This window comes from Phocoena phocoena, chromosome 12, assembly GCF_963924675.1.
Source record: "Phocoena phocoena chromosome 12, mPhoPho1.1, whole genome shotgun sequence".
NCBI lineage: Eukaryota > Metazoa > Chordata > Mammalia > Artiodactyla > Phocoenidae > Phocoena > Phocoena phocoena.
In genome coordinates this window covers 66,430,719-66,574,897 of record NC_089230.1, presented here as the reverse complement: position 1 = coordinate 66,574,897, position 144,179 = coordinate 66,430,719, and the positions used below count along the sequence as shown (strand labels likewise).

The following is a 144,179-nucleotide window of genomic DNA, read 5'->3' as shown; positions in this document are numbered from 1 at the left end:
AAACAGAGAAAAAACTTTGGGGGTGATAACAGCAACCAGAAAGAGGAAATCCAGAGTGCCACAGAGAGGACTCCTCAAATTGTACCCAAATCTGAATGACCCCCAAATTACACATGTAAAGGTTAGAACTCCCAAAAGTCCAGCTAAAGCTAAAGAAAGCTGAACAGAGATTTCAGCTGCTGTTCACCACAGGGCTGACAGAAGATTAAGTTCAGTCAAGATAAATACCTGCTAAAATTAAAAACACCAGCACTTTTCAGAGGAATATAACAGAATCCAATGTCTCTATAACGTTTACAATGTCCAGAACGCAATGCAAAATTACTCATTGGAAATCTTGGTAGAGAAATAAAAACAACTACAAGAACCAAATGAAAATTCTAAAACTGAAAGTACAATACCTAATGTAAAAATTTCAACAGAAGAGCCAGTAAGCTTGAAGATAGATCAATAAATTATTCAAATGGAAAAACAGAGAGAAAAAGATTAAAAAGTGAGAGAACAATCTTACTAACTTATAGTATATCAAAAGTTCTCACATACTATATATCCGGAGTCCCAGAAGAAAAGAGACAGTGGGGAGGAAAATGATACTAGATCCTAGAAGGACAAAAATGGTAAATAACTGAGTAAATATAAAAGACTAATATTTCATCTTAATTGCTTTTAACTCCTCTTAATTTCTTTAAGATACATACAACAGTTTAAAATAAAAATTACAGCACTGTATCAAGGGGTTCACGACATCTTTAACATAAAGGGATGGATGGAGGTTAAACACAACAATATGTACAAGATTATACAACTTACATAAAAAGATTCTTACATTTAAATAAGTAGACTGCAAAATGTTAAAGAAAAGATGTATATTGCAATCCCTTCAGAAACCAATTGTAAAAAATAATGCACAGGTGTAGCCAAAAAGCTAATATATAAATTAGAATGGAATTCTAAAATATATTCAAATAATATTTGAAAGAAGGCAAGAAAATCAGAGAGAACAAAAACTGATGAGACAAACTAAAATTTTAAAATGATAGAGGGACTTGCCTGGTGGCGCAGTAGTTAAGAATCCGCCTGCTCATGCAGGGGACATGGGTTCAAGCCCTGGTCTGGGAAGATCCAACATGCCGCGGAGCAACTAAGCCCATGAGCCACAACTACTGAGCCTGCGCTCTAGAGCCTATGAGCCACAACTACTGAGCCTGCGTACCACAACTACTGAAGTCCACACGCCTAGAGCCCACGCTCTGCAACAAGAGGAGCCACCGCAATGGGAAGCCTGAACACTGCAACGAAGAGTAGCCCCCCTCGCCTCAACTAGAGAAAGCCCACGTGCAGCAACAAAGACTGAACACAACCAAAAAATAATTAATTTGTAAAAATAAAATAAAATGATAGATCTAAATCCAATCACAATAATAAAGGACATTATTGGGTTAACTGGTAAAACTGGTATAAAGATGGTAGATTAAATAAAATTACAGTATTCGTGTTAAATTTACTGAAATTGATAATTATGCTGTTCTTATGCCAACTTTTTCTTGTGACATACCCACTGAAGTATTTGGAGGTAAAGGACCATAATGTATACAACTTAGTATCAAATGGGTCAGGAAAAAATTGTGTGTGTGTGTGTGTGTGTGTGTGTGTGTGTGTGTGTGTATGTGTGTGTTTAAAGAAAAAAGTAATAAATAAGCAAACTTAGAAAGACAATTAAAATGAGCTCTTACCAGAAAAGACATCAAATAAACTTGTTCCATCACCATTGTCATCATCTGCTGCCATGATCCTATTTCTTTTTGATAGTCGCCATCTAAAGTATTAAATATAAATATTCTCCACTGTTAAAATCAACCTCACAATTCAGAGACTAAACTTAGCTTTAAGTTAAAAGACAACTTTCAAATTTGGACACACTGACAATGTTCACTCTATTGTGATTTTTTTTAAATATCTAATATTTTCCAAAAGCTAAAACTAGAAAACAAAAATCTTAAACTTGCTGATACGGTTAACCCATGCCACAAAGTAAATGATGCTAATTTTATAAAGTAGACCAAAATATAAATTAACTTGTATACTTAAACAAGCCAACTATCATAAAAGTGCAACTATATGGTGAATTCTGTGAGTCCTCTTAGCAAATCATCAAATCTGGTGGTGATCTTGGGGACTCTAGACACACGTGTTTTCACCAATAAGGGAGTAAGATGGGCAAAGAGCAAACAGTTCGATACTATACTAGGGTGGTAAAGGTGTGGGAAAAGAGTGATGTATATACTCTAATACATCAAGTGTATACTGGTACAAGCTCTATGGAGGCAATATGGCAATAGTTATCAAGTTTCTAAATGCAAACACTCTTTGACCCAACAATTTCATATCTAGTAATTTGCTCTACAGATATACAAGCACATGATTACAAAAATGTGTATACCAGAATATTCAATGTAGCACTGTTTGTAGCAGCAAGACTAGTAGCAATGTAAGAATCCAAAGCAGTAAAAAAAAAAAAAAAAAAAAAAAAAAATCTGACTTATCTGACATTCTCCATTCTGCCTGTAAAATACATGAATGTTGCCTATGGTCAAAGAACTATGGCCACTGTGGCTCCTTGGGGTCACTAAGGCTACCTGTGCGTGCACACTTCTGCTCCCACCAACTGAGATATTCACTTACCAACAACCAGGTGCATTTATTATCAAACCCAATTATGTTTATTTCCTTATTTTTCTAAGTAGTAGTATGATGAAAGATTATATTACCAAAGGGAGTTATTTTCCAGTGAAAACTAGGCTGAGTGTTCTGGAAAGACTAAAAGGCAAGTAGCAAGACACTTACAGTTGCTGCCAAATCAAATAAGGGTGAGATAATCCAAAATACTGGAAAAGAAAATCTAGTCTGTACTCTGACTGACTCAGAAGTATTGAATTTCTTACTCTAATGAAGAAAGTGCTGGAAATCATAAGCAACTTCTTATGGGTGTGCAAGAAAGAAGTCAGAACTCAAACCATTGGATGTATACTCAAAGAAAAGGTCGTGGTTCTACCACAACAAATACAATTTATATATTATTCCTTTAAATAAAATTAAGGTATATGTATATCTTTTTTTCTTCATTCCCCACATTCCCCATTTTTTCCAAATAGCTGACTTGATTAATCAACTGTTAATAATATAGCTTGTGCAATAATTACAAAAGGCACAAATGGCATAATCACATTTGGCAAGTAACACAACTGACTCTTGGTAAAGCAAAACTCAACTGATGGAGCAGAAACTCAGGCTTCCTGACGGTAATCAACTCCTAGCTGTAAAGTGTCACATGGAGAGGGGGGCATCAGTCAATGGGTTTTTTACAAAATGGAGATCAATTAATCTAAAGATTTGGTTAAAAAGATGATTTGGTTAAACTGATCAAATAGATCAAAGCTTTCATTGCATACCATTTCACACAGTTTTAGTTTTTACTACTAAAAAAAGATTCTACTTGTCTTGGTAAATTAAAACTGGGAAATACAAAAGATCTAACAAATCCTGGATCTTTTGTTCCTCATCTGTCTTAAATTTTCTCCAACTGTTCACGGGATCTTTGCCAAACCTTAATTTCTAGGCCCCTATCACCAAATAAATAAATAAATTACTTATAAATTTAAGAGAAAGTGACCATTTCTTAGTCACACCAGATGTAGCATTATGAGATCTTCAAAATTGTTTCTGAGAATAATATATATACATAGCAACATAAAGAAGTTGTCAAAAGAATATATGTGGTTACTCACTATGTACTATACATAAAGTTAAAGGAACTGTGGCAATTATGATGTCTCTTTATTCCATATCTACCCTGTGTGATGATGGAGGTAGGCCTTGCAAAGATTTCTCTTTTGCTAACTGGTGCTACGTACAGCCTTGTCACTAGAGAGTGCTGGAGGGAGCCTGGAAAGGAAGCCAGTTTCTCCTCCTAGTTTCAGTGTGCCTGGCTAGCCAGGCTCCTGCGGGGCAAGCTTTCTCCAGCATTCAGTTCCAGCAGCAGACAGTTTCTCCAGCACTAGGTTCCTGCAAGGGCACAATTTTTCTGCATGCTTGCCTCCTATACGTAAGGTTGCTATTACAATGGGCTCATGCAGGACACAGCTTTCTCCTGCTAGGCTCATGGAGAGGGCAGCTTCTCCAACTCTTGGATCCCACAGTACCTGACAGCCAGCAGCATCCAGGAGCTTCCCCATGCGCCTCCTGACCAGATTCAAAGGAAGGTCACTAGAAAGGCACTTAGCAACTTCTCCACCATCCAATTAGCCCTGGCCACTCTTTCCAATGAGGGGGAGACAGCTCTTCTTCGGATGAGCTATCTCAGCCCTAAAGGTGGTGGCTGATCCTTATATCTGCTATTCCTACATTCCTTCGGGTTATCTTTAACTCTTTACTAACCAATTCCCAGTTATTCCAACCTCTGTTAATAATTCTTTATACTAAGCTTTCTCTTTTCAAATTACCATGTGTTTTTTGTCTCCTGATTGGACCTTGTCTGATACAGGTAAGCAGTCACAATAGAGGTTTTAACACACCCTTCTCTGCTAATAAAGCAGTTAAAGAGATTTAAAGATACAGCTCTCAACACAAAATTGACAGGTTTGATCTGACGATTTTTACTGATATATTACCTACAGTAAAAGAACTCATATTACTTTCAAGCATATTTATAAAAACTGACAATATATCATAATAGAGTTAGTTTCAACAAATTTCATAAAGTGCTTTTATCAATAAAATTTGAAATTAACAGTGCATTTTCAAATTTCCCAATTCCTTTGGAAATTTACAAACATAGGTCAAAGAACAAACATTAATGGAAACTGGGAAATACATAGAACTAAATAACAATGAATACACCACAAAACAAAATATTTGTGGGGTACAATCAAAATAGTACTTTTAGAGGAAAAGTTATATCATTAAATAAATTTATAGGGAAAGAATACAAACTATTGAGGTCAACATCCAACTCAAGAAAAAGAACAAAGTAAACTGAAAGAAAGAAACACATAAAAAAGAGAAATTAATAAAAAGAAACTAACACTATAAAGATGAATAAAGATAAACACTGGCTCTTTGAAAAGACAAATCAAATAGGCATATGCCTGGAAAAACTAATAAAGAAAAAGAAAGAAGGCACAAACATTAGGAATAAAAAAGGAGTGACAGCTTCACATATAGCAGAGATTAAGTTATTAACAAAATATATTTGAAAGTTCAATGAAATGGATAGTTTTTTAGAAAAATGCCAAAACTGACTGAAGAAGAAACAGAAAATATGTACACATCTAGGAGGATTAAATTATTTGATACAGTAATTAATCTACTCATAAAGAAACTACTAGGGCTTCCCTGGTGGCGCAGTGGTTGAGAGTCCGCCTGCCGATGCAGGGGACACGGGTTCATGCCCCGGTCCGGAAAGATTCCACGTGCCGCGGAGCGGCTGGGCCTGTGAGCCATGGCCGCTGAGCCTGCGCTCCGCAATGGGAGGGGCCACAACAGTGAGAGGCCCGTGTACCACTAAAAAAAAAAAAAAAAAAAAAAAGAAACTACTAAACCCAGACAGTTTTACAGGTGAATCCTATCATACCTTCAAAGAACAGATAAACCATAATCTATTCCAGACAACATATAGGAAAAAAAGAAGGCTGAGAGACATATATGTTTATTAGGTTAGTATAGTCTAGACATCAAAACTGGGCAAAGACAGGGCAAAATAGGAAAATTACAAGACAAGAAAACTATAAGTCAATCTTTCTTATGAACATAGAAATAGCCTTTAAAAAAAATTAGCCAGCTGCAGCCATCAAGACATTAAACAAAAAACAAAAACAAAAATACACTACGGACAAGTAAGATTTATCCCCCAAAATGCTAGGATAGTATAGCATTAAAAACTCAATTCATATAAGCACTGTCTTCTAGTTGATAAAGTTGCTTCCCAGCAGGGTATGAGTTGTTAGTTCTGATACTGTTATATGTGTATATTGGAATTGAACAATTTAAATAGATGGGTGGTAGATGGTGGGAGCCAGGTTTCTTGCTACTGAAGTGGAAGGTTACAGAAAAGCAAGAGAACACACTAAAAATGATCCCTGTGGTAATGGATTATAGTTGAAGACATCAGTAAGAACTCACATTTAACTTAACATAGATACAGATGATTATATACAGAAATATTTTCAGGTATATGTATATACATCAGTTAGTAGACACATATGTACTATTTCTTTGCTCCACCAGCAAAGTAGCAATAAGCACAACGAGTATCCATATCTTGGCTTCTAATACTATTCTCCATTAAGACGGACCAGGGCTTCTTGAAGAAATGGCTGATTCTAAGACAAGGGCAGAAAATGCACAAGATGAACATGGAGCATCTTACAGTGCAAGAAAGAAAGGAAGTGTCAAAAAAAAAAGAAAGAAAGAAACTAACAGAGGTATGTCAAAGAGGCACTGGAACCAACTGAAAGAGTTTTCAATAGCCAAAGCTGGAACAATTTGAGCAACAAATTAAAGTAGTACTGGATTATAACCCAAAGCATAAAATAAACATACATGGTCCACACTGATATAAGTAAATTAGTAAATGGAGAAGAAACAGATCTTCCATGCAGAATTCCAAATAAATTATGTTGATACTCCACTCTAAAGCAGGCAGGGCCTAATTTCCCACTCCTTAAATGAGGGCTCTGCACTGTGACTTATTTCCAAAGAGTAGAGTACGGAATTGGGTGGGGGGCTAACTTTATGGTGAAGAAACCAGACAAACATTACTTTAGTCAAAGGATCAAGCCAACATCAACAGTCATAAATCATGTTGAAAATATGTACTCTTGATATATGATGAAAATGGCACTTTACCTTTGATCTTCCCAAAACCCATAACCTCAGTCTAATGATGAGATAAACATCAAATTCTAATTAGAGGAGCATCCTACAATATACCTGTCTAGTACTCCTCAAAACTGCTAAGGACACCAAAAACAAGGAATGAGAGAAAATGCCACAGTAGAGGAGAGCCCAAGAAGACATGACAACTAAATGTAATATGGTGTCCTGAAATAAAAAAAAAGGATAGATATTGGGTAAAAATAAAGGAAATCTGAATAAACTATGGACTTCAATTAATAATAATGTATCGGGGCTTCCCTGGTGGCGCAGTGGTTGAGAGTCCACCTGCCAATGCAGGGGACATGGGTTCCTGCCCCGGTCCGGGAAGATCCCACATGCCGCTGAGCCTGTGCTCCGCAACGGGAGAGGCCACAACAGTGAGAGGCCCGCATACCGCAAAAAAAAAAAAAAAAAAAAAAAAAAATAATGTATCAATTTTTTCATTAATTATAAGAAATTATCGTAAGATATTAATAGCGAAAACTGGGGGTGGAGGGTGACATATGGGGATTCTCTGTACTTCCTAATTTTTCTGTAAATCTAAAACTGATCCAATAATAGTCTACTAAGTAAAAATTAGTATATTTCATGCTAGATTAGAAAAGAAAAAATATAATCATCTCAACATCTGCATAGGAAGGGCATATGGTAAAGTTCAACACTAACTTTCAGCAAAGTTGGAATTTATGAAAGTTTAAGATGGGACGTTACAGGAAATCCTTTGCGGTCCAGTGGTTAGGACTCCGACTCTATGCTTCCACCACAGGGGGCACAGGTTCAAGAACTAAGATCCCACATGCTGGGCAGTGCGGCCAAGAAGAAAAAGATGGGAACTTTCATAAACTGATAGAAGACATATTTCTACTAAAAAAAACCAAAACCCCTCACATTGGGACTTCCCTGGTGGCGCAGAGGTTGAGTCCACCTGCCAATGCAGGGGACATGGGTTTGAGCCCTGGTCTGGAAAGATTCCACATGCCGCCGAGCAGCTAAGCCCATGCACCAAAACTACTGAGCCTGCGCTCTAGAGCCCACGAGCCACAACTACTGAGCCTGTGTGCCACAACTACTGAAGCCCACGTGCCTAGAGCCCATGCTCCAGAACAAGAGAAGCCACTGCAATGAGAAGCCCGTGCACTGCAAGGAAGAGTAGCCCCCGCTCGCTATAACTAGAGAAAGCCCATGTGCATCAACAAAGACCCAATGCAGCCAAAAATAAATAAATAAATTTATTTTTAAAAAAAAACAAACCCTCACGTTAATCATCATGCATGATGTTAAAACCACAGAAGCATCTCCTTCAAAGTCAAGCTTGCTTCTATTAGCAAAAAGAGTAAAACATGAAATGAGACAGAACTGGAAAGGAAGAAACAAAGCTGCCATTATTCACACTATGATCACCTATACAGAAAATCTACAAATTATTAGAACTGGTAAGAGTTTCTCAAAGTCGCTGAATGTAAGATTATACACAAAAGCAACAGGTTTCCTATATGACAGCAAACAGTTTTTAAACATAACTGATAAGAAGATATTATTCACAACAACAAAACTATAAGGTACATAGGAATTAATCTAATATAAGACCTTTATGGAGAAAATAATAAAAGATCTAAATCAGGGATTTGAAAACCTTTTCTTCTTCTTTTTTTTTTTTTTCTGGCCATGCCGTGAGGCATGCGGGATCCTAGTTCCCTGACCAGGGATTGGACCTGTCCCCTACAGTGGAAGTGCAGAGTCCTAACCACTGGACCTCCAGAGTCCTAACCACTGGACCTCCAGGGACATCCCCTGAAAACCTTTTCTTCTTAAAGGGTCAGGAAGTAGGCATTTTATGCTTGTAGACCATCTGGTCTGTCACAAGGACTTAACTGCTGCTGTAGCTCCAAAACAACCATAGACAACTCGTAAATGAATAGAGGCAGCTGTGTTCCAATAAAACTTTATTTACAAGAACAGGCAGCCTACCTCTGCTCTAAATAAATGATAAAATATGTCTCAATCATTTTTAGGAAAACTCAACATCAAGGTTGGCAATTCTCCCTAACTTTATCTATAAACTCAATGCAATCCCAAACTTAACAAGCTGACCATAAAATTCAAATTGAAATGCAAAGGGCCTAGGAGAGTCAGGACATATTTTATTTTGATGGGGAGAGAGTAAATTTTTTATTGAAGTATAAAAATAGAAAAAAGCCCAAATCATAAGTAGACAGTCCTATATTTTTCACATACTGAACACATCCATGGAATTACCATTCAGATCAAGAAACAGACCATTACCAGCACCCTAGAAGTACTCCTTGGGCCCCCTTAAAGCCACTATCCCCTCCAAAATGTTGGCAAAAATGTGTGGAGAATAAAAGCATACACGTTGCCGAGGACTTGCTTGGTAGGAGGGGAAGGACTTGCATGTCAATGGAGGAGAGGGAGGTATCTGTGGAGATCTCTGTAGATTCCAAATGAGAATATTAACCTTGGAGGAAAGGCAGACATGGAGAACTGTAAATAAAACAGTCTAGTTGAAACAGACCTCAGAACAGGATTGGGAGACAAAACTAAAATTTCATTAGTGTCAAACAGAAGATACTAAATGTCAAACCAACATATCTGGTCTTGAACTTCCAGAAGATAAGAGCACTGAAGGTTTGTGAGTTAGTACATTGATACAAAGAAAGGAAAGAGGAAGACTAACTTGTGGAATGAGCTGGAAAGACAAAAGTGTAGGAAAAGAAACTGGGAGGGAGGCTACTATAAAGGTCCACATGATAAGACTTAACCCAAGACGGAGACAGTCAGAACGAAAAGAGTGATTACATGAGGCATAATAATGGAAGAAAGTAAATTATGTAAGTGCCTGGATATGGAAAATATAAACTATCATCTCCTGCCTCAATTCACTCTCAAGCTAAAAGCTTGCATTATCTTTGACTCTTTCTTAGCACCACACTCACTTTCAAGCAGTCACAAATTCTTAGTGATTTTTAAATCTCTCAAATTAGTGTCTCCTTTGCACTGTCACTGTTCCAGTTTCAGATACAATTATTTCTCACTTAAATTATTATAAAAGTCTCCTAGCTAGTTTCTACACTACCAATATCTTTTTCCTCTTACCATTTTCCACACTGAGGCCAAAATTAACCCTGTTTATGTCTAGCCCGTGTTTCTCTCCCAGGTCAGAAACCTTCAACAGCTGCCCCAAATAAAATTATCAAGTTGAGCTTCCCTAGTGCAGAACCCAAGGCCTTTCTAGAAATGTCTATCAGTGCTTTTCTATTTCTCACTGTTTCCCTCACACACTCCAGCCACAGCCACCACAGCACGTTTCTGTAATGCAAGTTAGCACATACATTATTGAGAAACAGAGAAATGATGTCAGTATAACCCAGAAATTATGTTGGTTCAGATGGAGTTCTTTCCCAGGATGTTAAAGTTTTGCGCCATTAATGAACAGCAGCTAAACACAGCAAGCAAGAAGGAATCTAGTCCTGTACCTGCCACCCTTACCCTAGATACCCATCAGTCCCCTTTCTTCCTCTAGTCTCAGTACAGCCGAAGGCTCTGTCTTGCATGGGCTTAAGCTTGTTTTCCCTCAATCTTTGTGGGAGGCAGGATGGGGGACAAAGCCAAACACAAGGCAATGAGCCAGAGCCATTCAGTCCACCGTCACAAGATTTCACACGAAGCCTGCATCTGCCTCTGTACCCACAACCTCTGATGTTTATGTCCCTCTTCTTGTTGCCGCAATCCTTCCTTATTCCTCCTTCCATCAAGCTATCTTCACCCTTATTTTCTCTTGAGGAAAAGACCTATATTTACTGAGATACTTATTTACTGGGAATCTAACATGTCTTTTAACTGTGCCGATATTTTAATTACAATTGATATTGTTCCTGTTGCTGCTCCAGTAATATGAGTAGATAGGCTTTGAGTATTCTGCTCCTATTTTTCCCATAAACCCTGTCTTAGTGAGTGATTTTGCAGAAGTAAAGATTTTTCAAGAATACATATAACATTAGAGCAGAAATAACTGTACTTGCAGTTCCTGAAATATGCCATGTACTTCAGCCCCACAATATCTTGCTCGCTCTGTTTCCTCACCTGGACTGCTCATCCCCTTCCCAAACCCAGCTACCACACAAAAAATAAATAAATTAGGGACTTCCCTGGTGGCGCAGTGGTTGAGAGTCCACCTGCCAATGCAGGGGACACGGGTTCGAGTCCTGGTCCGGGAAGATCCCACATGCCGCGGAGCGACTAAGCCCGTGCACCGCAACTACTGAGCCTGCGCTCTAGAGCCTGCGTGCCACAACTACTGAGCCCGTGAGTCACAACTACTGAAGCCCGCACGCCTAGAGCCCGTGCTCCGCAACAAGAGAAGCCACTGCAGTGAGAAGCCCACACATCGCAACTTAAGAGTAGCCCCCGCTCACCACAACTAGAGAAAGCCCACACGTAGCGACGGAGACCCAATGCAGCCAAAAAAAAAAAAAACCTTTTTAGAGGCATAGTTAATTCCCAATCCCTTATTCTATCAACATGCTGAGCATGTCATTATTGCATTTACTAATCTCTACTGGAATCATTTGCCTTCTAAAGTGTTCCTTAAACTTTAACAGGCAATAGAAAATCCTGGAGAAGTTTCATAAGGCACAGCATTAAGATCACAATGCTTGTGATGCCTCCAGGGACTGCAGGCAGGGTCTGGCCCCTGCAAACTCCTCTCCCTGACTCTTCCTCTAGTGCCTCTTTCAGGTGCTCACATGCACATTGTTCCTTCCTGCCTCAGGAAATTTGCAGATGCTGTTCCTTCTACCTAAAAAAGCTCTTCACCTCCATCACCTAGTTCTCTCCCCTAAATCAGTTAGCCTTCAGCTCAGATGTCATTCTTCCAGGAGATCCTCCGTCTCCTTTCTCCCTCTCTTCACTAGCCTGATGGGGCCATGGTAGGCCTATCCCAGGATCCCCAAGAACCTTGTAGGTTATGTTAAGGCATTTCTTCTTCTATCTAGAAGAGAACAGGGAGCCACCAAAGTGTTGCCAGCCAGGAAAGACAGGATCAAATATGCTGGTAGGTCTGGGGCTAGAGAATTATGCACAGCAGCAAGCAGCTTACTTGGGACACAGATGACCCTTGCTCAACAAACATCGGCCTCACCCTACCTCCCCAGGGGATCTCCAGTAATTCCCTATGGTAGTGTTTTCCAGAATGGGGCATGACTATCACTGGGGGCTCTAGGGATAATTTTAGTGGCATATAACCAAATATTTTTCAAAGATGAACATATTTATTTCAATGGGGATTCAAAAATAAAACTTGCATTCTAAACCCATGATTTCATGGCTGTTATTGCTTAGGACAAACTTCATGTGGTTGATACTCAACTGACTAACTAAAGCTTGGGACCTCTTGCTCAAGTCAAACTTGCCAAGTACCCTGAAAAACCCCTCCACTTCTTTCTCTATACAACTCTCCTGCCTGAAATGTCCTTCCAATCCCCTGCTTTGGAAATTCTACATACCCTTCAAAGTCTCAGTTGAATCCCCGCTCAGGAGAGTGGCCTTCAATTAGGGTAGGAGATTGGCATAGTGGTTAAAAACTAAGGCTTATCAAATGTAAATTTTGGACTTTGGGTGATAATCAGGTATCAATGTACCAATGATTGTGTATCAATGATGTACAATGTTCACTAATTGTAACAAATGCAACACTCTGTTGTTAGATGTTGATAGAGGGAGGAAGTTGTGTGTTGGCGCAGGAAGCCTATGCAAACACTCTGCATTTTTGCTCAATTTTGCTGTGAACTTAAAAATGCTCTAAAAAATAAAGTCTATTAAAAAAAAAAAAAGAGAAGAAAAACCTGGGGAACTTAAAACACAAGATTTGATGGGCCCCTCTCCAAAGTTTCTGATTCAGTAGGTCTGAGATGAGGCTTGAGAATTGAATTTCTAAAAAGTTCGCAGGTAATGCTGCTGGGGATCACACTCTGAGAACTATTATTTTAGACCAGTGCTGCCCAACAGAGCTTTCTATGATGATAAAAAATGTTCTATATCTGAGCTGTCCAGTATGGAAGCTACTAGCCACATGTAGCTATTGGGTACGTGAAATATGCACAGTGTGAATGACCATTAGTTTCCTATTGCTGCTCTACCAAATGACCACAAACTTCATGGCTTAACACAAATTCATGACCTTACAGTTATGGAGGTCAGAAGTCTCACTGGTCTAAAAATCAAGGTTCAGGAGGGCTGCATTCCTTCTGGAGGCTGTAGGGGAGAAACTGTTCTTTGCTCTTTCCAGCTTCTAGAAGCTGCTTATGTTCCTTTGCTGGTGGCTCCTTCTTCCACCTTCAAAGTCAACAGTGTGACATCTCACCTCTTGACCTCTGCTTCCATGGTCAGACTTGCTCCCCTCTCCACCTTCCTCATGCTTCCGTCATCACATGGCCTTTCCTGTCACTTACTCTCCTGCTTCCCTCTTAAGGACCCTTATGATAATACTGGCCAACTGGATAATCCAGGATACTCTACCCATTTCAAAATCCTAATCACATCTGCAAAGTTTCTTTTTTTGGGGGGGGCCCACATCACGTGACTTGCGGGATCCCAGTTCCCCAACCAGGGATTGAACTCATGCCCCCTGCAGTGGAAGCAGAGTCCTAACCACTGGACCTCCAAGGAATTCCCTCCAAAGTTTCTTTTGCCACATAAAGCAACATATTCATAGGTTCCTGGGATTAGAACATGGACATATTGGGGAATCCATTATTTGGCCTAACACACTAAGGTTGATGTTTATAAATTTTATTTATTTATTTGGCTGTGTTGGGTCTTCGTTTCTGTGCGAGGGCTTTCTCTAGTTGCGGCGAGCGGGGGCCACTCTTCATCGCGGTGTGCGGGCCTCTCACTGTTGCGGCCTCGCCTGTTGCGGAGCACAGCCTCCAGATGCGGAGGCTCAGTAGCTGTGGCTCACGGGTCCAGTTGCTCCGCGACATGTGGGATCTTCCCAGACCAGGGCTCGAACCTGTGTCCCCTGCACTGGAAGGCAGATTCTCAACCACTGCGCCACCAGGGAAGCCCCGAGGTGGATGTTTAAACTGTAATTAATTTTAATTAATTTAAAGTTAAGGGACTTCCCTGGTGGTCCAGCAGTTAAGACTCCACGTTCCCAATGCAGGGCGCCTGGGTTTGATCCCTGGTCAGGGAACTAGATCCCACATGCCGCAACTAAAGATCCCGCACGCTGCAAATTAAGATCCCATGTGCCGCAACTAAGACCAAGCGCAGCCAAAAAAAAAAAAAAGATGATTAAAAAAAAATGTTAAGTTACAGAGGGAATTCCCTCTTTAACTTTATGACAACTTAATTACAATTACAATTGTGGTTATTACAATTTAATAACACATAACTAGCTCTAAATGCTATTGGGCCCTTGTAAAAAGGTATCTGAATACTTTCCTAAGGTGACAAGCTCCTAGACATCACTACTTTATTTTCTACAACTGCAAAGCAGTTTGGATTAAACATTTGATGGGCAAACACAAGGAGGTCGGGATAGAGAGCAAGAACTGCCACAAAAAGTAGGGGTACCAGATCAGATTTATAGACTCCTCTGCTGTCCCTCAGTGCTTGAAAATTAGGATATGTTTGTACTAAAAAACAAATCAACAGTCAGCAATAAGATGCTAAAGTTAATAAACACATTCCTGTAAGTCCAAGCTCACCAAGTCCAAAACCAAAAAAGATCACCTTTCTGTCAACATCTGTCACCTCCTGACACTGCTACTTCTTTAAGTAGCATCCCTACTGATGCTACCCTACAACGCTTCTCCCACTTTTCCTCATTCTTGCTATCGAAATTTGTTTCAGACCCCCCACTATAGCTATCTAGCTATCTCCCCTCTCCAACACGTTACACACAACAGTTTGGTTAGTTCTTCCAAAGCAATCCTTCTCATCTCACTTCCTGCTCAAAAACTTTGTATTACTTCCCAATGTCTACTGAATAAAGTCAAGAAAGGCACCTACCTTTCTAGCCCTATCACTCACTATCCCAAGGTTTCCAAAACCCCAAGGTTCAGGGAAACTGGGTTTGTGTTCGCAAACACACTTCCTGACACCATCTCCCCGCATCTATCTAAGAGTCCACAAGCAAGCCTGGGTTTCAATACCCAGAGGTTAGAATGTGAGAATTGAGATTTTAAAAGTCCAGTGATATAATTACGATACTTGGACTTCATCCACTACGGAATGAGGGAACCACTGAAGGCTTTTAAAGCAGAGAAATATCATGATCAAATCTGCTTTTCAGACGTTCAACTCTAGCAAGAAGAGTATAGAAAATACTAGTGGCAAGGGAGATAGAAAATGCTATTAAAACATGCAGGAGAGGGGTTTGCCTGGTGCAGCAGTAGTTGAGAATTCGCCTGCCAATGCAGGGGACATGGGTACGAGCCCTGGTCCGGGAAGATCTCACATGCCGCAGAGCAACTAAGCCTGTGCGCCACAACTATTGAGCCTGTGCTCTAGAGCCCGCGAGCCACAGCTACTGAAGCCTGCACGCCTAGAGCCCGTGCTCCACAACAAGAGAAGCCACAACAATGAGAAGCCCACGCACCGCAACTTAAGGGTAGCCCCCCCTCCCCAAGGGCTTCCCTGGTGGCACAGTGGTTGAGAGTCCGCCTGCCGATGCAGGGGACACGGGTTCGTGCCCCGGTCCGGGATGATCCCACATGCCGCGGAGCGGCTGTGCCTGTGAGCCGTGGCCGCTGAGCCTGCGCGTCCGGAGTCTGTGCTCCACAACGGGAGAGGCCACAACAGTGAGAGGCCCGCGTACCGCAAAAAAAAAAGAGTAGCTCCAGCTTGCCGCAACTAGAGAAAGCCTGCGCGTAGCAACGAAGACCCAACACAGCCAAAAAAAAAAAAAAAAAAAAAAAAATGCAGGAGACAATGAGGGATGACTAAGTTATTAGTGGAAATAAAGACTAGGACCAGACCTGAAAGAGTTCTGTAGCAGAATCAAAAAGATTTTAAGGGAATGGGTATTCAAATATCCAATCTTGCCCATTTCAAAATCACAGCCCGAGCTGTCTTTTCAAAATGCAAATCTGATCATGTTTCCTCCTCTGCTTAAAACACTTCAGTGCTTCCAGCTGATCTTAGGTTAAAAAACAAATTTTGTCACAATTCTTCTTACCAAGCCCTGAGTGACCCGGCCTCTCCCTACTCCTCTAGGGTTAGTCTGTAGCATTCTCCCCCATTCTCTGCCCTGATCATATTGGCCTTCCTTCAGCTCCTAGAACACAGTTTGCCCTTCCCACCACAGCACCTCTGCAGGGAGTGTTCTTTCCTCACTGTTCTCCTTCACTCAACTCATCTGTGTGTGATACTGCAGCTTAAGTAATGTTTGAGCCTTCCCTGGCTACCCTTTCTCTCCACTAGGTCAGGTCCTCTGTTAAATATTCTTCTACCACTTTGTCCTTTCTCTACATGGCCTCTTTTCAGTTTATGATTACATTTTTTTGTGGGATTCCTAGAGAAATATCCACCTCACCCGCTAGGCTATAAGCTCCACCAAGAACAGGCCTGGCTCTGTTCTGTTCACCATTGTACCCCCACCTCTCAGCACAGAGCCTGACAAGTTGGTAGGTAATAAAAAAAATATTTGCTGAATTAATCAAAATCCCAATTTGTTACAGACAACTCTGCAGTTCCTAGCTTTATAACAAGGTAGTCATGCTTTTAACTGAAATGGAGAACCAAAGAAGCCATGTTGAATTATCTATCGAACATCCAGCAGAAAATGTCTAAATAGACAGTTGGAAAATGGAGTATATAGCACAGAAGACAAGACATAATTGCTACTATTTGCAATAGCCAAGACATGGAAGCAACCTAAAAGTCCATCGAGAGATGAATGGATAAAAAAGATGTGGTACATATATACAATGGAATACTACTCAGCCCATAAAAAAGAATGAAATATTGCCATCTGCAGCAACATGGATGGACCTGGAGATTGTCATACTGAGTGAAATCAGAAAGAGAAAGCCAAACACCATGTGCTAGCACTTATACGTGGAATCTAAAATATGATGCAAATGAACTTATTTACGAAATAGAAACAGACTCACAGACATAGAAAACAAATTTATGGTTATCAAAGGGGAAAGGGGATGGGGAAGGGATAAATTAGGAGTTCGGTATTAGCAGATACACACTACTATATATAAAATAAACAACAAGGTCCTGTAGCACAGGGAATTATATTCGATATCCTATAATAAAGCATAATGGAAAATAATATGAAAAACAATATATATATATATATACATATACATAAATATATAACTAAATCACTTTGCTGTACACCAGAAACTAGCACAACATTGTAAATCAACTATACTTCATCAGTTAAAAAAAAAAGACATAATTGCTGTAGCTGGGATTACTCTTGAAATTATAAAGGCCAGTGATTCTCTTGAAAAGGAAAAGCGGAAGGAGGGGAGGAAAACTTATGTATCAGAATCTCTTGCAAAGAACGATTTTTCACACTTGCTCTCACCTTTCCCCAAATGAGGATCTCAATATACAATGAGAGTTGCTTGTGATAGGAGAGTTGCACCTAAGTGAAGAGGCAAAATTTTCAAAGTTGAGAACCAAGAAAAGAGTTGCAAGCTCACTCATAATCTTTTGAGGAACAATCCCAACGGATTCAGATGTGAAGTCGAAGCAGATGAGAGAAGGATCACCTAGACTTTTGTGAAAGGACAACGTTTCCTTTAAGAAAAAAATCGAGGGAATGAAATAAACATTTGTAGTGAAAAACAAAAATGTGTAGAGAAGGAGTCAGGGGAGAGGGAGAGTGTATTTTTAGGCTCATGGGAAATACTTAATCTAATACAGCGAGAACCCTAAAAAGATGTTAAGGGGAAAAGAATAACAAACACCACATATACTGTACACTATGTGCCAAACACTGTCCTAAATGCTCTAAATACGTTATCGATTTACTTTAAATACTCCCAAAAGTCCTATGGGGTACAGACTATTCTTTTTCCCAATTTACAGATGAGGAAATAGATAAGAGAAACTTGCCCCAAGGTCAAACAGCTGGTAAAAGGCATATCTGGGCTTAGATCCCAGCTGTCTCTAAAGCCAGATCACAAAATCAAGAATATTCATTAGACAGAAGAGTATAACAAATTTTTTAACGGGCGAGCTCTTGTAAAATGGCAAGAAACGCCAGGAGATAACTGAAGTATGGGGATTCTGGCCCCGAAGGCCTCTGTCCGCCTCCAATCAAAGGAGCCCTGAGTGAGATGGGGGAGCCCTGAGTGAGATGGGGGAGGGGCCCCGAAGAGAGGCAAGGTTTGGAACTGGAGCTGTGGTGAACGGTAAAGACCAGAGAAGAATCAGAATCAATGCCAACTTGATGCCTGAAGCGCAAATCCTGAGATTCTACGAATTACACATTCACATCTGATTTAGGGCCTACTATGTGTTAGGCATGACTCTCTTCGCTGTAGAGATTAAGATAAACAACTTCTCTGGGCCTAACAGTAGAGGAAACAACCAACATCAATGATCACCAGACACAGGAAAAACCCATTCCTCCAGAAAACCCCATCCGAAAGATTTAATTTAGGAGTACATTCCCAGGGAAGACTGGTTTTGGGGGGGAGGGGCAGGAAGAGCGGTCGAAAGTACACTTCCTACCTGCGCTCACCCTCGTCCCCGCCCCCGCCCGGATACTCTCGAGGGACCACAGAGGGATTGGGGGTGAAAGCCCAGAAGCTGCATCCGAGGGCGGCGGGAACGCGGCTTCCTGGGAGCCCCGGACATCAGACGCGCCATCCCCCCGCCACAGACTCCGCCGCTGCCTTCAACTCCCTGGCTCCCCGGACGCCGCCGGCCTCCGCTCAGAGTACTACCGCGCAGTGCAACCTCTTCCCCAGCAGCCCCGCGCAGACCAGAACCCCACAGCAACTTACCCGCCCCGCCTGGCCCAAGTCAACCTGGGGTCCTTTCTGGACACCGAGGTCTCTCTGGAGTCTCCACCAATGCCTGAGCACTATCAGCACGTGGAGGCGGGACTGAGCGCCCACGGCCAATCAGATCAGACGCAAAGCACGTCCCCGGCGCACATTCCTAGTTCCCGCCTTTGGGAGGGATTAAAAAAACACGGTTGGCGCCAAACTCCCGTAGTCTTCTAGGGGCTTCAGGGAAAGGGGCGGGGTCTGGGCTGACGGGGAAGGAGGGGCGCGGCTCCGCTACCGTAGGGGCAGAACGTTGGCCGATGTAGGGGCGGTGTCTGGGAGAAGATCTTTAATGAAACAGAAAGTAACATCTGAGAAGGCCCTGTCATTTATTTCGTTATTCTTTTAAAAATAAATTTTATTTATTTATTTATTTTTGGCTGTGTTGGGTCTTCGCTGCTGCGCGCGGGGGCTACTCTTCGTTGTGGTGCGCGGGCTTCTCACTGCGGTGGCTTCTCCTGTTGCGGAGCACGGGCTCTAGGCGCGCGGGCTTCAGTAGTTGCGGCACGCGGGCTCAGTAGTTGTGGCTCCCGGACTCTAGAGGGCAGGCTCAGTAGTTGCGGCGCACGGGCTTAGTTGCTCCGCGGCACGTGGGATCTTCCCGGACCAGAGCTTGAACCCGTGTCCCCGTGTTGGCAGGCGGATTCGCAACCACTGCGCCACCAGGGAAGCCCTATTTAGTTCTTTATTCTATTAATTCGATTGATTGTTAACCGAGTAAGCACTGTTTTCCCTCAGACACTTTACTGAATGATAAGCAATTTACCTCAGGGAGTTTGGAGCTTCGAGGAGGGGATACCAGGCCAGTGGGGTGGGAGGGAGAGGAGTGCTTTTTAGAGGTAGACTACCGGCGTCGTCTCCTAGAACCTGCAGGAATCTGAGGTGCCCGTAGGGTCTAGCCTCCGGAGGCTGGGCCTGCGCCATTGATTGGTGGGGAAATAAAGCCAACTTCCGCTGCTGCCTCAACGAGGGATTTGATCTTGATCCCTAGTCCTTTCCTCCTGTTTTGTCCACTTTAACAACTTGCAACTGTCATAACAATTTATTGCATATTTTTAAAGTTTTCAAAAAGGCCCCATTTGGGAGAAAATGTTCTCTGGAAGAATACTGGTTTCCTAGATTCTCCCCCAACCACCTACCTTCGCTTCTGAAGAGAAGTTAGTCAGCCAGCATTCCAGGTAGTGGAAAGGGAAAGAGTGGACGGTGTGCAATCACAAGGCATTCGGTGTTGCTGGAGCATAAAGCGCGAGGTGAGGCTGGAGAGGGAGGAAGGGGTGAGACTTTGAAGCCGCCATAAGAGCTCGTCTTAGGGCGGGGTTGGGGAGCGCCACTGAAGGATTTTAAGCTTGGGGTGCTGGTGATCTGATTTGCATTAGTAAGATCTGTTGGCCTTGAGAAGCAGGATTTTGAGATGCTGTTGCTGTGATCCAGGCTAGAGAAGATGAGGACCTGAGGGAGATGGCAGGTAGGCTAGGGGATTGATTTTAGAATATGTAGGAGATGAAAGTGACAAAACTTAGCAATTGATTGAATACTGGTTTTCACCATGAGTGCTTAATGATAGCATTCATCAAAAAATATTTATTGAGAAAATAGCATAAGTGGCTCAAAAATAACTTAAGATTTCCAGCAAAATTATCTTCCAGAAAAGAATGACCTTATAATTTAAGCCCTTACAAAGTCTCTCATTTTTACTGGTACTCTCTTTAATGGGGGAGGGAGGGAAGCTGGGTATAAAAATATTTGCTTGGAAAGACCTCATTGCCAATTTGGCATACTTACAGAAGCCAACTGAAGGAATCCGTATTTTTCTTAAGGAAACAAAATAGTAGATTTGCTTTATGGAGTCTGAACTCACAATTGCAAATGTTGCTAAAGTAAAAGCAATTTCTGAAGAAGATCTTCATGTAGTCTATGAGATATAGTGTTAAGGGGAAAAAAGTACAATGAAAGAATGAGGAAAAGAATATACATATATTTGCTTGTTTTTGCATAATGATACATTAGAACCTCATAAAAAGGGTACTATATGGTATCTTGAAGCCACCACTTAAGTATTTTTACATGGAAATATGCATGGCTTTTCTTTTTTAAATTACAGCTTTATTTAGATATAATTCACATACCATATATTTTACCTATTTAAAGTGTTGAGTTTGCCTTTTTATAACCTTCTACTTTTGAACTATGGAAGTGTTTCATATATTAAAAGATTGAATTAAATCAGAAAGAAAAAATGCAGAAATGGAAAATAAATCTAAATAAATGAAACTGTGTAAACAAGAGAAATATAACCACATAGACAAAATCATTATTTTTTTAACATCTTTATTGGAGTATACTTGCTTTACAATGGTGTGTTAGTTTCTGCTTTATAACAAAGTGAATCAGTTATGCATATACATATATCCCCATATCTCCTCCCTCTTGCATCTCCCTCCCACCCTCCCTATCCCACCCCTCTAGGGGATCACAAAGCACCGAGCTGATCTCCCTGTGCTATGTGGCTGCTTCCCACTAGCTATCTATTTTTATTTTTTTTAAAGCTATCTATTTTACATTTAGTAGTATATATAAGTACATGCCACTCTCTCACTTTGTCCCAGTTTACCCTTACCCTTCCCCGTGTCCTCAAGTCCATTCTCTAGTAGGTCTGTGTCTTTATTCCCATCCTGCCCCTAGGTTCTTCATGACCATTTTTTTTTTTTTAGATTCCATATATATGTGTTAGCATACGGTATTTGTTTTTCTCTTTGTGACTTACTTCACTCTGTATGACAGACTCTGTGTCCATCCACCTCACTACAAATAACTCAATTTCGTTTCTTTTTATGGCTGAGTAATATTCCATTGTATATATGTGCCACATCTTCTTTATCCATTCATCTGTCAATGGACACTTAGGTTGCTTCCACGTCCTGGCTTTTGTAAATAGAGCTGCAGTGAACATTGTGGTACATGACTCTTTTTGAATTATGGTCTTCTCAGGGTATATGCCCAGTAGTGGGATTGCTGGGTCATATGGTAATTCTATTTTTAGTTTTTTAAGGAACCTCCATACTGTTCTCCATAGTGGCTGTTTCAATTTACATTCCCACCAACAGTGCAAGAGGGTTCCCTTTTCTCCACACCCTCTCCAGCATTTATTGTTTGTAGATTTTTTGATGATGGCCATTCTGACTGGTGTGAGGTGATACCTCATTGTAGCAAAATCATTATTTTAAGTGACATTTGAACACAGCACTCTGACTGTACATCATGAGTGGGATATATTCTAAGGACTAAAAGAACTGCAAAGAAATCTTATACCTCACGCAGCAGTTTTACTGTTAGTATTAACATTGTAATTTTAAAACTATTTTATGTATATTGTAGGATAAAGAAATATGTTAATATTTTTAGGAATTAAGATATTTAGTGAAAGAGAAAAGAGATCCAAGCATGAAATAAAAAAAAATTAGGGGTGAAATCCTATACTATTTTGTGTGAAGTGGAAATGTCTGCATGAACTCATGATTTTTTAAAATACATATCCCTTATTTCTGTTCCTTAAAGGGTCTGGAAGCAATTATATCCTGTAGCAATATGTCATTAACACACCTGAGACCCAGATCAGGATTTCTAAATACTATTTTCCACTGGAAGGGAGATCTGCTGAGAATCCTCATCGCCTGAACAGGTTAGCTCCTAAGGGCAGAGAGCAGGATGAAGAAGGAGGGGGAGTCTATCAAAAGGAACAAGTGCAAGAGACTCAGTATCCTGAATATGGGTAAGTGGCTAGGCTTAACATTTCCAGTGATAGTATTTTTTACAGTTTTTAAAAATTCTCTTACTCAAATAATTTAGATGAAAGTGCTCTGGAAATTTGTTAGAAGTTTCAAAAAGTGCATCTAGTTGTGGTAAATAAAGATGCCTGCAAATTATTTGGAGAAAGCAAACAGAATTTGCTTTCTATTGGAGCTGGAACATCAGCCTTCTCCCTTGGACTGGGACTTATATTATTGGCTCTATAGTTCTCAGAACTATGCCACCGGCTTTCCTGGGCCTCCAGCTTGCAAAAGGTAGATTGTGGAATTTCTTAGCCTCCATAATTGTGTGGGCCAATACGAACAAATCAACCAATCAATCAACCTGTATCTATATCTATATCTGTCTCTCTATAAAATCTCCTATTGGTTCCATCTCTCTGGAGAACCCTAATACCCTGGGTAACTGCCCAGGATTTCGCAGAACGGAGCCCAGTGCTGGCTGGGGCTGGTCTGTGCTTCTAGCCCAAACGGCTCCTGAGTCTTCTCTGTTCCAATTTGCAGAGGAGGAAGTGAGGTGTGGAGATGTGAAGAGGGGTGTGATCTTTTCCACAATGAATTGGTAGAAGAGCCTGTGAAGACCAGGTGTGTGAAAACGATGCTGGGGCCAAGCCCAGATGGGTGCCATTTTAAGGGGCATACCATATTCCAGGTGCTTAGGCCACATGATCTATACCGCGTGCAACTGTGTAAAGTTGTTTGTCCTCATTTTATAGATCAGAGAAGGCTCAGAGAGATCAAGTGACTTGCCCCACAGCTAAATTCCAACTGAAGTGCCTGTTTTGTAGCTGGAACTCAAATCCAGATCTAGTTGCTCTGAGGCCCATGCTCCTCGCAGGAAGCCCTGCCCTCTCTCTCGTCTGTGACCATCATGAGCCCCCTGCACAATGATTTGTTTGTCCATCTGTCTACCCGACTAGCCTGTGAAAGCTTTCAGGATAAGGCTGTGCATTTGAAATCTTCGATGCCCAGTATGTAGCCCAGTGTTGGCTGAGTGCATGCATGTTTATGTATAGATGCCAAAGACCAGACGTTACCCATCACTTGCAACCCTCCAGTCTAATCCTTATTCCCTGGTGTCTTGTCCTGCCTTGTCTGCAGGTTTATTATGAGAGACTCTTTCAAGAGCCCATATGGCAGCGTTCCCCACCTCCCCCATAGCTTTCCTTGTCATTTAAATTTCCTTCACTCTCAAAAGCCTTTTTAGGGTCATCAACTGTACAGCACAAATAGAGGTTAAAAAAAGAAGTTAAAAGGATGCAGTGTAAAATGTAATGCTTCTAGTAAATGTTGCGGTGTCTCTGAAGGTTTCCGTCCATTGCTTTAGGATGAGGGTCACTGCCTCGGGTACATTTGTCTTCAAGGAGAGGGAGTGAAAACTAGCTACGGAGAACCAGTCATGCCTCTTTCTGGTTGACAAAGCAGCCAGTAGCAAGTAGATGTTGGGATCTGTAGGAGCCAGGGGGTGGGTGTAGGGACAGAAGGGATCATGCTCTTGAGTCAGATGAAAGGAAATTTCATAAGGTGATGCGGGATGTGCGGCTTTCTCCATGTTTCTGGACCTGGATGCTCTGATACCAGGAAGTATCGTATTCATTTATACCAGGAAGGCAGAGGTGCTCAGTGGGGAGAACTGGAAGCCCATCCCACCCTGGGCACCATCAGAAGCTGGCATTAGACGTGGAGTATGGTCCTGCCGATGCATCCTAACTGAGGAGGCGAGGGTGATGAATTGGAGAAAGGTGGAAAGTTCTAGAACTATTTCAAAGAAGAGCTCAATTTTTTTTTCCATACAGCATACAACAGACCTGCTGGCAGGGAGTAGGCAGACTGAGATTCCTCACTGTGCTCTGGAAGTAGATACAAGTCACACCTAAGGTGCACATTCGAAGTAGGAGAGAGAATGGCTGCCGCCCATTTAGGGCTGGGTGGTGTTCGAATGCTTCCCTTCTGCAGGATATAAGGGCCTTGTTCTGTATCAAACCACAATTGCCGTTCCTGCCACAAGCACAAATGTTGGGGTCGAAGGTGCGTATGACCATCAGTTCGAAGTGATCAGGTTTTCCTACAGAAAACTTTGGGACCATGACACACCGTTTTCCTAGAATGGATTGAATAACTTCATGTCTTCAGGCAAAGGACTCTATTTTACCTCTGACACCTAAGATGTTTCACAACAGTGCACGTTTGCTAGCCCCGTTATATGGTCCCTGAAGCCCTCGCCTCAGTGGGGAGCCCGTGGAGGGAGTGGAGTTCAGCAACTGGTAATTTCAGTTTTCCCACCTGGTAGGTGCGGTAAGGCCATGCACTTCTGGAAGCTCAGATCCCGGCAGCACTGCATTCTCCTGCCATCACTTGAATCCATCCTCACTGCCAGCTTGGCCAGACCACTTATGAGTCCCTTGTACTCAAGTTGTCTGGCCTGCCCACCATTCAATAGCTTGTTTTCCCTTTACATCAAAATCCAAGACTCAAATGATCAAATATTCTTTTCTGGCTTAGATGTATGTACACCCTAATCACAATTCTAAAATCCTTGCCCTGCAATTTACTGTATCTTGGCACTGGTTTTTCCTCTTCCCCATTTACTTTCATTACCTTTTTATTTTCAATTAAACCTATTATTTTCAGGTAATTGTAGATTCACACGCCCTTAAGAAACAATATTCTTCACCCAGCTTCCCCCAATGGTGACGTTTTGCATAGCTATAACACAATATCAAAACCAGGAAACTGGGCTTAATGCCTTTTGTTTACTCTCAGGCACTAGGGATTTTTGTGGGGTGTTTTTGGCTGTGCCATGTGGCATGCGGGGTCTTAGTTCCCCAACCAGAGATCGAACCCATGCCCCTTGCACTGGGAGCATGGAGTCTTAACCACTGGACCACCAGGGAAGTCCCGGCACTAGGGATTTTTAAAATTGGGAGTTGAGGAATCGCATTAGTTATCACATTTTTAAGATTTCTAATCAGATTAACCAGGTAGCAGATAAGGGTCCAAACAAGAGGAAGAGACGTGGCTTCTCTGGGAGGAAAGAGTTCCTAAGGCCTCCAGCTCTGTAATCTCTAACACAGGGATCAGAGAAAGTCAGTTTACAATGTGTAATGATATGTCTTTATTTCATCAACAGAAATGGTGTCTAGACAAAATTCAGTTAACACTAGCAATTCAACTGAGTTTTTTTTTTTTGCACAATAGTATATTTACAATGAGTAAATGAAGTTTCAATTCATTAGTTCGTAGCAATGCTTTTTTTTTCCCCAAAAAGGTAAAAATTCTTAGTTACAGAGAATAAGCATCAACAGCCATTTCATTTTTTACAATTAAAAACCACAAGAAAAACCACAATCACTTAGAAAATAAAGACAAGCCTAAGAACTAGTACAATAAAATGATGCATTGAATTAAGTTACATTAATCGCATAGAATCTGTGTAAAAAGTATGTAGAAAAACACCTGATGTAACCTGTTACAGTCGTTGACCAGTTATGAGAGGTACAGAGGGTTATACAGGTAGATATGTGTGAAAACTGTCCGTATTGTTTGACCTGGGGAGGAAGAGGAGAGGGGCTGCAGCCCCTTGCATACACTGAGAAGACCCTGTTTTGAATATGGCCTCTGGAGTTTGTAAGGCATAGATTAGAGGTGCACTTGCATCAGACTGGTTCTGGAACAAATTCTCACGGGCCCTTTGGGCCTCACAAGCAAAGGTGGTGCTTGCCTTGAATGGCTCACCGCGTCTAACCAGCGCCCGAAGCTCCTGCATGCCTGTGGAAGCTTCCCGATCACACTAGAAGTGGCAGGTCTTTTACCTCGGCGCATGAACGGGCATCCCAGCATTTACACGTGCGAAATGCATTGTTAGGACTCATGTGGAGGTCACCCCTCTGTCTCCAGACATGTTTTGGTAGAAGACTTAGCATCAAACTGTAGGAAAAACCCTTTTTGTCCAAGTCCCTTCACTCTTTCCTGTCCCCACGGGAACGTTTGGCACCGCAGGGGAGTCTACCTGAAATGAAGGCTCTGGGTGCACTTCTGTGTCTAAGGAGGCCACTGTGTTATCTGAGGTCAGTCCACTGGAATGGAAAGGAAAGTCAGAGCTGTTTGTCCATTGCTTGAGAGTGCAATGCACACACCACGTCACAACAGGCAATCAAAGCTACGAAAGTGGGCCTCTGCAACCAAGTGGGTTTTCTTCACAAAATGGCAGCATCCTTTTCATATTACAATGAAAATGCACTGATATCCATGTGATATAAATATTATCTCCCAGGGTGGAGTGTAGGAAAATACTATACACTTTTCTTTGCAAGAAATGTTTTTGCACCGTCGGTTGAATAATTTATCCTCCGTCTGCCACAATAGGTCTTTTCTATGTACAAAGACTATTTGCACGCAGTTTTGTGTACAAATATATTCTATTCTACAGCATCCGTCTTGGATGCCTGGGTCAGGAGATGGCTCGGGCTGTATTTGGCACACACAGCTTGAACACAATGACCCCATGCACACAGACTGCCCGCACGAATGCCAACTCCACAAAGACGTTGATCTGAGGACTGACTCGCCAGGAACTGAACCTACAAAATCCTCAATTTGGGGATGAAAGACCAACTCATGGTCCAGTGAGCAGCTTTATTCTTTTTCTTTTTAATCTTTTGGCCGTGCTGTGTGGCATGTGGGATCTTAGTTCCCTGACCAGAGATTGAACCCGTGCCCCCTGCATTGACAGTGCAGAGTCTTAACCACTGGACCGCCAGGGGAGTTCCAGCTTTATTCTTTAAAAAAAAAAAAAAAAAAAAAGTATGTTTCTTTGCCTATTTATAGTGATTTGAGGACAAAACTTGATTCTGGCTGCCTTCTTGATCGGCAACTCCTCCAACCATTGCTAAGCACTGGTGGCACCGTTTGAAGTCATGTATTAAGCGGCTCCTAGTTGGAATGGGGTATAATGTATAGAACTAGGTAGCTAATAGGGTTTTGAAAGAGCTTTGCAGGCTTTTACACATTTTGGGAGGATTATGCTCATAGCATGTGGATCAGCTTGAAGGGGCAGGATTCAGTGGTTTCTTAGAAGGCGTAACATTTTCACACCTTTGTTTGTTTCTTCTTTAATGGCCATCATAAAGCATTAAAAGAGAAAGTGTAGGTTTAGACCTCTCGATGGTACACTGGACTTCACAGTGTGCCCACCTGGCTTTTAGCAGTCCCCTCATACAAGTCCTGTTGCTGGTCCCTGCCTTCCTTTTCAAGGAGAAGTGGCAGTTGACGTACTAATCACCAGCCTTTTTTTTTTTTTTTTTTTTTTTACTTCCTTGGGAAAGCAACACAAGGATTAAATCCAAAATCATAGTGCATCTTAAAAGCAGCATACCTTTAGAAAGACAGTGAATAAATTACTTGTACACTATACAAAATAACATTTCCTAGTGCAGCATCACCTCTGACGCCTGAGTCATTGTTAGGGAACCCAGAAGAGAAGGAGCAGGTGGGCTAGTAACTTTGCCAGCTCTATCTTTGTTCGTTTTTGCAACAGTTTTGTTCCAGAATCAGTATGTCATGAAGTTCTTTTATTCAAGGCACCCCCAGATAACGAAAAGAAACAGACACATACGGCAAAGCATGCACCTGCCCAAGCCTGACCAACCTGAACGAAGTGAGGTTGTCCGGAGACATAAGTAGAACAAAGGCAGATCCGACGGGAGGACTAGTTTCAGGCGGATGTTAACTAGCCACAGGGCCACCTCCACTGTCCCCGTTCCAACAGCCCATGCCTGACCCAGCCACCTGGAGACACAACTCGCCTGTCGCAGGGACCCTCCTGAACATTCTGTAGCTGGAAGAGTCCTTTATATCTGTAAGGATGGACCCTTAAAGATACCACTAAATGTCACCATGCCATGCAGATGCTATTCCTTGCTGTTAACTTGCTTTCCTCTTTCAGAAAAGACACGAGTTGCACTAAGGGATCCCAGGGAAAGGAGACAGGCTGGTTTTTAAAATTCCACTTGAGGCAACTTGGACTCTGGTCCCCAGCTAGTCCTCCCTTTGAATCAACCCGGAAATAATCTTGACAAGCACATGGTTCGGAGCCGTAAGAGACACAGACGCGTCACGTCAACAATTGCACAAAGCCAGTCGCTTGTTCCTGGTCGATAGTGAACCAAATCCCAATAACTTGTTTACATCTCTAAGAAATCGAAAGACAGTTTCTCCAGCAGTGTTTTTAACCAGTTCCCACGGCCAGAGTGGCAGGGGTGTGACTGGGGCAGAGGAAGAAACGCGAGGCAGGGGCTGGTGGGAGGAGACTGTGGGCTGAGTTAGCAGGGCGGGGATTAGAGGACACCCCTCCCCCCCCAGCGGGAGGCCTGCCACACAGGACAACAGAACGGGGACGGCACGAATGGGACCACGACTACCAGATGCACATGTGTTGGTACCAGGGTCAGTCACGCCAGCGGGCTGGTTTAGACCTTGTTACGATATGAGCAGAAAACATTCCTTTTTCCAAAGAAGAGGAGGTCACTTAAAAAAGGCAACAAGAGAGTTAAAAAACCAAAAAAATACTGTTGGCCGACTCTTCTACCAGAACACACGCCTGTGATGGATCACGTGATTCACAACGAGTTTAAATTCGAGCTGTCACCAGTATTTCCCAAAGGCAAACCTCACGGTGAAGCACAGAACTCTTCTACTAGGCCAAGAAATCCCAACAGCCACAAGAAAAACGGTACCTCCAACTCAGAGCTGGATCACAGTCTGTCTCAGACGAGCACGCACCATACATACACACGTGAGGAAAAACAAAAACCCAGAGGCAGGTTTTAAAAGTGGAACTATTTTCAAAGAAAAGCCTTTTTTTTTTTAATCCTACCGCATGAACCAACAAATTTCTGGCATTCATACATATTTAAACATTTAGCACTAATATTTGTACAGAAAAAAGTTAATACTAAAACATATGTTACTATGATTTCACTTTTCGCCTACGTCATATACTAATTTCCCCTTTTACATGCAGCTTTAATATCTTCCAAACAATGGCACAAATAAAGAAACAAAATCAACCACCTAGTCCCCACTGCCCACCACCCCATCCCCACATCAGACTGTTCAGGACTTTTCCTGCAGCCGGCCCGGAGGAGGGAGGGAGCTGATCTCTCCCCTGCGCCGGCTGTGGCATCCGGCACACCTTCCTGTAAACGTGGCCAGGGGCCAACGTGCCCCCTGAGCCAAGGGAAGCTGCTCTCTGTGGGTTGCAAGCCAACTAGTTTTGCAGCAAGAGAAGGAAATGATCATCAGGTGAGGGTAAGGTGTGTGCCTGGTGAGTGGGGGGCAGGGAGGGCTCCTGGCCACGTCGTGTCCAAAGCCTCAGAAAGAAATCTGCCTTCGGACTAGAGAAGGGTGGAAAAATCTCAGAATTCAACTCAAAGCATTTGGAGAAAGAAGGGAGAAAGAAATGCTTTTGCCTGCGTCAGGGACAGACCTCAGGCTAACATCTGTCCTGCTCTCTCCTACTCTGGGCCAGCTGCGTTAACCCCAGGACGGCCACCTAAGGGCGGCACCCCCAGGGCTGTGATTCAGACCCCCTCAGGTGAGTCCCTGGCCGGAGGCAGGTCCTGGGCTGGGAAGCTGGCTCGCTGAGCAGCCAAGTCGTTCGACGGAGAAGTTCCTACTATCCTATGCTTCCGAGAGCAAGCAGAGGCCTGGGGAAGTGTTGAAATGAATGGGACTTACTCCCGGGCTGAGAAAACAGTTCTAACTTGCTATTTAGGAGCCAATGCCTGCTGAGTTCTGGTACAAAATCACGATTCCTGCTGTTTCGATGCGCTTTTGAGTGAGACGTCCAAACTCTTTCCCCACTTAGGAATCTGGACGTCCAGCATCAACTCTGAACTCTGCGTTTAAACTTTGCTTAGGAAAAGGTGGGGAGGAGGTGAAATATAAAAATATTCAAGCAGATTATTGTCTACATCCTAGGATGGATTCATTATTTGGCAAGATTGTTTTTCCTACATAATTATCACCTGAGTGCTTTTTTTTAATTAGCTAACTGTTTTACTTTTTTAACTAAAAGCAAAGAATATACAGTTTACTTGAGTTATACTGAAGTGACAACTTCATTTAAGAAAATAGGTTTGACCCAAAACTCAGTGCAAGTGGCAAAGTTGACCTTGACTGTACAGTATCTGCAAGAAAAAACCAAACCCACGATACTCAACTGGCACCACCTGATGGTGCCCAAACCAAACCAAACAAACAAAAGAAGGTCTGAAATAAAACCTCAAAGAAAGCTTCCAACATTGAATTCTGTCCATAAATAAGCACAACTTGAAAGTGAACTGTGAAGCAAGAAAAACGACCATCTTAACAATTACAAACTAGTTCTAGCGTCAGAGACAAAAGAAGAGGAATGTTGGAACCTGTTTATAAACGAGAAACGAAGTTTCCAGTTTTAGGATGAGAAAATTGAGGCATGCAGGACTTTTGCATATGGAGAGAGATATATATTTTATATATATATTATATATAATATGTACAGTCTAGCTATAAAACTTTGATGTGTATAGAAGCTGTCTTCAATGAAAAAAATTGAACATTCAGAAGAAATTCCTGAGATAGGGTTTGTGACATGGGCCACTGAGAAAAAAAATCCGTGGTTGGGTCCTAGAGGTGTTATAGTCTATCCCTGTTAAGACTGAAATGAACCCACAGACAGACAGCATCATCACTGTCGTCTTTCCTTGCCTGAGCAAGGGGTAGCACCATCGTGAAGGTAACTATATATCGCTCCTGCTTGAAGGGAGGAGAGAATACTTGGAAACAGTATTGCTGCTAAGACTGCTGTAGTGTGCACCAAATTCCTTCTTGGTTCTTCCAGACGACAGACAAACGGCACCGCAGGCTGACCCATGGACACCTGGGTGGGAGAGGGTTGAGAATTAGGAGGCAGGCCGTCACTAGGTGTAATCTTTCCTGGGCTGTTCATCGGTTGTACACTTATCAGTCATTTCCTGGCAGAAGTCCACGGTCACCGTTTGGCTCCTGGGTTCCAGAGGAGGTCCTCTGTCTGAGAAGGTTCCTGGGTCAGTGCCTTCCAGCCTCCGAGCAGAAGTACAGTTCTCTGAGGCGCTGCTGGGCGCCCATGGGGGCCCGGGGGCCGCTGTGCCCTGCTCCAAGCAGCAGGGCACGCTTTCCTCCACCGCACACTGGGGGGCGGCAAGGTTCTGCTCCACGCCCAAGGGCACGGGGTTCATACCGGAGGCTGTGGGGAGACCCATGGGTCTGAGGACAGGGCAGTACCGATGCAGGGCCTGGATCTGCTCAGGGCTCTGGATATCTCTGCAGACTTCCTGGGAAAGGCAGGAGAAGTTGTCCAGCAGTTCCCCCATGCATGCTTTCAGCTGATTCCTCTCTGACAACAGCTTCTCTTTCTCACACACCTGAACAGAAGAAAGAGAAAAGGCCTGATCCAGCCTGAATGGGAGGACCCAGCATCCTGTTTTCTGGAGCTTTTCTTTTTAAAAAAATTTTAACAGGTTTATTGAGGTTTAATTTACATGCCATAAAATTCATTAATTTCAAGTATGAAACAATCAATGATTTGTAGTCAATTTATAAAGCTGTGTAACCATTCCATGATACAATTTTAGAACAGTCCCATCACCCCAAGAATCTCTTTCACTTCCACTGCAGTCAGTCCCCATGCTTACCCCCCGCCTCAGGCAACCACTCACCTGCAATCTATCTCTATAGATCTACCTTCTCTGGAATTTCATATAAATGGGATCATACAAGCCCACTTCATTACTTCTTTTCTATTCTTTTTCAAATTCTTTTCCCATTTAGGTTATTACAGAATATTGAGCAGAGTTCCCTGTGCTATACAGCAGGTTCCAGGGCTTTTCCAGCGTTGGTTTTTGCATCCTACATTGTAGTGTAACTCATAAATGACTAGGTCAGGATCTAGGAACTTGAAAGATGAGAGCCTGGACACATACTTCTGCCAAGTCTCCCATCTGAGCAGCCCATCCAGATGTGCCACTGACCCTGACACCTTCCCCGTGGTAGCTTCTTTTCATGCCTCTCTGAGGCCCAGCCGAGTGACCAGCAAAATCACCACCAACCAGAAAACTGCAGAGAATCAAGGTTCCAGTTTCCTGGAATTTGGGGTTTGCAGAGAATCCATTGGAAAACTCTCAGTCCCAAACCTTGTAGTTGAAAATCTCCCCCAAATGCATTAGGTTGCGATTTCTGAAGGTCAAAAAACAGTCCATCAGTTCCAACTATATGACATTCTGTAAAAGGGCAAACCCATAGAGATAGTAAAAAGATCAGTGTTTGCTAAGGAGTGGGGTGGGGGAGGGAGGGATGAAGAGCTGAAGCACAGAGGATTTTTAGATGAAGCTACTCTATGTCACTGTCATGGTGGATACATGCCATTCATTATACATTTGTCCAAACCCATAGAACATACAACACCAAGAGTGAACCCTAAGGTAAATTATGGACTTGGAGTGATTACGATGTGTCATTATAACTTCATCAGTTGTAACAAACGTACCACTCTGGGGAGGTTGTGAGTGTGCAGAGGTAGAGGGCAGGTGGGAACTCTGTATTTTCCCTTCAATTCTGCTGTGAACCTAAAACTTCTCTGAAAAAAGCAAGTCTATTTAGAAAAAAGACAATGAAAATTGCAAAAAAAAAATCAACCATCAGCAGTTTCACATGATTCAATCCTATACTTCCCTGATGGCGCAGTTGTTAAGAATCCATCCACCTGCTAATGCAGAGGACACGGGTTCGAGCCCTGGTCCAGGAAGATCCCACCTGCTGTGGAGCAACTAAGCCCGTGCACCGCAACTACTGAGCCTGTTCTCTAGAGCCCGTGCACCACAGCCACTGAAGCCCACGCGCCTAGAGCCCGTGCTCCACAACAAGAGAAGCCACCGCAACGAGAAGCCCACGCACCGCAACGAAGAGTAGCTCCCGCTCGCCGCAACTAGAGAAAGCCTGTGCGCAGCAACGAAGACCCAACGCAGCCAAAAATAAAAATAAATAAATAAATTTATTTTTTAAAAAATCCTATATCAGTAGGCTCTCTGGCCTCTGTAGCGGATGGACTGAACACAACGGCACAGATGGCTGGGGACTGTGCAGTGAGTCCCAAGACCAGTTCTCTCTGGACACAGGAAGCAGGGACAGAGGTGAGAAGGCTGAGCCCTAGAGTACCAGCCCAGGGTTCTGAGATATTCTCCTTAGAGGAAACCCCACATAAGCTCTTGTGTTACTAAAATTCATCACCCCATCAGAGAGGTGAATTTAGCCACCACAGAGGAGACTGATGGAGGTTTTCCCATAACTAGCTGTGTTAGGAGAGAAGAGGAGGACGCCCCGTGAGGTGCACGCAGTGAAATGGATGGAGAAACGGGACATCTGAAGCGCTGTGAAGTGAGTCCTCACCCTTTGCAAGGGTGCGCAGGAGAGATGAGAGGATGCAAGACGATGGGAAAAAGAAGGGGGGAGAGGGAGAGAGAGAGAGAGAGAGAAGCAAACATACCAGTGGGTCTCCTACATGGGAGGTGCACGTGCCGAAAGACGAATGCAATCTGGCAGACAGTGTGGACATGTGTGTCGGAGACAGAGATTTACACGGGGAAAGGGCACCTGCTAAAATATTTATAAATTTATCAAGAAAACATGTTTTAAAAATGAAAAATAAACAGATGTACAAGTGCAACTCGAGAGGAATACATTTCGCAAGTTTGCAAAAGCAGAGTGAGTGGCGTGCTGGAGACCGCGTGGGTGCGGGCAGGAGCGAGTGGGCGCGGGAGCCGGGCCTCGCGGGGCGGGACCAGACTGTCCCCGCCCACCGGGAAAGGGCGCCACTCCCCAGAGCGGGGGCGGGTGTGGAGTAAAACACATCCGGAGGGCTGGCGAAGAGAAGAAATCTTACACTCGTGGCTGTGCAGCTTGGACCTCCTTACCTGGACCTGCAAGTCTGCAAAATGGGAGGCAACACCAGCCCCAGGAGGGATCGCGGTCTCCATTCTGCCACATCATCCTGGCCAAGCCACCCACCCCTCCACGTCCACTGATCTACGAAAGGTCCTGGGCCACTTTCTAGGGGGAAGAAGATGAAATGCTGCACGTGACAGGCTTTTGGTTCTCTGCAGGAAAGGCAGTATAAATCAAGGCCTCGGTTGAGAACAGCATGCTCTAAGTCACAGGTGCCCATCGATGAGCACGCGACACTCTCGTTCAGCAGGGAAATGCAGCACATTACTCAAGGGGTTTCCAAAAAAGCAGCGGGAGAAATAGGAGATGCCTTCTTGGTTTCTCAACCGAACAATATTAGCAAAGGGCTTTAGGTATCTGCCAGGGGTATGGCTTAGACTTTCCTACTTGCTCAGTATTACAAAATTACACAGGGAAGAGTGCTAATTACAAAAAATCAGGCGTTTCTCAAATATGGATGATAATAGTTATTCTCACACCTGAAAAAGAGTGTTGGGCCGAATCACTATAGACATGTGCTTAAGGCCCTGAAACCTTATACCCAGCAGGCTCACCAAGCCCCACCCAAGTGGGGCTTGGGTCCCCACTTAAGCCCAGCAGGCTTTCCAAAGACCCACACTCATCGGCAGCAATGACTTGCTTCCTTATGTTAAACATTTTTGTTGCTGTTGAAACAACATTAAAGGGCTTCCCTGGTGGCGCAGTGGTTGGGAGTCCGCCTGCCGATGCAGGGGACGCGGGTTCGTGCCCCGGTATGGGAAGATCCCACATGCGCAGAGCGGCTGGGCCCGTGAGCCATGGCTGCTGAGCCTGCGCGTCCGGAGCCTGTGCTCCGCAATGGGAGAGGCCGCAGCGGTGAGAGGCCCGCGTACCGCAAAAAAAAAAAATCAAAACCAACAACATTAAAGAAAAATTTGAAGGAAAGAAGGAATTTGTAATCTCATGACTCAGTCACAATTTCTAATACATTTTAGGGCAACAGACATTTCCTGAGAGGCTTCTCAAGACTTGTCTTGTTGTGAGGAACCTACAGTCTAGGGCCAGGGCTGAGGAGACAGGCATATACACAGATAATGCAAGACTAATGTGGTAAGTATGAAGCCAGAGGTCAGATCAGGGCCCTGAAGACAGGTGCTCAGCTTCACCAGGGACTCAGAAAAGGGGCTTTTTGGAGAGGTGAAAGTAAACTGACTCTTAAGGAACAAAGGATGTAGTCAGAGAAAAAAAACAGTCGAGGACTGTCCGAGGTAGAGGAGAAATAGCAGAGGCATGAGCACAGAGGTAGAAACAGCAGGAGATGGGGCTGAGGGGAAGTGCATCCAGTTTGATTTTATTGGGGGTCCAGTTCCAAGAAGGGAGAGGAGGGTGATGCTGGAGGGTAGATCGAATCACAGAGAACACAGTGCATCTTGCTAAGGAGCTTGGCCTTTATTTTGTAGGTGATGGCAGCCGCTGAACATGGGCACATTTCCCCTGCTTGGTTGGTGTTAATTAAATTAAGAGAGAGAAAAAAAAAAAGACCCCGAGGTCCAGGACTATCTTGATAACAGGTAACATTTACTTCGGCTTCTCAAATGTCTTATTTTGCTCTTAGGTTCCCGTTAGGACAACGGCTTACCAGGAGGCAAAGGACCGCCACGTATAGCCTGAGGACCCAAGCTTAGATCATGACCACAGTCCGTGGGCTCCCTCTTCTTCAGCCTGACACAGACAGGGCACGTGGGATGAGTTTCCAGGATTTGGCCGGCAGAAAGGCTGAGCTGAATGAAGTTGGTGTTAATTGCCTTCAAGGGTACAGTCAGGAGCCAGAGGCCACCTGGATTTACTTCCTGCAGCTTAAGGTTGCTTATCAAGGAGAAGGGAGTGCAGAGCTCTGAGTGAGGGGGAGGCGTGAGAGATGGGAGATTATTCCCCGAGACAAAATACTCTCAGGCACAGGGAGGAGGTGACAGCCACTTTGAGGCAGAATTCAGGACCCTGGGGCTGTGAAGGGCTTCAAGAGATCACGTGGCTGAGCGACCCCTGGTGGTAGGCTGGTGTCCTGCTTCTAACCTACACTCCTCCATGTCCATGGGAGGTGGGAGAAAGCAGTGCAAATAAGATTTGGAATCAGGCAGCTGGGTCTGCATTCAAGCTCTGCCACATAGTGGGGAGTTACCTAACCTCTCTGCACTCTGGCTTCCTCCTTTGTAAATGGAGATAAAGTAGAACCTAAATCATAGGGTTGATGTGAGGATTACATGTGATCACCTACAGAAAGAGATTAGAATAATATCTGGTCCACATATGCATGCAGTAAATGTTAGCTCTCAGCACATGTTGAATGGAAAATAAAAAAGAAGCACCTCTAGGGGAGGGGAGGAATGGGAGTTTGGGATTAGCAGAGGCAAACTATTATATATAGAATGGATAAACAACAAGGTCCTACTGTAGAGCACAGGGAACTATATTCAATATGCCGTGACAAACCATAATGGAAAAGAATATGAAAAAGAGTATATATATATGTATAACTGAGTCACTTTGCTGTACAGAGAAATTAACACAACACTGTAAATCAACTATACGTCAATACATTTAAAAAAATATACGAATGGCTAAAAGATATAAAATACTGACAAACAATCACACACCTGCACAGACACACGCATTACAGATATAAAGCTATTATTTTTGTTGAGAACTCGTTTAAAAATCAACTCGAACTTCCCTGAACGGTGGCCTTCTCTCTACCTCTCTGGCCTTCGCTACTGTAACTTTGCATCAGCCCCGGTCACTCCAGGTTGCTGACAGCAAAGGGCGGGTCAACTCACCAGTTTGCGGATTTCACATTCTAAGTTCTGAATACAGTCCAGCTTCCTCTTGCGGCAGCGCTGGGCCGCGATGCGGTTCTTGCTGCGCCGGCGGACGTCGTGAATGAACTCTAACTGCTCTGAGGTTAGCTTGTGCATCTTAATCATCATCTGGAAATCATTCCTTGGGAGATCTGTGATTTGATCTACAGGAAAGGGAAGTTTGACCTGGAACCAAGAATAACAGAACATGATTATGGCAGCTGGATTTTTGTTTTCATTCTGGCAGGTGGAACATCAAAAATTGGAAAAACCTCCTTTTTACAATGACCAACTACTCTGAAAACGACTGAAGCAGGCAGTGATTATTCTTTCCTGTTTCAAAAATAAATAAGATGTAATATTCGGATAATCAAACAGAATGTAAGTACACACTTTATAATGTGGTTGTTATTCCTGAGATCTTTGAAGCAAACAGCATGGAAAATATTGGAAAATGTATACATTGCCATTGCTACAGCACTTGTGTAAGAAGGGCTCTATAGTTAGTTGAAACCTACTCCCATTGAGTCTCAACTCAGTAAAATGACAATTTGTAGACAGACATCAACTGAAGAATCATCTAAAACACTTGAATGAAGAGAGCACTGCACACCTTGAAGATGCTGGAAAGATGAAACAGTCAGTGTAATCTGTAGTTACAACAGCATAAGGGAGACATAGGGAAAGAACCTGGAGGGGCTATACCAGTATGATCTAGGAGTTAGAACTGGGCTTTAGTCCTTCCTGCCAGACGTGAGACTGCAGGCTGGTTACTTTACTTCTCTGAGCCTCAATTTCCTCATCTGCAAAACTGGGGCATGCTTTTTAGTTGCACGGTGCTATACACCCATTAGGGACTTTGTATTTTTGGAAAATACAATGGCCAACCCTTCTCACATTTTCTTTTACAACGTGATGTTGACCTTCCTCAGTCAAGAGGTGGGATGCGTGTTCCTGCCTCTTGACCCATACAATGCAGCGGGAGTAATGGTGTGTAACTTCTGAAGCTATATCATAAAAGCTGTGCAGCCTCCCCTTAGGCCTCTTAGATTGTGGTCTCTGGAGGATACCAGCTGCTGAGCCTCAAGGACACTCAAGCAGCCCTGTGGAGAGCCCCATGTGGAGAAGAACTGAGGCCTCCAGCCAACAACCAGCATCACCTCACCAGTCACATGAATGAGCCACCTTGGACATGGATCCTCTGGGCCCAGGCAAACCTTCAGGGATTGGCCCCAGACAACATCTGACTTCAACCCCATGAGATATTCTGAGCCAGGAGTGCTCAGATGGGCCACTCCTGAATTCCAGACCCATAGAAACAGTGAGAGATGTTAAATGATTATCATTGTTTGAAGCCACGAAGTTTTGGGGTGATTTGTTATGCAGCAACAGATAACCGATGCAGATACTATCAGAAAGAGTCCTACTTTCAAGCTCTTGACAAATCAAGGCAGGTAAGCATCATCCAAAGAGAGGACACTAGGCTTTTAAGAGATGGATCTATGTTCTCCTTATATTCTGTCACATGCTTCTTTACAACCCTGTGGCAGTTTGAAATCTTTCTTAGGAAAAGAACTGCTGTTCTTGTGGGCTTCCTCAGCACCCACAAGGTAGAGAACACAGGCCTGCACCTTCCATCAGTCTGCCGTCGCCCTCTTCAAGACTACTGACGAGGACTTAGAGACTGAACTTATGGTTACCAGTGGGGAAGGGTGGAGGGGAGGGATAGTTAGGGAGTTTGGGATTGACATATACACTCTGCTCTATTTATATATATATATATTTTTAAAAAGAATTTTATTTACTTTGGCTGCGCCAGGTCTCCTAGTTGCGGCATGCATGTAGGATCTAGTTCCCTGACCAGGGATCGAACCCAGGCCCTCTGCATTGGGAGTGCAGAGCCTTACTCACTGGACCACCAGGGAAATCCCTACATACTGCTATATTTAAAATGGATAACTAACAAGGACCTACTGTATAGCACAGGGAACGCTGATCAATATTCTGTAACAACCTACTTGAGAAAAGAATTTGAAAAAGAATAGATACATGTATATGTATAACTGAATCACTTTGTTGTATACCTGAAACTAACACAACATTGTTAGTTAATCAACTATACTCCAGTATAAAATAAAAAAAGTAAAAAAAAAAGACTCCTGACAAGGCAGAGACTTGAGGGGTCAGTTCTGGTCCTGCTCAGAAGCTTCTGGAAGAGGAAGATTGCATGTTGCTTGGCCAAGAGACAGTGTTTCCCTGCTCGGACGGCTGAACTCCCGCTTACACTAGCGTCTGCTTTAGGTGGACCAGCAGATGGCACTATAAACCTAAACTTCCTTCAGGAGCCAGGCCAGCGCTGTCCAATGCAAACGACGTGAGCTGCGTGTGTGATTTTTACATCTTCTACTAGCCACGTTAAAGGACGTGAAAAGAAACAGGTGAAATTAATTTTAATAATATATTTAATTGAACCCAATGGAGCTAAAATATTTTCAACATGTAATTAACATTAAAAATTATTGAGATACTTCACCTTTTGGGGGGTACTAAATTTTCAAAATCCGAAGTGTATTTTACACTTGGGGGTTCATTACAATTCAGATGAGCCTCGTTTCCAGGGCTCAGTAGCCACCTGTGACGTATGCCTCCTGTACTGGACAGCACAGCTCTAGAAGACGGAACAAGTGGACTCGAGTGAACTTCAGTAACCAGAGAATCAGACTGGCAGGTCTGGGCTTAATTGATCAAAATATTTTGGGGTGAAGAAACCAGGTCCTCGTTACTATTCAGAAGCTGCAGCGTTATGTCTGGGTTGTTCAGGGGAGTGAGAGGGAGATATTTTATCCTAAGCTCAGGCTTTTGCTTTGGTTGCATCAGATGCAGGCAGACATGAGTCTGGATCCTGGCATTTGTGTCTCGTTAATCCCCAGGCACAAAGGCAATCCTACTAAAGATCTGCCTTCCTGCGGCTGGGTGCAATGGCTTAGTCAGGTTACTTCATAGCTCTGAGCCTGTTAGACGTGGCATTTGCTGAAGGATCCCAGTGGGTGCTCTGACTGAACTTCCATAGGGCGAACTCTGTCCCATGACACCTGTCAAATTCTGGCCCAAGAGAGCAGAATCGCAACAGTGCACATGACACCATGCTTGGCTCAGCCCTGCTTTGGCCGCTAATGACGGGCAGTCAGGACAAACAGCTCCTTGTTTATGGACCCGGGAAAGGGCTTTGTCCACAGGCTGTGTTTGCACAGGGCTTATAATGATATGAAAGAATGTTTGATTTCCCTTTTATACCCTTTGGATAACAAACAGACACTCAGATCCTGGATGGTACCTAAATAACACAGAGGTCTGTCTGTTGGGGACACGGATGTTTCCACACCAGACAGGAGGCTTGTTTGCACAGCAGGGGTTACAGCACTTCGGGCTTCGTGGCGTCTCCCCCTCTGCTGACAACAAAGCAATTCTGCTTCTGCTGTACAGTGTGTTTACTTATTTTCAGACAGAATATATACCTATAGTTCAGGCCATAGGGAAAGTCAAAAGGCCTTCTATACCAAGAGCTACTGTATTTTAAATCCACCAGACAGCAAACATAAAACACTACGGAAACAGGACAGAGGTTGACAGGAAAGAGGAAAAATCAACAATGCTAGTTTCAAAGTCCTTGAAGCAAAAGGCCATATAACATTTCAGCAGAGCTGTTGCAACTCAAGCTGCTTTGCAAAGAGGTCAAAGGAAAATCGTCAGCTATACACTTTCTTCCACATGAAGAAAAAAAAAAAAAAAAAGCCCAAACCCCAGCTACGCTTGTTTCTTTCGAAAAGGTGCTGCTACCCTTCTAGCTAGGGAGAACTTACCCCAGCTACCAAAGGGAAGCCCCTGACTGTTCTTGGAAAGGCACAGTGGGAAACTCACCACACCTATTTGTTGATTTCAGGGTAGTAAGTTCCAAGCTGATGGGCATCTTCCCCGGAGATGAACGGCAGCCGCAGACCCATTATGGAGCTGGGAGAACATTCCTTTCCCAGGCTGGCAGGCACCCACGTAGTCCCCAGATGGGCTCAAAAGTCAGCTAATGTGACTTGGCCTTGGACCTTGAGAAGGCTGAGGCCCTCCTGCCTTTCTTCTGGCAAATTCTTAGAACCCAATGATTCCTCCAGGATTTTACTTCTCGGAGGTAGCTTAGTTTTCATTCCCGGGACCCTTGTAAACAGTGAGGTGAGAAGATGGAGAGTCCAGCCAATCACCACCACCACCACTCGGCAATCACACGCGAGTGAGGCTCAGTGTAGAGACACAGAAGGCTGGCCAGGCTGCTTAGAAGGGCAAAGGCCCGAGGGGTCCGGGGTGCCGATGTCTCTCTAGACAGGTGCTTGCCGCCGCTTGGGTTCTCAGTGGAGACTCACTCCGAGAGTCGGGCAGCCTCAGCCTGTCTAATCTGCTCTGTTGCTGTCATCCTGGCCCCAGCACGGTACTCACTCTCCTCTCTCTGGGGCACAGCAGGAGGAACAGGGCAGAAGCTGTTTTCAGCCGGTACCCGTCCTGGCTGGCTCAGTAGTGACCAGAGGAGGGGATCAGACCTCCTGGGAGCTCCCTGAAATGAGTTGTCCCTGCAGTGCCGAGGGGTCTCTGGCCCTAGGGGCTGACAAAAGGTGGGAATATGCTGTGGCATCTGGACAGTGAAAGAAACCTAAGTATTCCTCCTTGGGGGCCCGAGCAGGGGATGCTGCTGGCTGGACCCCAGGTGCTTGTGCTTCTTTCTCACCAGACAGAAATCAGCTGCTCCCTTTCTCTCTCCTGCCAACAACTACCCTGTTGCTGCCGCCAAAACCACATCCCCTCTCTCCCAGTAAAACAAAAATACCATTTAAAAATTGTACGAGAAATATATAACTTCTAGCAGAAAATTCAATTATGAGACAATAGAGGAGAATAAAATTTCTGCACCCAAACAATGACTCTCCTGCTCTGGTGGACTTCCCCGTGATCTTTGTTTCCTCTGTATACTTTTTACAGGGTTGCAATCAGACAGCACAATGGCTACCTCACCTCACCATGCCTCTCAACACACATCTCACTCACCTGGTGTCTTTGGTGTGCTGGATGGGGGCTATTGGTGAAGCAGGACAGAGACGCAGGTGTTGCAGAAAAAGGCGAAAAAAAGCACCTCTTTCCTCTAGAAATCCCAGCGGAAGCTTGGTGGTCAATCTTCTTTCCTATCTCCTTTCTTGGTTTCACTATTAGATGTTGAGTAGAAGCTACAGAAGTTGGATCCCTTAGCAAGTACCCTGAGGACCGGATGGTGCAGTCACCTCTCCAAAGCCTTTAACATTTATGCTCTTACAAGCCCCTCAGATCCCTGTGAGTTGTCTTGGGGACAAAGCAAGATGCCCATTGGGCTGACAATTCTAGTGCTGTTGGAATGGCGACAGCCAGCTCTGTGCCGGGCAGATGCCAGTGACAAAATCTCCCCTGCCAAAGACACACTTCCTGCACAACTGTCCATCTAACCTCTGTTCTTATGATCCAGTTTCTAAAACAAACACAGGACACCTGGAATTTAGCTGTGATGCTGCAATTACCTAGCTATGTGATCTCAGGCAAGTCTTTCCTTCTCTGTCCTGAAGTTCTTTGAGGATCTGGGAGTCAGAGGGAGATAATATCTGCCCTACTTAGCTGAGAGGATTGCTATGAAGAATAAAACTGGATAATAGATGGAGAAAGTGCTTTGAAAAGTTTGAATTGCCTTACGACTATGAAGTATTATTATTATTTTTTAAGGGAGAATTCTTTTTATTTATTTATTTATAATATTTATTTATTTGGTTGCGCTGGCTCCTTAGTTGTGGCATGCAAGTGGGATCTAGTTCCCTGACCAGGGATTGAACCCAGGCCCCCTGCATTGGGAGTGTGGAGTCCTATCCACTGCACCACCAGGGAAGTCCCATTATTAGTAGTAGTAGTACTAGTAGTCGTTGTGGAGTATTAGTATTTCTGTTTATCAGCCCTATCTTTCTTTGTCACATAGTTTCTTCTTTCAGTCATACGATATGCTTTGCAGTTGCAGATGCTAAGAGTCTTTCTAGACAACGTGAAAACATTGTTTTAATTAGAAATATGGCTGACTTCTATGCTGCCCAGCGAGGTTTTCTTTCTAAATATTAAGCAGACCAACTACAGTTACTTGTAAAAAGATGCCTGATTCAACAAACCACAAAAACGACTGTAAACATTTTACATCCAACATATGTCTGGAAGCCAACATTTGGATGGGAGACATAGAGTCAGACACGGCTCTTCTGAAACATTTCTGTGTTTGCTCTGGACATTATTTCTCCCTGCCCCGACACATACACTAACATATACGTGCGCACATCACCCTCATACACTTTCATCCCTCTTGACATGAAGCATGTTAATCAAGCAAGTCCAGGACTTCCCTGGTGGCACAGTGGTTAAGAAACCACCTGCCAATGCAGGGATATACGGGTTCAAGCCCTGGCCTGGGAAGATACCACGTGCCGCGGAGCAACTAAGCCCATGCGCCACAACTACTGAGCCCGTGCACTGCAACAAAAGAGTAGCCCCCGCTCACCACAACTAGAGAAAGCCCACGCGCAGCAACAAAGACCCAACACAGCCAAAAAAATAAAATAAATAAAGCATGTCCAATTAATCAATGCTTTTGACTATGCAAATAAACTGTCTTCCTAGTGCTTCTTTATTAAAATCTACAGTTAATGCTTGTGGTACAAAACTATGTCACTAAGATGCTTACTTCTTGGCAAATGCTCATGACTCTTCTATAATTTTCAAAATTTAAAAACGAACCTGTAAACCACAATGAGATATCACTTTACACCACTAGAACGGCTATAATAAAAAAGATGGACAGTAACAAATGTTGATGAGGATGCAGAGAAATTGGATCCCTCATACATTGCTGGTAGGAATGCAAAATAGTTCAGTTACCTTGGAAAACAGTCTAGTAATTCCTCAGAACGCTAAACATAGAGTTATCATAGGATTTAGCAATTCCACTCCTTGGTATGTAACGAAGAGAACTGAAACACATGTCTACAAGAAACCTGTACACAAATGCTCATAGCAGATAATTGATAATGGCCCCAAAGTGAAAATAACCTAAATGTCCCTCAACTGATGAACGGATCAACAAAACTGGTACATCTACACAGGGGAATATTACTCAGCGATAAAAAGGAGTGAAGAACTGATACATGATAATGTACCTGGTGGGTACATCAAGGGCAAGGAGGAACCTTGAAAACATGCTAAATGAAAGAAGCCACACACAAATGGCCACATATTGTAAGATTCCTTTGAAATGAAATGTCTAGACTAGGCAATCTATAGAGACAGAAGATGGTTTAGTAACGTCATGGGGTAAGGGAAGAGGGCAATGAGAAGTGATTGCTGCTGGATATTATGTTTTTTGGGGGGGTTATGAAAATATTCTGGGATTAGACACTGGTGATGGTCATACAACTTTGTGAATCACTGAAAACCACTGAACTGTTCATTTTAACAGAGTGAATTTTATGGTATATGAATTATATCTCGATTAAGAATCTGTGTGAGAATACAGAATAAAGAATACAGAGTAAAGAATCTGTTTGAATACAGAATTCAAACATTACAGAAATACATAGAAATTAACCTTTCCCTGTATTCCCTCTTGCCAACTTTGCCTCCCATTTTATCTTATTCTCTATACTGCTTTTATTATTTATGTTTCTTTATAAAGTAAACTGGGACCTTGTTATATATACTGTTTATGTTACCTTTTTCGCTTAATATGACCTGTCCATTTTTTCATCATTGGAAGAAAAAAATTCCCAAGTTGGGGACTTCCCTGGCGGTCTAGTGGTTAGGACCTCATGCTTCCACTGCAGAGGGCACGGGTTTGATCCCTGGTTGGGCAACTAAGATCCCGCATGCCGTGCTGTACAGCCAAAAATAAACAAATAAATAAAAATTCCCAAGTTGACTTTTTAAGTAAAACAGCAAACCCAGAAGTCATAAAGAAAAAGATTGATAATTTGATTACATAAAACTTAAATTTTTTTTAAATGGAAAAAGACACTATAAAAAGTAGACAAGGAGAAGATATAGGATTAATATAAGAAAGGATTAATATTCCTATATTAAGGATTAAGGATCCTGTAAATTGACTAAAGTCAAACAACATACCCAAAAAGTGGACAGATGGCAAGTCCAGGAAAGGAAATACAAAATGGCGAATACACACAAGAAAGTTATCAACTTCACGAGAAGTCATGTTTTGCCCATCAGATTGGCAAAAACCAGAAGGACTGGTGACCACTCCTACTGGCAAGAACAGGGGGCAGTGGACACTCACAAGTTGCTGAAGGATATGTGAATTGCTACAACCTTTTGGGAAAGTAGGTAGGTAGTATTTAACAAATGAGTATAACCTTTAACCCATTTATGGGACTCTAACCCACAAAAATAAAAGCACCACATGTTCACAAGAATGTTTATTGCACCAATGTTTGTAAGAGGGAAAAAACTGGAAACCGGAATATCTGTTGATAGGTGATTTATGAGTCAATTGTGATTTATGGGAACCAGGGATATTAAAGAAGCATGTGTCAACCCTACACGATTGACCTAGAGGCACGTACACAGTAGACAGCTATGTGCAAAAAGCAAGTTGCTTAGTAATTACATGGCAAATGGTATTAAAATAAAACCCAAACCCCTGGAGATGCAAATGTGTGTTTGTAGATTGCTGTAGGCACAGAGAAAGCCTGCTAAATTTGGTATGTTAGGGGCTGGGTATGCTGTGATTGATTATTTTTAAAAAGGAACTTTAAAAAGCTGATTGTTGATAAAGGACAATATTGTGCTTATTTAAACTTTCCTCAAAGCTGGGGAATAGTTAGGATGAGAAGTCAACGCTGGTGAGATAGGAGAGTTAAGAGGGTGTAACTAGAAATCAGAATATAAGGTAGGTTAACACTTTTCTTTTGATCTAACATTTTGGGTCTTTACAGAGGAAGAGAGACTGGGAGGAAGGCAGGACCCGTCAGTCTGAAGTACTGAACAGGTGGCTGGCTGGAGGTGGAAACTCTTCTTTTTTGAATTTTATTTATTTTTTGGCCATGCCGCACGGCATGCGGGATCTTAGTTCCCTGACCAGGGATCGAACCCGAGCCCCCTGCAGTGGAAGCGCAGAATCTTAACCACTGGACCGCCAGGGAAGTCCCCTGGAAACTCTTTTTTTTTTTGGTTTCTGGCTCTGGCATCTCTTTGGAGTTCACTTGGAAGAGAAGTCACCTGGAACCTTACACAAGAGCAGATCAGGGAAGAATCAGCCCAGGAGATGTTGACTTCTGGATCAGTTATGATTCACTTTGTGAAGGGTTTGCCTTCAGTGTTATTACTGGAGACCACACTTCCACTGGGTCAAAGAAACTCCCCAAAGCAAAGTATTAACTCAAAGAGGAACAGTCATGCTAAGTCCCTGAGACAGTTCTTGCAAAACCTAATCTCTACTTTAGGAAAACTAAAAGGTCAAATTGGGAAAAAACCTTAGCTTCACTATAACGATCCTACCCAAAATGTACTACCGAGAGGGGCTAAATGTGATTCCCGAAATGACACAGAAATTTGGAAAATGTCTCTTCTTTCGAGACTGTTTAGAAATGCAAAGAACATATCTATTTTTTAAAAGTGAAAATAAAAAATATTTTTGAAGACAGCGGTATTTTTTGAGAGGAGACTAGTCCTGTTCATGACTATTTTATAGGTCGAATGGTTCTTCCTGTTCTTTTTTTTCCCTCCCCGCCCACCCCAACCAGGGATCGAACCTGAGCCCCCTGCAGTGGACGCGCAGAGCCCTAAACACTGGACCGCCAAGAAAGCCCCGATTTTTCCTTTTCATCGATTCATTTAAAACTGAAAAGGTCTAAGGTAGACAAGTGATAAGGCCCGAACACAGGAAAGACACATGTGCTCTTGTTGGCAGCATTTAGTTCCAAGAAGTGACTTTTAAGTTCTCTTTGGGGACATTAGAGAGACAAAAGGAGATTTATCTGAAACTGACAGGTCCTTAAACATATGCAAATGTCATAAACGCACACTCCCTTTAGTTAATGGTGAGGCTCCTCTTAAGGGAGAGATATAAAGAAAACAAAGACTCAAAGGCATTTGTCCTTTTCTGGAGACATCCTTGGCAAGGGAAATCGTTATGCCGATGGACCCAGCGACTGGGCTTCTGCATCAGGGGTGCCTATGAGTAATTTCAGGGAAAAAAGAAAACCTCCTAAATGTTGTGATCAGACAGAAAGAGATGAGTGAGGAAAGAGAACGCACAGCCTTTCACTGTTCTCACGAAATCTCAATCCTCTCAGGTCAGGGACACAGATGTGACGACACAGATGTGAGTGTGGCTCGGGGCACTGAACCCAACCCTCCATCCCAAACCTGAGGGGATACAGTGTATTCAAATAGCAATAGTTTCCCATTCAAATTTCCTTTTTAATGACTTTTAGCTAAATTAAATCCTTTCAGTATGTTTCTTTTTCCATCTTTGCCAGGCAGTAACAGAAGAGCGGGGACCGGGCTAGCCAGAAAACGAGGAAGTGACCACAGGGCACTTCTGTAGTTGGCACGGGAAGTTTTGGAATCTATTTTCAAAACATGCCCGAGCTAAAATCTTCATGTGCTTCTCGCCAACCTCGCAGAGGCTGAATAAACCGCACGTGGCTCTGTGAAAACCCACCTCACCCTGGGTGGCATTTCTGCTGTCTGGTTGGGTTAACATCCCTGCTTCACTAGAGGCTAATAACCAGGGAGTGCAGACGCGGGTGGAGGGCACTGGCATGATGAGGGGCGTGCTTCATTTCCTCCTGTGTTTTTCGGAGAAGCAGCCCTCGGGAGGGACTTCTCACCGGGCTCGCTCTGTCCTGCTCCGGAGGCAGGTCTGAGACACAGGTGGCAGTCTCAGGTTGGTTCCTTGTCGATCAGCAAGACTATGCCAGATCATGACACAGACACCCTCAGATCTTTCCGGGGGCCTCTCATGTTACAGGGGAAGGGGGGACATCTGAGGGCGTCTATTCTTTCTCTCCTTGGCCACGTGAGTCTTCCTCACGATGTGGCTGGCGTTGCTCCTGCTTCCTCTCCCAGCATTGGGAAGACGTAGATGGAGCCTTTGGGAATTTTTACCTAGAAAGTACTTTGCTTTCAGGGTGGACAGAAACCGCTACTCAACCCCACTGTTCCTAAAAATGACTCTCACCATTTGTGGGGAGCTTGGGAAATGACACATTATACAGTTATGAGTGACTGACAAGGGTGCTTCTTCAGTGACACTGGGACTGGGACAGATGATGAGCTGTCCATCCCCTGCATTGAAATGAATGGACAAGGGATGGCTCCAGAGTCCCATCTGACGAGGAAACTTAAAGGTGCTGGGAAAGCACCTGTTTAGTGTGGATCTCTCTAGTTTCAACCAGTCAGTTTTGAAAGCGATTCTATATTTTCCTTCACACTGAAGAGGCCAGGGGCAAGGATGAGGGTGAGGGGTATGGCATCCTTTCAAAGCAGACGGACGGGAAGGGGAGGGGGGCGGGGATCGGAAGCGCCTGCGCACGCTTTCAGGCATTAGACTGACTGTTTTCACTAAGCACTTTGCCTCTGCTTGCTGAGTACTGAAATCTCGATCAAATTTCAAGTGCTTTCTAGGACAAAGTGGTTAATTTGGAATCGCCTGGAAGCCTCCTGCCTCAGCGGATGAGGGAGACAGTCCCTTTACTGTAACCTTTACTCTTGACAAACAAGAACAATCTGGCAGTGGTGGGGGGCAGGGAGAGTCCAGATGAAGGACTGAGGGTGGATCACATACTTGTATTTAGTCGGGTTCCCTACCTCCTGGCCCCTGTCCTGCACAGGACACGACTCACTGTCTGCTTCCGAGAACGATCCGGATTCGTCGCTGGAGTTGGTGCCGTAAGACTGCTCACATTTAATCTGGGGTCGGACTTGGTTGTACATTCCATCTCCCATCAGGCCTGGTTCCTGATGTTCTGTGGCCAGGAATCTGGCTCCCTGGGAACAGGGTGAGGAGGAGAACTCGCAGAGAGGCAGGCTGCAGGGCGAGCCCCCGCTCCCGTCCTCGGCGTACGAGTAGGAGGAACACGAACTCGAAGTCCGAGTCCTGGCCTCCAACGGGGGCGAGCGAGGGCAGACTTTGATTGGCACCGGGCAGCTGGTGTTGGGCCGCATCCTTCCTGGCAAGTGTTCAGCCATCAGCCCACCATGAGGGTAGGCCTGTGAGCTGGGGAGGGACTGGCCAGTCCCCACCCACAGGCCCTTTGGCACCGGCTCGGAGAGGTCTTTGTCCAAACCGCTTACCCCAGAGTACGAGTGCGCCGCGGTGCTCACTTGGTCACAAGCGCTGGAGGAGAAGATCACACTTCTCCGGTCCAGCTCTCCTTCCTGTTTACAGAGCGCCTCCAACCCAGGCCCCTTGAGGGGCGACCCCACTGTGAAGCTGGACGCGTCCTTCTGGCCCATGTGGGGCTGTCCGTAATTCCCCGGGAAAGGGGCGTAGTCACTTTTAAGGTCACCCTGAGTGATCCCCTTGTCAAAAGGGCACGCGGAACTCCTGGCAAAGTGCTGCTGAGAGGTACCGGGCAGGCCGGACAACTCCACACTTTTTGTTAGGCTGAACAGAGACCTTAAGCAGGAGGGGGAGGACGCGCCCCTGGACCTCTCCAGGCAGGCGGCCCCGGCAGGGGGGGCGGGGGCGGGCGCGGGGGCGGGGCGGGGCTGTTTCCGGTCCATTTCCACGTCCCCGGCTCTGTCTCTGACGTCAGGCTCATCTCCAGACAGGCAGAGCGTGATGCTCTCTTCTTCGTTCTCTTCGCTGGGCGGCTCGCTTTTAATCTGCCCCATGGCAAGCCCCGGCTTGAGGCTGTTGCCAGAGTTCTCTTCACCGAATGTGCTTGCAAAACCTGAGGTACTGTGTGATGATGCGTTATAGACATTCTTGGTACATGCAAGCTGGTATTTCTTGTATCTGGGGTACTGCGTTAATGCGTCCTTTGCCGCGCTCTCCTTGGTGTCCGCGGGCACGTCGGACTCCGGCAGCAAAACTTCTTCCTTCTCTGCTACTGGGATGGCAGTGGCCTCAAAGCTGATGGGGTCTGCAAGCATCTGGTCCCTGGGGCAAGCCATCTTGGCCGTCTCCGAATCCATCGTCTCCTCCTCCTCTTCCTCTCCGGCGCTGTTCTCGCGGTCCTCGTGCGGGCGCTGGCACGCACCGTCCTTTCGGCACACAAACAGGCCATCCTCGCTGTTCAGGAGCTGGGTCTGCAGGAAGCTGAAGCAGGAGTCCTCCAGGTTGTGCATGCGCAGGAACTCGGCACAGCGGATGACCTCGCGGATGTTTTCTCTGCTGAGTAACAGCTTGGCGGTGTAGGCGAACTGCAACAGCGGCCCGAACCCCCTGGCCGTGACCTGCAAAACAAACAGGGGAATTGCCGACCGTTACCATCAGCACTGCTATTGTCCCGAATCCCTCAGCTGAAGCAAGATAACCAGACAGCGCTAATGTCCCAGGATAAAGACTGCAAAGGAGCAATTAATCTCGTCCTGGGTCAGCAGTGATTCTGCTTCCAGTAATTAGGGCCTGTCTCGTGCACGCCAGTGCTCTACTCATCACGACACACAGAGTTGAAAATCATCTGGGTCAAGTGGCTAAACAAGATGACAGTGGGTTCAGTGTTTACACTAATGAAATATCCTGGCAAAAATGCACGGTAACAATGGGAAGCCTATTAATTTCCCTCCCCATCCGTCCTGTTGAGAGCCACTGTACGTCAGGAGTGCTGTGATACTTCTCACAGCTCACTCGAGCCAAAGAAAGCATTATAGTTTTCTCGTCAACTGCAGAACTAGCAATATGGCCCTGTTAGAAACCGGAAAGTCCACGGGGTTTTGAAAATCGTTTTTCCCTCACAAAGTTAAAAAGAGACGTTGAAAGCAACTCCTGTTTTTTGCTCATTCATCATGGTTGCTAGTTGAGATGTTCCAGTCATCACGTCATATCCCATCTTACAATGATACTAGAGGTGACAGTCCAAAGCAGCGTTCTCAAAAAGAAATTAACTCCTGGCCCCTAAAAAGGGTGGAGGGTGGTTAGAGCTAAACAAGCCGGCTGTCATTTAAATGGCTGAAGTTGTTGAATGGCACAGGACATGGGCAACTCCTTCCCTAATTATAAGCAGCAGCTTTGCCACGCAGCTGTCTTCTTTCCTGGTAAATCTTCAGGGGCTGAGCCTACTGTCATGTGCCGCTTGTCCATTACACATTTTCCGCAGACTGGAAACGTGCTATTTATGCACAGCTTGTGTACACGCGCATGCCTGCACGCACACACACGCTGAATGACTTAGACCATTAGAAATATGTTGCCCAAGGCCAGTTGTTCTTTCGAATGAAAATGGATTAAACTTGCCGGTGTTCAGGGCAGGCTTCCTTACCCTATACACAAAACCCACGCATCCTCTACGTTCTTGCAAGCACTGCTGACCCTATAAGGAAGGGAGGGGAGGCAGGTCCATGAATCATGTGTACAAAACAAATGAAAGCAGAGGTCATGGGGTCCTTGCTGGAAGCTACAGTGGCAGTGACTAAAAAATATCTGCTAGGGGAATAAGTGCAGAGCGAGACGAACCCGCAGGCTTTGGAGCTGACTGCCACGTGGATTGAATTCAGGACAGCACGCAGAGCCCAAACTCTTGTGAGGACCTATATCTGCTGTTCAAGATTCAACGCAGACATCAACTCTTCTGGGAGCCCTCTGCAAACTGCTCAGAGAGCGAATGACACCATCCTCTCAGCCTCCATATGCCTTCCCCAAGGGCAGTGCTCATTTCGTATCACTGCATTCTAAGGGAATGCCTAGTAAGGGAAATTTCTTAGACACATAGCTGAATGGAATTTTAATTGTTAATATTTTTGAAGTACTTTAAATACAATTCAAAAAAAATATTCTCCATCAGATACTGAGTCCTGAGATGTTTGGTTTAAAAAAGAAAAACCACAACAAAAACCCATGACTGCAAGACCCACATTGTAGTTCTACAAGGGCAATCATTGCCATCCCTTTTATTGTACTTAATTGTGTCAGTTTCTACCAGTAGACAGCAAAGCTTCTTCAGATGAGGGATTGTTTCACTTCTCTTTGTAACCCTGCACCTAAGGAGGGTCTCTAAACATCTGATAAAAGCTTGTATATTACTGAATATGTCTGAAGTCTAACTGTGTCCCTAACATACAACTATAGTGTCCAGGAGGTGACAACACACTCTGCTCGGTGAGTGCTGTCTCCAATTACTTTTGGAGCAAGGCACTGTGTAAACCAACAAACTACACCGATTAATCAATGGCAGGCAGGGGTGCTTATTTGTCACGTCCCCTAGCACCTATATTGAAAGGGAGTTCACCTGACCTACACTTTCGTTCTACTAAGCTGACACGGCAATAGATTCAGCAAATGTCTTTTTAATGTACTTTTCTCCCAGGAACCTATAAAAGGGAGTGTAAGGTAAGGAAGTGCATATTGATAAGTAACCAAAGAAGGTTGATGACAATGTCACAGGACCTATTTCTTCATTGTAGCATGGCTCCACCACAAAGAGAAAATGGCAGAATCAAGGCAGAGCTGACCCCTCCATCAGTAAGCATCTTCTGCTCCGCTCCTAGGCAATCTGCCAATTGTAGAGTGGATAATACACATCTTGAGTTTTTGTTGTTGTTTTTTTGTTTTTTTGCGGTACACGGGCCTCTCACTGTTGTGGCCTCTCCCGTTGAGGAGCACTGGCTCCGGACGCGCAGGCTCAGTGGCCATGGCTCACGGGCCCAGCCGCTCCGCGGCATGTGGGATCTTCCCGGACCGGGGCACGAACCCGCGTCCCCTGCATCGGCAGGCGGACTCTCAACCACTGCGCCACCAGGGAAGCCCCATATCTTGAGTTTCGGCAGATGCGCTCGTTATACGGGAAATTGGGGAAACTCACCTTGATGCTATTTATGTTTTTTTTATACAGTCCTCCTCATACTCTCATCCCCATTTCTTTTTTATTTTGATGCGGTCTCAGTAAGCTGTACCACTATCCCCCACTGTGGCTGCTTTTAAAGAAAATTGCTAAAGAAGCTAAGGGACACTCTTGAGGATCACTAGAGCAGTCCTGGGCATCACCACTTGCCTCATGGCAGCAAGGAGCTGCAGAAAGCTTCTCCGCTCAGGGCCAAGCTAATACTTCAATGTATGAGTGGGTCCAAGGATGCCAGTAAGCACAGTCCCCACATCCCAAATCAGTTCATTGATCCTTTGGGGGCTCAGGAGACATGATGAGCTTGAAATGATCGTCACATGGTCATGAACGAGTCATGAATAAAAACAGGGTCGTAAAATGTCATTCAATCCCAGGTCAGAGAAAACGGTGTCCTCACCATGGAATTACAAGAGCCCATAATTAGCTCTTCCCTCCTGCGAGTTTAAACCATGCTTCATCATATTTAATTCTGCTAAATTTTGCTCAGCTTCTGCGCGCAGGGCTTTGTCTAGAGAGTCAGTTACTATTCACCAAGCTCCTGCTAGCGCCCAGCACCGTGCTAGCTGGTTCTCCTAACGCACTGGAAGGCAGGCATGATCGCTGCTATTTTGTAGACAAGGAAACTGAGAAGCAAGGAGGTGAAGGAGTGCGTCCAATGTCCTAGAGCTAGTAAGTAGAGAGTTGGGATTTCAACCTAAGTGCTATGGAAAATGGTTAAGTACAAGACTCAGCCTTGTGCTCAAGAAACCTACAATTTAGCTTTGAAGAGGAGATAAGAACAATAAGTTAATTTTCAGGAACCACGTAAATCAACAATGGAAAGGCAAGATGACACGATCAGTTGTCAACTAAGAAATCCTGACCAGTTCAGGAGAAGAGGAGACTGCTGAAGTCTGTGGGATCCCTTGAAGCAGGGACTTGTAAGCAGGACACCTGGAGTGTACTGAATTGCCCCCGACTGGGTCCGACTGGGGTCAAGGTTTGCTTTGATACAATGGGTACCTTCTGAACTGCCACTACTGTCCCTTCCAGGAACCCATCTCTGGTGCATTTCAGCCCAGTTGCAATAGCTCCAAATACACAAAACAGAAAGTGGGTGCCCATCACACATGCAGGCCAGTGTTAAAATAGGCAGTGGCTTTCTAAATATTGGTTTAGCCTCCATCTTGAGTAGCTTGCACTGTCTTTCCATTTTGAGGAATCATTTAAGCTCACATACTCAGAAAGCAAATATCCAGGTACCGGCGTGAACCTGCATGTTTACGAAACTGGGTCCACAAGCCTCCATGGTTATTTACTTTCTGTTTGTAACAAGTAAGTCTCTGATAATGGGAAAAATAAGAGGGGGTAGGAGATGGAGAATCACCCACAAAACTAATGACCCATAACAATGTTATTTAAGAAGGTAATGATCGGGGCTTCCCTGGTGGTGCAGTGGTTGAGAATCTGCCTGCCGATGCAGGGGACACGGGTTCGAGCCCTGGTCTGGGAGGATCCCACGTGCCTTGGAGCAACTAGGCCCGTGAGCCACAACTACTGAGCCTGCGCGTCTGGAGTCTGCGCTCTGCAGCAAGAGAGGCCGCGATAGTGAGAGGCCCACGCACCGCCATGAAGAGTGGCCCCCGCTTGCCACAACTAGAGAAAGCCCTTGCACAGAAACGAAGACCCAACACAGCAAAAATAATAAAAAAATAAAAGGTAATGATCATCAAGTTACAGTGGAATGAAGTGATGAGAAATAGCAAGCCAGTCCCAGCTCACTGGTATTAATGGAGCTGTGTTCCACTGCTCTCAGGGAAGCAGACACACCTAGGCTAAAAATCACCGGTCAGGAATGGCCTAAAGGAATGATAAACAAATGCAAAATACAGTATTAGGGGCACCTGGGATAATAGTCTTGAATTTTGAATGGAATCTTTTGGTTGAATCATTCTGAAGAGTGTTTTTTTCATCACATTATGGTTCCATTATGTGCAATATACATTGTGCTACAGATGAGACTGGCTCATGTACTGGGCAGAATGGAGGGTGCCCTGGGGGACTGAGACCCGTGAGAGGTCAGGAAGCAATCCCGCCTCGCTCTCTGGTTGCTCCCAAGGAGGCGGTGACCTCATCCAGCAGTTGGCACACACAAGGCGAGTGGCTCTGACCTTTGGGTTTAGGGCCTGAAAGAAACAAGGTCAGACTACCAGACTCGTGCACTGTGGTGTGAGTCCACATGCCACTCATGGGTTGAAAATCTGACCCACTGAAACTATGACCCTCCACCCTTTGTTCCCTTGGGTTCTGATGTATCATCTCTCTGCTGTGGAAGAAAGGAAGATGAAATGATGAAAATGCAGCTGGCAGAGGGCACGCTTGGGTGCTGTTTGCAGAGCCGGGGAGCTCATTCCCTCAGGACGTGGTCCGCGTGCTGCTGGACAGAGCTTGTGAAAGGAAACTTCTAACAGTTTTGCCACTCTGGATTATTACAGGGGTCAGGCATCTGGGCTTCAGGCATAAATTGAAAACAGGGTTTGGGAATTGTTATAAGACTTGGAACAGCATTTTCTACTCAAGCCATGTGATGAAGGTCTTCTCTGCTGGTTCTGGCAGTGTATATTCATGGCTGCAGCACTGAGCCCATCTACCCGAGCCTGATGTGATGGGTCAGGAGATCTGGGGACTGCGCCCCAGGAGAGGGGTGGCACGCTGCTCAAGGTCCCATAATCACAGCCTTACAAAACACGGAATCTTTTACTTTTAGCAACATCACGTCCTAACGGAGCTGGATCTCTCCTACACTGCTGGAGCAGGCGAGAGGAGGTAACAAAGCTATGCCGATGGGTTTTTGAAAACACTGACTTGGGTCGTATTTGCACAGCAAGGCGCTTGTCAAATAAAGAAAACAGCATCAGTGACAACTCACTCCTCCCTTCCACCTCCACAGTGCACTGCATCCCATTCTGCAGGCTGAAGACTGACTTAGCGATGAGGCATCGCTTCCAATCTTAATTTTCTATAATTAATATCCATATTATCACTTGTTTCTCCCCAAAGCAGCATGCTCTATAAGCATACTATATTCGGGATGTATTTGTTAAATTAACCTCACTATTTCAACAAAGCTCCTGGTTATTTTGGTACTAGTTTTAGTCAATGATAGAGCCAGACCAAGCAACTTGTTTCCATTCCTAAAGTAACAATACAAAAACTAAAGCAAGTTGATTATATGTACAAGTATATAATTTCATGCAGTGGGTTTTAAAAAAATTTGTGTTAGTGAATGTGGCTTAAAAGCATGAACTTAAGTGTCTTTTCTCCCCTGTGCAGGCTTGAATTTGGGTTTGCAGCCACAATACAAAGTTCCTCTCTATTTTGTAAATCTGTCCCTGAGATTCTCTATGTGATCATTCAGTCATTACTATTTTTTGTTTACTCATTCATTCACTCATTCATTCACCAACCATGTTCTGGGCACTGATGGTGCACTGTGTGACATCTGAGGGCACCAGCTTTCTTGGATTCCAATTCCAGCTCTATGATGTACCAGCTGGGTAACTTGGGCTTCTTACTTAATCTTTCTGTGCTTCAGTTTCTCCAACTGTAAGACCAACAGTGCCTGCCTTGTAGTAAAACCTATGGAATATCTTCTAGCATTGAGTAACAGCTATTATGATTGCTGTTATTACAAAAATGAATAATATATAGTCTCCTTCTCCAAGGAACTAAGAGGGTGACCAGAGAGACAGATGTTCAACACAAAGGTCTACAATGTAATCGAAGTATGTAACAGGTATTTGCAGGGTGCTAAGGCAGGACCAAGCTGGGGGTAGTAACTCCTGAGTGTCAGTGTAGCCTTCCTAGAAGTGGTGACCTTTGCCCCAAGTATTGAAGGCTGAGTTGAAGTTCATTAGAATAAGTCAAAGAAGGGCCTGGCTCACTCCCTCATCTCCTTCAGGCTCTTCCTCAAATGCTACTTTCTCAGTGAGGCCCTTCCTGGGCCTCTAATCACAACTTCCAGCACCAGGACTGGCTACGTGATTTGCAGGATCCAGTGTAAAGTGGAAAGGTGGTCCTCTTGTTTGGAGATTCAGAACTTGAAGATGATGACAGGGTCCTTCTGAGCAGGGGACCCTAGGCAATTGCATAGGTCGTAAGCCCTTGAATCTGGCCTTGTCAACACACATTTGCTACCTATGCCCTGCAGTTGAAATGGGCTCTGCTCCCTGATCTCAGTGGGGTGATGGCATCCTAGGGTAGAGCCAGTGAACTCCAATTGAGTGAAACTCCACAGGCTAGCTGGCACAGCTACTGGGATCAGCAGTGTAGGTCAGCGGTGACTGGCAAGATTATGAGTATCTTGGACTGAAATACATAGTCAGGCCACGAAGGTACTTTTTGGTTGGTGAAAAAAGAAGAAAATCATGTAGGTTAAGTGGACAAAGCCCTGCTTGAGTCTCTGTGATAGAGTCATCATCCCACACTTGAGTCAGTTCACAGATCCAGGAACTCTTGAGGAAAGATCCTACAATAATCCAGGTTGCCGCTATGATTTCTTCTGTCACAAGGGTTTGCAGAAACATACATCTGGTAGTTTTCCTAAATCATGAACTAATACAAACTTTTTTAACTAAAAAACTTCAACAAAAAATTATGCAAAAACTGTTTAGATCAGAACCAAATCTATCTATATATCCTTCTCTGCCTATCTATGAACTAAAGTAGCACTAGTTTAATACAAATGTAACAGGACAGTTTTGTCTCTTAGCCTTATGCCCCACTCTTCTTTTGTTCTCTCCCCACTTCTACTGAGAAATAATTGACATACATCCCTGTATACGTTTAAGGTGTACAGCATGATGGTTTGATTTACATATGATTACCACAACAGGTTCAGCTAACATCCATCTTCTCATATAGATACAGTAAAAAGAAAAAAATTCCCCTTGGGATAAGAACCCCTAGGATTTACTTTCTCGGCAACTCTCCTATATGTCATACCCACTCTCCTAATGTTCCCCTTTCTAATGCTGAAGCTGGGAGTTTTTATTTTTTTATTTATTAAATTAAAAAAAATATTTATTTAGGCTATGCCAGGCCTTAGTTGCAGCATGTGGGATCTTCATCGTGGCACGCAGGATCTTTTAGTTGTAGCATGCAGACTTCTTAGTTGTGGCATGCATGCAGGATCTAGTTCCCTGACCAGGGATGGAACCCAGGTCCCCTGAACTGGGAGCTCAGAGTCTTACCCACTGGACCACCAGGGAAGCCCCTGAGGCTGGGAGTGGTTTTTTTTTTTTTTTTGCGGTACGCGGGCCTCTCACTGTTGTGGCCTCTCCCGTTGTGGAGCACAGGCTCCGGACGCACAGGCTCAGTGGCCATGGCTCACGGGCCCAGCCGCTCCGCGGCATGTGGGATCTTCCCGGACCAGGACACGAACCCATGTCCCCTGCATTGGCAGGCGGACTCTCAACCACTGCGCCGCCAGGGAAGCCCAGAGGCTGGGAGTTTTTAAACTTTGTTTCCCAGGCTCCTTTGTCAGGTGATTTACTCTGCCAATAGGGGGCACTGGTGGGAGATCAGAGGTAGGAGGAAGGAAGCTGTGGTTCCCATTTCTTGTTCTCCTTCTCTGTCCTTCCCTGGTGGGGTGTCTGGAAGTGGTGGTCTTCTCCCCAGGTGCAGCCCCTCCTGCATGCTCAGAGGTCCCTTTTATTGCTCCAGCCTGGGGAGTGAGAGCTGCTTCTGTCCATCATTAATCACTGGGTTAAGTCTCCTTCCACTTCCTGTTCTTTCAGTTTCCCAGCACCTGTGTAACCAATTCGCTGTCTTACACCCCCTCTATTTGAAACACCTGTCACGGTTTCTGTTTCCCTGACTCAGTCCTCATCCATTTTACAGACAACGAAGCCAAATGAGGTGAAGCCCAGAAAGCTCAGAAAGGTGAAGGGATCTTCCCAAAGTCACGTGTCTGGTCAGCCAGGGCTTCAACTCAAGCCTTCTGACTGCAGAGTTCAACTCTCCTGCTCCTTTCATACCAGTTGCTGTCTCTCTGAAGTACACCAGAAAAGGAATGATATTTCATATTTCAAGTTTTATTGCACTCTCTAAAACATTCACTTTTATACAGCTCTATCCAAAGAAGTCTGGCCAACTGAAGGTGGTACTTCCTGGGTAGGAAGAAGGGTGAATCTCACATTTGGTTCTATTGTTATTTACATGATTCAGATTCAGCGTCTAGATTTGTCCCAAAGAATGAAGCTAAAAGTGCTAAGTCCCTTTCCTGCCTGGTAAAACCTCGTAAATCTAGGGAGCTCTTCTATCGCATAGGAATTTGATAAATCAGCAGCTTCATTTCTTGGAATCTGGGAGGCATCAAAGCAGAAACGCCTTTCTGGCGGGGAGCCATGTGGGACCAAAGCTTTGTTCCAAATGAGAAAGGCAGCCTGATAAAGCTGATGCTTAGGGGGCAAGTCACGTGGCCCCTGCCTGTGTCAGCTGGCTCAGAAATGATCGTGAGGCTACGTAACAGCCGGAACTGCCCCTGAGGTATTTGGTTGTCTCAGGTTGATGAGAAAAGGGAAGGGGAAGCAAGCATTCATTATCATCTTTCCTGGGAACTGGCAGCACCTTGGCCCCGTGGAACCTTCATTTCACCCGGGTGATTTTACCCCTCATCTCACTCCTTCATGTGTGGCCTTAATTATTTTCTCATTCCGCTACAGATGGTTATATTTCCAGGTAAGCGATGGGCAAAAGTCCTATGTGATTCAAATATAAGGTACTGTATTCATATTTACTCTATAAGCATACAATGAAAACAGAAAGTCTCTCTTCTGAAAGATTATGTAATGAAGCTCATGGAGTAATTTTTAAAAATTCAATTTCAGTATAACTGTAGATCTTAAAATAGGTATAAGATAGTAGTAACTTTTTACGTTTTTCAGTGTAAAATGAAAGTGAAAAGCAACCCACTCACTGGTAATGTAGTAAAACCTGCACATCTAGGTTTACAGTTTCATTCGAAAAACCACCTCCAACAGAAAATTATTCTTAAAACGATTTTAAAAATTACCTATTTTCCATCTGAATGACCCTCTCCCCTCTTTCAGGAAACCAATGATCTTCGTAGACAAGAATTTTCTTGAGTCAAGGTTTGGTTTTACCTCCTAGACCCCTCTAGTCCTTTCAAACCAACCAGCAACCGTTTGATATTCAACCAGAAAACACAAAGCATTTTTTAAAGCTTCTAGTCTTGAGAAGTTCAGTTCCTCATCAGAACCTTCTACTGCTTCTTCCTATTAAGCCAAAATTCCCATCCCTGAAACCTAACCAGTTATGAGCCCCTCTCCCCTCCTCATTGCCCCCCTCTGAAACATCTTGAGTTTGACTACGTCCCCAGCAGATACCTGGACTGAGTAAATGCTCTAGTCACTGAAACAGAGGACAGAACTGTCACCTCCCTCCTTCTAGAGCCTATTTTCTATGAATGCAATGATTTATTTCATTGCCACTTGTTACTTATGGTGCTACCAATTACCATCTCTGAGCTTTTTGTTTCTAGCACGTGCTACTGACAAGCCACGTGTCCATTTTAATCTTGCAAAATTGATTTCTTGACCCAAGAGTGTATACTTGTCTAGATAATCAGAAACTGTTTTTTTCTTATATAAACTGTTCTCCTTTTCATTTTTTTGGCTGTGCCACGCGGCATGCGGGATCTTAGTTCCCCTACCAGGGATCAAACCCGCACCCCCTGCAGTGGAAGTGTGGAGTCTTAACCACTGGACTGCCAGTGAAGTCCCCCTAGGCAAACTTTTTAAGATCCACTTTCTTCCTTTTTTTGAAAACTATAATGCCATTTCTTCATCTCCAGACTTCTGATGCTTTTCTGGGCTCCACAGTTTCTCAAAGATTTTGACCTTAACAAGTTGTACCATCATTATGCCTATTTTTTTTTCCTGTACTTTGGGATCTTCAATTCCTTCAGACTGGGGGCTTAGGCGTTTTCTTCTACCTGGGGTTTCCATTTCTTTCTCCAAGTTTTTCTCAGTTTTCCATCTAATAAACATTCCCCATGGCATACAATACAGAGGTAACTCAGGGCTCTTTGTCATCCTCAATACTAAATGCTCAGCCCCAAGGAGCAGCTGTTCAGTTTCCTCATCTTCTTGCTCCACAGAGAACAATATATTTGTTTTCCTTATCTGTCCCTCTTTGAAAGGTCTCCACTCATTTTGGGCTTGGGTTTTCTTGATACTGTTTTTGTGGGTCCATATACCTTTTCATAGTCATTCATGTTTTTCTACCATTAAAAAAAAAAAGAAAATTTAGCTAAACAGAGAACTGCTGGCACAATTACCTTCCTTTGTTGAAACAAAAAAGGTCCTCATCTGAACTTTGTTTTGGGCATTCATAGACCTCCTGAGTCATCTTTCCCTGCATATACGTAATTTCTACATTTCTCTTATTTAAAAAAATCTCTCAAATGGTCATAAACCCCAAACTAGAAAACTCCTAAAAGAAAACATAGGGGAAAAGCTTCATAACACTGGATTTGGCAATGATTTCCTGGATATGACACCAAAAGCACAGGCAACAAAAGCAAATATAGACAAATGGGACTACATCAAGTTTAAAAACTTTTGTGCATCAAAGGACACAACAGAGTGAAAATGCAACTTATGGAATGGGAGAAAATATTTATGAATCCTATATTTAATAAGGGGTTAATATCCATAATATATAAAGAACTCCTATAACTCAACAACAACAAAATAATCAAATAATCTGATTTTTAAAAAAGGCAAAAGACTTGAATAGGTATTTTTCCAAAGGCGATATATAAATTGCCAACAAGCTTATGAAAGATGCTCAACATCACTAATCATCAGAGAAATACAAATCAAAACCACAATAAGATGTCACCTCATACCCACTAGGATGGCTACTATCAAAAAAGGAGAAAATAAGTATTGGCAAAGATGTGGAGAAATCTGGAAGCCTTGTGCGGAGTTGGTGGGACTGTAAAATGGTGCAATCACTATGGAAGAAGAGTACGAACATTCCTCAAAAGATTAAAAATAGAACTACCATTTGATCCAGCAATCCCACTTCTGGGTATATATCCAAAAGAATCAAAAGCAGGAGGTATTGTACACACCCATGTTCACAGCAGCACTGTTTACAGTAGCCAAGAAATGGAAGCAACCCACATGTCCATTGGTGGATGAATGGATAAACAAAATGTGGTATATATATATACAATGGAATACTATGCAGCCTTAAAAAGGAAGGAAATCCTGTCACATGCTACAATATGGATAAACCTTGAGGTCGGTATACTAAGTGAAGTAAGTCGGTCACAAAAAGACAAATACTGCATGATTCCACTTATATGAGGTACCTAAAGTAGTCAAATTCATAGATACAGAAAGTAGAATGGTGGTGACCAGGGGCTGGGGTCAGAGGGGAAGGGAGGTGGTCCTTTAATGGGTTATAGAATTTCAGATTTGCAGGGTTATGAGTTCTGGAGATCTGTTTCATAACAATGTGACTATTTTTAAAGTAAGATGAATGCTTGACGGACATTAGTATAGGACACTTAAAAATGGTTAAGATGGTAAATTCATGTTGTGCTTTTTAAAATCACAATAAAAAGGTCTTGAAATATTTTGGACTGTGCAAAATCTCCTCTTTGATGATTATGTTCTCTAAAATGATATGGTCTCTTTTAAGGTTTCTCTCATGTACACTCTTGTCAGTTCCTTTTAGTTAGTCAGTATCAGGACCAGAAGAGCAATTCTACTCTCAAACTCTCCACCCTCTTAAAGGTGAAACTGCCGATAAGGCACATCAATGATCACTCAGGTATTCTTTCTATTAGTTGAAGAGAATTCTGATAGCTATTTATATAGTTGAAGTTCTGTATCATGCCTCTCCTTTGCCCTAATCTTGTAAATGGGAATTGGAACATGGAGCTGGTAATTGCTCTGACTCTATAACCCATAAAAAACTCCTACTACACTATCAGTTTTGTTTCTCTCTTTTCTAATCTCTTCCTAGTGCTCTTTTGAAGGCTCCTGCCTTCATGTTTCTTAACTTGCTTACAGAGCTTCTGCATATATGGTGCTGCTCTGCTTTTCTTCCCAGTTGGTGACATTTTTAATTTGAATATGGAATTCCTTCTCAGCCACGTCTCGATGTGATGCCCTTTTGCTCGCCAGGTTACGTGGGTTACCTAAGAAATTCTATGTATCACCCTGGCAACAATCTCCAATTCAATTTAATTACCCCTGCTTCACTCACTGATAGATAGACATTGGAAACTGTAAATATTGCTTCTGTCTTCCCCTTCTCCGTGGCTTATCCAATGATTCACCAAATACTCCTCACTTTCACATAAATGTCAAACCTGCTTGCTTCTGTGATAATTGGTGTCATGAGTTTAGCAGGATATTCGTTTCCCTCCCCCTCCCCGCTTTCAGTTTAAAGCACGAGACTTATGTGCTGTGGGTTCTCAATAACTATTGGTTGAACTGAATTGAGCTAACCCTAGTTAACGCCTGCCGGGGCAAGCAGAGGATTTGAGTCCTTCTTTCACATGACAATCCATCACATATTCGAAGACATCTGTCGTGCCTGGTTAGGGAATCTTTTTTCCCTTCAAGAACTAAAGTCATATTTTCCATCTGAAATGAAAACTGAAGAACTGACAGATCACACATCTCTTATGGAAAATGTTATTTTCTTCTTGACCTCTGGAAGCAAGTGGGTTTATTTTTTATTTTATTTATTATTTATTTATTTAAAATTTATTTTTGGCTGCATTGGGTCTTTGTTGCTGCATGAGGGCTTTCTCTAGTTGCAGAGACCGGGGGCTAATCTTCTTGAGGTGCGGTGGCTTCTCACTGTGGTGGCTTCTCTTGTTGCGGAGCACGGGCTGTAGGTGTGCGGGCTTCACTAGTTGTGGCTTGCAGGCTCAGTAGTTGTGGCGCACGGGCTTAGTTGCTCTGCAGCATGTGGGATCTTCCCAGAACAGGGCTTGAACCTTTGTCCCTTGCGTTGGCAGGCAGATTCTCAACCACTGTGCCACCAGGGAAGTCCAGCAAGTGGGTTTACATTCCACTAATACCCCAATCGCCATGACAACTCTGTGCCACCAAGGGAGGATCACTGGTCTTTAGTGGGGAAAGTAATCTGACCCTGACAACTTGGGCAACTCTGCTGTCATTTCCCCTTTCATTTGCAAAACAGGAATAAATAAATAGGGACATGCTGAAGAAATTCAGATAATACATTTGAAAGGCTTTTGAGACACAAACACTAAAAATTCTAAAAAGATGTGTACCGTCTTTTCAAGCAGAGCTTTTCCATTTGCGATGGAAGTGGGTGTTACTGTGGCTCACAGAAGGAACAAAGCTACAGATTTTGCCTTATGGGTATGGTATCCAAGAGCAATAGAAGTATTTCTACCGTCTTTAGTTTCCTTCATCTCAGTCCTTTACTAACCACCCTAAAACAGAAGTCAAGGCGTGCTGACTGGGTTATCCAAGGCTGTACGGTAAGCCGGGGTAAATGCATATATGGAAACCAGACGTTTTGCCAAAGGGACTGTATACTTCTGATTTCCACTCCCCTCTCCTGTTTCCACAGTGGGCTCTGCCAAGGGGGAAGAGTCAATGCTGATGCAATGCAGGCACCATCTGTGCTCTGTGAGGACTTAAACAGCGGCCATCAACACAAAGCTTCCCTATGTGAGCTGGACAACGGCTGCCCTGGAGCCGAAGGACTCGCAGACGGAACACACAGCGCTGTAGAAATCAGGGCTGCAGGAATCGTTAGGACACAATACCCACACTCCTGGATGGGAGCATGAAGTCAAGTTTGTCACTCAGCCACTTCCTCTCCTTTCCCCCTATTTCTCATCTTTTCTATGTGTGATTCCCGACATCAAGGGAGGGAATGAAGAGCACGCCGATTCCATCCATCAGCGTGGCCAGGGCTGCTGTTTTTTTTTTTGCTGTACACGGGCCTCTCGCTGTTGTGGCCTCTCCCATTGCGGAGCACGGGCTCCGGATGTGCAGGCTCAGCGGCCATGGCTCACGGGCCCAGCCACTCCGCGGCACGTGGGATCTTCCTGGACCGGGGCACGAACCCGTGTCCCCTGCATCGGCAGGCGGACTCTCAACCACTGCGCCACCAGGGAAGCCCAGGGCTGCCGTTTTTGCCTGGATCTGCTGGGCTCTGGCCCTGTAGCCTTCCACAGCCTTCCCTGGGACACTAGGGAACCAGACTTGCAAATGATATCAAGGGGACAGGGAGCAAGCTTTGCTGAGAAGGGCAGTGTGCCGGGACTTGAGACTTCTGGGGCATGAAGGCAGGGGCCTGTTTTGGACAGTGGTGTCATCTCTGGTAGCACTGCTAATGCAGGTGAGACAGAATTTCCACCAATGACTGGGTGGCTGTATCCAGTTTCTGTGGGGCTGAAACATACTTTTTATGCTAATTTAGGGGATGGTGAGAAAAGGAAATAAGTCACAGGTGCATCCAAAATGCACCTTGGAGGCTGTTCTGGGCCACCTATTTTGAATGTGGCTTGGAACTGTTATGAAAGATCTCTTTACTTACAGCTCCGAACTAGGGAAACACCTTTTCTGCTATAAATAAAGATAACCAAGCATCCTGAAAACAAACTTTTGATTTTTGACAAACACCAACTCTCAAGAACAAAACAAGGTGTTTTGTTTTGGGTGAATCAAAGTATTTCTGAATATACCTTTAAGGATGCGAGTTGGGGCTTCCCTGGTGGCACAGTGGTTGAGAGCCCGCCTGCTGATGCAGGGGGCATGGGTTCGTGCCCCAGTCCAGGAAGATCCCACATGCCGTGGAGCAGCTGGGCCTGTGAGTCATGGCCGCTGAGCCTGCGCGTCTGGAGCCTGTGTTCCGCAACGGGAGAGGCCACAACAGTGAGAGGCCCGCGTACCGCAAAAAAAAAAAAAAAAAAAAAGGATGCGAGTTAAGGCACCAACAATACTTCTAACAGACCATAATGCAAAACAAGCCCTCCAGTTTCCTCACACTATTATAGTAGGAAATACTTGGCTCCTGGCAGGGAGGACCCTCCACAGCAGATTATCAGCAGCCTTCCAGAGCAGTGGAGCTTTGAAAACCTCACCCAAGCTAGCAGGTGTCTGGACAGCACTGTCATTTCTTTTTTTTAAAATTTATTTATTTTTGGCTGCGTTGGGTCTTCATTGCTACGTGCGGGCTTTTTCTAGTTGCAACGAGCGGGAGCTATACTCTTCGTTGCAGTGCACGGGCTTCTCATGCTCGTGGCTTCTCTTTTTGTGGAGCATGGGCTCTAGGTGTACGGACTGCAGTAGCTGTGGAACGTGGGCTCAGCAGTTGTGGCTCGCGGGCTCTAGAGCGCAGGCTCAGTAGTTGTGGCCACGGGCTTAGTTGCTCTACGGCATGTGGGGTCTTCTGGATCAGAGCTCGAACCCGTGTCCCCTGCGTTGGCAGGAGGATTCTTAACCACTAGCAGTGTCATTTCTTTAACAAGCATAGTATCCCAGGGCTTAAGAATCTCTAGGTAGAGTCATCATTGTGGTAAAAATACTGAGACTCAAAGCAAAAGGGAAAACTAATACCACTTCTCCACTCATGACCTCTCTCCTCTCTGTTGATACCATCTTTCCTCTCTCCTGCACCTTGATGACCTTTCTGGATCCTCAATCCCAGGGAGGCTGGAGAGTCTTTGGGTAAATGCTCCCGACATGGACTGTGTTTCCAGCAGCAACGCCCTGCTTTAGAAAGCAAACTATTTTTTTTTTTTTTTGGCCGCGTGGCATGTGGTATCTTAGTTCCCCAACCAGGGATCGAATCTGCACCCCCTGCACTGGAAGCACGGAGTTTTAACCACTGGACCACCAGTGAAGTCCCTACAGAGCAAACTTAATTCTCTTCCATCTGATCTTCCAGATTGCTCCCCAACTGACCCCCCTTTCTGTCTCATCTCCAGTTATCCTCTTGAGCCAGACCGCCAGTCTTTCTCTGGCCTTCTAGCATTCGCTCAAGCTGTGCTCACTGCCTGGATGCATTCTTCACTTTGCTTTACTGATTCCAACCGTACCTGTGACATCTGTGGAGGACAGGGGAGGGGGTGTCCATCAGTATGGAATGCAAGGCCAGGGGAAACCCTTGCAAAGGAGGTGGCAATTAAACTGGACACCTCCCACCCACCCACCTGGACAACAGCTACTGCCTATAGACCCCCAGACCCTGGCATTCAATCACATGAGTGCTGTTTTGCATTGTTATCTGAATGTGGTGCCTTTTAAAACAATTTTATTTTATTTACAATGTTGTGTTAATTTCTGCTGTACAGAAAAGCGATTCAGTTATACATTTCATATTCTTTTCCATTATGGTTTATCATAAGATATTGAATATTGTTCCCTGTGCTATAGAGTAGGACCTTGTTGTTTATCCACTCTATATATAATAGTTTGCATCTGCTAATCCCAAACTCCCACTCCTTCCTCACCCCCACTTCCTCCCTCTTGGCACCCACAGGTCTGTTCTTTATGTCTGTGAGTCTGTTTCTGTTTTGTAGATAAGGTCATTTGTGTCATATTTCAGATTCCATATATAAGTGATATCATATGGCATTTGTCTTTCTCTTTCTGACTTTCTCTGCTTAGTATGATAATCTCTAGGTCCATCTATGTTGCTGCTAATGTGTTGTGCCTGTCTTGATGAGAAATTCCTGGAGGTCTACTTTTCATGTGCCACCTGCGTGTATTCTAATAAAGTCTCACAAGTCTTCCTGCGTTGTCAGGAAGAGTTCGTTACTTCTTCTCAGAAGGCATTAGCATTACACATTTCAAAAGCATTAACAAAAGGTCACATTTTCATGTCAATTAGATGATACAGTATTCACAAAAGGCTAAATGATAGGAAATCATTAGACCCCAGAGCAGTGCTTGGGGCCATGAGGATTTCTGTGTACATCCTAGGTGTCTCGCATAAACAAGATGTGAGTCAATAATCAATCCAAAAATATTTACTCAAGCATTTGCTGTGTTGGGTGCTGAGGTGAATTTGAAAGAAGCAAAAACTAGTCTTACCCTGGAGGAACTCAGGATGTATTCCAGAGAATACAACTATCCCATAGTTGCAGAGAATAATTAAATGTCAAACGATACATTGTTGAGACTTCTGGTACAACAGAAAGTGCGAGAAGAGGCATGGGTATGGGCTGTCTGATAGCACTAAGCTTGAATGCGAGCTGGCGGAGGACAGGAGAGCACGCAACCCATACCCTCAGATACTGTGACCCTGGCCTTGGCCAATGGCAAAAACAGCCTCATGGCTGTCTAGGAAAGAATCTAGGATTTAACACCCTTGTCTGTTTGAGAGAAACCAGTGTCCTCCGATCCATTTGAATGAAACTTCAACTGGATCTTGTAAAAGGGACGCCAAGGTAGAAACAGAAACGATCTGTTGGGAGAGGCTAACGGTGCTTAGAAAGCCATAGAGCACAACAGTTGGGGTTTCAGAAGGGCACCCGTATACCATCGCCGTAGAAGCTGCAGGAGCTGGAAGTTGGTTTGAAAGTGAAGGCTGGGGGAGTTAAGTGGACGAGCGAAACTGTTTCTTCCTTAGCATGCTAAGTGAGACTCACAGGACTTTACAACTGCGGCATGCGGGCACTTCTAGATCAGCTTGAGAAAAAGCAAAAGCAAAATCCACTTTCATACTAAAGCAGGAAAAACGACATAGCAGGGAAGATATTTCAGAAAGTTAAACAGGAAAAAAAAAATATAAGGTAACGAAGCAAAATGGTGAAATGTCTAAGAAGCAACTGCAATAAGAAAAAGAAGCTGGGCGGGGTCAGAGTTCACAGGTAGTTCCAGGGGACACTGAGAGCCACGGAGGCCATGTGAAGTCCAGTGTCCCCCTTGAGGGCGTGGTGTCCTGCCAGCTCTGGGATGGGGTCTTGCGCTGTCCTGTTCCCAGCTGTGCCCCTGAAGCAAAGCACTGACCCCAGCCAGCTCCAAAGACAGTTCTACATCCTTACTCTTGGTGGGAAGAGAATCCAGTTTGCCCCTCACCACAGTCACAGCGTGGACACCAGAACACTTTATCTGGCATTTGGAAGGAAAAGAATGTCAAAGGGGCTTTTATTGCACCTGACCAGATAATTAGGTAATTAGCACTGTTGACTGATAGGGTACATCTACATGCATCTGTATATCTCTAGGGAGGCATATTTTCAAAAATGTACTATCCAGTGCTTTTTATTATAAATTTTTTTTTTTTCCTAGAGAGCATTTCATTTCTCAAAAAGGATGCCAGCCACGTTTCCTTTCCACGCCAGTATGGCCCTTTTTCGCTTTGTCAAGCTGGACTGCAAACAGAAAAGAAGCGAAGCTGTTTCTAATCCCCCATGGATCTTACAACAAGCCCCGAAGCACGGGCTGGCTCCTTTCTCCCCGCCAGGCGCCCACCTTCGGGTCGGGGCGGTGGTGTTGGGGGAAGCACTGTTTAGGAATGTGGTCTTGCTGAAAAACAGAGAATACCAGGAGAGGTAGCGCAAGGACAAAAGAGATGTACAGATTTGGGTCGCAGGGCAAGTCAGAGAAAGAGAACGAGGCAAGGGGAAGCCAGTTGCCTCAAAAAACGTACGTGGCATCTGAATGGTGTACTTTTTGGGCAGAAAAAGGGAATTTGGAACCTGTCATTTGTTCATCACACAGAAAACATTCTTAGCTGATCATAATGAAAGAAACCTAAAAAAGGCCATTTAATTTGTTCTTCGTTCATCCTGGACGATAACATGACTTCTTTATGCAACTTCTCAATCTGATTGCTAGCCCATCACTAAGTCTGTGCACAGGGAGGATTCTCTGATTAGGCTTTTCCTCCTGCATGCTGAATTTCCTTCAGCTTTAAGAGGAAGAGTGGAGTAAACAGTCTAAGTGATTTGGTGCACTTTTACTTGTATAGTGTTAATAACACTTTAGAGCTGGCATCACCCCGGTCGTTTTAGTTCACCTTCGCCACTCAGTGATACGGGAGCACCTGCGTCAATCTGGCCAGCGTGCAGCCTCACGTGGAGACCAGTGGGTCCCAGTTCCACCACTGTCTTAGCAGGAATAGGTGTGTGAGCTGAGGACTGTGTCACAAGACGAGGCAGTGAGACAAGGCAGTTCTCCCCACAGGGGTTCACGATATGGGAAGCTTCTGGTGACCACCTCGGCAATGTAGGGCACAGACCCCCTTATTCCTTTACCAAATGAATACTGACCACCTCCCATAGTTCCATAGAGTCTCAGGTGCTGGGGGGATCAAATAATGAATAAGGAAGAAAGGGTGCCTGGTCTGAGAGGTTCTAGGCTGATGAGACAGAGACAAGTCAGCAGCTGATAAGAGCTGGAATGGGTGGGGTACAAGTGCTGGCAGAAGGGGGTCTGGCTCTGAGGAAGTGGCACCCAGGCTGAAGCCTGGGTGAGGATCAGCTAGGTATTGGGAGGGAACTGGTGGATCCTGTGGAAGAAAAGGAATGTGCAAAGACACAGGAGAGAACCCGGCCCACAGCGAGGGACGGCAGAAGTACAGCTGTGGTGGGCGCGAGGATGGTGGGATGGGCGGACGGGGGGTGTGGAAGAGAGATGTGAACAGATTAGAGAGGCCATAAGGAGGAAGAGCGGGAGGTGTGTGAGGACCCAATTCAAGACTGAGAATGATTAAAAGAGGGTCACAGTGCTTCTAGCTCACTAACCAAAGCCATAACCTGGACACCACATCAGTGACAGTAAGGTTCCAGTCGGAAGCCGTTTGGGCCACGCCTCATATTTCCCTGTGTGACGGTTTCAGCAGGAATTAACGTTCACGGGAGCAACCAAGGTACTTTAGGATTCAGAGTCATCAATTACTGAGGGGGATGTGGCTCAGAATTCTGTAGCCTAGAGCTTTCTTTAAGGGAAGACAACCATTGATGCCAGTTATTTTAGCTACTGCATGATGTAGGATTTTTTTTTTTTTTTTTTTTTTTTGCGGTATGCGGGCCTCTCACTGCTGGGGCCTCTCCCGTTGCGGAGCACAGGCTCCGGACGCGCAGGCTCAGCGGCCATGGTTCACGGGCCCAGCCGCTCCGCGGCATGTGGGATCCTCCCGGACCGGGGCACAAACCCGTGTCCCCTGCATCGGCAGGCAGACTCTCAACCACTGTGCCACCAGGGAAGCCCATGATGTAGGACTTTTAAAAACAGCCAACTTGCCCAATAAATCATTCTGGTCTGGCAATGAGAAAGAGCTGAAAGTTCTTACAGAATGTGAGGAGTCCATTTTTTAAAAAATTTAAATAAAGATGAATGGAAGAGAGACGAACTAGCATAACATGAGATGGCTTGTTGAAAATAGCAACGGTCACAGATGGAGAAAGGCAACCTTCCTCCTGTCCACTGAGTCTGGTGTTAACTGGGGAGCAGCTGACCAGTTCCATGGCCACGGTCCATACAGTTTCTTCCATCATCACTTGAGTGGACTTCAAACTGCAAAGTGGACTTTCTGACTCTGACCCTCCTGCCTCCCTCTTGTAAGAACTCTTGTGATTACACTGAACCCAACTGGATAATCCAGGATCATCTCCCTATCTCGAGATCCTTAACTTAATCCCAGGCTTTGGGGATTAAGATGTAGACATCTTTTGTAGAGAACAAACGTTTGGACACCAAGGGGGGAAAGCGGCGGGAGGGTGGGGTGGTGATGGGATGAACTGGGAGATTGGGATTGACATATATACATGGATGTGTATAAAATGGATAACGAATAAGAACCTGCTGTATAAAAAAATAAATAAAATAAAACTCACCCCCCCCCCCAATCCAACAAACAACAACAAAAAGATGTAGACATCTTTGAGGGACCATTACTCTACCTACCACACTGTTTTGGGTTTCTTTTGGCCGCGCTGCGTGTCTTGCGGGATGTCTTAGTTCCCCAACCGGGGATTGAACCCTGGACCATGGCAGTAAAAGTGCCAAATCCTAACAACTGGACCGCCAGGGAATTCCCCACACTGGGTTATTATAAAATCTACAGAGCTCGTTTCTCAGATGTGTCTTTTTTTTTTAATTAATTAATTTAATTTATTTATTTTTGGCTGTGTTGGGTCTTTGTTGCTGCGCGCGGGCTTTCTCTAGTTGCGGTGAGTGGGAGCTACTCCTCGTTGTGGTGGCTTCTCTTGTTGCGGAGCACAGGCACTAGGGCACGCGGGCTTCAGTAGTTGTGGCACGTGGGCTCTAGAGCGCAGGCTCAGTAGTTGTGACGCACGGGCTTAGCTGCTCCGTGGCATGTGGGATCTTCCCGGACCAGGGCTCAAACCCATGTCCCCTGCATTGGCAGGCGGACTCTTTTTTTTTTTTTTTTTTTTTTTTTTTTTGCCGTACGTGGGCCTCTCTCTGTTGTGGCCTTTCCCGTTGCGGAGCACAGGCTCCGGACGCGCAGGCTCAGCGGCCATGACTCACGGGCCCAGCCGCTCCGCGGCATGTGGGATCTTCCCGGACCGGGGCAAGAACCCGCATCCCCTGCATCGGCAGGCGGACTCTCAACCACTGCGCCACCAGGGAAGCCCTGGCAGGCGGACTCTTAACCACTGCACCACCAGGGAAGTCCTCAGATGTGTCTTATGCTTTCAGTGCTTCAAAACTGAGGCTGCAGACAAAGGCAAGTCCTTATGTAAGCCAAGGTGACCTAGATATTCAGGTCTTTATGTGATCAAGTGGCGTGAACTGAGGAGTCATCAATGGGTAAAGTGAAGAAAAAGCATGAAAATTTCAGATCTCAGGTATTGTCTCTTTGCTTTCATTTTACATTTAGATTTTTTCAGCATCTTTTTCATTATTTCTTGTGTAAAGGCAAATTTCTAGTGCTGGGTTCACAGGGACTTCTGTGTGGCAGAGGGAAACCTTGAACAAAGGCTGGAGAGACTTGCTGTCTCCACTCCTACAGCTGACACGTTTGTGACCCCAGGCCTTAGTTTCCACCTGTTAAAAACCCAGCACTTACATCTTTAATGAGCATTCCTATTGTCATCACTGAGGCCAAGGGTTAAGAACATGGGCTCTGGAGTCAGGTTCCCTAGGCTCATATTTTGGCTCCTTAATTTAGGAGCTGACCTTCAGGCAAGTTAATTAATCTCTCTTGCCCCAGTTTCCTCATCTGGCCTATGGGAGTAATAACAGTAGCAATCCTATAGCGACAATGAGTTAAACATGTAAAGTGCATGGAGCAGTGCCTGGCACACAGTGAATGCTCAATAAAGGTTGTTTTTGTTTGTTTTGTTTTTTTGCGGTACGCGGGCCTCTCATTGTTGTGGCCTCTCCCGTTGCGGAGCACAGGCTCCGGACACGCAGGCTCAGCGGCCATGGCTCATGGGCCTAGCCGCTCCGTGGCATGTGGGATCTTCCCGGACCGGGGCACGAACCCGTGTCCCCTGCATCGGCAGGCGGACTCGCAACCACTGCGCCACCCGGGAAGCCCTCAATAAAGGTTATTTTTAATCATCATCATCACTAGATTAGACCCAAGGGATGTACCAAAGCGAAAATATAGCCCTTTTTCTTAGTGCTGGGTCAGATGACTTTTAAGATCAAGGTTTTATGATTCCCAGTATATCATGGAAGAAAAGCACCCCCTTGACTTCCTCACTTCCCATGCATCATGTTGCACTAGCAAGATCTTTTAATATTTCTCCTTGCTGAGAAGTGAGGGCACCAAGTCAAAATTGATGTGCAAAAATTACTGTCCCATTATCACCTGCTGGCCTTGCTAATAAATCTTAGCTTAATGAAGCATATGGATCCTTTCAGAAGAATAGGACATAACCCAAACTAGAGGGATATGGGCTCTAGCTTGTTTAAAACAGTACCTTAAAAAAGCTCACTGCAGGGGCTTCCCTGGTGGCGCAGTGGTTGCGAGTCCGCCTGCCGATGCAGGGGACACGGGTTCGTGCCCCGGTCCGGGAAGATCCCACGTGCCGCGAAGCAGCTAGGCCCGTGAGCCATGGCCGCTGAGCCTGTGCGTCCGGAGCCTGTGCTCCGCAACGGGAGAGGCCACAACAGTGAGAGGCCCGCGTACCGCAAAAACAAAAAACAAAAAACAAAAAAACTCACTGCATAACTGCATGCCCATATATACAAATGCTATAATTTTCTTGGGTCAAAGATCATTTTCAAAAAGCAAGCACATATAGTGGAATCTTAAAAAAAAAAAAAAAAAGATACAAATGAACTTATTTCCAAAACAGAAAGAGACTCACAAACATAGAAAACAAACTTATGGTTCCAAAGGGGAAAAGGGTGGGGGAGGGATAAGTCAGGAGTTAGGGATTAACAGACACATACTGCTTTATATAAAATAGATAACTAACAAGGACCTACTATATAGCACAGGGAACTATACTCAATATTTTATAATAACCTATGAAGGAAAAGAATCTGAAAAAGAATATATATATATATATATATATCTGAATCACTGTGCTGTACACCTGAAACTAACACAATATTGTAAATCAAGTATACTTCAATTAAAAAATCTACAGTTGAAAGCTAAAAAAAACCAACATAAGCACATACACATCTATACTCGTGGCAGCTTTTAAAGCAGGTTCTACAAGGTTCAACAAGTTATTTTTGAGAGTAGGCCTTCAAATAGCTCTCCTCCACTTGAAATCTGAAGTGTGGAAAGTGGAGTGGATGTATGTTCTACGGAAAGAGTCGGCAATAAAATATAGAGGACACTTACAGCTGTAGTAAGCTAGGAGGAGTTTATACAGTGAGTTTTAAATCAGACTCAGAATTGGCTGGTGTTATCCACTGAAAAAAATCCCACTGAGTTTGGCCTCCTGAGGATGTTTTCTGGGTGAGGCAGACCCTCGACCAGGCAAAGCTTCAGATGCAGACTTCTCTATTTTCAAAAGGATCTGAAGAGCCAGAAATTCTGCTAATGGAATACAGGAATGAAAATGAATATTACATTTCTACTTGGCTAGCAGCTACCTTGGTATTAAAATTGGCTGATTTAGTTCTGTCCTAGTGGCTGAAATTCTTCCATCTTATTATTACCTCTTTAAAGAGACTTGAACAACTTCATTTATTCTTTCTCTGTCTCTCCTCCTTTTCTTTCTTCTATTCAAACACTTCTACAAAACATAGTGTTCCATTAAAAGAAAGCCAAGGGCTTCCCTAGTGGCGCAGTGGTTGAGAGTCCACCTGCTGATGCAAGGGACACGGGTTCGTGCTCCGGTCCGGGAAGATCCCACATGCCGCGGAGCGGCTGGGCCCGTGAGCCATGGCTGCTGAGCCTGTGCATCTGGAGCCTGTGCTCCGCAACGGGAGAGGCCAGTGAGAGGCCCACGTACCGCAAAAAAAAAAAAAAAAAGCCAACCCTGTAAGTCCACTGAACTTCTTCTTTTGTTCCTCTGATACTAAAATCTTTGTTATTTTGCTCAAGTTATTGTCATATTCACTAGGCACACAACAGGTGCTCAATAAAGTTGGTTTTTTCCTTCTTTCTCTCCTTGGTCCCTATTTGGTAACGCATTTCTTCCTTTAGTCTTCGGTTTACAAACCACTTGCTATGTCATTGACTCCAAGAGCCTCCTTCAGACTCTCCATCATTTATTGGGAAGCTTAGCCCAAACTGAGATAACTCTCTTAAGACATTTTGGAAGTAAAAAGGTTCAGAAAAAAACAACGTCCCACTTATCAAAAATGAAGTGCTTTTGTTCTCATTTCAGATCTCGTGGCACAAGGGAAGTATCAGCTTTCAGAGGTCCCCATGAAATATTCGACAAGATATGTGAAATGTTTCTCTTCATTTGGGCTGCTTGTTTCATAATACAGTCGATGTGTTTCACGAGAAAAACAAGGTCAATTCAATTGATCCAACAACTGAATTGTCGGTTTTGGCGACAGACACACATACATATAAATGCTCACGCTCTCCCAGTTTTAACAACACTTTATCTAATTTAGAACCACAAGAACTAGGAAATTAAGAGTTAATACTTAAACCCCATCCTTAATTCATTCTGTCATGTCTGAGTATCACTCTTCCCATAGCAAGCAAGATCACCACCCCCTGTTCTGAGGCCACTAGAGAAAGAATGAAATCAGCTGTAGCATTACTGTGTCACGATGGAGGGAATTAGGGATGAGCCTGGAGAACAAGCTTGGGTGCTCTTTGTATGAGAGTGGGAAGCAGGATGGGAGGGAAAGAAAGGAAGACAAAATAAAAAGAGTAGAAAAAGCAGGCACTGTAGCCGCAGGCAAGCTCCTGCTTGCCTTCCACCTATGCCGACAGAGGGCATCTTAAAAGGCAGGGTGCGGACGGCTGCCCTAGTTACAGCAACGCAGCCTATTAGCAGTCTAAGCTCCCAAAGGAACTTGAAAGAACAGACGCAACAACAGACATCACAGCTGATGGAATGCTGTGGTCTTACGCTTTCTCCTGCAACTGTGCATGTGAGCAGGATAAAGGAGGCTTCTCTTACTCAGCTGAAATGCCCCTTGGTTTGCTTATTTCCAAGGGATAAGGAAACCCATTCCAAGGGATGGTTTGAATTACTGCTCTTTCAACAACATTATGGGTCATGTATCCACTAAAATGAATCTATTGTGCTGTGCTTCTTTATCATGAATCATTGTCTTAATTTTTAACCCAACCCAGCAGGAAACCATGTGTTTACCCCATGTAACTTTCATTCGATCATGGGATTAATAAAATCTCTGTTACCTAACAGAAGAACCCACGGGACTATTTCAGGGCAATGACAAATTAAAAGAGGGAACTGCCTTCTCTCATGGCTGCTTGGTCCCGCAGCAGGTAAAATCACACACAAAATAGCAAAAAGCAAATTTACTAATTTGCCTCCTACATTTACTATTTCATCAGGAGGAGGTCCGCTCTCTATCTATACATTCATTTTTCCTAAGGCTTCCTCATCAGATGACTAGGTCCTACCAATAAGTAATACTCTCAAATTGTCATCTGCCTATAAACTATTAAATGGTATTTTTTATTTTTGCAATTTGGAAAAATGTGTCATGCAGCAAGGAATGCCTAGCTTGATGCTGTTAGTACGTACAACGAACTTCCTCATCCTGTCTAATGTACATCTTTCAATGAGAAGAATGACATTACAAAATAGTTCTTCTTGGGTGTATTCAGAAAATGCATACATATATTCATTATTAGGACTCTTCAGATTTACTGAAAAATACCTACTTGAACCTAAAACATGCACAAAAGGTTAGCTATTATCTTAATCCTAAATTCTGCTATTATATTTCTATCACAGATGTTCTGTGCTGATGGAAAGTCTAAGCTATTTGGATTTGCCAGCTTGGATTAATAACTACCCATCTCTAATCATTAATGATGCTGGTTCCAGTTCAGTGATTGAAATGGGTAAAAAAAAAATTTCATTTTATTCTTTCCTTATGAAAGAGCTGTTGGCTTGGCAATGCATTTCTTTCTGGAAAGAAGTCCTTTTGAAAAGGAGAATACTAAAAACGGTGTAGGAAACACTAGAGAAGAATAGAAATTCATTTTAAAGCAGTGCACCATGTACAAATGCTGTCTTACAAATAGGATTATTTAATTTAAACCTTAGATCTGTCAAGCTCCATTACTTCAAATGGAGCCTGTCGTTCCTTGAGTTCATTATATACCGAGATTATATTACAATTTATGTTAGGTTCAGTCATTGCTGAGATACAAGGCAGTTAAAAAAAAATTACACAGCAGTGTCAGTAAATAGAGCAAAGTCACTGCACTGTTGGGAAAGGCAAAAAGTCATCTTGCTAAATGAGGATCCAAGCTGTCCTGTACCGAGACTGCTACTAATAAATAAGAGGCCTCTGGGAAAAGTGCTGAGCGTAGGCTGGATCTATTTTCAGCTTGCATCAGCAGCTGCTGACCCTGGGATCACATCTTTACGCACACTCTACACCATATGTAATCACTCCAGTGCTGCGACCAGTAAGATAATGAAAGAGCATGGCATAAATCTATACTCGAGTGGAATGCTAAATGAGAAAAATAATACAAAAAGGGGAAATAAACCGCATTTTCAAGTCATTAGGAAGAAAGACTTTGACATATGAAGTGCTGCAACCATTAATAGCACTTATCATATAGAGTGGAGACAAAGAGACAAATTAATCAAACTGACAGAACTGGGACATTTTATGCTAATGCAGGCTCCTGGGTTTTAGTCTGTATTCCTCTGTGTCTGGAAAACTGATACCATTACAGAGCAGGAAATTGCATGAATAACACGCAACAGATCATAAAAATTCACACACCAACGGCAGAAACACTGCCAAAAGCTCTGTAAAAACAAGGATGGAGACCTCAGCAGAGGAACTACCAGCGAGTAATTAATGCAAATAAGTCCAGGAATATCTCCCATTCATGCACTGTAATTAACTCTAGACTTCTCGTTCATAATGATAGTGATGAAACCGAAGCCTAGAGAGTGAACTCTGCAGTTAGCCAGAGGAGGCTGCCCAGGCCCTGATTCCAGGCTGTTTGCCAGCAGCCGGGGTGACTGCTGCTCCAGCCTAAATTTACTGCCTGGGTTGGGTTAGCCTTAGAAAATGCGAAATAAACATACAAACATTAACTTATAACTTTAAAAGGGAGGAGGGAGAGACATAAATTGCTAATGCAAAGAAAAGCCAAAGTGTTCACGTATGTTTGTGCGAGTGGTAGAGAGACAGAGAATCTGATACTGAAAGCATTTTTATGAAACACATGCTGTCCCTGACTTATAAACAGCCCTCACTTTATGAATAAGCTAGACTTAAAAGTGAATGGCAGGCAAGACCTCAGGAAGGCTCAGCAAAGCAACTGCCCTTTGTTTTCCAATTGTGAACTCCCAGCGTGGCCGGTGTGGGTAGGTCCACTGGTTCATTTATACCCATCCATAGGGGTAAGTGACTGCTGTGCTAAGATCTTCATCCCTCCCCAGAGGAAGCTCCTGCATCCTTGGCACTGGGTCCCTTAGCTGGAACTCCAAAGAATTGTCCCATTAAAAAAAAATGACAGTATGAATAGAAGTTAGGTGTGGCTTAAAAAAAAAATGCATCAGAACTAGAATCCTATGAGATCGTCTTTGCTGGCATTCAGGCCTCTGGCTCTCAATGATTCTGTTCCAAGTCTTTCCTCTCATTCTCACCTAATATACACTACACATTTTCACACCTCTAGAACTTTCCTAAAGGAGACCCTTCATTTATTTGACGGACGTTAATCAAATGGCTACCATGTTGGCATCGTCCTAGATGGTGGATGTGCAGATCAAAATTAACATCACCAGGGCTTCCCTGGTGGCGCAGTGGCTGAGAGTCCGCCTGCCGATGCAGGGGACACGGGTTCTTGCCCCGGTCCGGGAAGATCCCACATACCGCGGAGCGTCTGGGCCCCTGAGCCGTGGCCGCTGAGCCTGCGCGTCCGGAGCCTGTGCTCCGCAACGGGAGAGGCCACAGCAGTGAGAGGCCCGCGTACCGCAAAAAAAAAAAAAAAACTAACATCACCACTACCACCACTCAGAAACCTTGCATACAGATCTTACTGTCCAAATGAGGAGACGGACAAGCAATACCTCAATTACAGTGCAGTGTACAAGTTGCAATGACAGAGATATAGAAAGTTGTGACAGGCATATAATGGAGGGACACTCAACTTGAGAGGGCCTTCCCCTCCCCACCTATTGAAATCCCACTCTCACCTCCTCTCCTCCACAAGAACTTCTCTTATTCTCTCATTAGAATTATCTATTCCTCCTTTGTAATGTCATAGCCCTTCGCTTATTCCTAGACTACAGACTTAACTTCCTTCTCGCTTTGCATGATGATAAACATCTGTTCCCTGAATAAATTTCAAAAAAAGAAAGGCGATACAGATAGGAGATTTGGGAGCTGATTTAAGAAAGTAGCCACTATTCATAACCTGTTTCCAGGATAAAAGACACTCTCAGCAGTTCAGACAACTAATTTCTCAACAAACTTTTGGAATGTAATGTATCTAAATTGCCTATCCTAGCCTTTGTTCCCTAGCCACTGGGCCACCAAAAATGTCACCTGGGGGGTTTCCCTGGTGGCGCAGTGGTTGAGAGTCCGCCTGCCGATGGAGGGGACACGGGTTCGTGCCCCGGTCCGGGAGGATCCCACATGCCGCGGAGCGGCTGGGCCCGTGAGCCATGGCCGCTGAGCCTGCGCGTCCGGAGCCTGTGCTCCGCAGCGGGAGAGGCCACAACAGTGAGAGGCCCACGTACCACAAAAAAAAAAAATGTCACCTGGGGAATTCCCTGGCGGTCCAGTGGTTAGGACTCCGTGCTTCCACTGCAGGGGGCACGGGTTCAATTCCTGGTTGGGGAACTAAGATCCCGCATACCGTGCGGCGTGGCCAAAAACATAAAAATAAATAAAAAGATAATGATTGAGAATTTAAAAAAATGTAACCTGCATTTGCATGGACCAATGCATGAAACAATGGAAATGTTTCAAGTAGTGCAAATGTGAACTAAAGATTCTTCTCACAGTTACGTAACTTGCATATTAGGGAAAAAAAAAATCCGTTTCAAGGGAGGACTCCTGCCTCGTATCAGCCTTGGTAAAATGAAAAGTGAAAAACACACCTGGCTTTCCGTATGAAGATGGGACTAAGTTTGGCTGTATGCAGTGCTGTATAGAAAAATGCTGTATAAGTACCCTTATACTAGGTTGATTTATGACTATGATTAGAATCCAGGTGAGACTGTTTACAGTGGTAGATCTGGGAACAGAGCTAGACCACTGGGGCTAACCCTTACTATCAGGTACCACGCCTGAGTGGCCACCCTTCAGAGGGAGCAGAAGTGCCAGGTGTGGGTTTTCTTTAATGCCTTTCAGCCCTGAGGACACTTGCTGAGAACCCAGACCTTAGGTAGGTAAATCACCTAACAGCACATCTGCAGAACCCCGCTGGCCTCCGCTGCAAGGTGTTGAACCTTCTGCTGCTTTCTCTTTCTTTGTAAAGTCTGTCTAACTGTTCTTTCTTTACACCATAGGATTTTAAAATATATTATTTTCATTCTGTGTATCTTTTGTATAATCTTAGCATATCTACAATTTTACCCTTTTGTTAATACAATCAGGTATACTATGGACTGGCTGTAGGTCCACTGATTTTCAGTATTTTTACCAATGACAGGGGTTAGAGGGGCCTTATTCTTTATTGTGTTAAGCCTAAGGAGATGCCTGAATTAGAATTAAAGTTTAAAGATGACAAATGGTATAAATTCTGATTAGGCTCAATTAGATGGTAATATTTTGGGAAGAAAAAAGATAAAACCCAAATGCAAGACAGAAAATAATTATTCAAGCTTATATATGATGAAAGCCAGTAAGATTTATAGTGATTCCTGTCTTTAAATCCAATTAGAAAGAGAATAGGTTCTCAGTGAGGAAGAATATTGGGGAACATGACGGTGAAAACTGAAAACTGATGTTCAGGTTCCTTGAATTGATGAGCATTTTATTTAAATTGTTTATTGTTATGGTCCCTTATTATTATTTAATATAAGTATATTAAACTGAGAAAATGAAAAAGAGACCAGAGAGAGGTCATATTTTAGAAAGTCTTTGAAGAAATGGGATGACGTACTATGAGAAAATGATTCTAGTGGCAGTGTAATAACCCTTTTCAACAGGAATTCTTTTAAAAATATTGCATCTGGGGCACAGCACTGAGAATCTGACACACGGGCCAAATCTTGAGTCTTTCCTCTAAGTAGCTGTTACCTACAGGAAGCATGTGATTTGGTCCACCTCAGTCAATGTGATGTGATTTGACAGGGTTAGACAGAGCTCCATGTCTGTGGTTGGTGAGTACAAGTGGAATGATAACAACTTTTGCTATAATCACGGAGAGTGAAGAAAGGCAGATGGGGGTGGGGCAGGAGGGAAAGCGGTGGTTCTGTGGGACTCAGGTGGCTGGAGATATTTCTTTTTTTTTTTTTTTTTTTTTTTTTTTTTTGCGGTATATGGGCCTCTCACTGTTGTGGCCTCTCCCGTTGCGGAGCACAGGCTCCGGACGCGCAGGCTCAGTGGCCATGGCTCACGGGCCCAGCCGCTCTGCGGCATGTGGGATCTTCCCGGATTGGGATACGAACCCGTGTCCCCGGCATCGGCAGGCGGACTCCCAACCACTGCGCCACCAGGGAAGCCCTGGAGATATTTCTTAATAGAAGGCTACAGGTGCTGCCGAAGTTGTGAGTTTGGGGAGATCAGTTCATGGAGAAAAGAGCCTAAATTCATTGCTAGGACAGGGGGCCAAAGGCAGGGGATAAAAGTACAGAGCAGGGAAGATGAGGGAAGGGTATGAAGGGCTACAGAGGGAAATGCGAGGTGGTCCTGGGCAAGTTCCTGCATCAGGAACTTCCTGGCAACAAGCACTATTGAATCATAAGCTACTAGAAGGAAGTTGCGGTATCAACTTTCCTGGAGTTTTTTTTAATATTAATATTGAGAGACAGAAGTCTTTTTTTTTTGGATTGTTCAGCTCACTTTTTGAATACAGTCGTCTAGAATCTGATGACTTCTTATCTCTCTTTTTCCGAAAGGCACGTATCAGGATTGTATTTTAACATAACTGTACCTTTCAGACATACATTCAGCTATGAGCCCAGTGCGTGTGAATTATAAGAAACGTCTGAATGGAAATTTACGGACTGTATTGTCATTATATATTTTTATGTCACTTCCTCCTCCCAACAGCTTGGGAAGTGAAGTGTGATGATTCTTATTCTCATTTTCTATAAAACTGTGGTGCGGAGAGTTGAAGCAACCTGCCCACAGTCGTGGGACTCGAGTCCTGAGCGCCTCACTCCAGATCATGTGTGACCTCCCCCATCTCTACAGCCATTCTAACAAAGCAGCTCTAACACATTTTCTTTTTCTCATTCCTCCTAAAATTTGTTTTTCCATTTTGATTACTACCCTTTACATATTTCAGGAAAACGCTTGGGTGCTGTGTACTGTAAGAGCCAGAAATGAAGGCCAAGAAGGCAGGGACCGTATAGACCCTGACCCTGGATGCTCCCACCACTGTTGGACATTCACCTATGATTTGGCTTCACCCGCACATGCTGGGAGCTTCGGTTTAAACCTTTGGGAAATATCCTCAATGTCTATGGGAAATCTCCATCTTCCTCCTTCTTCTTTAAGTGGGAGCCAAAATTCCCCATAAAGAAGTCTACTGGTTTGAATAGGACATAATCCTTACTTCTGTTTTATGGGGCTTCTTTTCATTCATTCATCAAATATTTATTGAGTGCCTACTATGTGCCAGACACTGTGCTAGGCTCCAGGGACATAATGACAAACAAGGCAGGCATGATGCTTGGAACTTGGACTCTTGTCCTGCACTGTCCAAATGGTGGTCACTAAGCCATGTGTGACTCTTTATATTAAAATTAATTAAACTTTAAAATTCAGTCCCTTAGTTCCTCTAGCTATGTTTCAAGTGCTTGATAGTCACATGCAACTAGTGGTTACCATACTGGTCAGTGCAGAAGAACATTTCCATCATCATAGAGAATGCTATTGGACAACACTGGTCTAGAGAAAGAAACAGATAATAAACAAGTAAGTCGACGAATGTATCATTGAAAACTATGATACAATTTTGGGTCTTTTCTGTTTCCCTTTGGTCTTTATAAATTTATTTATTTATTTATTTATTGGCTGTGTTGGGTCTTCGTTGCTGCGCGCGGGCTTTCTCTAGTTGCGGGGAGCGGGGGCTCCTCTTCATTGTGGTGTGCGGGCTTCTCATTGCGGTGGCTTCTCTTGTTGCGGAGCACGGGCTCTAGGTGGGCAGGTGTCACTAGTTGTGGCATGAGGGCTCAGTATTTGTGCTCACAGGCTCTAGATCGCAGGCTCAGTAGTTGTGGCACACGGGCTTAGTTGCTCCATGACATGGGATCTTCCTGGACCAGGGCTTGAACCCTGCATTGGCAAGCAGATTCTTAACCACTGTGCCACCAGAGAAGCCCCTCCCTTTGCTCTTTAAAAGTCATCTATCGCTTTCTTTTCCAACAAACACGCCTAATTTCACGGCCTCATTACTTCTTGCTTAGGCCACTGCAACAACCTGGCCATTGTCTCTTTCTCCCTGAATCCTTCCGTTGTACTGCTGCCTGATTCATCTTCCTAACGATAATCATTTTGTCAACCTGCTTCCTGTAGAATAAAACCCAAGCCCCTCAAGCATGGCATTCAAGGCTCTTTATAACTGGGCTCCAATGACCTGTCCTGCCTCATCTCTTGCCATGTCTTCTCCCTACCCTACATTTTGGCAATAAAAAATGGGGTTATTGATATCAAATCCACCGCCCTCTGCATCCATTCTTGGGAAGTTATATTTAAGTTATGAGGATGTCCACAATAGCCAAACAAATAGACCTTCTTTAGAATGTCACTGAGTTAAAACATGAGAAGAGAAGGAGGGAGAGTGGCAGAGGTGGGTTCCAAAGAACTGAGTTAGGGTAAGTGTAAATCATCTAAGCGAGTCCCGAAGAAATTCTCAGCACAGGGTAGTCATCATCAAGGAGAGCATCATTCTCCACCCTCACCATGAGGAAGTGTATAGAAGCAGGTGAGGAGGTGGTATAGACGCTTAGGGACCCAAGCAGGAGAGCTAGACTATTTTGGAAGAAAAAACCAAATCAGATAACCAAGAAACACACATAAAAAGTATTTTCATCTAAATATACTTAATGTGGGACTTCCTTGGTGGTCCAGTGGTCCAGACTCTGTGCTCCCAATGTAGGGGGTCCAGGTTCGATCCCTGGTCAGGGAACTAGATCCCACATGCCGCAACTAAAGATCCCTCACGACGCAACGGAGATCCCATGTGCCGCAACTAAGAGACCCAGTGCAGCCAAATAAATAAATAAATTTTAAAAATGTACTTAATGCAAAAAGCCTTATATTTCCTTATGCTTTATTACAAAACTTATGAAAATAGGCATGACCTTTGTTCTCAATAAGCTGCCATTGTGGCTTTCTTTGGGAAGGGATCGCACAAAACAGACAGGACTAGTGGACAGAAAAATTACTGAATTATGGAGTGTCCCGCAAACTACAGACACTTATGACCAAATGTCACAACTTTTAATATACTCTCTAATGCAACTCACTTTGTTTACAAATTAAATTTAACTTAGAACCTCCCCCTAAGCAACACTATCTGTGAAATCTCAGGTTTAACGTGTGAGTTACACTTTTTTGAATACATATTAAGATAAACACAGTGATTCTGAAAACAAGTTCTTCATATATCACTTAAAATCATTTCACTTCCAAGTTGTGCTACAAATATTCATATGATGGGAAATACTGGGATTAGGAGGCTGAATAATTATTCTGGCTAAGTGCTGAGGTGGGAGACATCTGGACACGGTCTCTCGTATTTTCCAGTCTGGAACAGGGGCAGAGGATGTGTCGCTTCCCTGCGGTAGGGGGTGACTGCCCTAAAAAGTGAAGGGGTAAAAAGCGGCAAAGTATAGGTAGCCATGAAGCATCAATCCCTGATCAGCAACATCATCGGTATCCTTTCTGGAGCTAGTGTGAATTAATGGATTAACATTGACAAGGAGCACAGAACTTTCCAAACATCTACTGTAGTTCTCAATCCTTTGTAGGGAAGGAGCCACATGGGAGCCTCACTGACAGCCATGGGCTCCTGGGTTTGGGTTTTCGGGTGGCCTCAGGGGGCCCTGGAGGCAGTTTCCAGCTTCCGTGGTGACAGGTCACCTCCCCGGTGTCTAGTCCAGAACTCCAGATGCTGCAGTAGGGTGGCTGCAGCTCTGTGAGGGCAGGATGCTGAAATTCTCATACCAAGGATGCACAGACTTGTGACCCTGAGAATGACCCAGGGCCGCCGCTGGGGCCCGTCACATGAGATCATCTGGATTCATCAGCCTGTACAGGGAGACTCAGCTGGGCGGTGCCTTCACAGCTTCTGTCAGAGGCTTAGTTTTCCTGCAGAAAAGGGAGAAAAACCAGACTCCCCAAACGAAGGGCATTTTATGTAACTCTTCTGGCATGTTTCTTTCACCTCTCCAGTGTGGCTGAGCTCATAGAAAACTGGTGTTAAAGCACTTCAGCAAGAAGCCAGGGATTTGAAAGCCCCTTCTAACAGCTGTTAATGGTTGTCGATGAGCGGCAGACTCCGGGGCTGGAGGGAAGGGAGCCAAAAATAACTCCGCAGCAGCGTTTTTCAGGATTCAGTCATTGCTGATGCTGGAAAGGAGGGGCGTGAGGAACTGAAGCACAGCTCTAGGAAAACAGGGCAGGGGTTGGAAGATTGAGGGTCCTGGGCTGCTGCCTGCATGCCCCAGTTCTCTTACAGCAGGACTTGTAAGACCTTTCTCACAAACGGGGTATCTGAGGAAGACTCAAACAGGAAAACGGAAAGACAGGAAGAGAGACTGATGTTGGAGGTGAACTGAACTCAGCCTCCTGCATGGTGCGGGTGGGCTCCTAGTGCCGGGGCTGTGCATTGGGGGAGCTTTGTGATGATGGTTCTTTTTGGTGTATATGTCTTTTTAATTTTATTCTTTTTAATTTATTTTATTGAAGTATAGTTGATTTATAATGTTGCATTAATTTCTGCTGTACGGCAAAGTGATTCAGTTATCCATATATATACATATATATACATTCTTTTTCATACTCTTTTCCATTATGGTTTATCACAGAATATTGACTATAGTTCCCTGTGCTATACTGTACGCCCTTGTTTATCCATTCTATACATAATAGTTTGCATCTGGCAAACTCCCGATTCATCCCTCTTGGCACCCACAAGTCTGTTTTCTATGTCTGTGAGTCTGTTTCTATTTCATAGATAAGTTCATTTGTGTCATATTTTAGATTCCACATATAAGTGATATCATGTGGTAATTGTCTTTCTCTGACTTACTACCCTTAGTGCAATACTCTCTAGGTGCATCCATGTTACTGCAAACAGCATTATTTCATTCTTTTTAATGGCTGAGTAATATTCCATTGTATATATGTACCACATCTTCTTTCTCCATTCATCTGTTGATGGACATTTAAGTTGTTTCCATGTCTTGGCTATTGTGAACAGAGCTGCTACGAGCATTGGGGTGCATTTATCTTTTTGAATTATAGTTTTGTCAGGATATATGCCCAGGGGTGGGATTGCTGGATCATATGGCAACTCTAGTTTTAGTGTTTTAAGGAACCTCCATACTGTTCTCCATAGTGGCTGCACCAATTTGTATTCCCACCAACAGTGTAGGAGGGTTCCGTTTTGTCCACTTCGGTGTGTGTTTTTAATCTGCATTTCATTCTGTGGGATTTACAAGCCCATTCCACGGTCAAGGAACTGGCTTAGGCATCTTTCTCCTAAGGAACCCCTCCCATTGACGCCTAGCCTTGCCTGATGGGGTTGCCTTCTAACATATTTCTGTTCATCTCACTTTCCCTCTAATAGAGATGTGTAACACCATGGGCTTCAGCAACTCAAAGTGTATGTTTTGTTTGTTTTTTAAATAATATCCAGCCTCCATTTCTGTTTTTAAATCATATCCCAATGTTATCAGCCATTTCCCCAAGAATTACCAGTGACTTACGTTTTTTTGTTTTTTTTTTTTTGCGGTACGCGGGCCTCTCACTGTTGTGGCCTCTCCCGTTACGGAGCACAGGCTCCGGATGCGCAGGCTCAGCGGCCATGGCTCACGGGCCCAGCCGCTCCGCGTCACGTGGGATCTTCCCGGACTGGGGCACGAACCCGCGTCCCCTGCATCGGCAGGCAGACTCTCAACCACTGCGCCACCAGGGAAGCCCTCTTTTCATTTTTATAACGTATACACATAAGGGAGGATTTTTTTTTTTCCTGACATTTTCCCTGTCACTCAATCCAGATGTGCATGAGGCACTTTTTTTTTTTTTTCCATGAGACACTTTTAAATCTTCCCACCCACCCTCTGAAAGTTCTGATGCTTCTAGGGAGTAAAACTAAGTCTTGGAATTCCACACGAATTGTATACTTGATCTTTCTGGGTCTGGCAAACAAACCATCACCCACTCAGAATGTAGACAGGAAAGTGGCAGGTGATTCAAGCTTCATTAGGACCAAGTCATGCCAGCAAAACTTCATTTCTGGCTTTGATGGGATCACTGCTCAGACAATGCAGTAGACATAGCATCCCAGGATTTGAGCAAGGCAGCTGACATCTCTTAGCTCACTCTTTAAGTCATATGAAAAAATGGGGTCTAGAAGATAGTAAAATTAAGCAATCAGTGGCTGGGCGATGGATTACTGTCAGCTTCAACCTGAGGAAAATTGTCTGGTGATAAGACCCAGCTTTCTACTTACTCTGTCATGCTTAACTTCTATCTCTGACTTGGAAAAGATTTGGGTGGCAAGCTGGTAAGATACTCTAGGAGACAGAATCAAGACCCTCAATGATGACCATGGGCTGATATTATGGTGTAAATGTGTAAGGATGCAATTTAACAAAGAGGTGTCAATTCCTGTACTGGAATTTAAAAAGTCAACTTTTGCACAAAATTGTAAATCAAGTATACTTTTTAAAAAAAGGTCAACTTTGTAAAAACAGGATGGGAGAGTTCTGGCTTAATGAGGTGTGTCAGGACTGTGACACAGTTGCTAGGAAACTTAACACAACCTGGACTATATCAAGAGATGTATAACGCAGAGATGGGGTTATAGCTTCCCTAGATTCTCTACTGTTTAGATCACACTGAGACTCTTGTATTTAGTCCTGGTGCTGTATGTTAAGAACAGGCCAGGCAAAAAGCACCGTGATGAACTCTGAACCCATGTCCCAGGTGGCGATGGAACCAGGGATGTTCAAACCAGAGAAAGGGAGACATATGGGGCCCACACAAGTGTCGTTTTTGGAGAGTTAATGTGCTATCATGGGAAGATGAGATGAGCTTTGTTCTCTTCCATTCCAGAGGGCATAAATAGGACCACAGATGAAAATTTCAGGGAGGTAGATTGCGATGAAAAATGAATAATTTTTTAGTAATCACAGTTGTACAAAATGAAAGGGGTTCTTAAGCGGTGGCGTGCTCCCCACTGCTGGAGGTGTTCCAGCAGAGGCTGGAGAGCTACCTATGTCATTATCACAAAAGGATTCCAAATTTGATGGGAGATTGGACTAAATGACTTAACATGCCTTATCTTTTAACTTTCAATCCTTTATACTCCTCACTTTCTACCACAATAATTGAGAGGAGTTATGGTTCTTCATATTCCTTAAACACTTTATACAAAAATCGACAAGGAAGAAAGACAAGGTGGATAGTACTTTCATTTACTCTGGATACTGCTGGCAAAATATATGGACTCGTGAGTTGGCAAAACAAACAGAGCTTTCTTAAACTTCCCCAAGTCTCCTATAAGCCTGTGAACGACACATGCTTCAAGCTACTTTAGTTTGGAATTCTGACCTAGTCCAACCAGTCTGCTGAGATCACGAACAATTTGCAAAGAACACAGGCAGCCTTGATAGAATGTAATGAAAGGCAGTATTAAAAAAATAAAGAAGTCAGTGATTTCCTAAGTATGTACATTTTCAAAGGCCATCGTATCTACTCAACAAAAATTCAACTGTGTAGTTGCAGAACCTAGAAATTAAACAAATGCAAACTCAGCAGTCTGAGTTTCAAGACATTTACACAGGCATTATTTCCAGGCATGATTTCCCCTGCTGAACAAGTAAGCCCTTTCTATTTAGACCTGTCAGGAGAGCAAGTGTAGTCGGTCACATGGAACCACAGTTTTGTTTGAATGGACAGCAGCGTGCCCCATCTCGTATTTTTCCTGGGCTTGACACAGTAACAGCCATTAAAAAATATCATGAAAGTTGTACACACCCTGCCATTCTGCACACTCTAAAATGGCAGGAGAAAATAGCCCAAAGCCTTTCCTCCTTAATAATCTCTTGGACAGGTTTTAGGACCGAACCAGGTAATCTCAACGTGAGTAGAAAAGAAACAAGAAGAAATGACTCTAAGTAGAAGAGGTGGAAGACAAAAGGCAATGAAATAAGTGAGATGAGGTGAAGGATACCTCTAAAACATGGCAACATGTACTGTGATTTACTCATGGTTGATATTCAAGAAATATCTATAATTTATCAGGAATGGTCACAACTTAGGAGAGTACATAGTTCTGTACCAGCAACCTGAGGCCAAGGCAAAAGAGATGTTCCTGCAATGATGATACCACATAGATTCCTGGAGGTCACCGTTCTAGCTCCTGTTTAGATATCTGTTTCCTGTTCTCATGGTTAGGACCTGACTCTGGGTTGGAATTTCTTGGATGGCCCTCCCAGGTCTGTGACCATCTAATTAGTGATCATCTAATTAGTGACTCTAACTCAAATTCTAGACACAAAGTCGAGGTGAACAATTGAACTGGGTCTCATGTTGTGAAGTTGGCATTGGAGGGACCTTCTCTTGACACTGGCCTCTGATCATAGATGGCCATGTTGGTGCAGAGGCTGCCTCTCCAGTTCTACAAGATGGAGCAAGGAAGAATTCCTTGGATGGTAACTCTTTCAGAATTCTTCTTCTGAAACATCTATAACTTCAAAGCAAGTTACAATTACAAATAATGTCATGTATTTTATTTCCAAAAAAGGATTGAAGTGAATCCTAAGATTCGGAAATAACCTTCTAATACAGACAGAGCAGCCACTGGAGGCCAGACTCCACAGGACCCAGGGAATTATCCAATTCAACAACTGATTAGAAAAGGGGCTCACGTGCGTAGGGAGCACAAAGGAAACTGAATTTCAGGAACTTTTGAACCAAAAGTAATAACAATATAAACTAGAGTAGAAATTTGCCCCCAAGTGGAGCCGAACTAGACTACTAACTACTTTGATATTAAACCTAGCAGAGGACTAACCAGTGGATGCTCTGGGTGACCTGGGGGGTGATTCTGAAGCCTTTTTCTTATCCTGTAATGATGATAATAACCACGTCTGGAAGACCCATACAAGTGTACAAAATGCTGGAGTGCTTACACGCAAACACATACACAACACATATGTGTATCCAGAAAAATCATGGGGAGATGGATGAAACACCTACAGTTACAACATAAAAACCTTACCCCATGGCCTCTGCTTGTTCTCTCTGTCTGAAAGCATTCCACTTTTTAGAACTTGTATATTTTTCCTTTCACGGAAGTAATGCTGTTAATGTGGCTTTTAAAAAGCTGTAGTAAAAAGCATGTAACATAAAATCTACCATCTCAACCATTTTTAAGGGTATAGTTCAGCAGTGTTCGGTATATTCACATTGCTGTGAAACAAAGCTCCAGAACTTTTTCATCTTAAAAATCTGAAATTCTAGGACTTCCCTGGTGGTGCAGCGGTTAAGACTCCGCGCTCCCAATGCAGGGGGCCCGAGTTCGATCCCTGGTCAGGGAACTAGATACTCTAAGACCCAGTGCAGCCAAATAAATAAAAAAAATAAACATTTTAAAAAATCTGAAATTCTGTAACCATTAAACCACTCCCTTTTACCGCCTAGCCCCCAGCCCCTGGTACCCATCATTCTATTTCCATTTCTATGAATTTGACTACTTTAGATACCTCATTTAAGTGGAATCATATAGTATTTGGCTTTTTGTGACTGATAGGGCTTGTAAATAAACACAGGGCGGTAAGAAGAGAAGGTATAAAGAAGGAGAGGGAGAGGGCAAGTCCACCCCGCCTCTTTTTCTGGTGTTGGCTAGAAAGGGAGGTCCCCGGAGTGTTGTCTTGGGCTGGACTGCGGTTGGCAGCATGTTGTTACAGCTGCTGAGAGAGGGTCCTCGCGACAGAGTGGGTTCAAGGTCCATTCTCTCCATCAATAAGCCTTACTGGGGGCCCTAACCGTCCGAGTCCCCATTTCAAGCAGACTTTCTGAAGTCCACGGAACCTCAGCAATTCTTCAAGAATTCCCATGAAAAGCTCTCAGCATCTTTCTGGGAGGAGAAAGAATCTGCATAAATAAAGCCTCATTATTTTAAGCACAGCCTCTGTTGCAATCCTGGAGGGAGCACAGAAGCAGCAATGGAATGTGAATGAATAGTCTCCGAGCTGCCAGAGCCTGCTCTTCAGGAATGAAATATGCTTAGAATGTGCATCCCTCGCGGATGCAGGCGAGGGGCACAGAGGGAAGGGAAATTTGGGTTCAAAACTGAAAGGCAGCCTGTGAAATTCAGTCGCATGTCAAAGGGATCATCGGCAAAAAATGTCTGGGAACCACTATGACACTCCGGCTGAACCTTGCAGGGTCACTCCCACCAACGCCACCTCACATGTCACTGTGAATAGAGCCACATCTTCAGCACAAATCCCCCTTTCTCACCAAAACTTCCACCCAGCGCCCAGAACAAGGGAGACCTCCTATAGCATCTCCACATGGGAGCCAGACTCCTAGAGGCAGTTGACAGTGCAAACTGGGAGTTAACTTTTTCATCTGAGTGGATGGAGCTCAAATTACCAAAAGGTTAATTTGTAAATGAAAAAACTTCTATGAAAAGATTTATCCCCAGGCATTCCTAATTATCCTTGCACAAGCCTGCGGTGAAACTCTCAGTAGATCTTCAAGCTTTTGCTATCCCTCTGCCTGACTGCTGACGGCCCCCAGATCCTGCTATCCACCCACCCCATCCCTCGCGTCCTTTCTCAAACCTGCTCCTTGGGCAGTTTTTCTTTCCCACCTCAGTTCAGGGCAACTCCCATCCTTCCCGTTTTTAGGGCCAAAACCTCAGTCATCTTGGATTCTTTTCTTTTTCTCATATCCTACTTCCAATCAGCTAGTGGGAAGTCCTGGCAGTTCTGCATTCAAAATAAAGTCAGGTTCCAAGCCTTTGCATTTCTTCCCTGCCACCACCCTCCTACAAACTACCTCTTGCTTGAATTATTGCAGGAGATGCTTAGCTGGTATCCCTACTCCTGCCCTCGTCCCTTTGTAGCCTACTCTCAACCCAGCATCCAGAGCCATCTTGTAGAAAGATAGGTTGGATGATGTCACTGCTCTATCCAGAACCATCCAGAAGATCCCTGTTCACTGAGTACAAGCCAACATCATTAATATGGCCCATCAGGCCCTTCACTGTCTGTCTCCTCCCAACACCCCAGCTCTAGACCCGGTCTCTGTATGTTGTCTTCTCCATGAGCCCTTTCCGAACTGCCCTGTCTAAAATTTCAACTTGCAACTGAAATGTCCATCGAAGGATGAATGGATAAAGAAGATAGATAGAGAAGATGAATGGAATATTACTCAGCCATTCAAATGAATGAAATAATGCCATTTGTAGCAGCATGGGTGGACCTAGAGATTATCATACTAAGTGAAGTAAGTCAGAGAAAGACAAACATCATATGCTATCACTTATAGATGGAATCTAAAAAATGATACAAATGAACTTATTTACAAAACAGAAATAGACTCACAGACATAGAAAACAAACTTATGGTTACCAAAGGGGAAAGGGGTTGGGAGGGTTAAACTGGGAATTTGAGACTAACAGACACATACTACTATATATAAAATAGATAAACAACAAGAACCTATTGTATAGCACAGGGAACTATACTCAATATCTTGTAATAATCTATAATGGAAAAGAATCTGTAAAAGAATGTGTATATGTATATACACACACACACGTATAACTGAATCACTTTGCCGTATACCTGAAGCATTGTAAATCACGTATACTTCAAAAAAATTTAAAAACGCCTACAATGCCAAAATGAAACAAAATTTCAACTCCAGTCCTCACTAACTACTCCCCTCCCTATTTTATTTTCCCCTGTAACATTGATCACCAGCTTACGTATTCTTGTTTACTGTATGTTGCCCCTAATGGGAATGTAAGCTCTGGGAAGGCAGAGGGTGTATGCATTTTGTTCCCCGCTACATCCAGTACCTAGAAGAGCACACACAGTTGGTGCTCAGTGCAAATCTGGTCAATGAATAAATGGCTCCTTCTGGTCATTCAGGTCTCAGCCCCAAAGTCTCCTCCTTGGAGAACCCTTCCCTGGCCACCCTATCTAATGTTGCTTCTCCCTTGATGACTATATCACATCACCTCGTTTTATTTTACTTTTAGCACTCATCACAATCTAAAGTTATCTGTTTTCTTATTTGTCTTTTGCACTAAAATATAGCCCCATGAGAGCTCCAACTTTCTTTGTCTTTGTTCACGGCTACATCCCCAGCACTTAGAACAGGGCTTGGCACAGAGTAGGTACTTAGTAAATGCTTCTTGTGAATGGAGCACCTTCATGACAAAATCAATCCATATCTATTATTTTTTCCCAATTTTTTATCTTGAGAATTCCAACCTACAGAAAAGATGAAAAAAATGTACATCCATATACCTTCAATCTCAATACATCAACCGTTAAATTTTGCTAAATTTGTATGCTCCGCTTGATCAAACTGTGCCTGAAGCTGTCCCAATAAATACCTTCTACTGTTTTAAGCAAAAAAAAAGTATGCTGTCTTCTCTATATCTTTATCTATCTATAGATAAACACACACCCCCACCCGCTCCACATATACATTTCTTCCCAAAACCACTTGAAAGTAAATCATGACATTTCATTCCTAAATACTTCAGCATATATATCTTGAGAACAAGAGCATTCTATATAACCAAAATAACAATTTCCTACCCAAGAAAACTCATGTTGGCATAATGTTGTAAACTAATATACAGTCTATATTGAGTCTCTAAATTGCTCCAAGGATGTCCTTCATAGATTTTTTTTTTTTTAATCTGGGAGCCAATCAAGATCACTTACTGCATTTGGTCCCACTTAATTTCCTTTGACCTAGGAGAGTCCCTCGTCATTTTGTCTTTCATGGCAACGACACTTTTGAAAAGTTCAGGCCAGCTGTATTGAAGAATATCCCACAGAGGATGTCTAGCCATAGAACCATGCTCAAAAGTTAATCTAGGGCTTCCCTGGTGGCGCAGTGGTTGAGAGTCTGCCTGCCAATGCAGGGGACATGGGTTCGTGCCCCGGTCCGGGCAGATCCCACATGCCGTGGAGTGGCTAGGCCCGGGAGCCACGGCCGCTGAGCCTGCACGTCCGGACCCTGTGCTCTGCAACGGGAGAGGCCACAACAGTGAGAGGCCCGTGTACCGCAAAAAAAAAAAAAAAAAGTTAATCTAATTTATTCTTTTATTCTGTGTGGTTAATTAACCAATTTAATATACGGTGAGTTCATTTTTTTCTATTTGTTTTAAATTTTAGGGTTTGCTGCTTCTCATCTATTTTTATTAAATTTTAATTTCTTGACTATGTAAAACATTTAAATGAAAAAAAAACCATTTAAATCGTTCAAAAGTCAATACCAATTAAAATGATAGAAAGTCACTCCCATCTCAAATCTTTTCATTCTGTTTTCACCCACTTCCCATAGGTTACCTTTTCATAGTTTTTTTTTCTTTTCTGTGTTTCTTTTAATAAAATATGCAAATGTACGTGTATACTTATAAATTATACATATGCATTACAAATACATACTCATATTTTCTTAAACAAAAGGAAGCATACCATACCTAGTGTATGTACTCTTCTGCATCTTGTTTTTGCCTTCTAAAATATGTCTTGGAAATTACTCCACGTCAGTCCATGGAGATCTTTTTTCTTCCATATGGTTACATAGTGAGCGGTTGTGTAGCTGTACATATGTGTATAATCTTGCACCTATGTTGTTTAGTTATTTGTATAAACCCATTATTTTTTAGTGGGTCATTATGGACTGAATTGTGTCTCCCCAAATTTGTATGTTGCAATCCTCATCCACATCTCCCCATATTTGGAGACAGGGCCTTTAAGGCGGTAATTAAGGTTAAATGTGGTCATAAGGGTGAGGCCTTGAGCTGACAGAACTGGTGTCCTTATACGAAGAGGAAGAGACACCAGTGTTCTCTCTCTTTCTCTGTGCACAGAGGAAAGGCCATGTGAAGACGCAGCGAGAAGGAGGCCATCAGCAAACCAGGGAGAGGGGCCTTAGGAGAAACCAAACCTGCAGACACCTTGGTCTTGGACTTCTAGCCTCTAGAACTGTGAGAAAATAAATTTCTGTTGCTTATTCCACCCATTTTGTGGTATTTTGTTATGGCAGCCTGAGCATACTAATACATGGATATTAGAAGAGTTAAATACTACAGATTTCCCATGAAAACAAGCTAAAGATTGATTTAAGAGAAAATCACTTATAAAAAAACTTAAAAAAAAAGATATTTCTGGAGGCTCCTGAGGAGGAAGTAAGGAAGAACCAGCATTCTGTTGACCACAGAGTAGGAAGCAGTCTGCATTAAGTTGTTTTAAACACCAGTGTGAGACTTACAGGTGCAGGTCCACTAGAGCATCACTTTCTATTTTGACTCACTCTTCTGAAATCTTGTTTTTTTTTTTTTTTTTTTTTTTTTTTTTTGCGGTACACGGGCCTCTCACTGCTGTGGCCTCTCCCGTTGCAGAGCACAGGCTCCGGACGCGCAGGCTCAGCGGCCATGGCTCACGGGCCCAGCCGCTCCGCGGCATGTGGGATCTTCCCGGCCCGGGGCACAAACGCGTGTCCCCTGCATCGGCAGGCGGACTCTCAACCACTGTGCCACCAGGGAAGCCCTCTTCTGAAATCTTAATCACACACGTGTCAGTTGTCTTCTTCCAGACTTTGGGCATGATGGAGGGAAACTACCTCATTCCTGCAGGTCCCCCAGTGGTCCAGGCTTTCCAGGATCCAGGGACGACTTTATGGTTGTCCTTTTTTAACAAAGCTCAGTTGGGGATGGAAGCAGCGTCTTTTACTCTTGGTTTTTGAAAATGTCATCATCCAACTGATTAATACAAAAACATGTCCTTCCTATTGAACATTCTGACACATCCTTGAAAGAGCAGCTATCTGGAGGTATTCAGTATATAACCTAAGCCTGAAGTAAGCTGATTGAGTAACTTCCAAAGCATGCATTTGTAGATATTTACATAGGTTTGAAAATATTCATGAAAGGACTATCCTTGTCTTCAATTTCAGTACCTGTAGACCAGGGTAACATGAAAAGAGTGACACTCCCCACATCTGCTACTTCCTTCATAGTTGCACAAGATTCGACTAGATGGTGAGAATTTCCTTCTCTATCTGGGGACGCAGAGGGTCAGAGTCTTGGAAAACATCTGACCTATTTTCACTGAAAATAACACTAGTAATTTCCAGAGATGCAACACTAGAGAACATATAGGAAGGAAGAGCATCTGTAGGTTTCAATGATCAAGGTAAATTTAAATACGAAAAAAGGTCTCACACTTTTAATAAGGAACTAGAAGAAATCTATTCTTTTTATTGCTTTTTGGGTTGATTTTCATTTAACCAATGAGACTGTGAGTGCAAGTTTCTTTGGTCCTAGTTAAGGACTCTAGTCTCTTAGTTAGGAGAACGGAGGGCCCGGAGCTGGAAGGAAGGGACCAGGGAGCACTGGTGCAGCATTGGTGCTTCTAGGAAGAAAATCGATGGGGCCACAGAAGTTTCTGAAATCACATGTAATGCCATACTGCGGAGTTGTACTTTTTCCAGTATTATGCTCCACACTCCACCCAATCTTCATTCCCTCCTTCCCTTCTATCCACTGAACTGTTCAAATAACCTTTTTATTACTACAGAAATGTAATAATGTACATGGTAGGAAACTGGAAAATGCAGACAAGCAAAACAAAACCCATCACATTTCCACCATTCACAGGTCACCACTCTTAACACTTTAGCACAGGTCCTTTGGCTCCTTTACATACACACACACACACACCACACAAACACACACACACACACTCCAATTTGTTTTTTGTTTGTTTGTTTTTTTGGTACACGGGCCTCTCACTGTTGTGGCCTCTCCCGTTGCGGAGCACAGGCTCCGGACGCGCAGGCTCAGCGGCCATGGCTCATGGGCCCAGCCGCTCCGTGGCATGTGGGATCTTCCCGGGCCGGGGCACGAACCCGTGTCCCCTGCATTGGCAGGCGGACTCTCAACCACTGCACCACCAGGGAAGCCCCAATTTGTATTTTTTAACCAAACCAAGATCATACAGGATCTATTGTTTCTCAGTCTTCCTTTTCCAATTATTACCACCTTTCCATTTCAGGAAAATTTCTCCTAATACCCAGACCACATTTGGATTTTTCCAATTTCCCCCCCAAAGTCCTTTCTAACTGGTTATCCAAACGAGTAACCACTCCAGGACCACATAGTGCATCTAGTTTTTTATTTATTTATTTATTTATTTATTTATTTATTTATTTATTTATTGTGGTACATGGGCCTCTCACTGCTGTGGTCTCTCCCATTGTGGAGCACAGGCTCCGGACATGCAGGCTCAGCAGCCATGGCTCACGCACCTAGCCACTCCACAGCATGTGGGATCTTCCTGGACCGGGGCACGAACCTGTGTCCCCTGCATCGGCAGGCAGACTCTCAACCACTGTGCCACCAGGGAAGCCCGCATCTAGTTTTTAAATGCCTTAACTCTTGTTTAATTTAGCATAGTCCCATTTTTATGACACTGACTTATTGAAGAAATCAGGCCAGTTGTCCTGCAGAACAACCCACCTTCTGGATTTGCCCCGTTGCTCCCTCATGGTGTTGTTAGGCTTGGTTTTGTAATCATTGGTTTTCCTCTATCTGGAAGTTATATCTAAAGGCTTTATGAGGTCAAGTTACACACGGAACACATCACCGGGGAGAGTGTCTATTTCACGAAGATCATCAGAAGATATCTAACACCTAGGTGACTCACCAGGAGTGATGCTCAGACTGACCCCTGCCTGGGTTTGCGGGTAGAGCGTGTGTGTGTGTTGTTACTTTGTGTCCATGTGTGTTGCTTAGCTACTACAGTAATGTCCAGCAAACATTCATCATAATGGTTTTAACCAGAAGTGATCACCTTTGCCTGAATCTGTTCCTGACACTTTAAAGTATGTGGCACTGGATTAAAATACCCTTGAGGTATTTTTTTTTTTTCTTTTGCGGTACGCGGGCCTCTCACCGTTGTGGCCTCTCCCGCTGCGGAGCACAGGCTCTGGACGCGCAGGCTCAGTGGCCACGGCTCACGGGCCCAGCCGCTCCGTGGCACGTGGGATCTTCCCGGACCGGGGCACGAACCCGCGTCCCCTGCATCGTCAGGCGGACTCTCAACCACTGTGCCACCAGGGAAGCCCCCCTTGAGGTATTTTTAGAGGTTCTGTCCTCCAGAAATTTAGTATCTCCTTGAAGTGAAGGTCCTTGTATCCATGTGTGCTAAGTAAGGCATGATGCTCACAATATCACCTGGAAGGCACACTCCTTAAAAGGTAATTTAGGGAGCACCTCTATATGTATCCTCAGTCTGATAAATTGTTGGGGCTTAAGTATTTCCCAAATAAATGAAAGTAACCTTAAAACCAGACATCCAGAGTAGACTTCATTCTTAGAGGAACCAGCAATGGGAGTTTAAGTATAGGAGCTCAATCTCAGCCCCCGACCATTTTTCTCTTCTCTTTTCTGAAAGGGATCGGCAATTCCTGGTGGTCTCAGACACCACCTATGGGCCCGTGTTCCTCACATCTGTATCTTCCGCTTTGCACTCACGGTGCCTTGGGAACTTATACAGCACTCTAGATATGTATCAAGGCTGGATGGCCTCTTTTCCCACTGATGAGGCCCACACTCAGTCTTTGGCATTTCTCAGCTCTTCACCAGGCACATACCTTCATCAGCTCATGCTGGGCGCAGGGTGAGCTTCCTGGCTGTGCCCTCCGTCTGGAGTCGTTTGTTGTCCCATCCGTCCAACATTCCATTGCTAGACAGTTATTCCTTAAATTCTTTTTCATCCTGTCACCTTTTGGCTCACAACGTTTCAGTGAATTCCTATTGCTTACTCCATCAAGCTTAAATTCTTTGGTCTAAACCTTATGTTTTCCTAGGAAGGCTCCATGTAATCTGACCTGGCACATAATTTGAATTATTTCCCCAAATCTACTCTTTGTGCTAATCAGAGCTGGCTCCTCAAGGCCCTGTGACTGCTTCTTTTAGGGCCTCTGTCGTGCCAGTGTCTTTTCCTGGAGGCTCTCTCCCCAGTTGTTCCCTAAGAAAGTCTGATCAAACCTGTGAGTGTTAGTTTTAGGTGATTCTACGAGATGGAAGGAAAATCCTGTGCTCCCCCAGATCAGAACCTCTGTGGCACAAACAACGGCTAACGCATAACATGGCATCTACAGCAAATGCTCTTGAATTGTTTACACCTTTGATTTCTATGGTTTGTCTTGATTCTTCAACTATATTGTAAGCTCCTTGGAGGAGATGGTTTTGTCTTATATTTCTAAGTTAACCCCCCAAAAGAAATGATCTAGAAAAGGGTCATGTGTTCCATTCCTCTGATTCTATGAAGTGCTGTACTTAAGCCATCTTGTCCTTTTGACCCCTTTGTCCTTTTTTTTTTTTTTTTAAGATTTTTTTGATGTGGACCATTTTTAAAGTCTTTATTGAATTTGTTACAATATTGCTTCTGTTTTACAATATTGCTTCTGCTTGTTTTTTTTGTCTGTGAGGCATGTGGGATCTTAGCTCCCTAACCAGGGATTGATCCCGCACCCCCTGCATTGGAAGGCGAAGTCTTAACCACTGGACCGCCAGGGAAGTCCCTTGACTCCTTTGTCCTTTAAACACACACACACTGAAGGTAATTGTGTGTTTGTTTCTACCCTACCGCAGTGTCTAGCATCTTGCACTGTTATCAAATTCTCCTTTAATAGAGCTGAAATCCACTCCCACATAGCCAGTATACTATTTCTTCTGTTAGCAAGTGAGAATATCTGGTTGACATCTCCTGTCATCTACTCAAACAGGAGGCATGGAGAGACTTTGTTAAACAGAACTTTGAAAGGTCATCACATTTCCGTGAGTATCTTGCAAATCTGATGGATTTAACTCACGCCTCCCCCCCCCAAAATCCTCAGAGTTACAAAAGGTGTGCTTCAAACGTCTTCTCTTAGAATCCTGCATATTTCTTACCCCCCAATTTTGGTGGTCCACATTTTTGATCTTTCCACCTTCCTATTTGTAGGGTACAATTTAATTCCTGGGCTACAACAGCTCTACTTGGCAGAAAGAATATTTGCACATAGTCTAAGGTGTTCATTGGAAGGAAGAATGACATCAAATATGAAAATGTCTCCCGTGGTGAGAGTGCTCATCTTTACATGGCAAGACCACTGAGGATCCTATCTTTCAGCAGACGTTTTCCTGGCCTTTTAGGAGCTTTCCCGTTTTTCCCACCCTTCTCTTTTAGTAACTAATAAAACAAGAATAATAGATAAGTTGTGAGGCGTCAGAGGGTCTCTCTGGACAGATCTTTGAGGTGATCTTCACACAGAATGCGGTCGGCTTCCACTCCAACCCACATCACTCAACATGGCTTGGAACACACGCGTGTGGCTACTGCTCTCTGACAGTTCTATTCAATTCTGGTTGTTGATACTGCCTCTGCAAATAACATCGCCCATGCACTACTTTTAGGAGGAATAATCTGTCATTTGATTTTGTATCTGGAGAATTAAAAAAATAAAGAAATCAAGAGAACAAAAATGAAGACTTAGAAATAAAGAATAGGGAAAAAATGAGTGGCAATGACAAGTAATACTATCCTTTATACAGCAGAAGACAAAATGAAATAGTTGTGACTTAACCAGCTGGAGGTCTGTCATTGTGACCTTCTGTATCCCTCCTTTGATTTTCTTCTAAACGCAGGAATCTTCCGTTGGCTAAATCCCAGCATTTTTTTTTTCCATCCTCGGGCCAACTTTTTGGCTTGCTTGGGAACAGCTGCCAGTATTTCTCCCTGCTGCCAATCAGTCCAAAAATGTGCTCACATTGAAGGCCTGGCTCCATCCCACCCAGGGTGCTGAATGCACTCACTTTTTCACACACAGCCTTTGCCAGGCTGCACACAGAAGTCCAGCTCAGACAGTACAGCTCACTGCATCACCAGCGAGCCCGGAAGAGGCGCCACTGTCAGTGAGAGAGACGGTCAACGTATTTGAGGGGTCTAGGGCAAAGTGAAACATCTTAACTAGGTGCACCAAGTTAATGGGAAAAAGAACACTTCTGAAAAATCAGGAAACCAAAAGTGCGGTTGTTTAACTGCCCCACTCCTGATAGCAAAACCAACCCAATCCTTTGTCTAGCCTGTGATTTGATTAAGAAAACAAACAAGAAAATAAACAGAAAGGTATTAACCGACGAGTGCCAACACTATTTTACTTTCTTTGTGCTTCTAAGAACAGCCTTTCCTACAGACAACCACACATCACCCCAACGCCTGGATGTGATCCCTTTTATTAAGGAATTCCTGAATCAGTTTCCTGGTTTACAGCTTGTTCAACCAAGATTCCAGGTGTTCTCACCAGAAGAAGGGTCCCTTTCAAAAGCTGTCTGCTTGTGTAGAACTGCACAGCCACCAGAAATGTCACGGACACCCCAACAATAGAGCTGAAACCTGAAGCAGTTTGGGGACATTCCAAGTTTTTCAATGGAATGCGAATCCATTAAGATGATTAGGTAACTCTACTGATATCCTCCCATTTGTGCTCAGTGCGAGAGCTGCCAAAGAAAAGACAGAATCAAAACCGACTCTTGGATTCCAGCTCTTGAGTATTTTGGTGCGGAAACTGTATTTTCTTGTAACTCATTTTAAAAAACACCCCATGCTTTCACTGTGTAATTGAAATCTCAGTTTTCAGGAAGCAGAGAGAAATGAGATCTATAATCACTGTTTCTCTTCTGTTCGGCTTCCAGCCTAAATGGTCCTGCTCTTTTATTGGCAAAGTAGGGCAGGTAATAGTGAACAAGAAACCTACTCTAAGAAGCACTGGCTCAAGGGAAGTACCACTCCATCACTAGTGACTCAGCCCTGAACTCAAGAGTGATTACTCTGCATCGATAAAGTCATGCTAATTGGACAATAGCTTGCTGCCAGCTCATGTGGGCATGACCTACAATACCCTTGGCTGACAGCCATTATGTCCATCATACCTTTATTTATTTTTATTTTTTTGGTAATCTGGATGGGACGTGGAAATAATTTTTAAAAAACCCTCCCAAGCGCTATTTAACTTCTTATCATGAATTAAAAGTTTAATTAAGTACCCTGTTAAAGGCCTGGGTTCTATGATTAAATATGACAAAAATAATATGTATGATTCCTGATCAAGTGAGGAACTTTACAGCTCTGAACTCTGTCTTTAAATCTATTACTGATTTCAACCGAAATAGCTAAGCGATTCCATAACAGAGCAAACTAAGAAGCGTAAGGGACATTTAATTCATATATAGAGAAGGGTCTTGAAATGAATAGATACACCGGTGCCTTCTTTTATAAAATTTAATGCAAACAACTTTACTGTCAAAGGCTTTGTTATGAATGCATTTTAAAATGTTGATTACTGTGGTCATCCTACACTATACAGGGTGAAACAGGTAAAGTGAAAGAAAGCCTTAAAACTGCCTTTGAAATCAGGTCACTTAAAAATAATTCTTCGAAAGGTCTAAGTTTTTGTCCACTCAACTCCTTCTACTATTCCAAAAGAGGGATGCACCCCTGCATAAAGCTCTTTAAATAGGACTTACTGGCCTCAGGATTTAGAAATGTAAGAGGTTTGGAAATAGCTTATACATTTCAGTTTTCAAATCAGCTATTGCTGTGGCTATTTTCACACCAGATTTCCCTCCCTCTGTAGCAGCACCACTGAGCAGCCTTCAGAGACGGAATCACAATCGTATTAGCTCCCCTTTTCACGGCTTTGCTTTATTGCACCCCCATCCGAGGCGGAGGCCCAGATTTCAGGGCTGGAAGTCACCTTTGTGTTACTATAAATAAGTCCTGCCTTTAGGCAGTTCAGACTTATCAGCACGATTCTAGGACTTGAAAACTTCTTACTTGCTGGCAAGTCGTTACCTGGGATATTTTGACTTCTTTTGCTTTTTTTTTTTTTTTCATCTGCTACCATGTCTCACCAATGCAACTTGGAAACTTGCACCACAGCTTTTAATGAAGAGTCTGAGGTAAGAGCCATTTCATCAGAGAAGACTGTGCTTTCCTTTTATGGGAATAATAACACCTACTGTTGATATGGCACCATCCTTCCAAGAAGTTTAACTTCTCCCATTTCATTAATCTGAAGAGCAGCCCTGAAAGGCAAACTGGCGCCCTGTATTGTTATTCCCTGCACACTCATGTGGAAATTGAGGTCATTAAATAATAATAATTTTTTTCAAGATCCTTCTGAAATCGTTACAGAGCAATGATCTGCATTTTCTACAATCTGTCTGTGTTCTAGGTTATCAAATAGCGCAGTGGTTCTACAGCTCTTGAACCGTCATCTCCGATGAACTCTAAGACCATATGGGAAAAGTCAGGGAGGATTTACAAACAAAGATAAGACAAGTGAGCTCACGCCTCTTCTAAAGTCAGATGATTCTCTCCTTTCCAGACCAATCTGCCTCCCATCTCCCTGGTCTTTCCCTACCTCTCAATCCAAACATCTCTCCTCTCCTTCTGACCTGCAGGATTTTTTTTCTCTCCCTCCAGCAGGAACCTAGAAAAATTCCAAGACCATCAACCTGTAGCACAGGCTAGGTCTCCAGAGATCATCCAGTTCAACTCCATCAACGTCCAGAAGGATGAGCCTTGCTGAGTTGAGTTGGCCCACTTGCTCAGGAGATCCTATCCTCTCTCAAGTCCTCAAGAGCATTCTTTTAGCGACTGGCCTTCCATCTGCCATGTCAGCAAGTTTTCTGTCTCTTTTGGAACTTTCCCATCCGCCCAAGTATGAGTCAGGATGGGCTTTGCTGTGCAAACAAATAAACACCAAGTCTTAACGGCCTAACATAAAGGTTAAGTCCTCATTCATGTCATAGTCTGATGCGAGTCAGATGGCTCTCTTCCAACGGTGACTCAAGAATCTGGGCTGCATGATAAACTGACTCCTCCTTTTTTACTCATGTAGGCACTGTAAGTTTCTGCAAACCCTTTTGATATTAATACAGAAGTATATAAGAGCAATAATGATGTTCACACTTGAACTCAATGATCTTAAACTATTTCCCACATTATTTCTTAAATAAATGATAAAACAGAAGCTAAAAACACTAAATAACCCTAAATGCTAAAGTATGTTCACTAGCTATGTTTAAAAAATAAATGTTCGACAAAGAGAATAAGGTAAATTATGGTATGATTATGCAACTGAATAGTCTGGTTATTAAAACTGCAATTGCAAAGATTATGCATGGAATGGGATATGAGCTGACACGGGAAGATTATACGATATTCTGATGTTAACTAATAAAAAGCAATATATAATCTTGCACTTCTATGACTGCAGCCATTTAAAATGTGTATACATAAAGAGAATATTGGAAGGAAACAGGCAAAAATGGAATTAATTGTGTTTCAGCTGGATTAGTGTTTAAAGTTTTTTAAAAATTGATTGGTTTTTTTAAAATTTATTTTTGGAAAGTAAGATGTAAAATAAAATAAAACATAAATCTCTTAAAAAAAAAAAAGAATCTGGGTTTTGATTCCACCACCTAGGAGTTCTCTGACACCAGTTCAATGGATGTGAAAGAACACCAAGAACTCACACTTACTTTTTTCTTTTTTTTTTGCTGTACGCGGGCCTCTCACTGTCGTGGCCTCTCCCGTTGCGGAGCACAGGCTCCGGACGCGCAGGCCCAGCGGCCACGGCTCACGGGACCAGCCGCTCTGCGGCATGTGGGTTCTTCCCGGACCGGGACATGAACCCATATCCCCTGAAATCGGCAGTCAGACTCCCAACCACTGCGCCACCAGGGAAGCCCCTCACACTTACTTTTAACTGCCTTGGGCTAGAAGTGACACATGACTCCCACTCACGTTTTATTGGTTAGATTTGATGACCCAGCAAACCTGACTGTAAATGTGGTCTTCCTGTGTGTGCAGGAAAGAGAGGAAAATTGGATATGAGTGAATACTGATCACCTTTACCATCGAGGGCAAGTGTGCTGGAATTTCTTCCTACTTAGAAAAGAAGCCCAAAGGAAAACTCTTTTGACTCTATTTCCCTCCAGTTACTGGCTCACCTCTTTGCTCCCTTTAACTCAAAAAGCCTTAAAAATGTAGCCTACATGAGCTTCTTCAAATCCTTCCCTTTCCCTTCTCTCTAGAACACAGCCCAATTGATGTTTGCTCCTATTGCTTTCCCAAAGTGCTCAATGAAATCACGAACGGCTTCCAAATTGCTGGGTGGTCAATTTTCAGCCTTCACCTTAGCTGCCTATCAGCATCATTTGACATTGTTGATTACTCTCTCCACCTTTCTTTACCTGGCTTCCAACACACTAAACTTTTTTTTGCCTTTCCTTCTACTTCAATAGTTACTCTTTCTTGGTTTACCCTGCTGCCTCATCTTTTTCTCCCTAACCCCTTAGTTCTGAAAAGACCCAAGGATCAATCCTAAGACCTCTCTCTCTTTTTTTTTTTTTCTGTCTACACTTATTCACTTGGTATTTGTATCTGGTCTTGGGGTTTTCAATATCCCCAATACTCTGGTATTAAAACTTCTATCTCCAAGCTAGATTTCTCCCATGAATTTTAGCCATGTATATCCTACTGTGTAGTAGACATCTCTACTTAGATGCTAACACGCTTCTCAAACTTAGTATGTACAAAATAGAACTCCTAATCCTGCCCCACTCCCACCACCTGAAACCTATTTCCCTCACTCTTCACCAATCCCAGGTAACTGGCAACTCCATCCTTCCAACAGCTTAGGCCCTAAACCTTGGAGTTATCCTTAACTCTTATCTTTCTCTTCCATCCTACATCCAATCTATAAGATAATCCCATAAGCTCTACCTTCAAAATATTACCAGAGGGACTTCCCTGGCGGTCCAGTGGTTAGGACCCGACGCTTCCACTGCAGGGGGCCCGGGTTCGACCTCTGGTCAGGGAATTAAGATCCCGCAAGCCTCACAGCCAAACAAACAAACAGAAGTTTGCGAACTTAAAAAAAAATGTTACCAGAATCTGACACTGATCACCACTGCACTACTATCACCCTGGTCCAGGCCATCAGATCATGCCTGGTTTGTTGCCTCAGCATCTTAACTGTTTTTCCTGCTTCTGCCCCTGTCCTCTTTCAATCTATTTTCACATAGTCAAAATTATCTTCTCCTGGGAAAACCTCCAATGGCCTCCTAGCTCATTCCAAGGAAAGGTAATGTATCCAAAAGGTGCACAGCCTTGCCCCGGTAATTCTCTGACGTGCTTCCTCCTATCGACCTTTCGCTCATGCTGCTACCGTGTGTCAAACAGGCCAGGTCCACTCCATCCCCAGGGCCTTTTCCTTGCTATTCCTTCCACTTAGATCACTTTTCCCCCACATGTCAACATGGCTGTCTCCCTCACCTTCTTCAGGTCTTTCTACAAAAGTCATCCCCCAAACAGGCCTTTCTTGACCACCCTAGTTAAAACTGCCATACCTGAACCCTGACGTTCCTTAACCCCCTTCCCTGTTTTATTTTCCTCAATGGCATCTAACAAAGTCCATGTTATATTTATTTATTTTCTGTCTCTCCTTCTCCTCCTCTGGTAGGTAAGGTCTGTTTTGTTCACTACGTTCACCCAGCACCTAGAACAGCGCCCCCTGGTACAGCCTTTGATAAATATTTGCAGAATGAATGAAGAAATAGAAGCTCAAAGAGGTCGACTGGCTTGCTCAAGACCCCATATGCAGTTAGTGCCAAGGTCCTGATTATGGTTTTCCCAGCCTCTCATGGCTGACGTTCCTCAGTTCCTAAAATTGACCTGTTCCTCTGAGTTTTGTCTAGGTGATAAATGAGGGGATGCTAAAGGGTGAGCTCTGTGCTTTGGGGTGGGGGAGTGCTTTGTACTTCTTATCCCTGGTCATGCCACTTCCCAGAGACCTCACCCCCTGCTTCCCGCCAAACCTTCCCTCCCCCTAGAGTCACACGCAGGCTCAGAACGCTCGGGGCATCCTGTACTGTAGCGTCGAGTACTTTCTGTAGTATGACACCCTGAAAGGACTGTCCAAAGACAGTCACAACTGTCTTATTGCTTCTTTCAAAAACTGGGCCTAAGCCATTCCAGAGACATTAACAGCTTTCATAGCCTCGAAAAACTTTCAGACAAGAAGATTCCATAATTTCCTTGCTGGCCTCTGTGCTCTGCAGTACTAAGGCAGGAACATTCTTTACTATACCCTGTGGTGGAGACTTCACAACAAATGCTGTGTTTCCAAAGTCCCCCTGGGTCAGTTTTCCCTTTTGTTTAGCACTGCAAAAACAAGATTTGTCACAAAATGTTGGGAGAGAGAGAGAGAGAGAAAGATAGAGGGGAAGCAAAAGATAGAGACAGTGAGAGAGCAGAAGTCTGAAATATATTTTTACCTCTGAACGCATAAGTTCCGCCTAAGGGGCCATACATACCTCTACCCTACAGCCATTCCCTGCGTGAACCCTTCCCCTTCTCTATAATAGAGTGAGAGGACCCGGGAAACAAGCCCAAAGAAAGGTGCCAGAGGCTTGGCAATAAGCTCTCCCTCTCGTTTCTTTATTTATGACAAATAAAAATTGTATGTATTTAAGGTATACAATGCGACGTTTTGACATATGTGTACACTGTGAAATTATTACCATTATAAACAAAATAGCATATCCGTCACATCCCATAGTTATCCTTTGTGTGTGTGGTGAGAACTCTTGAGATCTACTCTCTTAGAGAATTTCGAGTATATATTACATTATTATTATTTTTTAAAATATAAATTTATTTATTTTTGGCTGCGTTGCATCTTTGTTGCTGCGCAGGGCTTTCTCTAGTTGTAGCGAGCGGGGTTTGCTCTTCGTTGCGGTTCGTGGGCTTCTCATTGCGGTGGCTTCTCTTGTTGCAGAGCATGGGTTCTAGGCATGTGGGCTTCAGTAGCTGTGGAGCGTGGGCTCAGCAGTTGTGGCTTGCGGGCTCTAGAGCGCAGGCTCAGTAGTTGTGGCGCATGGGCTTAGTTGCTCCACGGCATGTGGGATCTTCCTGGACCAGGGCTCGAACCCGTGTCCCCTGTATTGGCAGGCGGATTCTTAACCACTGCACCACCAGGGAAGTTCCCATAATACGTTATTATTAACTACACTCACCATGCTGTACATTAGGTCTCCAGAACTTATTCATCTTATAACCGAAAGTTTGTACCCTTTGATCAATATCTCTCCTTTTGCACTACCCTCCAGCTTCTGGTAACCACCATTCAATTCTGTTAGTATGAGTTTGACTTTTTTCTCTTAGATGCCACATGTAAGCGAGAATATGCAATATCTGTCTTTCTCTGTCTGGTTTATTTGACTTAGCATAATTTCCTCCAGGTTTATCCGTGTTGCTGCAAATAGCAGGATTCCCTTCTCTTTTTAAAGGCCGAATAATATTTACTTGTGCGTATGTATGTGTGTGTTTATATACAGACCACGTCTTCTTTATCCATTCATCTGCTGACAGACACTCAGGTTGTTTCCATGTCTTGGCGATTGTGAATAATGCTGCAATGAACATGGGAGTGCAGGCATCTCTTTGAGATAGTGATTTTATTTCCTTTGGATATAGACTCAAGAAGCGGGATTGCTGGATCGTATGGTAGCTCTATTTTTAATTTTTTGAGGAACCTCCATATTGTTTTCCACCGTGGCTCTACTGATTTACATTCCTACCACAGTGCACAAGGGTTCCCTTTTCTCCACATCCTGGCCAACACTTTTTATCTTTTGACTTTCTGATAATAGATCTTGGCAATAACCTCCTTTCAGCCGCTCTTCCCTAGCATTCTGGGCGGGAGTCGAGCAGCCCATCAGAATGGGGTTGATGGGCAAAGCTGCGCCCCTTTCCTGCCCTCTGTGATTGACACACCATAACCTTAACGTCATGCTTGTGATGCCACTTCCAGCACGGCCGGCATCCAGCCTAAGTGGTCTCTGTGACCATAGCTGAGGAGGTGTTCATTGAGGCAGCTTGAATCCGAAGGAGCAGTGCAAGAAGGGCCTTGCCACGCTCGGTACACGACCCACTTTCTCTTCATCTCTTAACACGAAATACACTTGCTATTACAAACCAAATGACCTGTTTCATCACAAACAGAAGTACTAAGGACAGTGCCTTATCTCCTGCGTTTTGCTGACACATATCCCCGGATGTGCTTTTCCATGAGGAACCAACACTCAAGTCACAGAAATCCTAGGGACAATCTGTCATGCCAGTTTAGGAAAAGAAAAAAAAAGCAAGACAATTCCATGACTCCTTGACTTCCAGGAGGAGGCCTCTATTTTTATCTCTCCCGTTTTCAGCTGAGAGGCTACACCGGGACTCTAGTCAGCTCTACTTTGTGGGTAATGGCGTTGCCCACCGGGAGTCAGGGCATGGGGCTAGAACTGCACAAGTGGACAGCGGCTGCAGGCTGGAGCCGGGTTTGGCCTAAACTGACAGAGCAGGGGAGTGAGAAGGGCAGTGGTTTGTATCTGGAATTTTCCTAGTCCAAAGACAGAGCTTTCAGGGACTTTCCTGATGGTCCAGTGGCTAAGGCTCCGTGCTCCCAATGCAGGGGGCCCGGGTTCGATCCCTAGTCAGGGCACTAGATCCCACATGCGTGCCGCAACTAAGAGTTTGCATGCTGCAACTAAGGAGCCCGTGTGCTGCAACGAAGATCCCGCACGCGCAACTAAGACTCAGCACAGCCAGATTAATAAATAAATATTTAAAAAAAAGAAACATAACCCACGGACGGAGCTTTCAGACTCAGCCATGCCGGCCCCTGTGAAGCTCAGCAGTTGGCCGGGCAGGGAGCGCATAGGTAAGCCAAGCGTGATCAAGGCTGGGACCGGGCCGGAAGGTGATTTGAATTCGTGATGGATTATGATGAAGTTTAAAGATTTCCAAGGAGCTAATCAAATGCTTTTTCTTACATCATATGAACCAAATGCCAGTGAGTTCCATGCAGCTACTTTCCAAGGTAGTGTTTGGGATGTTTGTTTATTTACCACTTAATTCAAATTCTATGAAGTCATTCACTGAGCTAAGTGGGACAGCATCTGAGAGCCTGCAAGGACCTTTCAGTGTGCACACAGCAAGGAGAGAAAACAATGCCCAGTGCCTGGGGCCCCAGGAGGGGCCTCTGAGCAGAGGCAGAGGCTCCTGGGAGGAGGCCTCAGAAACAATTACAGACCCACAAAGGAAAATGTCACGTGGGGGCTGTCCTGCATGCCCATCAGCAGGATGACTGGAGCTGGGTTATACTGACAATACGAATTCACATTTCATAGGAAAAAAAAAAAGTGTCTCGTTATTTCTGAAGGTTTCAGGTACATGAAGAACCAGAATGTTTTAATTATTTGGAAATGCAGATGATGTAGGAACAGAAATCATTTTACACAACTAGAAAGAAAATCAACACTTAGCAAACTCTCACTTAACTGGAACACGAACACTCAAAAGATCAAACAGCAGACTTTTGTGTGTCATCTACACACTCTTACTTCAAAGAGTGCCCAGTGCCAAGGAAATAAGTGATTATCGGGGATTTGACCTAAAAAGAAATGTTTAGGTTAGGTTTTACTGCCTTGGTATTGTATTATGATAAATAATTTACGGGCTTCAGCATTTTAGGGGTTTTTACAGGTAAGAACTGGGGCTCAGAGAGGTTAAGTGACTAGATCAGGATCACAGAGCTAACTGGGGGGAAGGCCAGGGTTTACGGCACAAGGTCCAGGACGTCTCCAGATGGGGACCGCAGTCATGGAAGAGAGACTAAGTTACATAAATTATGGTTTTCATTTGTAAATATATTTTAATATAATCTATTTTTTTTGGAAATTAGTAGAAAACATATATGAGGTGACTCTCAAACAGATACAGATAATAAATTAACTGTAAACTCCACCCCCTTCCTAAAACCATTCAGGATAATTGGAAGTTTGTCAGATATTTTCAGAGAATTCTAGAGTTAAAGTAAATTCAAAGGCACACTTGCTGCCCCTCAAGAGAAGAAGAGTCTTAAATTTGACGAACGCCAACCAGTTTAAACATAGTCTTTTATATTTATCCTCTCACCTAATGACGGGTTAAGTATTTGCCCATTAATGCAGCTCAGGATCACCAGTCACACCACAGCTGCCATTTCTTGGCCTTCCCACATCACTTGGTACATAAGCATCCCTCCCTCCTCCAGCCCCAATTACATTATCTTCAACTGATTTGTCCTTTTGTTTCTAGTATTAGGATCTTTCTACTTGACAGTGGTGTGAGGAGTAGTAATGGAGCCCTTCACTTGGGTACATAACAAAGAATATTCATGTGAAACTGCCTATGTAGCCCTCACTTTGCCACTTTCCTGCTCTGCAGGGGTAACAGCAGACATTTCTTAACAGGGGACTGGATCTGGTGACCCCTCTGAGCCCCTGTCTATTTTTGGTGTTTCTGGGGGGTATAGATGAATTTTTAAAAATTGAAGAATAGTTGATTTACAATGTTGCAGGTGAATAGCAAAGTGATTCAGTTATATTTATGAATATATACTGATATATATATATTGTTTTTTAGATTTTTTTCCATTATAGGTTCAATACAAGATATTGAATCTAGTTCCCTGTGCAAATAACGTTGTCTTAAAGTCTATTTTGACTGGTATCAATAAAGCTACCCTAGCTTCCTTGTTTATTTTATATACAGTAGCGTGTATGTCTATTTGTTTTTTATGTTGAACTTGAATGTCTTTCTGTGGAGCAGCTGCTTGCCCCACCACGTCCTACTTCTTTTTTTTTTTTTTGCAGTACGCAGGCCTCTCAGTGCTGTGGCCTCTCCCGTTGCGGAGCACAGGCTCCGGACGCTCAGGCTCAGCGGCCATGGCTCACGGGCCCAGCCGCTCCACGGTATGTGGGATCTTCCCGGACCGGGGCACGAACCCGTGTCCCCTGCATCGGCAGGCAGACTCTCAACCACTGCGCCACCAGGGAAGCCCCAATGTCCTACTTCTTACACACAACCTGCTTTACTCATTTATATGAGCTGCCAGGCCTCTGGAGACACTGGATCTGTGACCCCTGAGACTTAATGCTAGTTGTGCCCATTAGCACCTCCCTCAGGGTGACCCGGTCTTTGGTTTCTCCTAGGGGTGCTGTGAAGAGCTGCTCTGTGGATCACGGCACAACTCTGGGTCTCTCTTCACATAGGCTATGAACATGAGTTGTACCCCTGAGAGTTGTGCAGTGCACAGCCTGCACAACTGTCAGGGCAGCCCTGGTGTTGTAGACCGTGCTGGTGCACAGGGAATGATTCTGGCCTTGAACACAAAGCCTAAAGCTGCTCAGTGTTACCCTTAGTCCCACAAAAATGAAGGGGAATCAGGATGATGGAAAAAGAGTAACTGTATAGACAGTTCAAAGGGGTGGCCAATTTAATGGTTTGTCGGCATGAAGCCCATCGTTTGAGTTCTGGCAGCTCAGCTGTATGTCATCCATCCAACTGTATGTCATCTCTGGACAGAACAAGTCCAGCTACTAGTGTCCCCAAAGTACAGAAGTGACTAGACTCCCTGAAGTAATTAAGAAACCTGAGTAGGGTATTTTCAACGATGGTGAGAAAAGCAAGTTTACACTTCTTAGAATCTTACTATATTAACTGTGAAAATGACTGCCTGCTTTTACTCTTCCCCCTGGGCAAGGAAGGTGCTGTGAATACTTTCATTCCTTTACTCTCAAGGGAAATCAAGTGTTCCTTCAACCATTTGAAAGAGAAAAATCATAGCAACAGTCCCAGTGATTGAGATCCCACACGCAGGACTGCACTAAACTTTGGGCAAACTACTCAAAACCCGAAGAGTAAGTGAACTAGAAACTAGGAAGGACTGTGAGGCACAGGTGCGGTTCAGATTCTTGCCTCTGAGAGGTGAAATGCATCCAATAGAAACTGGCTCTGCCGCAAACCTAACGTGTGGGCGACTTGATCATCAGCCCCCAAGCAGGGATGTGGCACAGGTCCTACCTTCCAGGTCCTCCTCAGACAACTGTCTCCAAGTCAACAAACCTCCGTTAGCAACTGCACGAACAAACCAAACTACTGTACCTCCTCAGGCAAGCTGACCACCAAGTCATTTCTCGTCTGTCCAACCAGCGCCTGCCAGAAGTATTCACTGCATGCGGCCAGCACAGCTCGGTGGGCCCGGAACTCCTTCCTCTCCACGATCAGAGTCACGTCACAGAGAATATCCTTTTTGCGCTGGTCATTGAGGCCCAGGAGGATGTTGGTGCAGTGGACTGTGGACTCATACACATACATGGGGGAGTCAGGCTTCTCATCCACAGACATGCCGTTCACACCCTGAAAGAAAGCAAGCAAGCCTGGGTCATCACGGCTCCCTGAGTCAGAGAGACACAGTGAGAAAGGATGCTGAGCGCCTGGGAGTCACCGCCCTGAGCCAGGGCGAAAGAAGCAGAACTGCCCGTTAGCATCTTACGCGCAGTTGGCACTGTGAGCTCAGAAAACATCTGGAAGGTTGTGTTCTGTGGCTGACTTCTCTCCTTTCCTCTTACTGAGTCCTTTTACCACGCGGAAACAAAGCCAGGTCCTTTAATGGAACACCCCAAACATTCAAAATGCATACCTACTTTAAAACTTGGTAGTTTTAATTTTGTTAGTGGACTGAAAGGGAACTTTCACACATACAGAGTCGCAGTGCAAGTATTAACTGAGCTTTGTGTTAAGAGGAAATGACTCATTCTGAAGTATTGGCAGTGCTGCCTTGGATGAAGCACGTTTAAGTTCCTAGGCTGAAATTTGGCTAAGATGCCAAGCAGAGTAAATATCTAATCACAATACGTAATTTAACATGGGAACTAAACGGAATGTGTACGAAGGAGTGGATGTAGCCAGCTATCTATCGCAACTGCCCTCCGCCACTTCAAGACAAAGCATGGCCACCATGATGCTACTGTTGTCATGAAAGGCTCTTGAAAAGAAGTGCAAATGTGCTGCTGTTATCCCAGCAGACTGGATGTACATCCTCTTTAAGGAAACACAATATATTGCGTCAGGAGTCAAAAAAACAGATGCATTCAATAGTGAAGATTACTTTTACGAAAGGGTTCTTTGCTTTAAAAAGTGTCCATTGATGTACTGATATTTAAAAAAAAATTCTAACTTACACAACAGTTTTCCAGTAATATTTACACTAGTATGAATTCCAAGAGTGAGTCTCACTTTCTTTTATTATTGTTTTATTATTGTTTATTTTTTTAAAGAGTTTTAACATACAACAAACTGCATACACTTACACTGTGCTACTTGATATGTTCTGGCATATACGTGCAACAGTGAAACCATCATCACAATCAAGACAATGAACATATCCTTCACCACCAAAAGTCTCTTTATGTCCCTTAACAATCTCTCCCGTGCACCTCTCCATTCATCTATTGATGGATATTTGGGTATTTCCCAGTTTTTGGTTATTACAAATAAAGCTGCTATGGATTAGTATATAAATCTCTGTATGAACATATGCTTTCACTTGTCTTGTGTAAACACCTAGATATAGAATGGATGGATCATTTGGTATGTGTAAGTCTAACTTTTAAAGAAATGGCCCTGTTTTCTAAAGCAGTTGTGCCATTTCACATTTTCAATGGCAGTGTATGAGAGTCCGGTTCCTGCCCAGCCTTGTCACCACGTGGTATGGTCAATCTTTCTAATTTTGGCCATTCTAATAGGTACACTGTGGAATCTCTTTGTGTTTTCGACTTGCTTTCCTCTAGTGACTGAAGCTACTGAGAATCTTTCATGTGCTTATTTGCCATCTATTTATCTTCTCTGGAGAGGTAGATTCTTTGCCCATTCTATACTGGGTTCTTTTCCTTACTATTGAGTTTTGGAAGTTCCTTAATATACTTAAAGTCCTTTATCAGATGTGTGATTTGCAACTGTTTTCTCCAAGTCTGTAGCTTGTCATTTTATTCTCTTAGCAGTGTTTTTCCAAAAGCAGAAAGTCTTCATTTGAGGAAGTCCAGTTGAGCAATTTTTTCTTTAATGGATCATGCTTTTGGTGTCATATCTAAAAAATCTTTGTACAAACCAAGGTCACATCTTTTGTCAGATTTATAACTAGATATAAGTATTTTCAATGCAATTATAAATGGTTTTAACTTAAATTTCTGGTTTTTCATTGCTAGCATATAGAAATATAACTGATTTTTGTATTGATCTTGTATCCTGCAACTTTGCCTAACTTGCTTATTCGTCCCCATAGCCTTTTTTTAATTTTGGGTGGGGTGGGAGGTAGATTCCACAGATTTTCTATATAGAAGATAATACTGTCTGTAAATGAAGACATTTTACTTCTTTTCCAATCTTTTTCTTGCCTTACTGCATTGTCTAGAACCTCCAGTACAATGCTGAGTATAAATGGTAAGAGCAAACATTCTCCCCTTGTTCCCAGAGTTATGGGGGACATATTGAGCTTTTCACTGTTATTTATGATGGTAACTATTGGTGTTTCATAGAAGCCCCTATATAGTTGAGGAGGTTTCTTTGTATTCCTATTTTTCTGGGAGGTTTTTCAATTTGTTTTTCAAATCAGGAATGGATGCTGAATTTTGCCAAGTGCTTTTTCTGCATCTATTGAGATAGTCACATAGTTTTTCTTTTTTAGTATGTCAATAATGTAAATAACATTGATTGATTTTTGAATGTTAAACCAACCTTGCATTTCTAGGATAAAATCCACTTGTTCATGATATATTTGCCCTGTTATACATTGCTGGACTCAGTTTGCTAGCATTTTGTTACGAATTTTTACGTCTATGCTCATGAGGGAGATTAGTCTGTAGTTTTCTTTTCTTATAGACTTAAAAACTGGTTTTAGTATTAAGGTAATGCTGGTCTCACAAAATGAGTTTGGAAGGATTTCTTCCTTTTCAATTTTCTAGAAGAGTTTGGGTAGAACTGGTTTCTTTATTTCCTTAAATATTTGGTAGAATTTACCTATGAAGTCTTCTGGGCTGGAGCTGTAACTACAAATTCAGTTTTTAAAACAGTTGTCAAATTTATTGGCGTAAAGTTGTACACAGTATTTCCTTACTTTCCTTTAATATTAGTATAATCTGTACTGATGTCACCTCTCACATTCCAGATATTGGGAATTTGTGTCATGTCTCTTTTTTTCCTGATCAGTTTGGCTAGAGGTTTATCAATTTTATTTATATTCTCAAAGAACTAGCTTTTGGTTAAATTGATTTTCTTTATTGTTCTGTTTTCTATTATGTTTATTTCTGCTCTCGTTATATCCTTTTTAAAAAAATTTATTTAACAAATATTTATTTGTGCTTACTTTGTGCTGGGCACTCACATTACTGATCATTTTGCATTTATTAACTTGTTTATGCCTTTCAACAAATTTGTGAGAGATTTTATTATTATTATTTTTTTAAAAATTCATTTATTTTTGGCTGCATTGGGTCTTTGTTGCTGCGCGTGGGCTTTCTCTAGCTGCAGCCAGTGGGGCCTACTCTTCATTGTGGTGTGTGGGCTTCTCATTGTGGTGGCTTCTCTTGTTGCAGAGCATGGGCTCTAGGCACGTGGGCTTCAGTAGTTGTGGTGCACGGGGTCAGTAGTTGTGGCTCGTGGGCTCTAGAGCACAGGTTCACTAGTTGTGGCACACAGGCTTAGTTGCTTGTGGCATGTGGGATCTTTCCAGACCAGGGCTCGAACCCATGTCCCCTGCATTGGCAGGAGGATTCTTAACCACTGTGCCACCAGAGAAGTCCTGTTATATCCTTTCTTCTGCTTACTTTGGGTTTAATTTGCTCTTCTTTTTCCAATTTCCTAAGGTGGAAGTTGAACTCATTGACCTGAGATCTTTCATCTTTTCTTTTATTAAATAAAGGCTTTAATGCTATACATTTCACTCTAGATATTATTTTAGCAGTATCTCACAAATTTTGAAATGTTGAGTTTTTATTTTCATTCAGTTCAAAATACTTTCTAATTTCCATTTTGATTTCTTCCTTGATGCATAAATTATTTGGAAAAACATTATTTAGTTTCCAAATATTTGAAGGAGTTTCTAGACAACTATCTGATATTGTTTTCTGATTTAATTTCATTGTGGTCAGAGAATAAACTTCGTATGATTTCAATCCTTTTAATTTATGGGGACTTATTTTATATTCCAGAATATGGTCTGTTGGTAAATATTCCATATGCACTTGAAAAGAATGTATGTTCTATTGTTGGGTGGAGTGTTCTGAAATGTCAGTTACATCAAGTTATACGATAAGTGTTTTTCAAGTCTTCTATATCTTTACTATTTTTCTGTCTATAGGTTCTATCAAATACCATATGCTAACACATATATATATATATAGAATCTGAAAAAAAAAAAGGTTATGAAGAACCTAGGGGCAGGACAGGAATAAAGACGCAGACGTTGAGAATGTACTTCAGGAAACAGGGAGGGTGAAGGGTAAGCTGTCACGAAGTGAGAGAGCGGCATGGACTTATATGTACTACCAAATGTAAAATAGATAGCTAGTGGGAAGCAGCCGCATAGCGCAGGGAGATCAGCTCAGTGCTTTGTGACCACCTAGAGGGGTGGGATAGGGAGGGTGGGAGAGAGACACAAGAGGGAGGAGATATGGGGATATATGTATATGTATAGCTGATTCACTTTGTTATACAGCAGAAACTAACACACCATTGTAAAGCAGTTATACTCCAATAAAGATGTTAAAAAAAAAGTATTGAGAAGGGGCACTGAAATCTCAGACTATAATTGTAGATTTGTCTATCAGTTTTTGCTTCGTTCACTGAAATCCTGTTATTCAATGCATACATCATTAGCATTTTAATTTTCTCTTGATGTATTTATACCTCTATCACTATGAAATGATCTTTTAATTCTTGGAAATATTCTTTGTTTTGAAATCTACTTTGTCTGATATTCATATTGCCACTCCAGCTAGTTTTTCATTAGGGTTAGCACAGTATACCTTTTTTTCCTCTTATTCTTTTAACTGTATGCTGCCTACAAGAAACATACTTTAAATATAAAGTATGTTTCTTGTAGGCAGCATACAGTTGGGTCCTGCTTTTTTTTTTTTAACCCAATATGACAATCTCTGACTTTTGATTCTGGTACTTATACCATTTACACTTAATGTGATTATTGATTTGGTTGGGTTTAAATCTGCCATTTGGCTACTTGTTTTGTATTTGTCTCATCTATTCTTTGTTCCATTTCTCCTCATTCTCTGACTCCTTTTGTATTAACTATTTTTATAATTCAATCTTATCTCCTTCATTGGCATGTTCTTTGGTATTTTACTGGTTGCCTCAGGCTTTATATTTATAATATGATTCTTTAAGTTATCACAATCTACCTTCAATTGATATTATACTACTTCATGTAGAGTATAAGAATCTTACAATAGTATGCTTCCATTTCTCCCTTCCTGGCCTTTGTGCTATTGTTGTCATATAATTTACTTCTACAAATGTTATAAATGCCATAACACATTGTTATTATTTTTGTTTAAACAGTCAATTATCTTTTTTTTTTTTTTTTTTTTTGCGGTATGCGGGCCTCTCACTGTTGTGACCTCTCCCGTTACGGAGCACAGGCTCCAGACACACAGGCTCAGCAGCCATGGCTCACGGGCCCAGCCGCTCTGAGGCATATGGGATCTTCCCGGACTGGGGCACGAACCCGTGTCCCCTGCATCAGCAGGCGGACTCTCAACCACTGCGCCACCAGGGAAGCCCGTCAATTATCTTTTAAAGAGATTCAGATAAGAGAAAAAGTTTTATATATATATATATATATATGTATATAAATACATTTTCCTTCTGCCTAAAAGACTTCTTTTAATATGGCTTGTGGCTGTCATAATAAAATATCAGAGATTGGGTGGCTTAAACAACAGGAACTTATTTTTTTACAGTTCTGGAGGCTGGAAAGTCCAAGATCAAGGCGCTGGCTGATTCGGTTCCCTGGTGAGGACTCTATTCCTGGCTTGCAGATGGCTACCTTGCCACTGCGCCCCTGCATGGTAAAGAGAGAGAGCTCTGGTCTCACTACAGGGGCTCCTTCCTCATGATCTCATATAAACCTAATTGCCTCCCAAAGGCCCCTCCTTCAAATACCGTCACATTAGGGGTTAGGGCTTCATATGACTTTTGGGCAGACATAAACATTCAGTCCATAACAGCTGGTAATGAATTCTTTCAGTGTTTGTTTCTCTTAAGAAGTCTATTGACTTCATATTTGAAGTTATTTTTGTGGGCTATAGTTTCTACATTGACAGATTTTTTTTTTTTCCTTTCCACACTTTGAAAGATGTCATTGCACTGTCTTTTCATGTGCATGGTTTCCAATGAAAAATCTGCCTCATCCTACTTTGTTTCTCTCTACATAATACATCTTCCCCGCTCTAGCTACTTTTCAGATTTTACCTTTATCACTTGTTTTGAGCAATTTGATTATGATGTGGCTTGGTATAGTTTTTTCATGATTCTTGAGCTTCTTAATGGGTGGTTTTACAGTTTTCATCAAATTTGGAAATATTTTAGCCACTATTTCTTCAAATATTTTTTGCCAAATGTTTTTCCTGTCTCCCCTCCTCTTCTCTTTTGGGGAGCTCAGTTACATATATATTAGACCACCCAAAATTGTCACACAGCTCACAAATGCTCTGTACGTTTTCTATTTTTGCTAGTCTTAATCTTTTCTTATGCAATATCTAATCTGCCATTAATTCCTGTCACAGTTAATTTTCAACACACAAATTGTGGCTCTCCCCTCTAAAAGTTCAATTTGGGTCTTCTTTGTATCTTTCATGACTCTACTTAAGATATTCAATCATTCCTATAACTTCTTGAACATTTGGAATACAGTTATAATAACTATTTCTGTCTGTTAATTCTAACATCTGTATCAGTTCTGGCTCAGTTTCAATGGATTGATATTTCTCTTTATTCCTGCTTCTGTGCATGCCTGGAAATTTTTAATTGGATACCAGATATTGTGAATTTTACCTTGTTGGATGCTTGATATTTTTGTGTTCCTATAAATATTATTAAGCTTTGTACTAGGACTCAGTTGAGTTATATGGAAACAGTTCAATCCTTCAGGTTTCACCTTTGAGATCTTTTAAGTGGGAACAGCGGCATTTAATCTAGGGCTCCTTATTTCCCACTACTTCTAAGTATTTTACCCAATACCCTTGAATTATGGGTTTTGTAGTCTGGCTGGTAGGAACAGGTGTTATTCCTGGCCCTCTGTGAACTCTGAGTACTGCTCCTTCTAATTGTTTTGGATAGCTCTTCCCCCGTGTTTTTTTGTAGTCTCCTAACACACATGTGCTAATGAGTACTCTTCAAGACACTGAAGGGAAATCTTCTTCAGATGTCTGGAGTTTTCTCTCTGTCCAGCTCTCCCTTCTCTGCTACCCTGCATTCTGAACTCCAGCCTCCATAGTCTCTCCAGACTATCAGCTCTGTCTCCACAACTCAAGAGTCAGCCAGGCCCTCTTTGGTTCCTCCTTCCTGTGCCATGGCCTGGAAACATTCTCAAAACAGTAAGCTGGGCTCAGCTTGTTTTCCTTCTCTTGAGGATCAATGTCTTTTGTTGCTTGGTATCCAAAGTCTTGAAAACCACTGTTTCACATGTTTAATCTATTTTTATAGTTGTTTCAAGTGAGAGGATAAATCTAGTACCTGTTACTCCATCTTGGCTGGAAGCAAAAATCTTGGATTTATTCTTCATATTATAGTTACTGTATACACTTTACAAACACTAATTTATCACACTGCTAACCATATAGTATAAATTTTGCTCTACCATAAATGATGGTTTTTAATACCTAATTACAAAAATGTATCTGCCAAGAAGAATTCTCAGTTCTTTGGTATTCTAATAAAAGATAAAATATCTGTGAGCCTTATTAACTGGAATCATTTTTAATGCAATAAGAATACAGTTATAAATGACACAATTCAGTTATAATGACCATAAGCCATGGGGTAAGATTGAGTTTACATGACTACTATCTATGACTAGTTAATTGTTGTTAAATTCTTTACTATCTAGTAAGAATACAAATCTTTTTCTATTCTGGTTTCTTTTCCATGGAATGTTTTCAGGATTTTCTTATCTCCCATACAGGGTCTCCTGTCTGATTTATTTTCTCCATTCTTAGTTCTCAAATTATTACTCTCTCTCCTAACACGTTTAATTTTCTGAGTCTGTGAAAATTTGTTTTGTTTTTGAATCATGATAGCTTGCATATAGCTGACAGCACTCGAAACTGGGTGGGACAATTAAGGTTCCAGGATGTAAAAAAAAAAAAAAATCATAAAAAGCAGGAGATTTATAAGAGACATCTCATTTTTCCAATCCATTTATGAGTAATTCATATTAATGTACCTACATCAAGACGAGAGGAGCTTGCTATAATGGATACAAAGCCATAAATTCTTTAGTGAAACATGAAATGAAAGAAAATCAAAAGAGAAACGAAGTGAGGTGCAGTAGAAAGAGGAATGAACCAGGGCTCTAGGGCTTTCAGTCCAGCTCTGGCACTGACTGGCTTTGTGGGTTTTGGATAAATTGCCTAACTTTCTCTGGACCTGCTTCCATGTTGGTAAAATGAGAAGCCTGGACTAGAAGACTAGCAAAGTTCTTAACAGATCTACAATTCTATGAGTCTAAGTCTATAAAAGAAATACCTACTTGATCACAGAGAATGGGGTACTGTCATTTTAGCTGACAGAAGCTAGCTTTCTTTGACCTTATAAAGACCATTTATGTACCTTCTTTTCATTGTTTTTTATGGCTTAAAAACTGCCTCTGTAGAGCTGGTTACAGGGAATGGGGTGGACAATATACAGGAAGAAACCAAAGCCTTCTGGAAGAGAAGGAACCAGGACCCCAACCCCTGATCCCACAGGTTTCAAGTTAGGAAGATCTGTCAGGATAGACCATGGTGTCCCTAAGTAAAGGGAAGGGCACAAGTCCCTCGAAGTGAAGTTATCTGTAGGAAATGGGGAATCCAAACCTAGGAGGACATTTTGGCACAATACGTGGAACTGATGCCATTAGCTCCTTCAGTCCTGGATATCTTAGCCCAGAGGTTTGTTCTGGGAACCATGGCTGAGCAAGGGAGTATAAAGTAAAAGAATATGTCACCTGGGAAACCAGTGTGGAGTTCCACTGAGGTCTGAGTGGGGGCCGACTGCTATATAGCAGCACTGGACAATAGTCCAGGCATTAATAGTGGTGAAGCCAAGGCAGTGGGTGGATTCTCAGATTCCAGTTCACAAGTAAGATGGTCTCTTTCTGGCTCTAGGACAGCTGGGAGGCTCAAGGAAAGACTCCATATCCCGCTAATGGGGCAGGTTTGGGAAAATAAAGGACATGTGGCAATATATGCACCCTGAGTTGATGAAGCAGGCTATGATAGTCACACGAACATGGACACTTGCTTTTTGGGCTAAACCTTCCAGAGAGTTTCAGAAGACATTTGAAACATATTAGATCTGTTCATCAAATGGTATAATCTAAAATGTATCATTCCCTCAGTATCCATTTATGATAAAAACTCTCCAGAAAGTGTGCATAGAGGGAACATGCCTACATAATAAAGGCCATATATGATAAACCCACAGCTTACATCATACTCAATGGTAAAAAGCTGAAAGCATTTCCTCTGAGATCAGGAACAAGACAAGGATGCCCACTCTCACCACTTTTATTATTCAACATAGTTTTGGAAGTCCTAGTCACAGCAATCAGAGAAGAAAAAGAGATAAAAGGAATCCAAATTGGAAAGGAAGAAGTAAAACTGTCACTGTTTGCAGATGGCATGATACTATACATAGAAAATCCTAAAGACGTCATCAGAAAATTTTAGGGGTCATCAATGAATATGGTAAAGTTGCAATATACCGAAATCTGTTGCATTTCTATACACTAACAATGAAATATCAGAAAGAGAAATTAAGGAAACAATCCCATTTACCATTGCATCAGAAGAATAAAATACCTAGGAATAAACCTACCTAAGGAGGTAAAAGACCTATACTGGGAAAACTATAAGACACTGATGAAAGAAACTGAAGATGGCACAAACAGCTAGAAACATATGCTGTGTTCTAGGATTGGAAGAATTAATATTGTTAAAGTGACAGTACTACCCAAGGCAATCTACAGATTCAATGCAATCCCTATCAAAATACAAAGGGCATTTTTCACAGAACTAGAACAAATAAATTTAAAACTTGTATGGAAACACAAGAGACCCTGAATGGCCAAAACAATCTTGAGACGAAAAACGGAGCTGGAGGAATCAGGCTCCCTAGCTTCAGACTATACTACAAAGCTACAGTAATCAAAAGAGTATGATGCTGGCACAAAAACAGACACATAGATCGATGGAACAGAATGGAAAGCTCAGAAACAAACCCACACACTTATGGTCAATTAGTCTATGACAAAGGAGGCAAGAATATACAATAGAGAAAAGAAAGACAGTCTCTTCAATAAGTGGTTCTGGGAAAACTGGACAGTTACATGTAAAAGAATTAAATTAGAACATTTTCTCACACCATATATAAAAATAAACTCAAAATGGATTAGGGATCTAAATGTAAGACTGGAAACCATAAAATTCCTAGAAGAAAACACAGGCAGAACACTCTCTGACATAAACCACAGCAATAGTTTTTTTGGATCTGACTCCTAAAGCAAAGGAAATAAAAGCAAAAATAAACAAATGGGACCTAATTAGACTTAAAAGCTTTTGCACAGCAAAGGGTACCATTGACAAAAACGAAAAGACAACCTACAGAATGGGAGAAAATATTTCCAAGTGATGTGACTGACAAGGGGTTAATATCTAAAATATATAAATAGCTCATACAGCTCAATATCAGAAAAACAAACAACCCAATCATGAAGTGGGCAGATCTAAATAGACATTTCTCCAAAGAAGACATACTGATACCCATCAGGCACATGAATAGATGCTCAACATCACTAATTATTAGAGAAATGCAAAATAAAACTACAATGAGGTATCAACTCACACTGGTCGGAATGGCCATCATCAAAAAGTCTACAAATAATATATACTGGAGAGGGTGTAGAGAAAAGGGAACCCTCCTACACTGTTGGTGGGAACGTAAATTGGTGCAGCCACTATGGCGAACAGTATGGAGGTTCCTTAAAAACTAAAAATAGACTTACCATATGATCCAGTAATCCCATTTCCTGGAGGAAACTCTAATTTGAAAAGATACATGCAATCCGATGTTCATAGCAGCACTATTTACAATAGCCAAGACATGGAAGCAACCTAAATGTCCATCAACAGATGAATGGATAAAGAAGATGCGGTGTGTATACATATACACACACACACACACACACACACACACAATGGAATATTACTCAGTTGTAAAAAGAATGAAATTTTGTTATTTGCAGTACCGTGGATGGACTTGCAAGGTATTAGACTAAGTGAGATAAGTCAGAGAAAGACAAATACTGTATGATATCACTTATATGTGGAATCTAAAACAATACAAAAAACTAGTGAATATAACAAGGAAAAAATAATCTATCAATCCCATGGAGCAGTTGTTAGACTTTAATCTGTCTGAGGATTTTCTTGATTTTGTTACCTTATTCCTGGATAATCCTTCCTATGCCATGCCAACCCCACTCTGTGTCTCTTGGCTTTTACATTCTTACTGGAGCTTATCACACCCCTCCCTGTTGGCCCCTCTTCAAGCATAATGGAACTTACTGTTTTCCTTCTTCTTTGAGAAATCAGTCAGCCCTTCCCATGCTCCAGTTATCATTAGTGCTCTTCTAGGAACTCTAATTTGTCTGTTTTTGACTAACCAATGCCAACCTGAATTCTGGTTCTCCTATCATCGCATTATGTCCTATTAAGTTTTCCTTTTTTCACTGGCTTTACTAATATCAAAAAAAATTCCCCATCTCCCAATGCAGCAAATCCTGAAATCTGTAGCAGGACCCATGGGATCTAAGAATGAAATACCTTGTAGTGAGTAACAGCCCAGAATAGCATGGAGGAGTCTGACAGCCAGTCTTTACGCTAAGCATTAGACAATGTGTTAAAGTGTGCAGACATTAGCTGAAATCAGATTGTAAGGAAGCTTTCCAAAGGTTCTGATTTGGGTTTTGGCTGGATCTCATTCTTCCTTTTGTAGGCCAAAAAAACCCCAGCTGCACATGTACACACACATATACCCCAATCATCTTATCATATGGTTTGGCAGTAAAAGTTAATTACTATCATTTTATCATAGTATGCTCATCCCCTCAAAAAGCTACACGGACCACAACTCTTATCAGTCAAAGATGTAGTATTACTGAATACAGACTCACTTATTAACTCACTCATTCACTCTTTGTTCATTATTGGGTCATATTCAGAAATTAAAATGTCTAACACTTAGTTCTGAACGCAAAAGTATAAATCAAAAAGCCAAAAAAAAGAAAAAAAAATCTATACTGGGAAATCTGAAAAGCTGCAATTCACAAAAAAGTAGAATGTTAAGTTTTCCCGACAACCTGTCATGTCTAGAATGTTTCAGAAGAGAAGAAATGAATACGCCTTGGAGGTAATGAAAAAGACCAAATTATAAACCATTTCACTTGAAATTCCAACCACACTTCTCTTAGAAACAGTGCATTAAGTAAACACTTCTGTGACTCAAACACTAAATTATTTAGCAATTGCTGAGTATATTTCTGCTCTTATCAAGCATGCTCTTTTTTAAAAATAGTTATTTGCTATGAAACCATAAGGGTTAGTTTTTTATAAAAGAAAGTTATCAAGACCATAGAAATTTGGGGACTTCCCCGGTGGCGCAGTGGTTAAGAATCCACCTTCCAATGCAGGGGACCCGGGTTCGAGCCCTGGTCGGGGAGGATCCTACATGCCGTGGAGCAACTAAGCCCGTGCGCCACAACTACTGAGCCCGCATGCCACAACTACTGGAGCCCACGCACCTAGGGCCCGTGCTCCGCCATAAGAGAAGCCACCGCAATGAGAAGCCCGGGCACCGCAACAAAGAGTAGCCCCCGCTCACCGCAACTAGAGAAAGCCCGCGCGCGCAGCAACAAAGACCCAGTGCAGCCAAAAATAAATAAATAAGTAAATAAATTTAAAAAAAAAAAAAGACTATGGAAATTTTAGCGTGCACAGTGTCATTAAAATTACGAAGTTATTACTTTTGGCTTGGAAACACTTTTCAATCGCATCAGGACTCAAACTTCTTCAAGTGGAAAGCAATCCAATTTTGGTATTTTCTAATGGAAAACTGCAGTGCCTGTCACTTAATGCCTCTAACGCCTTTAGGTAGCTAAAGTGACGGCCTGACATGGGGCACTAAAACGTTCCATGTTCTTTATTCACTCAAACACTCCATCTGTGTGTGTACTAGTTAGTGGCTGAGGAACTGAAATTTAAGGCTGTTGTTAGGAGGAAGCATTTACAATTGTATCATCAAATCCTTAATAGCTCTGAGTGGTTCTTGTACTTCAATATAAACTTCCACTTTCCTTGACCTTTCAGGAGGAAGTTCAATTTACCGATACAGTTTGTGACAATGGTTTTTACTGCACAGTTGAAAAAAAAAAAGTAGGAACTGTCATAATAGGCCCCAGGTTTTGGGGTAATTTTTAATGTTGATATTGTTGGTTGACTTATAAACAGACCCAAATAAAAAAGAATCCAAACTTCCAAAATATCCAGTGATAAAATATTAGTGACAACGACTAGCATTTCCATATTTAAAAGTAAACTGTTTGGAGAGACAGAGTATGATACAGAGGCTGAGTTAGAAGAAATATTAGAATGTTGGTAACAGGTGATATGTAATAATCTAAAGGTAATAAAGAATTAAAGATTTATTGGACTTCCCTGGTGCCGCAGTGGTCTAAGAATCCGTCTGCCAATGCAGGGGACATGGGTTCGAGCCCTGGTCAAGGAAGATCCCACATGCAGCGGAGCAACTAAGCCTGTGAGCCACAACTACTGAGCCTGCGCTCTAGAGCCTGTGCGCCACAACTACTGAGCCTGTGCTCTAGAGCCTGTGCGCCACAACTACTGAGCCTGCGCTCTAGAGCCTGTGCGCCACAACTACTGAGCCTGCGCTCTAGAGCCTGTGAGCCACAACTACTGAGCCTGCGCTCTAGAGCCTGTGCGCCACAACTACTGAGCCTGCGCTCTAGAGCCTGTGCGCCACAACTACTGAGCCTGCGCTCTAGAGCCTGTGCGCCACAACTACTGAGCCTGTGCTCTAGAGCCTGTGCGCCACAACTACTGAGCCTGCGCTCTACTGAGCCTGCGCTCTAGAGCCTGTGCGCCACAACTACTGAGCCTGCGCTCTAGAGCCTGTGCGCCACAACTACTGAGCCTGCGCTCTAGAGCCTGTGCGCCACAACTACTGAGCCTGTGCTCTAGAGCCTGTGCGCCACAACTACTGAGCCTGCGCTCTACTGAGCCTGCGCTCTAGAGCCTGTGAGCCACAACTACTGAGCCTGCGCTCTAGAGCCTGTGCGCCACAACTACTGAGCCTGTGCTCTAGAGCCTGTGAGCCACAACTACTGAGCCTGCGCTCTAGAGCCTGTGAGCCACAACTACTGAGCCTGCGCTCTAGAGCCTGTGAGCCACAACTACTGAGCCCACACGCTGCAACCACTGAAGACCGCGTGCCTAGAGCCCGTGCTCCACAACAAGAGAAGTCACCTCAATGAGAAGCCCGCACACCGCAACGAAGAGCAGCCCCTGCTCACCGCAACCAGAGAAAGCCTGCACGCAGCAACGAAGACCCAACACAGCCAAAAATAAATTAAAAAAAAAAAGATTTACTACTTATCCACCAAATTGGAAAGTTAAGCAATATCAAGTGTTTGTGGAGATCAAAGCGTCAGGGACTCTCATACACTGATGGTTGGTTCATATTCTTTGGGAAACAGTTTAGCATTATCTAATGAAGCTGAAGATCATCACCCATCAATTCCATTCCGAGGTTTCACACAAGCGATGCTCCTGCATATCTGTAGCAGAACTTTGGACAAGAGTGTTCACGGCAGCATTGTTCAACTCCCAGCTGGAAACAACGCGATGTCGGCCGGTAGCACAATGAATAAATACACTGAGGTATATTCATATATTCATTTAATGGAAGAATACAAAGCAAATTAGAACCGCATGCAACACGGACGAATCTCACAAACCTAAAACTAACGTCGAGTGCTGAGCCAGAGAAGCAAGGCACAAAGGTACAGCACGATCGGACTCCATGTACATCAAGTTCAAAAATGGGCAAAACTTCGGTATCTATAGATACATACATAGATGGTGAAACTATAAAGAAAAGACTCAGAGTAGAAGTTCTGGCTGTGAGGAGGGAGTTACTTGTAAGTGGCACTGGGGAGGTCTCAGGGGTGCTGTCACTAAGTTCTATCTCTTGACATTGGTGATAGGCAGATGTGTGTTTGCTTTTCATTGAATTATACATTTGCTTATGCACTTTTCTTTTTCTGCATTGTATTTTATCAGGAAAAAATCCCATCTCACTCCAAATTGAAGGTTTTAGGACAGGATTTACAACTCAAGTTACCTGGCTCCAGTTCAATGACTTAATTACAAAGGTCCTGGCGCGGACTTTGGGTTTTAAAGGAAAACACACACCCACATCTTACAACCTACAATTTAAGGTCTGAAGGGTCCTTAAAGATAATCAAATCTAGTTGGACCTTTTAAATAAGGATCTGCAAGAATGGGCAGAGTATAGGGACGAGGCCCCTCAGGAGGTGGTGAGACATCTGGGCCCAGGCTTCTGTTTCTGAACAAAACGCTTTTCAGAGATCTCATGTTTCATCTTCTCTCCTGTGAAAACCAAATCACTTCAGTGCACTTCCACTTCCTTATCTATAAAATGAGGAAATAGACTAGGTGACCAGCAAGGTATTTCTAGTTCTACTTTCGATGGTTCTGTGAAAGTACAGAAACTTTAGGAAAAACTTGAAACATGAGCTTTTCTAATTACAGTCTTGAGAAGGCTTTTTTTTTTTTTTTTTTTTGGAAGTTAGAGACACTCAAAATAACATAGCTGGCTGGAAGGGAGACATGCCATCACTTAACTTTTGGTAAAGATGAAGAAGAGAGGAAGACTTGCCCAAAAACAATCTGAACTTTTTCCCCTTAAAAACAAGTCAACCCAAAGGAAGGATGAATCAAGGGCCAATTTGCTCATATCAGTGGAACACAGTATCCATTGGGACTGAACAATAGTTCAACACCTTGCTCTTTTCCCACCCCGCTCCTCCCAAAGAGGGCTCTGGTGTGCAGGATGGGTTCTCAGAAGCCGTCTTGGATACGTGGTTCTGGAATCAAGCAGGGTGTCCATCACCCCCTCCTGTCCGAGTCTCCACCCAGTGATGTCAGGTGATCCAACACTGTTCAGGGGCCCCAGGGATGCTATGGCTCGGATTTAACAATCACATAGTGCATACACTGTCATCTCAAAAAGCAGATGAAAGAATTACATGCTTTGAAATCAATGGGGGAAAGGGACTCCACATCAGGCTGTCCAAGATACACGATTAGTCAGCGGAGGTTGGAGGATGATGGGGAGGGCGTGTGGGGGAGGGAGGAGGGTGCACAAGGAGGAAGTGCGGAATTAGGGATGGGTAGATTTGGATATGCAGCTTTGCCATGATCTCCCCCTGCTCGTCTTGGTTCTTTTGCGGTAACCCCCCAGCTAAGGGTGTAGCCGAAGCCCCCATTTATTCTGCTGGGGTAGTTCCTTTGCTATCCTTGGCAAGTTTTCTGTCTTGTCACTTCCGGTTTGCCTCCGGTACTGCTTCTTTGTATCTGTGTTCTCTGTTTATATTCATCTCTCATACACCAATCTCTGCTTCCTATTAGCATCTGCTTCTTGCACATTAGGGGTGAGAGGACAGAGAGAAGTCATTTCTTTTCTCCATTTTTCTTTATCAGGGCATCTGTGTGAAATGTTCTCTCCTGGTGTTTGTTCCCTTTCAGCCAGAGAAATGTGACCCTAGAGCTTCATGACGCTCATGTGAGAAGGAATTATGAACAGCGATTAAGAGGCTAAATGAGGGTGGCGGAACCTATTTACTTCATTAAGGTTCCTTCAGGGAAAATGCAAGAACGGGAAACTGAGAGTTAAGGGTTAATACTAAAAGAATAAAAGATCCATTTGACTCAGAGCAATCTTCAGTCTGCCTGGATTCTATCAGACACCCTTCTCCATGGGGAAATCGTTACAGAGAAATGACATGCAAAGTGCACCATAAAGCATCTGAGTCAAACCAGAGGGAGGATGACTCAACCGATCGTTTTACGTTTTAATAGAAGGCACTGCAGATCTGTACCCAGTGCACGGTTCAGCGTGGGGCGTGCATCCCCTCCCCAAAACTTCTCCGTCAGGTGGGAGGGGAGTTCCCAGAACCTGACAGAAATTATTCTGTCTTAGTGAAGAACCAAGTCAAAACTCACAGCAGAGAATCACAGACTAAGAAAAGACAACCGATAGTCAAATGCAGAAAAAAGGGGAGCCTGCAAGCCTGTCTGATTCCAACTTTAGCATTACTGTCAAACCTAAGACCGTCAAAAACTGAACACAGTTAATTAGTGGACTTCAAATCTGATTAAGGGGGTGGGGGAAAGAAGAGGGAGAGGGAAAGAGAGGGAGGAGAGAGAGAATATTTAAGTGTTATAACTTAAAAGCATTGCTCCTTGAATTCATTTCAAAAGATACTGTGTCATTAATTTCAGGAGTTTACTCACCAGGTCAGTGACAGTGCTGGGCTTGGGTGTCGATGTGAAGAAGCCATATTAGCAAAGCCATCGTTTTCTGGGCTAGTTACTGCTTGTAGGTGCTAATATGTGTAACTTGCCAAAGGTAGATTCATCTGATCAGGAAGTATGGTGCTAGCCAGAGACTGGATTATCAAACCTAACTCCTTCTTGGGGAGTGGGGGCAGGCGGCCACCTCCAGACTTACTTTTGACAGAAAAGTCTGCCTGTACATAAAGAATAGCTACAGTTATGTGGCTGTTCATCCCTGTGATCTCTAGCAATGGCTGTTCCACCTCCTTTGAGGGTGCGCTGCTTACAGGTGGGAAGGAAAACAGAAGTGAGTTTCTGTGGCTTGGCAGAAATACAGCTTTCACAGAAAACGTTCTGAATTAAAGGAAACTTGCTTCTTTCATGCACTGGGGTCTTCTGGACAACACGATTCTGTTCTGAAATATTATCTTCTCTGCGGGGTTGCAAGCTGGGATGGATGAAGCTTAGATTGCAGGACGGTTCAGCTGGTAACTAAAACAAAACTCAGCGCCCACGTAGGCAGCGTCCAATCAGGGCGTCAAGGGAGAGGAGTCATCTGGCTCAAGGGTCACTTCGGGAAGTGCTCTGGGAAAGGTCTGTGGATTTTCCACTGAAGCCTGGGCACCCTCACTGCTGTTTTTCCCTTTCAAAATGATTAAAACCGTGAAGCTAAGACCATTGCTTGGCAGTCTGTTAAATCTCCCATCAGGTAACAAAAGCACGTGGACCATCTGTCACCAAGGAGATCAAATGGAGCTGGCATATTAACACACAGGTGAAGTGCTCTCCTGGGAGGATGGGGAAAAGGCAGGAGGTCAATGAAGAGAGATGGGGGAAAAGGATGTGCTTGGAGCCTTCCAAGTCCCTGTCCTGTCCATGGCAGCTTCTCAGGGTGATGAGAAGGATATGCTTCAGATAAAGCAAAGTATATTAAGAAGAGATTATTTTCTAACTCACTGATTGTAAAAAGTGAAATATGCACTGCCATGGAGGAGAAAATACCCTCTTTTCAAATGGTCAGGAAGGGGTATGACCAGGTGGTACCAGGGAATCACCCCAAAGCACCCAGAAGTACCAGGCAGGAACAGACCTCTCAGTACTTTCTTTTCTTTCTTTCTTTTTTGTTTTGGGTTCTGGGTAAGTTCTTTTTTTAAATTTTTGTTTAAATTTTATTATTATTTTTATTTTTGGCTGTGCTGCATAGCATGCGGGATCTTAGCTCCCCGACCAGGGATCGAACCCGTGCCCCCTGCATTGGGAGGGCGGAGTCTTAACCACTGGATTGCCAGGGAAGTCCCAAGTTCTTTTTTTTAAATTAAAGCATAGTTGATGTATGGTATTATATAAATTATGGGTGTACAACACAGTGATTCATAATTTTTAAAGGTTATACTCCATTCATAGTATTATAAAATATTGGCTATATTCCCTGTGTTGTATAATATATCCTTGTAGCTTATTTTATACCTAATAGTTTGTACCTACCCTTATATTGCCCCTTCCCTCTCCCCACTGTTAACCACTAGTATGTTCTCTGTATCTGTGAGTCTGCTTCTTTTTTGTTATAGTCACTAGGTTGTTGTATTTTGTAGATTCCACATATAAGTGATAGCAGACAGTATTTGTCTTTCTCTGTTTCAGTACTTTCTTGATTCTACAATGTACCTGATTCCTATTTCGCCTTCCATCCCTAGACAGAGGGCCCTCCATTTGAGTCCCTGCTCTCCCACCTCCTAGCTGGGTACATTAATTAGTCTCTGTAATCCTTTGTCTTTCCATCTGCAAAATGGCTATGTGAAGACTAAATGAGATGAAGCAATGAAGTATTTAGGATGGTCTTTGTTTTACAGTAAACACCCCACAAATGGCAGCTATGATGATGAAAAGAAAATTAATTTCTTTGTATACTATATAAGATGTGTAATTCTATACATATTGAGAGTTTCTTACATTGAGGCAAACCTGAACTGCATGAAGAGTGAGGTGTGTCTTTGTTTGCCAGATTCTCCAGCTTAAACCTGGGGAAAGCCCAATTTGCTTGATCTCCATCCACGGCCTGTGAGAAAATGATGGGACAATGTGTGGGATCTGGTGCTTTCTGGTAACTTCAACCATGACACCACTGCAGGCTTCCCTCTCTAACACTGCATGATGACCAAGAAGGTCAAATCAGGCAGTAGATATGAGAGCTGTCTGAGAAGTATAACGTACTGTTTGCATCCGGAACTATCCTCACCTCTGTCTGACTACTTCTACACACGATTATATCAAGAATGTCTGCTCTGATGGGCACTTAACCCTAATATATTTCTCTTTCATGCCAAGAGAAAGAGCCTAGCGGATGGGGGGCTTGTACTGATTCTCATCTAACAACATTTCTGGAAGATTCTATCCCCTTATATTTGCTAGAAGGATGTGCCTTGAATAGTCCGCCTTCTATAACAGGCTTTCCCTGTTTTCTCTCTCTGCTATCTTTTGCATGTTTCGTACAAACCAGAACCTTCCTTCATCTTGAGAGACAGCGGGTGTAGCGGTGACCAGCCAGGCTCTGGAGCCAGCCTGCCGGCATCTGCATACTGACCTCAAGCTCTCTGTGAGGATCCCTCATCTGCAATCCAGTTGTCATGAGGAGTAAGTAACCTAAAGCACAAACATGTGAAGCGCCTAGACCAATTCCTGGAGTGCAGTAAGCAGGCACTAAGTACTGTATCAGCAGGGTTCATAGAGGCAGGACCGTGTAATGGTTGAGGACACGGCCTCTACAGCCAGGGTGCCGGGCTTGGAATGCTGACTCTGCCACTCATTTCTGGCCAAACCTTCAGCAAGACACAACTTTTCTGTGCCTCAGTCTTCTGATTTCTACAAAAAGGGTAAGATAAAGAGCACCTACCCTATAGGGTCATAAGGATTAAAACATTTCACATGTTGGTTTGTTCATTAATTCACTCATTCAGTATGCACTACGTGATCAATAAAATTAGCTCTTCTCTGTCAACAAGCCAACGGTTTCCATTCACTTTTCATTCCCAGACTGATGACGGTTGTCCTTTCTTTAAAAAAATTGATTTACGATGTTTCAGATGTACAGCAAAGTGATTCAGTTATATATATATACACATATATATATATATATACCTATTCTTTTCCTGACTCTTTTCCACCTTAGGTTATTACAAGATACTGAATATAGTTCCCTGTGCTATACAGTAGGTCCTTGTTGTTTACCTATCATATATACTGTAGTGTGTATCTCGCTTGTCCTTTTTTCACATTGGCATCTCCTACTTTCAGTCCTGCCACCATAACTCAGACTTGCCCAGCTGCCACCCTATCGCCTGGAATTACAACAGTTCTTCCATTGTATGGATTTAGGGTAACTGGAGGAAGGCTGGGTATCTGCATTTTACCCCCCCAGGGAAGCTGATCCAAGGCAGCCCTACAAACCAGGGAGGTCCACCTGCTACTTCCTAGAGCTGGAGGGCATACGCAGCTCACCTAAGTTCTTGGTCTCCTTGTATATAAAAGGAGGATAAAATCTGCCTCCTAGGAGACTGTTTTGAGATTTGAATGTGTTGCCTCACTCCCTGGCATCCTTCAAGCCTTTGCTCAGATGGCACCTTCTCAGGAAGGCCTTCTTGACCACCCTACTTAAAGCCAACCCCCCACCTTCTGCCTGCGCCTCCGTCCTCCTTCCCCACTTGGTGTTGTTTTTGTTTCTCGCAAGGCCACCTTCAAACCTGCTTCTTCTCAGATCCTCCTATGCTCTCTGGAGCTGTCTGTCTTCTCTGGGCCACCAGGCCACCTTGCGGATCTATTTATCCACAGGGAACCCTGTCCCTTCTGAGCAATGAGAATGTTAGAGGAAACTAATGGTAGAACCTCCAAGATACACACCAAGAGAATGGGAAGGTACAGAAGCTATAGGAAAAGGCTAGGCTGACACAGTAAAGGAAACGCTAACATTTGTAGAGTTTCTCAGCAGAAGGGTCTGAAGTGTGCTTTATTTCCAAGCTTTCTGGGCCCAACTATTCACTAACAGTGAAATACATTCTTTGTCTGCTGGTTCTGTACAACATGGGTCCCCACAGAGGACCCATAATTTAGCTCTTCTATCCTGGTAAAAGCATGATGGCTCTGATTCTTTCTCCCTAAGTTCATAGCCTTTAATCTTAAACTGCCAAACAGAGGACCAATTACGCCCTCCCTTTCAGCAGCACGTGGGTCTCCAAACCCTCAAGAGATGATGGGCACACAGGACCCTCAACTGCATCCCCAGGACTATGTTTTCAGAGTGTGACTGAGCTAAGAAGGCCATTGCCTGGGCATCAGCTGCTCTGGGCTCATACACGGCTCTGGGGCGCCCAGAACTGAGAGAAGACCGTGAGAGGAAGGTTTCTGATGTTCACTCCAACATCAGACAAAGGCCACTGAGCGACTTTCTCCCAGATGCTACAGGAATGCGCCTTAGTACCACTCATAGCAGTCTGATGACAAACTCTTCTTTAATAATTTATAATTTGGAATTAATTGTAAGACACTGGAGCCAACACAGCCGACGTTGATAATAAACCATTCATGATCTTTCTGGGAAGGTGGAAATGTATTTGCCCAGCAATCCCCAGGAACAAGCCCCAGTGGATACTTTTCTGATCAGTTTAGAAAAGAATTGATTAAAAAATAGCATACACATTGTCGGACTTCCCTGGTGGCGCAGTGGTTAAGAATCCGCCTGCCAATACAGAGGACACGTGTTCGAGCCCTGGTCCGGGAAGATCCCACATGCCACGAGCAGCTAAGCCCGTGTACCACAACTACCGAAGTCCGCGCGCCTAGAGCCCATGATCCACAACAAGAGAAGCCACCGCAATGAGAAGCCTGCGCACCGCAACGAAGAGTAGCCCCCATTCGCCGCAACTAGAGAAAAGCCCGCACGCATCAACAAAGACCCAATGCAGCCAAAGATAAATTAATTAATTAAAAAAAAGATGGGGATTAATTCCTTTAAAAAAAACCAGCATACACATTGTAAAGTTCCCTACCACAATGCCTTCAAAATTCTTTGAAAAGGAAAAAGATGTTCACCCGTTCAAAAAAAAAAAAAAACTTGCATGTTTCTAAAGGAGACACTTGAAAACCAGGAAAAAGCATCACCTTCTTTTTTAAAAAAATCAAATAAAATGGCACAGCAGAAGTTCACATAAAATGCCCAAAGATGTTTCTTTTCAGTAGAACTCAGGCTGAGTGAAAGACGTTCTTGGATTCTGAGCTTTGGCTGGTTACCTAGGTTGCAAAGGATACCGAAAGAGACTCACACTGGGAATTCTCACTTAGAACGCCAGTCAAGGAAAAGTTCATAATCCTTTCAGATTTTAAATTCTCTGTGTCTGTGCGGAGGAAAACCATTTAGTAGTTTGGACAACTGGAAAAGATTAGACCAGACTTTGTCTATAAAGATGTGGGTTCTACTCTTCAAAGACAGAGGGAAATGGCTTTTTAGGCTACAGCGCTATTCTTTTTGAAATTGTGGTTATACGAAGTCTGCTGGTTGTTTAATTAGAGTGGAAATTGGTACATAGAAAAGCACACCAACTGAATCTAGAGTATTAGCCTGATATTCATAATCAACATCTGATTACTCAAAATCGACCAGATTTGAAATCTATTAAGGTTTCTTATCTATTAGTATGTGCTCACAGTTATTGCTTTATTTTAAGGAAACATGAAACGCTTAAGGATTAATATAACTATTTCAAAAGATTTTTCATACAGATTGGACTAGACTCTGTGGTCTTTACAGAACGATCATTACTTAGTTAAGGAACTCAGCACACTGAACATTTTCCAGCCACCTGAAACTCCCAAGGATTGGGTGAATTTTTTGCCAATTAATTATCAATTACAACATCATAAAACATTAGCACAAAAATAGGAATAATGAAATTTAATTATACATTATTCTTCAAAGTTGCTGCAAATACTATACAAGACTGATTCTGATTAATAATTCATTCAGCAATAAAGTATCAGGAAAGATAATTATGCAGTGCCACAATCCTCACACTGATTTCTATAATTACAGATTATAACAGTGTTAGCAATTTAAAAGGTTAGAGAGCTGTGGTAATTTGCTATGTCATCCTCAGCTATATGAATGTCTCTCTTTGAGCGCCAAAGATAATTGAAAATGTAACAATGGACCAAATCAGATGGCTTGCCTATGCTCTCCTCACCAAAACATCTCCAACCTGAGTACATTAGTAAAGTCAAGTCCTTGATAATTAGCCTCTTTCATTATTTAAGTAGTCCCACTACTCATTCGGTTTATGGTTAACTGAAGAGAGAAAATACATAGGTATATGTGCCCAAATATGCAAACACAGAAACATAAGCTATAGAAAAGATACAACATGGAGACAACTACATTTGGTATATAATTTACATCTGGCATGACTATGAAAAAAACGTCTGTATAATGACCGCTCAGGTAGTTAGACCCGCCAAGGAACCCACATAATGAAAGCTGAGTCTCTGTCTTTGGTAATATAGTTGAGTAAGTAGCCCATGAAGACATACAAAGTTTATCAAATTATCCTCTCTGGGTTGATTATATATCGTGACACACCGGACTTCTCTTGCCTTGTAGTTCTATTATACCCTGAGAATGAAAATAGACACATCCCACTCGGAATACTTACTCTGTTCTGCTTTCAGTCCTTGAGGAAAATACCTGGCTAGTAATTGATAGCCTCTTCCCATACACAATATTTAAATGAAATGTTCACCTGGGGAGAAGCCCAAGTAAACAAAACACACAGATCTACACATAAAAATCACTTTCTTCTCTGCTTTCACTGATATTTTTGGAAGAGATGTACCGTAAGACATTGTGGCTTTCCTCTCCTGAATGCCTTAAATATTCGACTCATTTCAAGTGTGGCTCATACGGAGGAATAGATGGAAAATTCTCTGGGACTAAAATCTTAAGCATCATTTAAATGAGCTCCTTGCAGAGGCTTTTGTGTGTCTTGTTGGGAAAGGGAGTTCCTCCTTCTAGAGTGTGCCAGGGTCTGGATTCAAGATTTCATTACAGCCAACCCCCCCAAAAGATGCTACAAGGAGACACGGTAAAAAAAAAAGCGAAGTTTCATTCTACTGCTAGAAGGGACTTATAGATCCTTTGATTGAATTTGCTCCTTTTACAATTGTGGAAATCTAGTAAGTCTTGAGTAAATCAAAGCGATTTACTCCAGACCACAGAACCATTCAGGAACAGACACAGGAGAACCCACGTGTTTCTGACTCCCAGGTTTCTACTGTATTGTATTAAAGAAAATTCAGGAGGAGGAGGGCCATGGGGAGGAATACGGAGACAATTTTTTTTTGTTCCAAAACTCAGCCCTTTTCTTTTCTTTTCTTTTCTTTTTTTTTTGGCGGTGCGTGGGCTCTCACTGTTGTGGCCTCTCCCGTTGCGAAGCACAGGCTCCGGACGCACAGGCTCAGCGGCCATGGCTCACGGGCCCAGCCGCTCTGCGGCATGTGGGATCTTCCCAGACCGGGGCACGCATCCGTATCCCCTGCATCGGCAGGCGGACTCCCAACCACTGCACCACCAGGGAAGCCCTCAGCCCTTTTCTTTACAGTTAATTTCCACAAGGGTGAGAAGTATAAGATTGGGGGTGGGTAGACAAAGAGTGTTAAGAGTATAAAGAATTTTACACTGAACACCTATATACCCACATCTAGATGTGACAGTTAACATTTTATTATGCTCATTGCATTACATATCTACCCATCTATACCCATTCCTCTATCCGTCTATCAATCCACCTGAGTGCATATCGAAGTAAATTGCAAACATCGGCACACCTTCCCCTAAATACTTTCACAGGCATATCATTTGCCGGAGTTCAAGATTTGTTTATAGTTCTCTCCTGAGGTATAATTTACATACAACGAAATGTACAATTCCTTTCACACTCACTGAGTTTTGATAAATGTAGATAACTATGTAATCTGAACCTTATCAAGCTCCAGAACATAATCATCACCCCAGAAAGATTCCGCATCCCAGTTAATCCTCCGCCACGTCTGCCAAAGGCAACCACAGCTCTAATGCTTTTCTAACATAGACTAATTTTGCCTGTCCTAGAACGGTTGAATTTTGAAACTATTAAAGGCCTCCTTTGACAGTTAAGTGGCTAAATGTTGTTCTGTTTTCCTTCTTTCGGTCAACAAACACTTCTTGAGCACTTACAACAAGCCACACACACTGGAAGCCAGTAACAACAAAATAATCATTTCGTTAAATCTGGAAAAAAACTCCAATGGTGGTGAGAACTGTGGGATTAATTATATCTGAAGGGCGATTTGGACTTACAGCCAAAAGGGAAGCCACACACCACACCCCGGGTCTGTTACTCATTTGGAAACTTGCTGACTCTTCAACAGAAAAATAAAACCCATACCCATGCCCAGCGAAAAACGAGCGCTCTGTAGGATCCTTGGAGTAAATCTGAAAAATGAGGAGGCTTTTTAAAAATGCCCATCTCCATCAGCTCGGTGCTTTGTGTCCACCTAGAGGGGTGGGATAGGAGGGTGGGAGGGAGACGCAAGAGGGAGGAGATATGGGGACATATGTATATGTATAGCCGATTCACTTTGTTATACAGCAGAAACTAACACACCATTGTAAAGCAATTATACTCCAATAAAGATGTTAAATAAATAAATAAATAAAATGCCCATCTCCAGACCGATGTTCCTGCTCTATGATGAAGATGGATGGTCACCGTGTGCCAAGCCCTAACCTATAAGGATATAGCCCCTCGTTTTATAGAACTGTAAAACCAGGAAGGAGGCTGCCAAACGAGCCCCAAACCTCCTTGTTTATTTTCTTTTCACCTAACTGTGGGTAGTGAGTGGATTAGGCCTTTTTTCTTTTTTCCCTTCAGCAGCTGAATGACTGCCAAGGAGAGACACCCTTAGCAGACAAAGCATTCGGTCACTTCTTTCTGCAAGAGCTCAACAATGGCACACTTCACTAATCAGTCACTAAAGTGGAATTATAATATTTTATAGAAACTCCAATGCTCTTTAAAAATTCTTCATTAACTCTTGTTACGGATTGATTGTGTCCCCTCAACAACAACAAAAAGTTGATGCCCTAACGTCCAATACCTGAAAATGTAACCTTACTTGAAAATAGGGTCATTGCAGATGTAAAGAGTTAAGATGAGGTCACACTGGGGTAGGGTGGGCCCATAAGTTAATATGACTGCTGTTTTTATAAAAGGAACTCCATGGGAAGGTAGAAGAGAACACCACGTGAAGACGGAGGCAGAGATTACAGTGGTGCTTCCACAAGCCAAGGAATGTCAAGGATTGCTGGCCACCAACAGAAACTAGGAAGAGGCAAGGGGGGATCCTTCTCTACAGGTTTCAGAGGAAACATGGCCTTGCAGAAACCTTGATTTTGAACTGCTAGCAACCGGAACTGTGAGACAATAAATTTGTTTTTTTTTTTTTGCGGTATGTGGGCCTCTCACTGTTGTGGCCTCTCCCGTTGAGGAGCACAGGCTCTGGACGTGCAGGCCCAGCGGCCACGGTTCACAGGCCCAGCCGCTCCGCAGCATGTGGGATCCCCCCGGACCGGGGAACGAACCCGCGGCCCCTGCATCGGCAGGCGGACTCTCACCCACTGCGCCACCAGGGAAGCCCTCTGTTGTTTTAAGCTAACCAGTTTGTGGTATTTTGTTACAGCAGCCTTCGGAAACTAATATAGTCCTAAAGATTTTTTTTTTCCTTTTCATAATTCACATGCAGAGAAGTGTATCAACCATAACAGGACACTCCAATGAATTTTTTTCAAGTGAACAGACCCATGTAAACACCACCCAGATCAAGAACATGACCACACCCAGAAGTCTCCTTCATGCCTCGTCCCATTCACTATCTCCACCAAGATGACCGCCATTCTAGCTTCCTCCACCATAGATTAGTTTTGTCTCCTTTTTAACTTTAAATATTTGGGAAAATATACCACTTTTTTTGGTGTGTGTGTGTTTGGCTTCTTTTGCGTCTTATGTTTGTGGGATTCATCTATGTTGTATGCAACACTGGTTTCTTCTGAAGACGATTTTAAAAATAGCATTAAATTATTTTTGGTTCGTTTTGGTTGGTTCAAATTTCAAAAGGTACAAATGGTATACAATGCAAGTTTTCAAAATCTCCCCTTCCCTGCTTCCCAATCACACAGTTCCATTTCTTAGAGGCAACTCATGTTAACTGTAGATCCTTCTAGAAGAATTTTATGCCTATTTAAGCAAAGATATATACATTTATACATACCCTCTTTCTCCTTTTTTACACAAAACCTAATGTATTATACCACTATTAGTTACCTTGCTCTTTCACTTAAAAATATATCTTGGACTTCATCCCATACAAACACATAAAAGCTTCCTCATCCTCGCTTTTTGCTTACATAGAATTCAACTATAAGAATATAGTATAATGTATATAACCAATTCTCTATTCATAGCCATTTGGCTTGTTGTCAGTCTTGTGTTATTATAAACAAGGCTGCAATGTGTAACCTTGTAATTTTGCATATCCATATATTTCCCTATGGCTGATGGGAATATAAGCATTAAAAGGATATAAGCTTTTGTAGTTTGTTTTTAATCATGAATTTTTTTTTTTTTTTTTTGCGGTACACGGGCCTCTCACTGTTGTGGCCTCTTCCGTTGCGGAGCACAGGCTTCGGATGCGCAGGCTCAGCGGCCATGGCTCACGGGCCCAGTCGCTCCGCGGCATGTGGGATCTTCGTGGACCGGGGCATGAACCCATGTCCCCTGCATTGGCAGGCAGACTCTCAACCACTGCGTCACCAGGGAAGCCCTGTAGTTTTTTTTTTTAAGATTTACTTATTATTTATTTAATTTATTTTTGGCTGCGTGGGGTCTTAGTTGCAGCACGCGGGATCTTTTTGTTGTTGTTGTTGAGGCATGCGGGATCTTTCATTGCGGCGCGTGGGCTCTTCGTTGAGGCATGCGGACTTCTCTCTAGCTGTGGCATGTGGGTTTTTCTCTTCTCTAGTTGTGGTGTGTGGGCTCTGTAGTTTGTGGCACGTGAGCTCTAGTTGAAGCGCTGAGTTCAGTAGTTGTGGCTGGCAGGCTTAGGTGCCCCGTGGCATGTGGGATCTTAGTTCCCTGACCAGGGATCAAACCTGTGTCCCCTGCATTGCAAGGTGGATTCTTTACCACTGGACCATCAGAGAAGTCCCAGCTTTTGTAGTTTTGATAT

General features: G+C 43.3%; 2 protein-coding genes across 2 annotated transcripts in view; both read right to left on the bottom strand.

The window, feature by feature from the left end:
• Positions 1-1,788, bottom strand: part of CASP8AP2 (caspase 8 associated protein 2) — a 21,228-nt gene extending 19,440 nt beyond the window's left edge. The window contains exon 1 of the mRNA XM_065889061.1: positions 1,734-1,788. Within this exon, the coding sequence (XP_065745133.1) occupies positions 1,734-1,788 (55 nt within the window). The remainder of the gene's footprint in view (positions 1-1,733) is intronic.
• Positions 1,789-31,740: 29,952 nt separating this feature from the next.
• On the bottom strand, positions 31,741-115,293 carry BACH2 (BTB domain and CNC homolog 2). Its single transcript, XM_065889028.1, has 4 exons — positions 115,051-115,293; positions 49,552-51,144; positions 37,612-37,818; positions 31,741-32,223 (listed from the first exon to the last, which is right to left on the bottom strand). The coding sequence occupies exons 1-4, from the start codon at positions 115,291-115,293 to the stop codon at positions 31,741-31,743; spliced, it is 2,526 nt and encodes an 841-aa protein (XP_065745100.1).
• Positions 115,294-144,179: the final 28,886 nt, after the last annotated feature.

What these genes read in the sequence shown, in the direction of transcription:
- BACH2 (XM_065889028.1), bottom strand. Translation starts at nt 115,293, where the DNA reads ATGTCTGTGGATGAGAAGCCTGACTCCCCCATGTATGTGTATGAGTCC. An exon ending in TGCAGGACAGGGGCCAGGAG is followed by an intron (nt 37,819 to 49,551) that starts GTAGGGAACCCG and finishes TCTTGGTTCCAG; the next exon opens with GTCAAACTTCCCTTTCCTGT. An exon ending in AATGTGAAATCCGCAAACTG is followed by an intron (nt 32,224 to 37,611) that starts GTGAGTTGACCC and finishes TCTTCTGTTCAG; the next exon opens with GTGTGTGAGAAAGAGAAGCT.